General features: G+C 37.4%; 3 protein-coding genes and 1 long non-coding RNA gene across 10 annotated transcripts; 1 reads left to right on the forward strand and 3 right to left on the reverse strand.

Moving 5' to 3' along the window:
* Positions 1 to 51,670: 51,670 nt before the first annotated feature.
* Positions 51,671 to 55,863, reverse strand: LOC142549915 (proline-rich receptor-like protein kinase PERK1). Its single transcript, XM_075659149.1, has 8 exons — positions 55,287 to 55,863; positions 54,534 to 54,746; positions 54,238 to 54,446; positions 53,552 to 53,678; positions 52,785 to 52,856; positions 52,402 to 52,588; positions 52,200 to 52,323; positions 51,671 to 52,125 (listed from the first exon to the last, which is right to left on the reverse strand). Exons 2-8 carry the CDS (start codon positions 54,682 to 54,684, stop codon positions 51,862 to 51,864), a joined length of 1,134 nt encoding a protein of 377 aa, XP_075515264.1. The 5' UTR covers positions 54,685 to 54,746; positions 55,287 to 55,863; the 3' UTR covers positions 51,671 to 51,861.
* A 911-nt stretch (positions 55,864 to 56,774) lies between these two features.
* LOC142549917 (transportin MOS14) lies at positions 56,775 to 108,957 on the reverse strand. Of its 7 annotated transcripts, none has more exons than XM_075659151.1 (24): positions 108,593 to 108,957; positions 108,095 to 108,193; positions 107,783 to 108,004; positions 107,562 to 107,681; positions 107,079 to 107,162; positions 106,945 to 107,004; positions 85,504 to 85,632; positions 85,294 to 85,355; positions 85,096 to 85,152; positions 84,852 to 84,975; positions 83,824 to 83,958; positions 74,695 to 74,775; positions 74,411 to 74,524; positions 74,184 to 74,263; positions 73,849 to 73,984; positions 73,681 to 73,725; positions 67,218 to 67,303; positions 66,654 to 66,841; positions 66,144 to 66,236; positions 63,061 to 63,248; positions 62,771 to 62,882; positions 58,645 to 58,802; positions 58,159 to 58,275; positions 56,775 to 57,207 (listed from the first exon to the last, which is right to left on the reverse strand). In XM_075659151.1, the coding sequence occupies exons 1-24, from the start codon at positions 108,809 to 108,811 to the stop codon at positions 56,989 to 56,991; spliced, it is 2,928 nt and encodes a 975-aa protein (XP_075515266.1). In that variant the 5' UTR covers positions 108,812 to 108,957; the 3' UTR covers positions 56,775 to 56,988. The 7 variants fall into 7 exon arrangements, 4 of the variants coding, with proteins under 4 accessions (XP_075515266.1, XP_075515265.1, XP_075515267.1 ...); XM_075659150.1 differs by having other exon boundaries at positions 73,576 to 73,725; positions 108,593 to 108,955; XM_075659152.1 differs by having other exon boundaries at positions 73,576 to 73,725; positions 107,783 to 107,955; positions 108,593 to 108,640.
* Positions 71,008 to 72,209, reverse strand: LOC142549919 (uncharacterized). Its single transcript, XR_012821282.1, has 2 exons — positions 72,083 to 72,209; positions 71,008 to 71,966 (listed from the first exon to the last, which is right to left on the reverse strand). It is a non-coding gene; the product is annotated as an uncharacterized LOC142549919 (long non-coding RNA).
* LOC142549918 (uncharacterized) lies at positions 100,468 to 103,806 on the forward strand. The gene is made up of 2 exons (XM_075659155.1): positions 100,468 to 102,840; positions 102,930 to 103,806. Exons 1-2 carry the CDS (start codon positions 101,288 to 101,290, stop codon positions 103,528 to 103,530), a joined length of 2,154 nt encoding a protein of 717 aa, XP_075515270.1. The 5' UTR covers positions 100,468 to 101,287; the 3' UTR covers positions 103,531 to 103,806.
* Positions 108,958 to 119,930: the final 10,973 nt, after the last annotated feature.

Genomic DNA, 119,930 nt, shown 5'->3' on the forward strand with positions numbered 1-119,930 from the left:
AGCAGCGCCTTTGAGAACCAGAAGACAGATGATTAATGAATATATGCATGCTGCTTTTATTTCTCAGGATGAACCAAAGAAAATTGAAGAAGCTCTTCTAGATCCAAGTTGGATCGAAGCTATGCAAGAAGAACTGAATCAATTCAAAAGAACGAAGTTTGGTTTCTAGTACCTAGACCATCTCACCAAGCGGTTATTGGAACACGGTGGGTATTTAGAAACAAAATAAATGAAGAAGGCACTGTGATTAGAAATAAAGCAAGACCGGTAGCTCAAGGTTTTAGACAAGAAGAAGGAATAGATTATGATGAAACCTATGCACCAGTAGCAAGGCTCGAAGCTATCAGAATATTCTTGGCCTTTGCTGCTTTTAAAAATTTCAAAGTTTATCAGATGGATGTGAAGAGTGCCTTTCTAAATTGTCTACTACAAGAAGAGGTCTACGTCGAACAACCTCCAGGTTTTATTGATCATTTCTTACCACATCATGTATTCAAATTACACAAAGCCCTGTATGGTTTAAAACAGGCACCGAGAGCGTGGTATGGCAATTTTTCACAATTTCTTGTCAATCATGATTTTACAATTGGCACAGTAGACAAGACTTTGTTCACGTTAGTCAAAATAAACATATTCTATTGGTACAAATTTATGTTGATGACATTATTTTTGGGTCAACTAACCCCAAACTGTGTGCAAAGTTTGCTAAATTAATGCAGGATCAATTCGAAATGAGCATGATGGGAGAATTAACAATCTTCCTAGGATTACAGATGAAACAACTTGATACTGGAATTTTCATAAATCAAGCCAAGTATACTAAGGAGCTTCTGAAAAAGTTTGGTATGGAAGCATGCTCTGTTGCTTCTACTCCAATGAGCTCATCTACCAAGCTTGATAAAGATGAAAGTGGAATTCCAGTAGAGGTAACTCAGCATCGTGGTCTTATTGGCTCACTGTTATATCTTACTGCCAGTAGGCCTGATATTTTATTTGTTGCTTGCATTTGTGCAAGATTTCAATCTAACCCCAAGTAATCTCATTATATTGCTGCTAAACGTATTCTGAAGTACTTAAAAGGAACACGAAATGTCGGCTTATGGTATCCCAATGATTCATTTTTCAATCTTATTGGATATTCAGATGCTGATTATGCAGGTTACAAACTAGACAGGAAAAGCACAAGTGGTTTTTGTCAATTCCTTGGTGATAGGCTGATTTCCTGGTTTAGTAGAAAGCAGACTTTCATAGCTACATCCACTGCAGAAGCAGAATACCTTGCTACTGGAAGCTGCTGCTCTCAAATATTATGGATGCAACAACAACTCAAAGACTATGGAATTCAGGCCTCTGAATCACCTATCTTCTGTGACAATACCAGTGCCATTGCAATCACGCAAAATCCAGTACTTCATTCCAGAACGAAGCACATAGACATCAGACATCATTTTATAAGGGATCATGTGTAGAAGAAGGACATTCGTCTGGAATACGTCTCTACTGATTTACAGGCAGCAGACATCTTTTGTAAGGCCCAAGATTTTTATCCTGTTAATCTGAAATGATTTGGTGATAATTAATGTGATTATAGACGGAAAGGATTATACCGGAAAAGACGGAAGAAAACACGAAATATGTGTGAGGACAGAACACCTCGCGCATATGCGCGACAAAGAGCCGCGCATATGCTCGACAGTGGCAGAAGACCTCGCGCATATGCGCGAGCTGTACAGAAGCTAATGTGATATCCAGAGAACCTCGCGCATATGCGCGGCGATGGTGCGCGCATATGCGCGAGCTGCCGAGACTACACGCGCCGAGACATAAGGTTTCGCGCATATGCACCGATTAGTGTCGCGCATATGCGCGAGACGTGCAGGGCAAAGAACAAGCCACGTTGGGTTAAGACATGCATGATATATGTATATATATATATATATGTTAATCCTTCAGATTGTATGAGTCGTGTTATTATATCAGTGATGTTGAGATTGACGGGGTTATTGAGATTGTATTGTATGCCGTCGAAACATAAGTAGATTGATATTAATCAGATTCGCTATTTATTGAGTTGTATATTGACACAGTATATTCAATATTTTCATTACCAGATTGAATATGGACAGAGTGGAATTCGAGACTTCGACTTCGTCAGATCGAGAAGAGAAAGGTATAAATCAATGTTGAACCGGGAGATACGACTCGAGTCAGATTGGACTGGAGTTTCCCTAAACCACATACTAGAATGTTTATGCTTTGAGATGTTTATATTTTGTCTATTGAATTATAGAAATGCACTTAAGATAGATGAGTCCTTGGTAGAGCAGCCAAGTTACTAGATGTTCGGTGGTATCGAATTTCTTAGGAGAAGATCGATTCCTATTGTAGATGTTCGATACAGAAAGGACCAAACTCTAGGAATAAGACGTACCGCCACCCCGATTGGGAGCATAGGTGGGAGATTTGTTACGTCTTATTCACACCGAGATCCCTAGACTTAGATTTGAGTCGAGTCAAGAGTTTTATCTGTTTTCACTAATGTGTCATAAAATCATGATTTATGTTCTTGATACATGGTTTATGTTGTGTATATGATCTTATGCATTGCATGTATACATGTTTTATACTGGGATTTATTCTCACCGGAGCTTCCGGCTGTTGTCGTGTTTGTATGTGTGCATGGCAACAGGTGAGACATGATCAGTACCGAGAAGAGCTTGAACGAGTGATGATTAGCGTGGTGATCCGGGATTAGATATGAAACTGGTGGTTTAATTCTAGATGTGTAATGATGGGAAACAAACACTAGTTAGATGGTTTGTAAATGGAATAAATTTGCAAGTGGATCATGTGTTGTAGATTTTACATTTGATCTTGTATAATAAAGAAACTTAACTTGTTGTATGCTTGTATATATTTAGGCTAGTAATGCTATGATGTATATATATATAAGAATTTTTTTTAAGCATACACAATTGATCCAATTAGTCCCAAATGAGTAAAGAAGATGAGATAGCACCCGGGTCCCCACATCTTTACAAAACCTCTGCCTGAGAATAAGTTTTCTTACTTTCGAAATATATTGGGTTTAATTGATTTAACTTGATTTTACTGATATTATCATCTAGTTGAATATTATCAATTTTGTGATTTTACACTAACATTGTTCTATTTGCAGAAGAATATAGTAATAATTTGTGTTAACTACTGGTATTTCATTAAGAGTTAAGGCGAAACCAGGTTACACGGGCCGTTTCAGTCACTACAGAATCTTGCCACTCCGAAATCCAGTTGTTCAACTCATGACTCCTAATCCTCTTAAAGGATTCTGTACTGGAAATCTTTTCTAGCTGATGCCATTCCTTCCAGAGCATTACATGGAGCAGAACTCTATCAGAAGCAAGCTCAGAGATATGATCAACTTCAAACTGCCGTTTTTACTTCCTTACTGCTGCTCTCTGTGCAGCAGTAGGAGTCAAACCATCACGTTGCATCTTCTGAAGATCTTGCACCTTGAACCATGAAGACATGACTTTTAACCAGACATATTCCTCAATGTTTTTCTTCAAAGCTTCCAGATGAAGAAGTGTTTCTGGTGTTACCAAGACATGAGTACTGCTGCAAGCGTCTGAATTACTTGAATCAGACATATTGAACTGATGATTATTTTATCGTCTATTGTTATCTTATTTATAGACATGTGTCATTTAATGCGAAGAAGTTGAAAAGTTTCAAGCCAACCGAAGTGTCTTCTGGTTAGCCCATACTGAGTTTTTCTTACTCAAACTATTTTATCATTCAATGAAAGCAGTAGATAAACAAAACATGTCAAAACGAGATTTTTTTTTCATTCATAAAACTAGAAGTATTACATTGAGTTTATCTACTACATTTGTTGATATCCGCAGCTTGAAGTACTTTTTTGTTGCAAAGTACTTCAGCAGGAACCTATCTAAGGGCTGCTGGGATCCCCTCTCTTCGTTTGGTCGTGGTTCGTGAAAGGGATGATCCCACAGCTTAGCCCTAATAAAAACGAACAATCTAATTGATTGTTCATATTATAAACCAAGAAATTTCTTCCAAGTCTTCATATCTTGAAAAAGGATGTCTTCAAACATCTTCTTACGAGAGGCTAGAAGTTGTTCTTGGAATTCATCTGCTGATTCTGACTCTGGAGGAGACTCCGAGAGATAGCTTGAATTGCTCATTTGCTTTGATTTGATGAAATGTTCTAATGACTTAGTTTGTGGACTTGCAGGCATTTATATACGGTCTCTGAAAGCTGAAGAGACGGCTATCTGATTACACGGATACCGAGGATCATCTTTCTTTCTATCAGATATCGTATCTTTGCATTTATTAGTTGCATTGATTAAGGGGGAACAGTATCTTAGTCAGACTAAGATTTTTGCGCCTTTTCAGTAAACAGATAGAATGTTTGTCTTTTCGATAAAACAACTTGTCTACTGGTTTTATCAAAATTACTGAAAATTCTTCAGTACCTTATAACTTCCAGAAGACGTTATCATAAAACGACAAATCTTCTTCTGGTTCTCCTTTAGTAACCGTCTTGGACAGCCCTACTATTTTCTCTAAAATTCAAAATTCTTTTACTATCATTGGTTCCTCTGACATGCTCTGCATAACTTTTCAAATACTTAACCGCAAACATACTGACACGTGTCCTTATGTTACACTGATGGCTGTACATTTTTGAATTTTAACCGCCTCTCTCATTTCTTTTCACTTTTACGTTTTCAGTATTCTGATTATCGACTACTGCTTTCTCTAGCACTCATCTTCTCTTTTTACAGAAATGGCCGAAGCTTACACCTTGAATGCTTACCAAGTTAACTTTGCATCCGTCCTCACTATCAAGGATGAGAATCTTATCAAGATGTTCCAAGCTATTGAGAAATCAAGACTCAGAAAATTCTTGGAAGCACCTGCTGTGATATGCAAAACTGCCCTTCTAGAGTTTTATGCTAAGGCGACTGTGGAAGAAGGGAAAATCATGTATTCCCAGGGTGATGCATCTATTTCTATCGATGCTACTTTGCTTGGATTGACTTACTTTCTCCCTTTTTCAGGGATCAATGAACTTTCTGAAATTTCCAAGGAGGAAATGTCTACTGCTCTACTGAACTTCTCAGCTTCTGGAGAAGAACTGTCTCCATCCTGTTTCAAAAAGCTGTTGAAGATGCAATATCAAGTACTCGCGGATATTGTCGCCAAAGCGCTGTTAGTCAAAGCTGGAACGTTCGATCGGCTAACAAAAGAAAAGGTTCAAGTGATGGTTGCCATCACTTCTGGATATAAGGTGAACTGGAGTCGTTTTCTGTTCAAAATAATGAAGGAAATGGTGGTTAGGAGGAGTTCTGGTTTCGCTATGCAGATCAGCCAAATGCTTAAGGATGCTGGTTTTGCTCTTACTTCTGATTTGGACGCCTCGAACGTCACAATGACAGATGCTGATAATGTGCTTGCGTTGGGACCAAAGCCAACCGTGGCTGAGTTTATTGCTTTGAAAAAGGAAGTGGGAGATGCTCAAGCTGAGGCTCTAGCACCTCAGAAGAAAATTAAAAAAAAAGAGAGTTGTTATCTCCACTGATTCTGATAAGACAGTTTCCGAGGAGTCTGCTGCTCCTATTCAACCATCTCTGCCACTCACTCCCAGCAAGAAGAAAGCTCGCACTGTTCTTCGAATCAAGAAGACAGCAGCCCTCTCTGAGTTGGAAACTGTTCCATTGAGATAAGTGTTTCCAGAAGCTGTTTCTTCTGCACCACCAACCACCTCTGTTTCAAAACCAACTACTGTTTCTGTTCCGACAACATCTACTGCTTCAACCTTCAGACCCGTGTCTGGAGTTGTTATTTGTGAATCAACTGCCGGGTCTTCTGCTTTTCGACCCGTAATGACTGCCTCATCGATAGGAAAAGGCAAGGGGAAACTTATTGAAGAGCCCAAATTTCAAGCTGCCAAATCATCCATCTCTACTGGTATTGATCTTCATCTGGAAGAAATTAAGAATTCTGTCAATGTAGAAATGACCTTCTTTGATGAATGGCACAAAGTTCGGGAACACCATCCCCTCACGTTTCTCAGAACACAAGGTGTTTTTGGACGAATGGTCAAGTATGAGAGGAAGGTCTTTGAATTTGCAAAGACTGAAAATGTGATTGAAGCGATGAGACGCCGCAACTTCGTTTTTGAACAGCTTAAACGAAATAAGCTGGAATCAGTATTGAAGACTCTTCAATCCAATTTTGATGCTTTGAATCCCACTGCTGCTCAAGATCAGCATGTGATCTTTATACTGACTGATCGCTTGATGATGATGAATGAGCAACTTCTTGCTCAGGAACAGACTTTTGGAGATTCTGAACCATATTCAGTAGGCCTTATTCCAAATATTGATCAGATTAAGCCAGTTGAGGAACGAAATATAGCTCATACAAAAGCTAAGGTTTCCAGTACTCCTGCATCTCCCAAATTGCCTACACAGTCTTCGTCTCTAATCTCTGTTCGTGACCTGGCTTCAGTAGATGAAGTCATTCAATCTATTACTCAAAATGTCTCTGCTGCACAGGATGCAAATCAAGCTGATGACATGGTTCCACTGGGAACCTCTCCAGCAGCCCAACCATTAGCAGAATCAGATGCTGCCCAATCTCCCTCACTGCCAAATTTGGAGATCTTCTCCACTGAACATCAAGAAAAGATGGTTGCTATCTTGAATGATCCGATTCCACCCGCTGAACAATTGGAAGCCATAGAAGTAGTGCAACCAAAAGAAAGCACACTTCCTGAACCTTCTGCTGATACTGAACAAGTTGCTGTTGAACCATTTGCTGATGAGCATTCTGGTGTTGTTGAAGGATTTTCTGCTCAACCATCTACTGCTATCGTTACTGCCTCTACTGCTTCTGTTTTTTCTACTGCATTAGTTGTCATTCCTGCTGACTCACCATCTCAAATTACTCGCATTGCGCATATTGCTGACATCCGAGAACGATTGCATGACAGAAGCCAATCACCAGAGGGAGATCAATTCAATCTTGAATCTTAGATTGATAATCTTAAAAGGACTGTTGACAGCCTCTCACAGACTGTCAAGAATTTATCTCATGATCATGCTGGTGAGGTCTACGCTACCACCAATTTCAGAAAACAGGTCATGAAGTTTGTCAGCGACACCACATAATCTTTGACAAAAATTGGTGTTGGAACTGAACACTTCAGGCAAAACGTACTTAAAAGCCATGCTGACCTTGTACTCGGACAATTTGATGCTCACCGTACCATTTCTACTCATGATGCTGCTCTTCATTCTGTTTCTACCAAAGTTGACACTATGGACTCCAGACTCGAAACTATCAACGCTCAGATTGTATCTCAATCTCAATCTATTCAGGCACTGAATGACCAAGTTTCGAGTCACACACCAACTCTGGAGATTCTGCATAACAGCATTGTTACACTTACTGGACGTGTGGATCTCTTACTTGCTCGAATTCACGCCGTTGATGCCAAATAAGGGGAAACAGAAGGCATGATGGAAGCACAAGGAAGAAGACCAGAAGAAGGACAAAGCAGAACCATCCAACAGAAATCAAGATCTTCAGGATGAGGAAACTCTGTTCCGAGATATTGGAACAGATGACTAGAATTTCTTGCTCTTTTACACTATTTATTTCCTTATTAATCATCTGGTTTTAGGTGCTATCTGCTTTATTATTCATTGTTACTAACTTCCAGGTTTTGGCATCACCGCAAAGGGGGAAATTGTTAAACTTAATTTTATTGTGGTGATGAGTATCAAAACCAGTAGGAATAACACCAACCAGAAGATTATGCAAAGCAGTACTTTTGACTCGCCTTACCAGAAGCAGTACTCTAGTTAGTACTCACAGCTTAGTACAACAGAAGCAGAACTTAACCCTATTGGTTCACTACTTAACGGCATTCTACTCGATCATCTCTATCTTAAATATTACCGTTACTTTGTCTAGTACTAAGCATTAATTGCACCATTAATTGCTGTACGAAGTCATTTAATTCGTTTTACCATTTTTGGTATAAAACAAGAATGACTATGTTGAAAGCTCTTTCCAGGATCCTCTTTAGGAAATAAAGTTGTTTCTATCAGAAGTCAAAAGAGCCGTTTTTGATTATAGACGTTGGATTCAAGTTATCTATATATATGGATCAAAACCATTTAGAGAATGACGCTGATCATTTTTATCTATCCAACACTTCATTTAGCAACCGAAATTCAATCATCATCTTCTAAAGCTCAAACTTGCAGAAAAGCAGTACACGCTCATATTTTACATCTGATATTTGAAGATCATTTTGTACTGTTATCTGCTCATCTCTTCAAGAAAAACACTTTACTACATTTCGAAAGAAGAGTTTGTAAAACTAGAAAAGAATCTTTTCCAGAACTTTGTTGTATTGAACTATTGTGTTGAGTTACTAAGAGTTTCAGTAGGCAAAAGATAAGCCCTGCTGAAGTTGGTGTGTACAAGGGTGTACTGTAAAATCCGAAGTTTTTTAGTGATACTTTCTGAAAACAGAAGAAGAGGAGACGTAGAAGATTTTATTTTCGAACTTCCAGAAACAACTACTATTTTATTGCCTACTGTTTTACTATTTTCACTTTACTCCATCGGATCGTTTCCGCACTTTTTACTGTGATCTGCTGGACTTACACTCGAACAAGATCAGCTACAATCTCTAACAGGATTCTAGCACCCTTTGCAAAATCTATCAGTAAAGAAGAAGAGTTTATTCACCCCCCCTCTAAACTCGATATCGATCCCCAACAAATTAACTAAACTTCAAAAAAAAAAAAAACAACAACCATATTTGTGTTTGCAAAGTGCAAATGACACTAGTATAAATAATATATTTGGACAGTCATAATAGTGTTCAATATTCTGACCGGACCTGTGAGGCCCGGGGCCGAAGAGGGCGGGGGGGTGATCGTCGGTGCCATGAGGTTGCACGGACAATAAGCGGCTCCTGGCAGGCTTCTAGGTGGAGGGAACATGAATGAACCGATCTCGCACTGGAATGAGAGGGATTTCGAGACTGTTCAATATAATAGACTGTACAGTTGAAGAGGGAATAAAAGATTTGATTGGTACTACTCATATCACGACGGTGCATCTTTTTTTCGGTAGCTCATCACATAAGAATTCCAAAGTTAAGCGTGCTTGACTTAGGGCAATTTTGGGATGGGTGACCTCCTAGAAAGTTTCCCAGGGTGCGTGTGAATGAGGACATAAGCACGCTGGAAAGACCCGTCTTGATACACTGAGGACAGTCGTCGAATATGGGGCGTTATAGTTGGTTTCAGAGCCGACCTCTCCGAGTACGGTGTGGTTCGGGGCCGAACCAAGTGGAAGCTGGTGGGCATGTGAGGCCCGGGGCCGAAGAGGGCGGGGGGTGATCGCCGGTGCCATGAGGTGGCACGGATAGTGAGCGGCTCTTGGTAGGCTTCTAGGTGGAGGGAACATGGATGAACCGTTCTTACACCGGAAGGAGAGGGATTCAGAGACTGTTCAATGTAATGGACTGTACAGTTGAAGAGGGCTTAAAAGATTTGATATGTACTACTCATATCACGAATGTGGGTCTTCTTTTCGGTAGCTCATCACATAAGAACTCCAAAATTAAGCGTGCTTGACTTGGGGCAATTTTGGAATGGGTGACCTCCTGGGAAGTTTCCCAAGATGCGTGTGAGTGAGGACATAAGCACGCTGGAAAGACTCGTCTTGATGCAGTGAGGACAGTCGTCGAATCTGGGGCGTTACAATTGGTATCAGAGCCGACCTCTCTTAGTACGGTGTGGTTCGGCGACGAACCAAGCGGAAGCTGGTGGGCATGTGAGGCCCGGGGCCGAAGAGGGCGGGGGATGATCGCCGGTGCCATGAGGTTGAACGGACAATGAGCGGCTCCTGGCAGGCTTCTAGGTGGAGGGAACATGAATGAACCGATCCCGCACCGAAATGAGAGGGATTCCGAGACTGTTCAATGTAATGGACTGTACAGTTGAAGAGGGCATAAAAGATTTGATTGGTACTACTCTTATCACGAAGGTGTTTCTTCTTTTCGTTTGCTCATCACATAAGAACTTCAAAGTTAAGCGTGCTTTACTTGGGGCAATTTTGGGATGGGTGACCTCCTGGGAAGTTTCCAGGGTGCGTGTAAGTGAGGACATAAGCACGCTGGAAAGACCCGTCTTGATACAGTGAGGACAGTCGTCGAATCTGGGCGTTACAGGACCTGGGTCAGGCCCACGCGTCAAACGGGAACCAAAAAATAATATATTATATTTAATTTTTTATTTTTTAATTCTAGCTAAATCTAAGAAAGATAAACAAAATAAATAAATAAAAATTGGGTCCCTTCAAATCATAAACTATGTAAAAAGTAAAAATATATTGAAAAAGATGATCCATTGTAGTAGTGCTACGATGACAATGTGATGTAGCTGAGAGCCAATGAATGTTCAAATTTTTTATCTTGATTTTCATTCATAATATTTTGAATTTCATTTTTATTGATGAATCTTGATCTCAAATATTCGAAGAATTCGTTAAAAATGTGTAAAAATATTTATAGAAAGTTATTTCAAAATTATAAGCAAATTTCATCTCTTACCATGACATTAAAAACTCAATCTATTATTTATCTGAGAAATTGAAAAATTGTTAATGAAATTGTCAATCCAAATATTAAAAAATGGAGTATTATTCTTTTTTTTTATGCTCAACTCAAATAAAAAATTTTGTAAAAAAAAATAGATGTTATTTGTTTGCTGTCAATGACCCAATTTTAATATTTAATTATTTATTATTTTATTTATTTTAAATTTTTTGTTTTTTAAAAAAACTTTAAAAATAAATATCGTACTTTATCTGATAGACTTAATTTAATTGTGGTGATGAGAGTCAAAACCAGTAAGTCGCGTTAGTAAAACCAGAAGACAACATAATAAGCAGAAGCTCTCGTTTCGCTTAAACAGAAGCAGAACATATCTTTAATAAGCAGAACTTGGCTTTTACAATATCAGAACTTAACGTATTTTGTTTGATATTTACAGTTTTAAATGTTATCGTTACTTTACCTAGTACTAGTATTAATTGCACCATTAATGCTATACGAAGTCATTTAATATGTTTTACCAATTTTGGTATGAAACAAGACTGATTGTGTTGAAGCTTTCTGCAGGATCTCTTTTCGGAAATAAAGCTGATTCTTTTCAGAACTCACAAAAGCCGTTTTTGATTATGGACGTTGGATTCAAAAGTCTCTATATATAAGGGTCAATCCTATATAGAAAACAATGTTACTTTGATTATCAACGAAACGAGTATTCCAACGTTAGAGCTATCAACCACCACTACTTATATTCAAGATCAACTTACAGAAAAGCAGTACACGCTTCATAGTAGATATCTGATCTTCTGAGATCATTTTGTACTGCTGTTTCTACACCTCTTCACAAGCTAAACACTTTACTATATCTTTGAGAAAAGTTTGTAATCTGAGAAAGAGTCTTTTCCAGAACTTTGTTGTATTGATTTACATTGTGTTGTGAAACTAAGAGTTTCAGTAGGCAAATGATAAGTCCTGCTGAAGTGGGTGTGTACAAGAGTTGTACTGTAAAATCCAAAGTCTTTTAGTGATACCTTCTGGAAACAGAAGAAGGGGAGACATAGAAGATTTTATCTTCGAACTTCCATAAACAACTGTTGTCTACTGCCTACTATTTTATTGTTTTCACCCTTAAACCATCAGATCGTTTCCGTACAAATTATTGTGATTTGCTGGTTATATAGTCGAACAAGATCAGCTATAATCTATCACAGGATTCTATCACCCTTTGCAAAAACGCCCAACAAAGGAAAGAGTTTATTCACCCCCCTCTAAACTCTATATCGATCCGCAACAAGTGGTATCAGAACAGATTTTTTCTTGTTCTGAAAATTTACAACAGATATGGCACACTTCAGCAAAGCACACATGTTCTCAAAAGAAGACTTCAATGATTGGAAGATCAGGATGCAATATCATCTTGCAGCTCAAGATGATGACATGTGGTATGTCATCACAGATGGTTTCCTGAAAATCTTAAAGCCCAATACAGCTGTTGCTGTTACTGATGGTGAGCCGCAAATGGTTGAAAAACCAAGAAGTGAATGGACTCGCAAGGATAAAAAGAAAGCTAATCTTGACAATGTTGCGAAGGACATTCTCTACAAAACTCTCGACAAAAATAACTTCAGCAAGATCAAGATGTGTTGCGAAGGACATTCTGTAGCAATGCAGAAATTTGAAAATCTGAAAATGAAAGCTGGAGAAACTCTGAGAGTTTGATGAACGTTTCAGCAGCTTGGTCAATGAGCTAGTAGCTCTGGGTAAAGAGGATAGCAACAGAGAAATAGCACTCAAAGTAATGAGAGCTCTACCTAGAGAATGAGACGTAAAAACTATGGCTATAATAGTATCCAAAGATCTGAACAAGTTAGAACTACATGACTTGTTTGCAGACTTAAAAGCCTATGAGTTTGAACTGGAAGTGAGAAGCGGAGAAGAACCCTCATCAAATCTACCTACCAAAGCTCTTACTGCTACTACTACTACTGCTGCTGCTGCTACTTCTACTGCTACTGCTGCAGTTGTTCCAAGTGCATCACCTGCTAATTCCATTGAGAGCCCTTATGAAAAGACTGCTAAACAGATCAGCAGTGATGCGATGTTGTTATTTGTGAAGAAATTCTCCAGATTCATGAAGAAGAATCATCGAGCTTACCAGGGTCCTAACCGGAACTTTAAGAAGGATTCACCATCTGGTGAAATGGCGTGTTTTAACTGTGGAAAATTCGGACATTTTATTGCTGATTGTCTGAAGCCAAAGAAAGATGATCAGAAGAAAAATGAATACAAGAGAAATGACAAGAAATCCAGAAGAGACCGCAAAGCGATGATTGCTGAAGAAAGCAAATCAAAATGGACGGATTCTAGTTTTGAATCTTCTGACTCAGAAAGTCATTCCAGTGACAGCGATTCAGAAGAGATCAAATGTCTCAGGAGATACACTGAATCAACCTCGACATCTGGAGAGGTATTTGACTTTGACTCTAATGAATTTACACAAATTGATTTGGTTAATGCACTGCATGACATGGTGAAGGAGTACTCAAGACTTTCTCAGTCATTTGAGAAAGTTAAAACTGAAAATCAAAACCTAAAAGATCAAATCAGTAAGTTTAATTTCTTGCAATAAAGCAGCTGTAATGACCTAAAGGTTGAGATCAGTAGGTTGAGAACTAAGAATGATAGAGTGAATACAGATTACCAGACAATGAGATTGGAAAACCAGAAGCTATATGTTCTGGTAAATGTTTGGAATAAGTCCTCTCTTTCTTTGGAGATGATGTAAGAATTGCAGAAGCAATCTGGAGACAGGAGTGGTCTTGGATTCAGCCATGATGAAAGCACTTTAGAAACGAGTACTAAGCCACTACTAGATATGAACAAAGGGAAATACATTCATTTCGTTAAATCCAGTGTGGTATATGAACCAGAAGTACCAACTGTTCAAGCTGAAAGGTTTGTAAATCAGACAAACAAGAGAAAACATTATGGTCTTGGGTATGTGGAACCTAAGAGTAGAGTTCACTAGAGTGCTGGATCCAGTAGAGGATTCAACTCAGGAGAACAACCCTCTATGAATGTTAGAAACTACCAATACCATAACTGTAGACCAGTTCAAAAGAGGTACAGACCTGACAACAAAAACAGAAGGGAAGAACAACATACTAGAATGCATTCTGTTAGAAATAACAGACATTCTGTTGCACACACTTCTGTGGATACCCGAAGTACAAAATCACCAAAAATTGTACAAATGTGGGTTCCTAAGGGACTTTTAAGGCTTAGAACCAAATAGATTGGGTACCAGATACTAAACCTTGTGTTTGTAGGAACAGAAAAAGAAAACCAAGTTAAGCAAGCAACTCCACATGGTATCTGAACAGTGGATGTTCCAGACATATGACTGGAATAAAGAATCTACTTTCAGAAATAATGAGTTGTATTGGACCAAAGCTAATTTTTGGGGACAACTCAAAAGGTAAAACCGTGGGTAATGGTAAGATTATCCATGGTAACATCATTATAAATGATGTGCTCTTGGTTGAAAATCTCTGTTATAATTTAATCAGCATTAGTCAACTGTGTGATAATGGTTATTCAGTAGCCTTCAGAAACACACATGTACAGTTAAAGATGCCAATGAGTCTATAGTCTTAACTGGAAAAAGAGAATGCAACACCTACAAAGTTTCATGGAACATGGATCATGTTAATGTTCCTACATGTTTAGTTGCCTCTCTTAGTGATAAACATTGGATGTGGCACAAGAGATTGAATCATCTGAATTTCAAGTCAATCACTAATCTCAAAAAGCAGAACATAGTTGATGGTTTGTCTGATATTAATTTAATTAAGAATCATGTATGTTCTGCATGTCAACTTGGCAAACAAGTGAGATCTAGCTTCAAGAATAAATGTAGTAAATCAACTTCAAAGTGTTTGGAATTATCGCATATGGACTTGTTTGGTCCAATCCCTATCATGAGCTTAGGGGGAATGAAATACACTCTTGTTGTTGTTGATGACTTTTCTAGATTTACTTGGGTAATATTTCTTGCTGGAAAATATCAAACCAGTTGCCTCCTGATCAAGTTTCTGAAAAAGATTCAAAATGAAAAATCAGTTTCTATCATCAAAATCAGAAGTGATCGGGGCACTAAATTTACTAACAAAATTCTTGAGTTATATTTGGATGAACAGGCATTCATCATGAATATTCAGCTTCCAGAACGCCTCAACAAAATGGAGTGGCTGAGAGGAGAAACATAACTCTTAAAGAAGCTGCTAGAACAATGCTAGCAGATGCAGATATCTCTCAGCGATTCTGGGCAGAAGCAATCAACACAGCATGCTATACGCAAAACAGAACCATGATCAACAAAAGGCATAATCAGACTCCATATGAGATATGGAAATGGAGTAAGCCTAATGTATCTTATTTTCATGTGTTTGGCTGCAGATGCTTTGTGCACAATAATGGTAATATTATTTGTCTGCATTTAATTCAAAATCAGATGTTGGACTTTTTCTTGGATATTCAGCAGTAAGAAAATCAATCAGAATTTTCAATAATAGAACTCTCAATGTTGAAGAATCTATTCATGTTGTTTTTTATGAAGATAGCAGTGCTCCTGGAATTTCTAACGTGTCAAATCTAAGTAACAGGTTAGACATTATTTATCTGGAACTGGATAGTGAAGATGATGCATAACCTTGTGTCAAAGATCCTCAAAATCAAGAACCAGACATTCCCATAGTGGAACCAGCTGCACAGACATCGGATATACCAGAACCAGCAGCTGACATTCCAGATGCTGCCACTACTTTAGCTGAGCATGATCCAAATCCATCAAACCAGGAAGAAATCCCTCTAAACCCTTTTATAATCACATCCTCCATCTTTGGTTATTGGAAATCCAGCAGCTCCATTAAGAACCAGAAGACAAATGATTAATGAATATATACATGCTGCTTTTATCTCTCAGGATGAACCAAAGAAAATTGAAGAAGCTCTTCTGGATCCAAGTTGGATTGAAGCTATGCAAGAAGAGCTGAATCAATTCAAAAGAAATGAAGTTTGGTTTCTTGTACCTAGACCATCTCATCAAGCTGTTATTGGAACCCGGTGGGTATTTAGAAACAAGCTAAATGAAGAAGGTACTGTGGTTAGAAATAAAGCAAGACTGGTGGCTCAATGTTTCAGACAAGAAGAAGGAATAGACTATGATGAAACCTATGAACCAGTAGCAAGGCTTGAAGCTATCAGAATATTTTTAGCCTTTGCTACTTTCAAGAACCTCAAAGTTTATCAGATTGATGTAAAAAGTGCCTTCCTAAATGGTCTACTGCAAAAAGAGGTCTACATTGAAAAACCTCCAGGTTTTATTGATAATTTCTTACCGTATCATGTATTTAAATTACAAAAAGCCCTGTATGGTTTGAAACAGGCACCTAGAGCGTGGTATGATACTATCTCACAATTTCTTGTCAATCATGATTTTACAATCGGCACAGTAGACAAGACTTTATTCACTTTAGTTAAGAATAAGCACATTCTGTTAGTACATATTTATGTTGATGACATTATCTTTGGGTCAACTAACCCCAAACTGTGTGCAAAGTTTGCTAAGTTAATGCAGAAACAGTTCGAAATGAGCATGATAGGAGAATTAACATTCTTCCTAGGACTGCAGATCAAGAAACTTGACACTGGAATCTTCATAAATTAGGCTAAGTATACTAATGAACTTCTGAAAAAGTTTGGCTTGGAAACATGCTCTGCTGCTTCCACTCCAATGAGATTATCTACTAAACTTTATAAGGATGAAAATGGAATTTCAGTAGAGGTAACTCATTATCGTGGTCTTATTGGTTCATTATTATATCTTACTACTAGTAGACCTGATATTATGTTTGATGTTTGCTTCTGTGCGAGATTTCAATCTAACCCTAAGTAGTCACATTACATTGCTGCTAAACGAATTCTGAAATACCTGAAGAGAACTCAAAATGTCAGCCTATGATATCCCAATGATTCATCTTTCAATCTTATTGGATATTCAGATGCTGATTATGCATGCTTCAAACTGGATAGAAAGAGCACAAGTGGTTTTTGTCAACTTCTTGGTGATAGGTTGATCTCCTGGTTCAGTAAAAAGCAGACTTCCATAGCCATATCTACTGTAGAAACAGAATACCTTGCTGCTGGAAGCTGCTGTTCTCAAATATTGTGGATGCAACAACAACTTAAAGAAGCCTCTGAATCACCTATTTTCTGTGACAATATCAGTGCCATAGCAATCACTCAAAATCAAGTACTTCATTCCGGAACGAAGCACATTGATATCAGACATCATTTTATTAGAGATCATGTGCAGAAGAAGGACATTCGTCTGGAATACGTTCCTACTGATCAACAAGCAGCAGACATCTTTACAAAACGTCTGACTGAGAATGAGTTCTTTTATTTTCGTAATGTTCTTGGTTTAATTGATTTAACTTGAGTATATCATTGCTATCACTTTGTTAATTATTATCAGTTATATGTTATTCAACTAACATTAGTTTGTTTGAAAAGAAAAGAGACAAAATATTGCAACTACTGATATTTCATTGTGAATAAAATCGAAACCATGTTACACGAGACAATTCAGTTCCTACAGAATTTTTCCACTCGGAAATCCAATTATTCAATTCAGGGATTCGAATCCTTGTGAAGGATTCTGCACTAAAGATCTTCTCCAGTTGATGTCATTCCTTCCACAGCATCACATGTAGTAGAACTTGATCAGTGGCAAGCTTTGTAATATGATCGACGTCAAACTGTTGTTTGTACTTTCTTGCTGTTACTTTTTGTGCGACAGTAAAAGTCAAACCATTTCAATGCATGTTATGGAGATCTTGCACCTTAAACCATGAAGACATGGCCTTCATCCAGACGTATTCTTCAATGGTTTTCATCAGAGTTTCCAGATGAGAAAGTGTCTCTTGTGTAACTAATTCATGAGTAATGCTGCAGGCATCTAAATTGCTTGAACTAGACATATTGAATTGTTGTTATCTGACATTTTCTTTCTTACTTATAGAAATGCTACATTTAACGATAAAGAAGATGAAGAGACTTAAGTCAACTGAAACGTCTTTCGACTTTCTCAGACTGAGTTTTTTTTACCATTTCTTTTTATTTATTTGCATTAAGTAAAAACAGTAGATAAACAAGAGATATGACAAAATGGAATATTTCATTCATAAAACCAGATGTATTACACTATCTAAGCTATTACAATTTTTGATTTCAGCAACTCTGAGAACTTCAGTAGGAACCTAACTAAGATCTGCTGGAATCATCCCCTCTCTTTGCATGATTGTGGTTTGTGAAAGGGATGATTCCGCAGCTTAGTCCTTCTAATAATATATAATAAAGAACAATCTAACTCATTGTTCAGATTACAGGTCAAGGAATTTCTTCCAAGTATTCATTTCTTGAAAAAGGATGTCTTCAGATATTATTGTACGAGACGCTGGAAGTTGCCTTTGAAGCTCATCTGCTGAATCAGACTCTGGAGAAGACTCCGAGAGAATGCTTGCACTATCCATTTGATTTGTTTTGATTTGATAAATGTGTAAATGACTTAGTTTGTGAGTTTGCAGGTATTTATAGAGAGCCTCGGGGAAGCTGAAGAGACGTCCAAATGTTCACCTCCTGCACGGATACCAAGAGTCATATGTCAATCCCTCAGATATCGAATCTTCGTATTTATTAGTTGCATTAATTGAGGGGAACATTATTTTATTCTAATTGATATTTCTGTGTTTTGTCAGATGCAGAAGGAGCTTTGTCTTTTCGATAAAACAATGTGTCTACTGGTTTTTATCAAGGTGCTGGATATATTTCAGTACTTCATGATTTCCAGTAGATATTATCATGAAACGACAAATCCTCTTCTGGTTTTTAGTAACCGCCTGGACATCCCGATCTTTTCATTGACTTTTAAAATCATTAGCCTATCTGACATTCTCTGTTTAACTTTTCAGAAACTCAACCGTAAACATATTAACACGTGTCCTTATGTTTCACTGACGACTGTACATTTTTTAATATTAACCGCGTCTTCCATCTCTTTTCATTTTTACGATTTCAGACTTTTTCTTACTAGCTACTGCTTTCTCTCGCATTCTTTTCTACTTCAGAATCTACTTCGAACTCATTTTGATTGCAAAAATGTCTGGAGCTTACACACTAAATGATTATCAAGTTAACTTTGCATCGGTTCTGACCATCAAAGACGAGAATCTTGTTAAGATGTTCAAAGCAATTGAAAATTCTGGTCTCCGTAGATTCTTGGAATCACCCGCCATCATCTACAAGACTGCTCTCTTAGATTTCTATGCCAAAGAAACCGTAGAGGATGAGAAAATCATTTAATCCCAAGGAGGTGCATCCATCTCCGTCGATGCTGCACTATTGGGATCGACTTTTTTTCTCCCATTCTCAAGTACCTCTGACTTTTCTAGTATTTCTAAGGAGGAGATGTCTACTGCCCTCAGCATTTTCTCAGCTTCTGGAGAGGAACTCTCTCCCTCTTGCTTCAAGAAGTTTTTAAAGATGGAATATCAAGTGCTTGCTGACATTGTGGCTAAGGCACTCTTGGTCAAAGCTGGTACGTTTGATAAGCTGACCAAAGAGAAGGTTCAAGTGATGGTAGCCATCACTTCTGGAACAAAAGTGGACTGGAGTCACTTTTTGTTCAGAATCATGAAGGATATGGTTGTGAGGAAGGGTACTGGTTTCGCTGTTCAGATCAACACAATGTTAAAGGATGTTGATTTTTCTTTCACTTCTAAATAGGATGCATCTTATGTAACAATGGCTGATGCTGACAATGTACTTGGTCTGGGGCCAAATCCAACTGTGGCTGAATTTGTTGCTCTGAAGAAGGAGATTGGCGATACTCAGACTGAGGCTCAAGGACCTCAAAAGAAAATTAAGAGGAAAAGAATGGTTGTCTCTACTGATTCAGATAAAACAATATCTGAGGAGTCTGTTGCTCCAATCAAAGCCTCACTGCCAGCCACCCCAAGAAAAAAGAAGGCTCGTACAGTTATCCGCATCAAGAAAACAGCAGTCGTTGCTAATTTAGACACTGTCCCTTTGAGACAAGTGTTTCCAGAAGCCACTTCATCAAAACCAGAATCTGTCCCTGTCCCAAAACTAGCAGCCACCACTACTGCAACCACCTCAACTTCTGCTCCGACTTTCAGACCCCTGTCTGGAGTTGTTATTCGGGAATCTAGTTCAGGGTCTTCTGCCTTTAGACCTGTGCTGCCTGTATCATCTTCAGATAAAGGCAAAGGAAAACTTGTTGAAGAACCGAAAGTTCATAGTGACAAGTCATCTGTTAACACTTCTATTAATCTTCATATAGAAGAGATTGAAAAATTTGCTAGTGAAGACATGACTTTCTTTGATGATTGGCTGAAGGTTCGAATTTTCCACCCAATCACTCATTTGAAAACACCTGATGTTTATGCTAAAATGGCGAAAAATGAAAAGAAGATCTTTGATTCTGCTAAGACTGTTAATGTGATTGCGGCAATGAACAGAAGGAGCTACATCCTTGAGCAGCTTAAGTGTCAGAAGCTGGATTCTGTTATGAAAACTTTAAAGTCAAATTTTGATGTTATGAATCCTACTGCCCCTCTAGACCATGATGCAATTCAAATTCTGACTGATCGACTGACATTGATGAATGAACAACTTCTTGCTCAAGAACAGGCTTTTGAAAAGACTTTGCAAAATCAAGTAGGTTTCATTCCAGACTTTCTTCAGAATAAGCCAGTTGAGGAAAGGACCACAGCTCCCTCAGAAGCTAAGGTCTCCACTACTCCTGCATCTCTGAAGCTACCTACTCAATCATCTTCTCTTATCTTTGTTCGTGAATTGGCTTCAGTTGATGAATTAATTCAATCTATTGTTCTTACTGCCTCTAGTGCATCCGAAACAGCTCAGGTTGATGATGTGGTCTTACAGAAGCTCAACCAAAAAATCAACCAACGGAAGAATCAGATGTTGCTCCATCACTGCCAAACTTGGAGATATTTTCTGCTGAACATCAATCAGAAATGGAAGCTCTTTTGAATATTTCATCTGAAAACATTCCAACTGTTGAGCAAGTGGAAACCACTGAAGCTGCCCAACCAAAAGAGAGTGCAGTTCCTGAACCAACTACCGCTGTTGGAGAAACTTCCGTAGAACAGCCTCCTGATCAGTCTGCTGCTGAACAGTCAACTGCTCTTACTACTGCTCCGCCAGAAATTGTCTCCTCTACTGCTTTGATTATTCCTCTACTGATTCATCGACTCACATAGCTCATATTGATCATCTTGCCGAAATCTCATAGCATCAACTCGCAAGAAGTCCATCCCCAGAGGAAGATCCGTTCAATCTTGAATTTGAGATTGATACACTGAGACGAACATTTGAAAGATTTTCAGAGATAGTAAAACTGTTATCCTATGAACATGCTGGTGAAGTCATGCCACCAACTTCTTACGTGAACGCATATCGAAACAAGTCATTAACATGGCAGAATCGTTGGCTAAGCTTGAAGTTGAAACCAGCCTTTTTAGGAAAAAATGTTTTATCAAGTCACAACAACATCATGCTCAGTCAAACTGATGTTATTCGAACTGTCTCTGATCATGACTCATCTCTTCGCTCAATTACCACCAAAGTTGAAACCATGTATTCGAAACTTGAATCTATAGATGCCAAGATTGAGTCACAATCTCAATCTCTTCATGATCTTAATGAAAGAGTTTCGACTAGGGGTGGGCGCGGGTCAGGTTTTCGGGTTCGGGTATCCGAAATTTCGGGTACCCGACACCAACCCGATAATTTCAGGTACCCGATTATCGGGTACCCGAAATGATCGGGTATTTTCGGGTACCCGACAGTCGGGTACCCGAAAAAAAAAAGTTAATTTTTTTAAAAAAAAATTTTGGAAAAAATATATATATTTTTTGAATATTTCACAAAAAATCACGTCATTCTATCGAGTTATGGTTAGTAAATTAAAAAAAACATGTAATTTTCACATTTCACAAAATATCATGTCATTATATCATTTTATGATTAATCATTTGTCATTATATACTAGCCACAAAAAATACATGTATTTTTTAAATGAATAAACATATAGGCCCAATATTTTTTTTTTAAATTTTCGGGTACCCGATACCCGATCGGGTATCGGTGAAATACCCGAATCCGAACCCGAAAATTATTTCCGGGTATCGGGTACCCGACGAACCCGATTTTTTTAAAAAATACCCGACCCGATACCCGAAACTAAACGCCCACCCCTAGTTTCGACTCAAACACCATTTTTGGAGATACTGCATAATGGCATTATTACTCTTACTGGGCGAGTGGATTTCTTACTCACTCGAGTTCAGGCTACTGATGCCAAAAAGGGGGAAGCAGAAGGCAGGACGGAAGCAAAAGGCAGGACAACAGAAGAAGGCAGAACTGGAGGACATCATGCAGAATCTTCCTTCAGAAACCAAGATCCTCAAGATGAGGAAACAATATTCAGAGATATCGGAACTGATGATTAAACTCTTTTGAACTCTGTTTTTACTGCTTATGTATTTATCGATTTTTTTGCTATAACTGCTATCTGCTTTCATATTCATCGTTACTAACTTCTAGGTTTTGGCATCACCGCAAAGGAGAAAATTGATAGACTTAATTTAATTGTGGTGATGAGAGTCAAAACCAGTAAGTCGCGTTAGTAAAACCAGAAGACAACATAATAAGCAGAGGCTCTCGTTTCGCTTAAACATAGGCATAACATATCTTTAATAAGTAGAACTTGGCTTTTACAAGATCAGAACTGTAACGACCCATTACAGGCCCAGTGGATCGCCCATACGGCCCACTGCCCCGATCGACCCAAGGCTATCTCGATCTTGGGCTCTGCTCTATGGGCCTTGGCCCATCTATGGAACTCTTCCCTCACGGGCTTTCCATAGGCATCGTACGGGTTACTCATAGAACTCTTCAGCCCATGCACTGAAGCTAGTGCCTTCCCAGGATCGAACCTAAGACCACATGGATATATAGGTACTTAGCACAATCCTGGTACCAATTGAGTATCCATGTGGTCTTAGGTTTGATCCTGGGGAGGTACAAACTCCAGTGCATGGGCTGGAGTAGCTTATGAGTAACGATGCCTATGGAAAGCCCGTGAGGGAAGAGTCTAGAGTTCCAGAGAGAGCCCATAGTCAGAGCCCAAGATCGGGATAGCCTTGGGTCGTTACAAGAACTTAACGTCTTTTGTTTGATATTTACAGTCTTAAATGTTACCGTTACTTTACTTAGTACTAGTATTAATTGCACCATTAATGCTGTACGAAATCATTTAATACGTTTTACCAGTTTTGGTATGAAACAAGACTGATTGTGTTGAAGCTTTCTGTATGATCTCATTTCGTAAATAAAGTTGATTCTATTCAGAAGTCACATAAGCCGTTTTTTATTATGGATATTGGATTCAAAAGTCTCTATATATAAGGGTCAATCCTATATAGAAAACAACGTTACTTTGATTATCAACGAAACGAGTATTCCAACGTTAGAGCTATCAACCACTACTACTTATCTTCAAGTTCAAATTACAGAAAAGCAGTACACGCTTCATAGTAGATATCTGATCTTCTGAGATCATTTTGTACTGCTGGTTTTTCACCTCTTCACAAGCTAAACACTTTACTATATCTTTGAGAAGAGTTTGTAATCTGGGAAAGAGTCTTTTCCAGAACTTTATTGTATTGATTTACATTGTGTTGTGAAACTAAGAGTTTCAGTAGGCAAAGGATAAGTCCTGCTGAAATGGGTGTGTACAAGAGTTGTACTGTAAAATCCAAAGTCTTTTAGTGATACCTTCTAGAAACAGAAGAAGGGAAGACGTAGAAGATTTCATCTTCGAACTTCCATAAACAACTGTTGTCTACTGCTTACTATTTTATTGTTTTCACCCTTAAACCATCAGATTGTTTCTGCACAAATTATTGTGATTTGATGGTTATATAGTTGGACAAGATTAGCTATAATCTCTCACAAGATTCTAGCACCCTTTGCAAAAACGCCCAACTAACGAAAGAGTTTATTCACCCCCTCTAAATTCTATATCGATCCCCAACATTATTGTTTAAAAAAAAGCATTTTTTCAAAGTCTTTTCAAACAGAAGAAAAGTCTGGTGCGGCTCATTCAATGTCTACACAAAAGACAATAACAACTATGATCGAGCATTATATCAAGTTAACCCAATGAACCAAATTAATTTTGAAATTCGGTTTGATTAATTCGAAAAATCGATTTTAATTTTAGAAATGTCATTTAAATTGATCATATAGATTTGGTTTTCGTAAAAAAAAAATGGATAATTCAAATTATTAAATAAGTTTGAAATTTTTTATTAGGCTCTACATATAATTTATAATATTTGTTTAATGTTATTATATTGTTATACGTATTTTTTGTTTTTGTTTTTTTAGGCATAATGTGTTTTATTATGATAAAAATCTCAAATCAATTATTAATTTTGTATATAATTTATTATTTATTATTTTCTTGAAAAAATCAATTATTTCAGTTACCGATCGAAATAATTGATTTTAATTTGATTCGTTTAATTCGATTGTAGCCAGAAATTGGATAGTCGCAAAAAAATTGGTAAAATTGGTCTTGTTTACTTCGATTCGATCGCTAGTCGAATTAAGCTAATTCTAACTCATAATCACAACTGTTTTTAAGGTGAACAAAGATTCATATGGAACAAGTATTAAAAATGACATGAATGTAAAAAGTAATGTAAGCGACACAATGCATGTATGTCGTTTCGGTATTAAGTTCGTCACATATTGTGGGGACCCGGACGCTAATCCTTCTTCTTAATCATTCTTGGGATAATTGGATCAATTAATAATAATGGGTCTAATTTTTTTTTAAAAGACATAAATGCGGAACATATGATAATCAATCTTATATAAACATCAGGAGTAAAGTACAAGTTTGGCACGAAATACATTCATAACAAACTAAGGTTCAACAACTATACATCAAATGCTGAAACCAAATCTAAATCAAGTCTGTAGTCTCCACTCTAATCACGATCTCTCATCCTCTTCTCGACCCTGATCCTGTCCCACCTGTTGTCATGCACACATACAAACACAACAACAGCCGGATAACTCCGGTGAGAAATATATCACAGTATAAACAATGTATACATGCAACGTATAAAATCATATACAAAAGCATAAATAATGTTTAAATAACATGAATCATATTCTATGAAACATAAGGAATACAAATCTGTAAATCAAACTATGACTCTTATTCTCTGACTCGACTCAATCTGGCCTAGTCTAGGGATGTAATATCCAAGCTTGGTGAACGGTACGGTTTAAGATTTCTTATGTTTATGGACTATTTGGTTAAGTTTGAGTATAGTTTAGATGTTAAGAATTTTGATTTATGATTCATAGTATTGTCGGTTTAGATGATGTGTAGTTGTTTTGTAGCGTCGTTGCGGTTTAATTCATGGTAATTCGTATGTTGAGCCAATTGGTATGAGGCCAGTTGGAGTGGTTAGATAAGACATAGAGGTGCAACTTTCATGTTGAGAGTGTTGCCGAATTATGAGGAGAAGCGACGTTGCAATTCGATTTTTTTTGCATAGAGTTTATTGTTGGCTACAGAGGAGAGTGCACCCGTACCGGAAAAGGCAACGCACCCGCGGTGATTGGACAGAGACGACACCGCACCCGTGGTCCAAGAGGCAGCGCACCCGCGGTCGTTCCTTACGGATTTTTGTATGTTGTCCAGTATACTCAGCGCACCCGCGGTGAAGAAGCTAGCGCACCCGAAGTGCATGTACAGTAAAAGCGTGTTTTCGGTTTTAAGTGATTAAATACATGAGTTGGTTCACTTTTCCCTCATTTCTCTCCACTCTTCTCGAAAATTCAGCTCAAGGGAGAGCTAGGGTTCTTATTCCCTTCTTTGATTTCTTTCATTCTAGCTTCTTGTTGGATTATTGAAGTGAGAACAAGATTTTTTTGGGTTCAAAGAGCTAAGGTAAGCTTATGGTTTAGTTATTCTTTGGAGTTTGGTGTTGGGGAGAAATCATGGGTTTGTTGATTGTGTTGGTTTTATGGGTTCTATGGTATGGGTTTGTGATTATTAAGTTGTTGATGGTTCAATACATGGTTTATTGTTGTAGGAATTCAACCAAGAGTTTAGAATCAAAGTTTCCATTGGTTGTAAGTGGAATTCATTTCTTGTGCTCACATGAATTATATGTATTGTATTTCAATGGTTTTAATATGTTATTCCCTTCCATTTGATTCATGTTATGTATAGAATATACTTTTTGTATATGAGAGGCATTTTTATGTCTCAATTATGTAAAAGGGAATGCAAGAGAAAAGAGTATTCAAAGTGTTTGATTTAATGCCAAAGAGAGAGTTCAAATTGATTTATTGGATTGATAAAGAGATAGTCACAGATTGCATGCAATTAGTTGATCAACGACCATAGGCTTATATCCCAACAGAGTATCGATTTATATCGATGGGATATAGGTACAGAGACAGAGATACTATTGAAATATCAATCCATCAGAGAAAAGAGAAATACCATCGTTATTGCTATGTTCTACTATATTATTCATGTTTCAAGAGTTAGATGGTATTTAATGATTTCAAAGCCATGTTTTACAGAGTATGATATGTACAGATTGTTATATAAGAGTTCCACTTGCTGAGTTTTACACTCATTTCAGTTATTTCATGTGATGCAGATAAAAGTGACGAGCCAGGACGTTGATTGGAGCCGAGGTCATATGCATAGAAGATGGAAGGAGGAAGGCTATTTTGTTAGCATTGTTGGACATGATCAAAATGATATTTTGGTATTTTGATGCAACACTTATTTGATCATGTATATACTTTTGATTGTAAATATTTTATGTCAAGAAAATTTTAAATCCTTCCTCCCTTCAAATAAATTTTAGAAAAAAAAATTCCGCTGTTATTTTATGAAATCGGTCAGAGGTGTTACATTTAATGGTATCAGAGCAACGTTCTTCGGACCAATGCATATGACTTCATCTACTTTCAACTGTCCGGGTATGTCTTCTTCTACATCTATTTATTGTTATTGGTTGATATGTATTATGTGAGCACATTGTAGGAGTTAATGCCTCCTAAGAGAAAGGCTTCAGAGGGTGAGGATAGCTCCTCATCGAGAGTTGTCGACGAGTTCGGAAAATTATTGAAAGAGCAAGCCAAGGTTCACAGTGAACAGATTCAACAGTTGCTCCGTTTGCAAGGTCCAGGTCAAGGTAGAGGCCAAGGGAAAGGCCAAGTGGTTCAAGCGGTTGGGACTGATGGGACCTTTACTGCTTTCAAGAGAATGGATCCGCCTGAGTTTGCAGGAAACACTGATCCATTGGTGGCCGTAGAGTGGATCAAATCATTTGAGGCGATATTTGATCATCTCAATTATGAAGACAAAGACAGAGTTGGTTGTGCAGTATTCATGTTAGTCAAAGCTGCACGTATTTGGTGGAATGCTACCAAGGTGGGTGTTGATGTTCCGGCATTGAAGTGGAAAGATTTCACTGATCATTTCTATGACAAGTACTTCCCAGATGCACTTCGAGCTCGGAAGGTGACTGAGTTTTTAGAGCTTCGTCAAGGAAGTATGAATGTTGACGAGTACATTTTGAAGTTTGAGGAGGGATGTTTGTTTGCCCCATATATTGCCTCCAATGACAAAGACAAGGGTGCTCATTTCATTAGAGGACTTCGAGCAGAGATCAGAAAGGACATCAATATGTCTAAGGCGGTGACATTTAAAGAGATTGTGGCTAAGGCTTTACTAGCCGAGCAAGATGAGAAAGATATCGCTAGAGAGAGACAGGCGAGGCAACAGGCTATTGCTCAAAGAGGTCAAGGTTCGAGCCAAATAGGGAAAGACAATTTCAAGGGGAAAGGCAAGCTAGAGCCGTGTTCTAAAGCACCGACAGTTCCATTTGATCCTGAGAAGCCGTTGTGTCCCAAGTGCAGTAGGCATCATATGGGTGAGTGCAGATTTGGTACTCACACTTGCTACCGATGTGGCACTGCAGGCCATATTGCCAAGGACTGTCCGAGAGGATCGAGTAAAGAGAAGGTGCAGGGTCGCATCTTCACCATGACGAAGGAAGGTATAAACCATGATTCTTCCGTTATCTCTAGCACTATTTTAATTTCAGGCAGAGTAGTTATGACATTGATTGATACAGGTGCTACTCATTCTTTTATGTCTGAACTATTTTTGAGTTCTTTGGGTTTAGTTCCTTCTGTTCTTCCCCTCCAGTTTAATGTTGTATTGCCTTCTGGAGATGTGTTATGCCCGATGTCTATTGTGTATGCGTGTTCTGTTCAAATTGATGAACGAGTGATTTATGCCGATCTGATTGTTATTCCGATGGTTGCGTTTGATATTATACTTGGCATGGATTGGCTATCGACTTACCGTGCAGTGATTGATTGCGTTGTCAAGACGGTGAAATTTGCAGATGATGTTAATAAGGAATGTATGATCGCCAGTGCAGGAACTTCGCTGGTCCTTCCTTTTATTTCATGTCTTGAGGCTAAGAAGTTGTTGTGTAGAGGTTGTGATGGGTTTTTGGCTTCAATTGTGGATATGGATAGAATTGTGAAATTGAATATTGATGATATGGATGTTGTGAGAGAGTTCCCTGATGTATTTGAAGATGATGTGCCGGGTTTACCGCCGGACAGAGATGTAGAGTTTGTGATTGATTTAGTCCCCGGGACGGTTCCTATTTCCAAGGCTCCGTACAGAATGGCCCCTACGGAGATGAAAGAGTTGAAGACGCAGTTGCAGGATCTTTTGGATAAAGGTTTTATTCGGCCGAGTTCTTCGCCTTGGGGAGCTCCGGTTCTCTTTGTCAAGAAGAAAGATGGGTCTTTGCGGCTTTGCATTGATTATAGAGAAATCAACAAAGTGACTATCAAGAATAAATATCCGTTGCCACGGATAGATGACCTTTTTGATCAACTGCAGGGGGCTACAGTGTTTTCAAAGATTGATTTGCGATCCGGCTATTATCAGTTGAAAGTTAGGGAGTCTGATATCCCTAAGACGGCGTTCCGGACCACGTATGGTCATTATGAATTTCTTGTTATTTCATTTGGTCTGACCAATGCTCCTTCAGTCTTCATGGACCTTATGAACCGGGTGTTCAAGCCGTATTTGGATAGCTTTGTCATTGTTTTCATTGATGATATATTGATTTATTCCAAGACCAGAGAGCTTCACACAGAGCACCTCAGAGTTGTTCTTCAGTTGTTGAGAGAGAAGAGGTTGTATGCTAAGTTGAAGAAATGTGAGTTCTGGTTGGAACAGATTTCTTTCTTAGGCCATGTTGTCTCAAAGGATGGTATAGTTGTTGATCCAGTGAAAGTAGAGGCGATTCAGAAGTGGCCTATCCCTACCACGGTATCAGAGGTACGCAGTTTTCTTGGTTTGGCGGGTTATTATCGTCGTTTTATTTCAGATTTTTTCAAGATTGCCCTGCCATTAACCAATCTGACAAGGAAGACTGTGAAGTTTGAGTGGTCCAATGAATGCCAAAGTGGATTCCAAGAGTTGAAAGATAAGTTGACGACAGCTCCGATACTTGCATTGCCCAGTGGTTCAGAGGACTTTGTTGTTTATACCGATGCGTCGAAGAAGGGCCTCGGTGTAGTGCTGATGCAACGTGGAAAGGTTATAGCCTATGCTTCTCGTCAGTTGAAGGACTACGAGAAAAATTATCCTACGCATGATCTGGAGCTGGCAGCTGTGGTATTTGCCCTGAAAATCTGGAGACACTATTTATATGGCGAAAAATGTGAAATTTTCACGGACCACAAGAGTTTAAGGTACTTGTTTTCTCAGAAAGAACTCAATATACGTCAGAGACGGTGGTTAGAGCTTGTCAAAGATTATGATGTGACGATTAGTTACCACCCTGGGAAAGCGAATGTTGTAGCGGATGCATTGAGCCGTAAGTCAAGTTCTTCTTTGAGTTCTATGATCCAGAAACCGTTGTTGTTAGACTTGCAACGAGATGAGGTAGCTTTGGTAGTACCAGGAACCATTGCTCACTTTTCAGCGTTGATCATTCGGGCTACACTGACGGATAGAATCCGTAGAGAGCAGGACAATGATGTACAGTTGATAGAGATGAGAGCCAGAGCAGAAAAGAGAGGTAATTCAGAGTTTGGGATGAATAGAGATGGTTTAATGACATTCAGAGGCCGTATATGTATTCCTACTAGTGGTGATATTCGGCGAGTCGTCTTGACAGAGGCACATACCGCGTCATACTCGATACATCCAGGTGGTACCAAGATGTATCAGGATCTTCGTACGCTCTATTGGTGGCCATGTATGAAGAAGGATATTGCCATGTTTATTTCTCAGTGCCTAACTTGTCAGCAGGTGAAAATCGAACACCAGAGACCTGCTGGGACATTGCAGTCATTGCCGATTCCTCAATGGAAATGAGAGCACATTACGATGGACTTTGTGATTGGTCTTCCTAGAACGCAGAAAGGTTATGACTCTATTTGGGTTATTGCTGATCGATTGATCAAGTCAGCGCATTTTCTCCCAGTCAAGACAACGCATTCCATGAACCAGTATGCCGAAGAGTACATAGCAGAGATTGTTAGACTTCATTGTGTTCCTGTGTCGATCGTGTCTGATCGTGACCCTAGATTTACTTCAGAGTTTTGGAAGATTTTGCATAAAGCCTTGGGTACACGGTTAGCCTTCAGTACAGCATATCATCCACAGAGTGACGGTCAATCAGAGAGAGTTATTCAGATTTTAGAGGATATGCTCAGAGCTTGTACTATCGACTATCCTGGTAGTTGGGATTCCAAATTGCCTCTTGTTGAATTCACGTACAATAATAGCTACCAAGCGACGATTGGCATGGCACCGTATGAAACACTGTATGGCAGAAAGTGTAGATCTCCCTTATATTGGGATGAGATTGGTGAGAGAAAGATGTTGGGTCCAGAGTTGGTCCAACAGACAGCTGATGTTGTTGCTGTTATTCAACAGAGGATGAAGACATCACAGTAGAGACAGAAGAGTTATACTGATGTGAGACGAAGGCCGTTGCAGTTTGAGGTTGGTGATCATGTGTTCTTGAAGATTGCACCTCTTAAGGGTGTGATGCGGTTTGGTAAAAAGGGAAAGTTGAGTCCAAGGTTTATAGGCCCATTTGAGATTTTGGATAGAGTTGGTGATCGAGCTTACAGGTTAGCCCTACCGCCAGATCTTGACAGAGCTCATAATGTTTTTCAAGTCTCCATGCTCAGGAAGTATATTGCGAATCCTTCCCATGTTCTTCGTCATGAGCCATTGGATTTGACACCGAATTTGACGTACCAAGAGATTCCAGTCCAGATTCTGGATCGCAAAGTTAAATTATTGAGAAACAAAGAGATCGGCATTGTTAAAGTCCTTTTGAGAAGTCAATTGATTGAAGAAGCCACGTGGGAACCAGAGGATGAGATGAAAGGAAAGTATCCTGAGTTGTTTGCGCAGTGACATTAACTTCGGGGACGAAATTCCTCTAAGAAGGGGAGATTGTAATATCCAAGCTTGGTGAACGATACGGTTTAAGATTTCTTATATTTATGGACTATTTGGTTAAGTTTGAGTATAGTTTAGATGTTAAGAATTTCGATTTATGATTCATAGTATTGTCGATTTAGATGATGTGTAGTTGTTTTGTAGCGTCGTTGTGGTTTAATTCATGGTAATTCGTATGTTGAGCCAATTAGTATGAGGCCAGTTGGAGTGGTTAGATAAGACATAGAGGTGCAACTTTCATGTTGAGAGTGTTGCCAAATTATGAGGAGAAGCGACATTGCGATTCAATTTTTGTTGCATAGAGTTTATTGTTGGCTACAGAGGAGAGTGCACCTGTACTGGAAAAGGCACCGCACCCGCGGTGATTGGGCAGAGACGACACCGCACCCACGGTCCAAGAGGCAGCGCACCCGCGATCGTTCCTTACGGATTTTTGTATGTTGTCCAGTACACTCAGCGCACCCGCGGTGAAGAAGCTAGCGCACCCGCAGTGCATGTACAGTAAAAGCGTTTTTTCGGTTTTAAGTGATTAAATACATGAGTTGGTTCACTTTTCCCTCATTTCTCTCCACTCTTCTCGAAAATTCAGCTCAAGGGAGAGCTAGGGTTCTTATTTTGTTCTTTGATTTCGTTCATTCTAGCTTCTTGTTGGATTATTGAAGTGAGAACAAGGTTCTTTTGGGTTCAAGGAGCTAAGGTAAGCTTATGGTTTAGTTATTCTTTGGATTTTGGTGTTGGGGAGAAATCATGGGTTTGTTGATTGTGTTGGTTTTATGGGTTCTATGGTATGAGTTTGTGATTATTAAGTTGTTGATGGTTCAATACATGGTTTATTGTTGTAGGAATTCAACCAAGAGTTTAGAATCAAAGTTTCCATTGGTTGTAAGTGGAATTCATTTCTTGTGCTCACATGAATTATATGTATTGTATTTCAATGGTTTTAATATGTTATTCCCTTCCATTTGATTCATGTTATGTATAGAATATACTTTGTTGTATATGAGAGGCATTTTTATGTCTCAATTATGTAAAAGGAAATGCAAGAGAAAAGAGTATTCAAAGTGTTTGATTTAATGCCAAAGAGAGAATTCAAATTGATTTATTGGATTGATAAAGAGATAGTCAGAGATTGTATGCAATTAGTTGATCAACGACCATAGGTTTATATCCCAACAGAGTATCGATTTATATCGATGGGATATAGGTACAGAGACAGAGATACTATTGAAATAGCAATCCATCAGAGAAAAGAGAAATACCATCGTTATTGCTATGTTCTACTATATTATTCATGTTTCAAGAGTTAGATGGTATTTAATGATTTCAAGGCCATGTTTTACAGAGTATGATATGTACAGATTGTAATGTAAGAGTTCCACTTGCTGAGTTTTATACTCATTTCAGTTATTTCATGTGATGCAGATAAGAGTGACGGGCCAGGACGTTGATTGGAGCCGAGGTCATATGCATAGAAGATGGAAGGAAGAAGGCTATTTTGTTAGCATTGTTGGACATGATCAAAATGATATTTTGGTATTTTGATGCAACACTTATTTGATCATGTATATACTTTTGATTGTAAATATTTTATGTCAAGAAAATTTTAAATCCTTCCTCCCTTCAAATAAATTTTAGAAAAAAAAATTCCGCTGTTATTTTATGAAATCGATCAGAGGTGTTACAAGGGATCCCGGTTGAATAAGAACGCAACAACTCATCTACTCTCCTCAGTTAGATAATGGTACGTTCTTATTCCCAGACTTTGGTACACTATATCGAATATCTGCAATAGAAGCCGATCTGCATTCTAAGCAACATCGATATAAACCAAACGTCCAGTGACCTAGCATCTCTGCCAATACTCTGTCACGACCTGGCACCTCTGCCAAAGATTCTTTGTCTCAAAACCAATCATCTAATACATGCTTTCTATAAATCAATAGAACAAGCATATAAATGCAATGAATTCAATATCGGAAAACAATAGCAAATAAGTATGTGGTTTAGGGAAACTCAGGTCATGTTTGACTCGAGTCATTCTTCCTGGATTAACATTGATTTATACCTTTCTTTTCGTAGTCTCGGTCTGAAGAAGTGGAAGTTCTGAATTCAAAGTTGTCAATACAAACTGGAATGACATGTCGAGAAGAACAATATCAACATTCCACTTAATTCAATACTCAGTATGATCAATATCAATCTACTGATGTTTCGACGGCATAACAGCACAATATCGATATCCCCGTCAACTCAGATAGCAATATATATCAATTACAAATCATAACCAATACAATCCATAATCTCAGAAATCTGAACAATCTGAATTCAATATCTGAAAAATCGTAACAATTCCATATGGTATCTATTCTTCGATCTGTTTTCGATTATACAATGTCTAATATCTCAAGAACACCATATATCAATCATATCTGATTCCTTCAATATCATATTTTCAAATCGTAACAAAACATAATAAAACTTACGTCCTTTTGTAGCTGTTGACGAGGGGAGCACAAAACTGTGTTCGGATTCAAATTCTGATAGACGGATCTTGCGTAAATCAAATTCTAAAATCAAGAACTTGAGAATTTCTCCAAGGAGCTTCGGTCTTCTTCTTTTGCTGAATTCTCAAGAAATAAGAAATGTTTACTATATATATACATCGAGCATGCCAAGACCAAGTGGCTCATTTTCATTCTGCATGTCGCGTGCATATGCGCGGGCCTTGCCTGACTTTCTGTCCGGCATTTCTGAATTCAGCAACTCGAGCATATGCGCGCCCATTCTCGGCGCTCTGGAATCCACATTTGGCTACTGACCATCCTCGCGCATGTGCGCGTGAAGTCTCGCGCATATGCGCGAGACCTACTGTCTCGGCACTCTTCTTCTCGCACAGCTCGCGCATATGAGCGCACGGTCTCCACGCACATGCGCGCAAAGTTCTGTCCGCACATTCATCTTTTCTAACAGCCCGCGCATATGCGCCCCTATCCTTGGCGCATATGCGCCCAAAGTTCTGGCCTCGTACCATAAAATACTCATGCCATGTCAATTCGTGTCTCGAGGTGGTCCGTCTATAATCACATCAATTTATCGATAATTAATCTCATATTACTGTACTAAAATTTCAGGCATTACAATTCTCCCACTCTAAAATATGATTTCATCCTCGAAATCTCAGGCAATCATATCATATAAATGAGCAGAAATAACAGAAGCTAAATAAAAGACTCACATCAGTGAAATAACTCTGGGAACTTCTGTCTCATGTCTGATTTAGTCTCCCAGGTAGCTTCTTCAGTGCCATGACGACTCCACTGAACCTTCACAAGTGGAATAGTCTTCGTTCTGAGCTGCTTTTCTTTACGATCAAGAATCTGAATCGGTTTCTCAACATAGCTGAGAGTATCATCAAGTTCAGCTTCATTTGGTAGAAGAATTTGAGAATCATCAGGGAGATATTTCCGCAGCATAGATACATGAAAAACATCATGTATTCCAGATAATGACTGAGGTAATGCGAGTCGATAATTACGATCTCCTATCTTCTCCAGAATCTCATAAGGACCAATATATCGTGGAGACAGCTTCCCTCGTTTGCCAAATCTGACAATGCCTCTGAAAGGAGAAATCTTCAAAAATACTCTGTCTCCTTGCTCAAATTCTAGAGGTCGGCGTCGAATATTCGCATATTTGGCATGTCTGTCCTGAGCTGTCTTCATTCTCTTCTGAATCATCTTCACTTTCTCAGTCATATCTCTAATCATATCAGATCCAAACTCAGGTACCTCAGAGATATCATTCCAATAAAGAGGGGATCTGCACTTCTTGCCATACAACGCTTCAAACGGAGCCATCTCTATACTCGTCTGATAGCTGTTGTTGTACGAGAATTCACATAAAGGCAAAGATTCTTGCCAATTAGTGCCAAAATCTAGCACTACAGCTCTTAGCATATCCTCCATTGTTTGGATAGTCCGCTCTGACTGTCCGTCTGTCTGTGGATGATAGGCGGTACTAAAATGTAACTTCGTACCTAGAGCTTGCTGCAAACTGTGCCAAAAGTGCGAAGTAAACCGAGGATCATGGTCTGATACAATCGACTTCGCCACTCCGTGCAATCTAACCACTTCTCTGACATAGATCTCTGTCATCTGGTCATGTCTGTACGTCATCTGGTACGGAATGAAACATGCTGATTTGGTCAATCTGTCAATCACAACCCAAATCGCATCACAACCTCTGGAGGAATGTTGTAGCTGTGTCACAAAATTCATGGAAATATGATCCCATTTTCATTCAGGAATGAACAAACTCTGTAACAATCCTCCTGGTTTCTTTCTTTCTGCCTTCACCTGCTGGAAATTCAGACACTTGGATACAAATTCGGCAATATCAGCTTTCATCTGTTTCCACCAAAACTGTCTTTTCAAATCATTATACATCTTTCTGCCACCAGGATGAATGCTAAATCGACTGTTATGCGCTTCTGCCGTCTCAAATCTGAAACATCTGGCACAACAATACGATTATTCACATACAAAACATCATCACGAACCTGATATTCTGATTAAATGTCCGGCATTGACCATCAATATCGAATTCTGCACATTCTGATCAACTTTCTGTGCTTCTTTGATTCTCACAATCAGTTCTGGTTCAGCTTGAATAGCATATAATCTCAAAGATTGACAATCTGTCTCAAATATTAATCCAGACAAACAACAATCTTCAATCAAATTTGAAACACCTATCATCGATAAGGATAAAGAACATACCTTTCGACTTAGTGCATCAGCTGCTGCATTGGATTTTTCCTGATAATATTTGATTTCACAATCGAAATCTTTTAGTAAATCAAGCCATCTTCGCTGCCTCATATTCAATTCTGACTGAGAAAACAAATATTTCAAACTCTTGTGATCAGAATAAATTTCAAACGTCTCACCGTATAGGTAATGTCGCCACATCTTCAGTGCAAACACTATAGCAGCCAATTCAAGATCATGAATCGGATAACGAGACTCATGTGGCTTCAACTGTCTCGAGGCATAAGCAATGACATGGCCTCGCTGCATCAAAACACAACTCAATCCTCTGTGAGAAGCGTCACAATAAACAACAAATCCACCAGTATCTGATGGAATAGTCAACACAGGAGCACTGGTCAATCTCTTCTTCAGTTCCAAGAAACTGGATTCACATGCCTCTGACCAAATAAACGGTGCATTCTTCTGGGTTAGTAAATCGTCGATAATATCCTGCTAAACCCATAAAACTACGTATCTCGGGCACAGATATCGGTCTCGGCCAACTGATCACGGCCTCGATTTTACTGTGATCAACAGAAATACCATCTCCAGATATAATGTGTCCCAAAAATATCACATGTCTCAACCAAAATTCACATTTCGACAGCTTTGCATACAATTTCTCGGTTCTCAAAATTCTCAAAACAGTTCTCAAATGCTCAGCATGATCAATCATATTCTTTGAATAAATCAAAATATCATCAATAAATATAATCACAAAATCATTGAGATATGTCTGAAATATGCGGTTTATCAAACCCATATATACTGCAGGAGAATTTGTTAAACCGAATGGCATGACAATAAACTCATAATGTCCATACCTGGTTCTAAAAGCTGTCTTAGAGATATCAGAATCTCTGACTCTCAGCTGATGATATCCAGATCTCAGGTCGATCTTGGAATAAACAGAAGAACCCTGCAACTGATCAAATAAATCATCTATACGAGGCAAGGGATATTTGTTCTTTACCGTTGCTTTGTTCAGTTGCCGGTAGTCAATGCAAAGTCTCATTGAACCGTCCTTCTTTCTCACAAATAATACTGGAGCACCCCAAGGAGAAACACTAGGTCTGATGTAACCCTTGGCCAGTAAATCCTCTAACTGATCTTTCAACTCTTTCAATTCTATCGGTGTCATTCTGTATGGGGCTCTAGAAATTGGAACCGTACCTGGTACCAATTCAATGATGAAGTCTATCTCTCTGACTGGAGGCAACCCTGAAATCTCATCTGGGAATACGTCAGCAAATTCACATATCACTGGAAGATCTGCCAATGAAGGGCTCGATTTCAGTACGTCTACTGAATTCACAAGGAATCCATCTGCTCCTTTCTGTAACAATCAAGTCATAGATAATGCAGATATCAAAGGAATTCTAGTTCTAGAACCCTTACCGTAGAATTTCCATTCCTCAGCCATCTCAGGTCTGAATCTAACAATCTTATGGAAACAATCAACGGTAGCTCTGTACTTGGTCAGCATATCAATACCGACAATACAATCAAAATCAGACAACCCAAGTACAATACAATCTAACTCGATCTCATGCCCATCATATCGTAGTATACAAGATCTAACAGAAGTCACTGAAATAAGACATCTCCCCAAAGGTGAAGAGACAAATATTACAGTAGATAATGACTCAACAGGCAAAGAATGCATCAATGCAAATCTCTTAGATATGAATGTATGAGATGCACCAGTATCTATCAATACATAAGCAGGATAACCAGAAATAGAACAGTTACCTGCAACAACATCATCAGGTGCGTCCTGGGCCTGTTCCTCAGTCAAAGCAAAAACTCTGGCCTGCTCTCTAGGAGGCTGGCTAACAGTCTGGCTTCCCCCTGGCCTTGGCTGTGACTGGGTAGGTGCTGGCTGGAAGGAGTGAATAGCAGATGATCGTCTATCAGCCTGAGCTACTGATCCAGATGATTCTGCATCCTGGGATCTCTGAGAATCTCGCTGTTGACAAACTCTAGTAAAATGTCCCTACTGTCTACAGATGTTGCAAGTACCAAATACTCCTCGGCACTGCTCTGTGGAATGTCTCCCTCCGCAAGTTCTGCAATAAGCCCCTGTATAACTCTGGCTCTGGGCAGTCTGTCGTGAGCCATAGAACTGGATGAACAGCTTCCAGATCTCTTAAACTGTTTCTCTATAGCTTTCAGATTATCTTTCTTTCCACTGCTACTACTGCCACTCTCAAATCTGGGAGGTGGTTGGGGAAACTGGGCTGTGGATTGTTGCCTCGGTGCTGGAGCAACATACGAAGCTCCTTTCTGTCTAATCAGACCTGATTCAGCTCCTTTAGCTCTGTTCAGGGCATCAGCAAAGTTATTTGGTCGCCCCGTATTCACCAATGTGAAAATATCAGGATTCAGCCCATTGATAAACTGATTAGCCACTGCTTCGTCATTCGCAGCAACATGGGGAGCAAACCGTAGTAAGGTAGAGAACTTGGCCACATATTCCTCAATGTTCAACTGACCCTGTCTCAAATTCGCAAACTCTGCACCTTTGTTTTTTCCGTACGACACTGGGAAAAATCTTTGATAAAACTCATCTTTAAAGATCTTCCAAGTAATAATCGTACCTCTATGTGGGGACCCGGACGCTAATCATCTTCTTAATCATCTTTGGGATTTAATTATCAATTAAGATAAACAGGGTCTAAAAATTTTTCTTTAAAATGCGGAAGGTAATAGAATCAATCTATTATACATCTCAGTATAAAAGTACAATAATGTACAACAATTATTCAAACTAGTCTAAGGTTCAACTACTAAATTTCAAGTATTAAACCAAGTCGACAATAAGTCCGGAATCACCACTCTAACTCATCTTCTCTCATCATCTTCTTGACCCCGATCCTGTCCCACATGTTGTCATGCACACATACAAATCAAGACAACAGCCGGGTACTCCGGTGAGAATAAATCCCAGTATAAAACATGTATACATGCATATACACAATATAAATCATAAAGCATATTATCATGCATAAAATTCATAACAATAGGTTTCATAGTCTAGGAAACCCAATCAAAATAAGCATGCAGTAACAATGGATTCCATAATCTCTGGAATCAAAATAAAATAAGCATGCAACTCAATTCAATTCATATCTTGACTCGACTCGACTCTAACTCTAGGGATCCCGATGTGAATAAGACGTCACTGTCTGTCACCTACCCTCCCAATCGAGGTAACTGTACGTCTTATTCCTAGACTTCGGTCCTGTCTGTATCGAATGTCTACAATCGGATTGAATCTGATCCGAAGCGTCGATACCACCGAACATCTAGTTTGGCAAGTCTGCCAATGACTCTCCTATATCAAATTTTTGAATATAAATCTATAAACAAAGCATCGTCATATCAAGAGATTTGAATATAATTATATAAACAAATCAATTATATCAAAAGGTAACAACAACCCTAGTATGTGATTTTGTTGGGCAACTCAAATTGAATCTCATTTGAGTTGTGTCTTCCCCAAAACAAAACATGAATTATACCTTTGTCTTCCAGGTCTGACGAAGACGAAGTCTTGTATTCCAACCTGTCCATAACCAGTCTGGCAATGACAATCGTATAAATACAATATCAGTATATAATTCAATTCAAGACCTGTTCTGATCAATACTCAAATCGGTATATAATCTGATCCATATCTGAACAAGGTACAATCTAATTCACATAAATGATATCATGATACAATCGAAATCATTACTGAATCTGATCAATATCAATCTTCTGATGTTTCGACGGCATAACAATACAGTCACGATAACCCCGTCTATCTCAACATCACAGATATAATACCAGAATTCATAACTAGTATCAGTACAACTCATAATCTGAATAATAACACAACTCTGATATAAAATCTCAACTAAATCAACTCTGAAATTCATAACAATTCCATAAACAGTCTATTCTTTAATCTGACTTCAGTTATACCATGTCTACTGTAGCAGAAACATCATATCTGATTCATATTCAATTCTGATAATATCATAAATTCAAATCATGTCTAAACGTAACGAAACTTACGTCCAGTTGTAGCCTGCGTCGATAGGAACACAGTACTGAAGTCGAATTCAAAAACAGACGGACGGATTTCTCACAAAAGGCGTAAGAATATTTCAATTCTTTTTTTGCACTTCCCTCGGCTCTTTCCTCCCTTCCTTCTCATGAATTTGCATGCGGGTATATATATATATATATATATAGATCACATTGCATGTAAGGCACATGGCTAAATGTGCTTACTGCACGTTTCACCGCGGGTGCGCTAGGCATATTGATCATCATCCAAAATTTCAGAAACAGCGACCGCGGGTGCGCTGACCTCACTGTAGCAGAAGCGCGGGTGCGGTCTGTCTAGCACCGCGGGTGCGGTGTCACTTCCGTAATTAATCTCCAACTCTCTGTCCATCAACCGCGGGTGCGGTCTTGTTCGTAGCACGGGTGCGGTCTAGACTTTATGCAACACTTCATAATCTCATTTAGTGCTTCTCATTACATGTCATGCATACTCATATCTTCCGAATATCACATCAATGAAGACTAATAAATCTCGAGCCTTACATCTATGCACCAAAGCTCTCTTGGTCGTAATCCACCAACTCTTTGCAATGTCATGCAACTGGTGCCCAATCAGTTTAACTCGACGCTCATCGGTATAATCCAATGAATCAAACAGCATTTCAATGTCATCTAACCAACTCCCACAATCAACTGAAGTCTCAGTACCCTTTAGAGTCGGCGGTTTAAACGACTGAAACCTCTTCAGCAGTGTTTCCATCGGTGTTGCTGTCACATCCATCGGATTAGCAGAGGTACTACCCTATTTTGGGATTCTTCGAGGAGGCATATCTGATTATCAAAAGGGTTAGTAATCAAATCTGACAAGTCTTTCTCAGTCCTCCTCTGATCATTATACCTCTGATCAAGAATCGGTTCTGATTCATTCTCAATAATATAGGTTACCATATCAACTCAGATAATCAGGTAAACATGTAATATAGAGCAATAAACATGCTAGAAATTCAGAAGAAGAAAAGAAAACTCAATCTACCCCGCTCACTCTATTCTATCTCAATCTAAAGGATCTATCGCTCTGATACCAACTGTTGTGGGGACCCGGACGCTAATCCTTCTTCTTAATCATTCTTGGGATAATTGGATCAATTAATAATAATGGGTCTAATTTTTTTTAAAAAAAGACATAAATGCGGAACATATGATAATCAATCTTATATAAACATCAAGAGTAAAGTACAAGTCTGGTACGAAATACATTCATAACAAACTAAGGTTCAACAACTATACATCAAGTGCTGAAACCAAATCTAAATCAAGTACGTAGTCTCCACTCTAATCATGATCCCTCATCCTCTTCTCGACCCTGATCCTGTCCCACCTGTGGTCATGCACACATATAAACACAACAACAGCCGGATAATTCCGGTAAGAAATACATCCCAGTATAAACAATGTATACATGCAACGTATAAAATCATATACAAAAGCATAAACAATGTTTAAATAACATGAATCATATTCTATGAAACATAAGAAATACAAATCTGTAAATCAAACTCTGACTCTTATTCTCTGACTCGACTCAATCTGGCCTAGCCTAGGGATCCCGGTTGAATAAGAACGCAACAACTCATCTACTCTCCTCAACTAGATAATGGTACGTTCTTATTCTCAGACTTTGGTACACTATATCGAATATCTGCAATAGAAGTCGATCTGCATTCTAAGCAACATCGATATAAACCAAACGTCCAGTGACCTGGCACCTCTGCCAATACTCTGTCACGACCTGGCACCTCTGCCAAAGACTCTCTGTCTCAAAATCAATCATCTAATACATGCTTTCTATAAATCAATATAACAAGCATATAAATGCAATGAATTCAATATGTGAAAACAATAGCAAATAAGTATGTGGTTTAGGAAAACTCAGGTCATGTCTGACTCGAGTCATTCTTCTCGGTTTAACATTGATTTATACCTTTTTTCGTAGTCTCGGTCTGAAGAAGTGGAAGTTTTGAATTCAAAGTTGTCAATACAATCTGGAATGACATGTCGAGAAGAACAATATCAGCATTCCACTTAATTCAATACTCAGTATGATCAATATCAATCTACTGATGTTTCGACGGCATAACAGCACAATATCGATATCCCCGTCAACTCAGACATCAATATATATCAATTACAAATCATAACCAATACAATCCATAATCTCAGAAATCTGAATAATCTCAATTCAATATCTGAAAAATCGTAACAATTCCATACGGTATCTATTCTTCGATCTGGTTTCGATTATACAATGCCTAATATCTCAAGAACACCATATATCAATCATATCTGATTCCTTCAATATCATATTTTCAGATCGTAACAAACATAATAAAACTTACGTCCTTTTGTATTTGTTGACGAGGGGAGCACAAAACTGTGTTCGGATTCAAATTCTGATAGACGGATCTTGCGTAAATCAAATTCTAAAATCAAGAAGTTGAGAATTTTTCCAGGGAGCTTCGGTCTTTTTCTTTTGCTGAATTCTAAAGAAATGAGAAATGTTTAATATATATATACATCGAGCATCCCAAGGCCCGCGCATATGCGCCTGACTTTCTGTCCGGCATTTCTGAATTCAGCAACTCGCGCATATGCGCGCTCACTCTCGGCGCACATGCGCCAACTTCTCTGGAATCCACATTTGGCTACTGGCCATCCTCGCACATATGCGCGCCAAGTCTCGCGCATATGCGCGCACGGTCTCCGCACACATGCGCGCAAAGTTCTGTCCGCACATTCATCTTTTCTAACAGCCCGCGCATAGGCGCGCATATGTATATTAAAGTCCTTAATAATATATATATTTCTCCATTTTTCCCATTTCTTTGTGTTTATCTTAATTGTGTTTTTACCTAGGAGCCTTAATAATGCATGGTTCCCTATTTTTTCTATTTCTTTGTTACGTTTTCTGATTTTGTGGTATTTCGTTCCTTGTTTGGTCTTGCGCATTAAAGACGCCATAGTATTCCATGTGTTGTTTCATCTTCCATATTAAAAATATAATTTTATATTCCGCATATATTTAATAGTTATTTTATATGTCTCGTGAAATGATTGATATCATACATTATTCAATTCAAAAAAATATCTCTTTATAAAAATGCAAATCAGAAAATTTATTTCTCTATACTAACTAAAACGGTAATTAATAAGCATTACAAACGAATAATTTTATAAATATCAACAAAAGCAAATATAAAATAATAAATATTTTCGAAAGAAACAAAAAATAAAAGAATAAACGTGTAATTTGTCCAACACCAAATAAATTCAATTAAGACATTGAATTAGTCATTCGTATGAACACAATTATTATAGAACTAATTTCAGATACCACAAATTTTATATGCAAAATTAACTTCAAATCATTTGCAGAAGTGGGTGATGAAATAAATAAAATTAAATATATTATTAAGATTTGTTAAGTATTTTCTAAATGTTTTTTTAACTAATATCAAAATTTACATAAACAAATATCATTGGAATTATGAAGAATGTAATCCACGTAAGTTGTTTTCGAGGGAAGAAAAAAGATAATGTTTTAGAAGAGAAATAGTTATCATCAATACACCGTAAGTTTCAAAAAAAAATTTAAAATTATTCAAAACTGATATTTAATCTAAGATAAAATATATGGTGCAGATTAGAGACAATGCGATTAAGTTTATGACATATATCGCACAAAACGAAGGAAGTTTATTGGAAACGGAAGAAAACAATAATGAAATTGTAGCATTTTGCAACATAAGATCAACATTTTATATAAGTAATAATTAAAACTATGAAATATTTTACGTGCTTCATATTTACAAAAAAATATAAATACTCTAATGAAATAAAATATTATATATGTCAAACAACTATGATCATCAACAACAACAGAAATGCTATCAAACTCTTATTGTAATGAAGTAATAGAGATGAAAGCATGATAAACAATTTAATATTTTTTATCTACTAGATGACACCAACATTTATTGAAGTTGTTATTATATACAAATACATAAAAAAATTTACATGCTTAAAAATTAAGTGAAAAAATCCAATTAAAATTTTCAATATCGAAATTGAAAATGAGTTAAGTTATTAAAAATTGATTGCAACTACTTAAATATATTCTTTAATCTTTATATACATTTTTGAAATTTTAAATTATCATATCATTCCTATTAAAACAATATTAGTTTTAAAATAACAAAAAAACTATCACATATATACACACAAAATATGCAAAATGTCACTAGTATTAAATAAAAAATTCAAATTACATGTTAGTAATATTTAGGAGCTAAGAGTCATGAAAAGAATATTTTATTCCTTATTTATTTTTTCTAAATTGATATTATCAATTTAAGATTTTGCCTTTCTAGACTATAAGATATTCCTTGATTTATTTCTAGATTATAAAATTTGTTTGATTTTTTTCTAGGTGATAAGATCGTGGTTGATTTATCTCTAGATATTATAAGATTTATTTTTAATATTACTTTTATATCTAAGATATTTTATCTTTGTTTAAAAGAGTTTAATATCTAATCAAATCTTGTTTCCATATTTTCTAGGACTCTTTTTCTAGGTCAAGCAGAGGTTATATATAACTTCAACTTCACGGCCGCATGAAGAGTGGAGAGGAGAGAGTTAGAGAAGAGAGTCTTTTTCGTTTGAAGCTTTTCGTGTGAGTCTTTTGGTGTGACTCTTTCGTGAGGTCGGCAGATGAGCGCATACATAGAAGAAAAATACAAAAGCCGAGCCTATTTTGATGAGACGTTTTTTTGTGATCGGTTGATCACTTTACAGCGTATGAGAGCTGCTGGATTTTTCGGAACACACAGAGAGTTCAGATATTGAAGATTTTCTTATTGAAGATTTTGTGTGATTGATTCACATATACCGTGTTGCTGATTGGTGTTGCCAACACTCAAGAACAACACTGACGCAGAGTGTTGATCGAAGAGTGTATTCGTTTGGTTTTAAGCAACACGCCTTTTTATTTTATGCATCTAGTTTTTATGTGATTTATTTTGATGCATTTTAATTCCTTGGAGTATCAAGGAATTTGGTTTTGTTTTCTCACTAGTATTGTTTTGGTGTAAACGATTTACATAATTTTTCTAGTGAATTTTTTGCCATGAGGCATCGCACAAGTATTCGTACTTGTGCATAATTTAAAACTGGTGTTTATTTATTAAAGTTATATTTGTGTGTTAATACTTAATTTCCGCTGCATGTTGTGTGCTCGTGTTAACAACACCCGAGCACAACACTAACTTCTGATACACACATTATAATATTTTAATTTCTTGTACGTTTATGAACAACAATTCCTTTCAAGTGGTATCAGAGCCAACGCTTGATACACTAAGTGATTGATTCTGGTTTATTGTTGCTTTTTTTACAGGAAATTTAACAGAATCCCAATGGACGTACTATCCACGAACACTGCTGTTTTGAAGGAAAAGTGCTGGCTACAAGTCAATCTGCATGGTGTTGCCTCTGGTGTTGCAACATCGGGCCGCAACACCACTTCAAAATCCTTGTGTCTTAATGCTAAATCTCACAATGACTCAGGTAATCATGAAATCCAGGATACTGATTCTGATGAACTCACATTTGAATGTGTGCAGGCTATGTATGAAGAGCTATATGAAGATTGGATCAAAATAAATGAAACAAATTCTATGCTCTCAAAGGAAAATACTGAGTTAAAGAGTAGCATGTCTCGACCGGAAGTCTTGTTGAGTAAGAAGGACCTCGAACTGTGCAAAGTCAAGGATGATCTTGAGAAGGCCTCAAAGACTATTGCTAAATTTAGCTCAAGTTCATCAAAACTTGACTCAATGCTAACTATGGAAAATGACAACAAAACTGGTCTTGGATATGTTGAAAGCATGGTGTTGCCTCTGGTGTTGCAACATCGGGCCGCAACACCACTTCAAAATCCTTGTGTCTTAATGCTAAATCTCACAATGACTCAGGTAATCATGAAATCCAGGATACTGATTCTGATGAACTCACATTTGAATGTGTGCAGGCTATGTATGAAGAGCTATATGAAGATTGGATCAAAATAAATGAAACAAATTCTATGCTCTCAAAGGAAAATACTGAGTTAAAGAGTAGCATGTCTCGACCGGAAGTCTTGTTGAGTAAGAAGGACCTCGAACTGTGCAAAGTCAAGGATGATCTTGAGAAGGCCTCAAAGACTATTGCTAAATTTAGCTCAAGTTCATCAAAACTTGACTCAATGCTAACTATGGAAAATGACAACAAAACTGGTCTTGGATATGTTGAAAGCACATATGAACATGGTGAAACTTCCAACTCTAAATCAAAATCAACCGTGTTTGTAAAGGGAAGTAAAGACAAATCTATGAACCATCTTAACGAGAATGTTCCAATCTCAAAGCTGGCCTCGGAACAAAGGCCGAGACAAAACAAAGCTTCTCCCTCTCCTTTGAAAGTTGATCCACCAGTGAAGATGTCACAAACCAAGAAATCATGGTCAACTTCTGAACCAAAGCAAAGAAAGGGCCACTTTATTTGCCACTACTGTCATAAGCCAGGTCACATCAAACCTTTATGTTTTAAACTGAGAAATGACTATATGAACTGGCATGCAAATCTGGTGTTGCCCAACACCAGGCGCAACACAACAGTCAAGAAACCTCCTCTGAAGAAAGTTTGGGTACCAAAATCTGTTATTCATTGCAATGTCATTTATACTTCTTTAAAAACTAACATTGCAGGTGCATGGTACTTTGACAGTGGGTGCTCACACCACATGACCGGATCTAAAGAACACCTCATGGATTATGTTGAAGTAAAAAATGGGTGTGTAACCTCTGGTGGTGGTGCCAAAGGAAGAATTTTAGGCAAAGGAACCCTGAATGTTGACGGACTTCCTGAACTTCATAATGTTCTACACGTTGAAGGACTTAACTCAAACTTAATAAGCATAAGTCAACTTTGTGACAATGATTTACATGTTAAGTTCAATAAAAATAATTGTGAAGTTTTTAATGATGTAAATGTTTGTGTAATGTCAGGTACTCGTTCAGCTGACAATCGCTATCAATTGGGAGAAGGTGATGGTTGCCTAAGTGCCAAGGTGAGTGATTTAGACCTATGGCATCAACAACTGTGATACGTGAGTATCAATACCTTGAAGAATCTGCGTAAGTTTGATGCTGTGAGAGGTATGCCCAATTTAAATTTAGGTGCCGTGTATGCTTGTGGTTCATGTCAGAAAAGTAAACAAACCCGTGTTGCGCACCCGGTGTTGCAACACTTTGGGACAACACGGTGCCTTGAACTCTTGCATTTGGATCTAATGGGTCCGGTGGAAGTTGAAAGCTTGAGTGGTAAGAAATATTCGTTTGTTTGTGTTGATGATTTTTCACATTTTACTTGGGTAAGTTTTCTTAGAGAAAAATCTGATACATTTGATGCTTTTAAGAAGTTGCATGCTAGGATAACAAGTCTGTATGATATGAGGGTGGTTAAAATAAGAACTGATCATGGTGAGGAGTTCGAAAATTCTCATTTTATTTCTTTGTGCCATAAGAAAGGTATCACTCATGAATATTCATCTCCGAAGACCCCTCAAAAGTGATAAATGTCTTTTTCTTGGATATTCTACTAATGGTCGTGCTTATCGTATATTTAATCTGAGAACTAGGACTACAATGGAATCAATTAACGTTGTGTTTGATGATCTTGCAGATCTGACAGTTAAAACACCGGAGGATGATGTAGAAGAATTGCTGGATATAAGTGAGGCACTGACCAGAAACAGTGTTGAGTCTGGTGTTGAGACCAGTGAAGCAACACCAAGCACAACACCGCCTCTGAACCGAACAGAAACTGTGGATAATGATAACAATGATGATGATGATGATGTGGTAATCAATGGTGGAAAAGAAATTCCCAGCAAAATTCAGAAGAATCATCCATCATCACAAATCATTGGTGAATTACATGATGGTGTGCAAACAAGAAACAAAGAAAAGGTGGACTACCGCAAAATGATTGGTTTAATCTGCATGAGCTCCACGTTTTCCCAGATAAGTCACTTGTGTTTTGAGTCTCAAATTGAACCCAAGAATAATAATAATGGCATTTTGAATGAGGAAGCCTATGTCAGTCAACCTAAGGGATTTGAACTTCCTCACCACGTGGACCATGTCTACAAATTGAAGAAGACCCTGTATGGACTGAAACAGGCTCCACGGACATGGTACGGTAGGTTAGCTGACAATCTGATAAACCTGGGCTTCAAACGAGGTGAGGTTGACAAAACTCCTTTCATTCAAAAACTGAAATATGATATTTTGATCAGTCAAGTGTATGTAGATGATAGTATTTTCAGTGCTTCATCTCAAATGCTTGTGAATAACTCTGTGGATTGCATGTCATCACAATTCGAAATGAGCATGGTAGGAGAACTAACTTTCTTTCTTGGATTGCAAGTTAAGCAATTACATGATGGTATATTGTGATAACTCAAGTGTTATAGACATTTCTAAGAATCCTATTCAACACTCTCGAACAAAACACATAGACATAAGACGTCACTTTATTCGAGATTTGGTTGAAAAAGGCATAATTCGACTGGAATTTGTTAGGACTGAGAATCAACTGGCTGATATATTCACGAAACCTTTGGAATTTGAGAGATTTTCCAATCTTCGGAAGTCTCTCAGCATGTGCGTACAATAATCACACACACATGTTGTCATTGGTGTTGCCAACACCGGTGACAACACCATTTTTGCATGTCTATTTTTAGGATGTTAGGCATACTGCATAATCATAACCATCTTATTTATTTGTGTAATGTCTGAACAGTGAAGGCAATTTCTGAAAGATACTCTCTGAGTGTTCATACTTCCAATCAAATGTTGAGGAATAAATTATGCTCAATCCAAGGCATCAAATAGTTGATGATATTCATGGAAATCGTGATCTTGTCTAATGTGAAAAAGTGACTTGAAAAATGTGAGCATAAAGAGAAAAACAGAAAAGAGGTAAATGAAAAAAATTGTTTAGAAGAAAATGGAAAAAGCTACCTAGAGGAGTCCATTGAAGACCGTTCTTCTAGTGTGGGAGCTACCACTTCTAAGTAAAAATAGTAATAGAAAAAGCTACCTAGGGGAGTCCATTGAAGACCGTTCTTCTAGTGTGGGAGCTACCATTTCTGAATCAAAATAAAATTTTATGGAAGTTTGAATAAAACTCAGTGGTGTTGTCAGGAGGTGTTGCCAACACCAAGTTCTGACACAACACAGTTTATATACTACCTGACATTTTGATAATTCATCATATTGGAGGCATATTTAGGACATGCATATTGATTTTTGTTTCGTGAATTCATCATGTGCAGTGGCATATCAGTGTTGACCTATGACATTTGATAAAAACCTTGATTACTTAGATTTTGAATTTATGTGTATACTTGTGTCAGTGAGTTATAATCGACATGGGTTTTACTGGATATTCTTTTGAAATCGTCGTAACACGAGTTTGAATCAATTTTACTGTTTGATTTTGGTAATTACTTTTGCTTGTTCTCATTTACCCTTGAAATTTTTTTTACTCTCGTGATTTCTTTGTGCGTTTTTGTACATAACTCCTGATATAGCTCTATAATTTTCTCTCATATTCTACAAGTGGCTGAGTAGATGGTGCTTTTGGAAGTTGGCTTACATTCTGGCCAAAAAAGGGGAGTAGGAGAACCAAAAATGATACATAAGAAGATAAAGGATGAATACTTATGTTCTGTCTGTAATGTTGTTTTTGGGTCTCTCTTATATCTGTTTGCGTGATTATTGAATTTTTCTTTCGTATGTCTCCTTATGTTTTCAGGTGTTCTAATGATGGTGTTGACAACACTGTCAACAACACCAGTGCTCTAACATGTTTAATTCAGGGGGAGATGAACTTTGACTCAGGGGGAGACACACTCTAATGCAGGGGGAGCTTAACTGATTGCGATGCTTACCAAGATTATCATTTTTGGATGTTTTGTCCAGAAAGGCAAAAAAGGAGAGATTGAAAGGAATATTTTATTCCTTATTTATTTTTTCTAAATTGATATTATCAATTTAAGATTTTGCCTTTCTAAACTATAAGATATTCCTTGATTTATTTCTAAATTATAAAATTTGTTTGATTTTTTTCTAGGTGATAAGATCGTGGTTGATTTATCTCTAGATATTATAAGATTTGTTTTTAATATTACTTTTATATCTAATATATTTTATCTTTGTTTAAAAGAGTTTAATATCTAATCAAATCTTATTTCCATATTTTCTAGGACTCTTTTTCTAGGTCAAGCAAATGTTATATATAACTTCAACTTCACGGCCGCATGAAGAGTGGAGAGGAGAGAGTTAGAGAAGAGAGTCTTTTTCGTTTGAAGCTTTTCGTGTGAGTCTTTTGGTGTGACTCTTTCGTGAGGTCGGCAGATGAGCGCATACATAGAAGAAAAATACAAAAGCCGAGCCTATTTTGATGAGACGTTTTTTTGTGATCGGTTGATCACTTTACAGCGTATGAGAGCTGCTGGATTTTTCGGAACACACAGAGAGTTCAGATATTGAAGATTTTCTTATTGAAGATTTTGTGTGATTGATTCACATATACCGTGTTGCTGATTGGTGTTGCCAACACTCAAGAACAACACTGACGCAGAGTGTTGATCGAAGAGTGTATTCGTTTGGTTTTAAGCAACACGCCTTTTTATTTTATGCATCTAGTTTTTATGTGATTTATTTTGATGCATTTTTAATTCCTTGGAGTATCAAAGAATTTGGTTTTGTTTTCTCACTAGTATTGTTTTGATGTAAACGATTTACATAATTTTTCTAGTGAATTTTTTGCCATGAGGCTCGCACAAGTATTCGTACTTGTGCATAATTTAAAACTGGTGTTTATTTATTAAAGTTATATTTGTGTGTTAATACTTAATTTCCGCTGCATGTTGTGTACTCGTGTTAACAACACCAGAGCACAACACTAACTTCTGATACACACATTATAATATTTTAATTTCCTGTACGTTTATGAACAACAATTCCTTTCAAGTCCGACACATGATATTATTGGAAAGAAAATATCATAATTCACGAGTACCAAATTATCTAACATTAAATAAAAATTAATCCAATTTCACAAAGAACAAAACCATCAAGACTTTATGCATATAACAAATACGCACTTCCATTGCAATTATATATTTTGCATAGATGTGTGGTGTGAAAACAATGAATCCAACCATGTGATCCACTCTCACTATAAAACTATCAAAGACAAATCTCTGTGCAAAAAGATTCTTAAACACGGTTACGGGTAAAAAATTTAAATTTAAAAAAAATTACACTTTGTTTTTATACAATTATCAAAAACCTGGATCAGCTCTTGCTCTTGATGTTACACACACACACACACACACACGAATACACACAAATAAATAATATGGTAATACCACAAAGCAGGACAAAAAAACAAGCATAAATTTTGTTTATATAAATTTATTATTTGGAAGCCCTAAAAAGCTGGCTCCCGAGGGTGACAACTGGAGTTCCTTCCCCCATGATTGTTGTCAAGCTCATTTCTTTCTCAAGAATTCGATCAAGTTCTGCGACCACATTGCTCATCGCAGGACGCCTCTCGCTTGAAGGGTTCACACAGTTTACTATCAAATTTATGAACTCTTCCACTCCTTCCTTCGTAAAGCTATTACCCAATCGATGATCAATCATAGTAGATGTGGTGCCACAATCCTGATGATTTTGCACCTGACAAATAAATAATATATCCTTCCTTACATAACTATTATACCATTTTTAAAGAAAATCCAAAAGAAACACACCCATTCAACCATGACATCTGAAGTTAGCAAGTCCTTGGCCACCTGCCCGCTCAATAACTCCAAAAGAAAAACCCCGAAACTGTAAACATCACTTTTCTCAGAAAATCGACCGAACTCCTTAACCCTGTACAAATAAATGAAATTATGGCTAATGACTTTCCGAGGAGTTATACAAATAAATCACTAAATGCATGTGCATTACTCAGGAGCAAGGAAAATCTCATCAGCTGCAACTTCAGATGATGGGCCCGCACTATCAAATCGTCCAAGAAAATTGAGTAACCCCGCATCTGCTACTTTAGCAATGAAATTCTCATCCACAAGTACATTAAGTGTTTTGAAATCCTTGTGTATTAATCTAGGACTGAGAGAGTGGAGATGAGCTAAACCTGCATACGGTTTTAAAGGATGTGTGAGCTGCACGTTCTAAAGCATTAATGTTCAATGCTACAGAGACCAACTACAGTTTTTTGGAACCTCAATATTTGTCGTTTCTCATCATTGATATTGCTACATTTCTATGGTGAAACAAAATATACGCTACAAGGAAAGCCAAAAATGCTCACTGATTTTGCAGAGGATCACCTTTAGCTGCCCCCAGAGCTATCGATAGCCTGTGCTTGAACTCAAGCTTCTCCTGTGAAACCTGGCCAGCACCTGTCAAAGAAGAGTTGGGGAATCCAAGATACAAAAAAAAAACTCTTTGTTAAAGAAGTAAAAGTAATCAAATAAGGGAAACGAAAGAGCAGAGCTGGAGAAAGAAAAGCAAGAGGATACAAGTTTTGGAAATTATCGAGGGAATAAAATAGTTGAAAGGAATGCAGAAGAAGATAATGAAAAAATGGTGGGAATTGAAATAAAACAGCAAGCAAAGCAGCAGCACAATCAGGGTTCAATCAAGGAAATAAGCTAATACGAAGGAGAAACGATGACGAAGTATGAAAAAGTAAAAAAAAAAAAAGAAGACCAGAGGATGTAGGGAACCCAGACCTGGTTTTGCAGAGGAAAGATACCTTAGAACCAAGTTCAGTTGTAAGTGTTCAGCGAAAGAAAATAGTTTTCAGATCTGGGGAAATCTGACACAATACAATTCACATTGTATTTTCCAGTCCAAGAAAAGATTAGACCTATTTGAAAAATATATATTTTTTAATAACAAACAGATGGATGGATCAAATGACTGGCAAATAAATCACCAAACGACTGGTGAATAATTTTATGGTTATCCAGCAGAGACATGATTTCTGTAGAAAAAGTAGCTGGATTTTTAAAGTTAAATTTACTTGCACGTGTATATGTGCACAGATACCCCAATATTGAGAGATAAGGGTAGGGAGGATGAGGTCAATTACCGTACAGGTGAATAGATACACTTCCGTTGGGTATGTACTCGTAGATAAGAATCTGCAGATCACTTTCCTGGCAATAGCCTAATAAAGTGACCAGATTTCGATGTTGAATAGATGCTATATATCGGACCTGACGAGAAAATGTATCCCATAATCATCTAAGGATGGAACTCAGAAAAATGTCTTAAAAATTAATAGGCATTACGTCTACGTATGACACGAGAAATCCAGCTTTACAACATGCACGTGTCAGGAATAGAGTTCTGATATGTTCAACAAGTTACGAACAATGTGTGTGTGCACATTATTTTCAAGAAGGGAAAATCCTAAAAGTGCGACAAAAGGACATATAAAAAATAATTTTGAAAGAGAAATCACAAAAATCTTGATGAAGAATCAAGGTGAGAAAAAGAATAAAACTCTAAGATAAAGATACTTATCAATGTTCAAAAAATGCATCAGATTATTTAGAATCTTAAATTTTATGTACAGCATTGTCGCCAATACGGGGTGGGAAGAAAGTTACTGTATCCCTCATCTCAACTACCCTTGCAATCCAAAAGCCAAAAGAAGTGAAAAAGGTTGATAATTTCGAAAATAAGATTCCACTTCCAGGTTGTATATTAAACATGTCTATTAAATGATATAGCACTGAATTAATTCACATTATTTTGAAAATAAAAAGATACCTCATCAATGAACTCCTGAGTAGGGCGTCCAGGTCGTCTTTTTATTGCTACAAGCATCCCATCATGGAGCAAGCCTTTATAAACCTCCCCAAACTTTCCTTGTCCTATCAAACTTTTATCACTGAAGTTTCTTGTTGCCAATAACAATTCCTCAATCTCGAAGCGTCTAGCATCTCGCAAAGTAAACTCAATTCCAGTAGCTCTTCCAACTGCATAGCACTTAGGATTTTATTGTCTGACCGTTTACAATGAATCCTAAGTTGCTGTGAACAGATGGATCAGAATGCAAAAGTTACCTTGAACAGATGGATCAGAAGAGCCTGTCTCAGATGTTCTTGAAACGCCACTACCATGTAACAAGCAGTACCACAAAATTATTAGCAGTATTCCCACCAATGCCACGGCTCCTGCAGCGCCTCCTAAAATTGCTGCAAGAGTCCTTGACATTTAAACTGGGATCCAGCTCAGTGTTAGGCGGTTTTATTGAGATTATAATTTGGACATGGAACCTGAAATTAAGAGTATACATAAAAAAAAGATCTAAGATAAAGGATTCTAATCTGGAGATAATGTGAATCAGGTTGCACTGAGGCAATCACAAGGATTTCTTTGCTTCTGGTCGGGGTTTTACCTAGATACAATTGCAAGAATATAAACAATCGAGGAATGCATGCACTAGAATAAGAATGAAGATGATATTATACCTTAATAACATCAGGCAGAGATGGTAGGACATCGTTATCATGTTTCTCTTTTTTAAAGAAGATTGTTTTAAAGAAAAGACAAGACTGTAAAAATTAATTCTAAGGAAACAATCCAGAGGCACATAGTACTTCCAACATTATTTATGCAAATCAAGTCAAGATTGTTGACTAACGATCATGGTGATGGGAATTGAAACAAGATTGGTCATTGAGAAATGAAATGGCAAGCAAAGCAACAGCAGAATCAGCGTTCAACCAAGCAAGAAAGCAAAATTGAGGAGAAACAACCACCAAGTAAGAAAAAGGTCAAAAAAAAAAAAGACCAGAGGATGCGGGAACCTGTACCTGGTTTTGCAGAGGAAAGATCCCTTGGAAAGTTCAGTTGTAAGTGAACGGTGAAAGAAAAACAGTTTTCAGATCAGGAGAAATCATAAACATTCCCATCCACATTGTATTTTCCGGTCCAAGAAAAAATTAGACCAGCATGAAAATTTGATAGTAAACTCATGGATGGTGATTAAATCATGAATCTTGAAACGCAATATGGTTGGACCATTGAAGCATGGTTTCATTTGTGAATTACAACTTTAAGACACGGTCATGGCATAATTAGGATTAAGAAAGAGACAGCGGGCGGACACGGAAAGCGACCTGCCGCCGACAAGGCAGCAAACTCCACCAAACCAGACAATTATACACAAATGAAATTGAGGTAGAAGAAGGTTATTATAAGCTGTGCTTCGCTGTGTCTCATTTTTATTATTGGGTTGTAAATTAGTATTAGCCCAGTTGGGAAGTAGAAGAAGAAGAAGAAGAATTGTCTCTTACTGCCAACTTGCCTCAATGATTCCTTTGCCTTTCGCACTCGGTTTTCTTGTTCGAACAAAGAAATATAAGTTAAATCTCACTCAGATTCTAATCTTGCCAATCCGTTGACACTACACATAGATGTTCCGGATTTTATGCTATTAAAGAAACAACTACTTTGTAATTGATTTTTTTTCTTTTTTTACATATTTTCATATAAATGTTGATTGTTATCTAACAAAGCGTGTTAGAAGTTCAAAATAAAACCATAAAGAAATGGTATTCAGAGTAAAAGAGTCAAAAGAAAGACAAAACTTTCCGTGTCAATTTTGATTTAATCCGGAATCATACAATTCCAAAATTACCAGTTGCAATGCTAAAAAATGAATATACAGTAAAATTGCTCATACTAATTCATCATTCTTACCAAATGAGCGAGCAGTTAATAGTTTGGAATGGGTTCTGTGGTTACCATAAGCTTATCGTGGCAGAGCGAAGGCTGCATTAGAATCTAACAGCATTTTAGCTTAGATTAATTTCGCATCCAAGTCACTGGATCCTCGTTTGTACCTTCATTTACCACTTACCACATAGATAACTCGCTCTATCAATAATGTTCCCAGTTGTGAAGAGATTATTCGTTATCATATTCTCATAAATTATTATTAATAATAGTAGCACGAAGTATAATTATTTCATAAGTTGGCCGGTCCGAGCGCACACCGTTTTCAATAATACACCACGAATAGAATGGGGACAGCCTATATATATATATATATATTTATTTATTTATTTATTTATTTGGTTTAATTAACCAGAGTCTATTCCTGAATCTCTTCCAACTTCTTTGTTTATTAACTCTACTTCCCCCTCTCTATATTAAAACGTGTCTTGCATATCTTTCTCCATTTACCAACAAAAATAAATCCATGTTCCAACACGTCATCCATGCTTTCCACGTAAAAGATCCTAGGTATTCTACTTCATTTCTTTTAATGTACCTTGTTTAGTGTACACACTAACCATATAATACAAAATTGATTAACTTAAGCTACAACCGTGATTATGTACAAAGCTGCGCCAGCTTTTAGCCAGTTTGCGGTGAGGATCAACCTCAATAATTTGACCCACGATGAGAGATTGCAGTATCCACCAGACCTGGTATAAATCAAACTTGATCGCAGAATCCTGTTCAGGCTGCTGGTTAAATGCAGTGGTTGACGTCAAATAACTAAAAATATCAAGTCAAATTTGGAATATAACGATGATTATCAGCGAATTCTCTTATTAGTCGCTTTAAAAGTCTGCACCCTTTCCCTTGCATGTGCCCATGGCTAATTTCTCCACTTCGCCTGCTCACAAGATAATCTGATGCTGCAGCCTGGAAGGCCTTCATCCAAATTGGAATTAAAGATTCAAGTTCACCTTGTTTCAGGTACTCAGCCGGCACCGTCTGCAACTAAAATGTCAAAACAGATCAAAACTAGCAACCAAAAAGTGCAAACTGATTCTAAACTACTCACATCTTAAAATGGTTTGTAACTAGCAAACAAAGTCATTTATGAAAGAACATGAAGATAACCCCCATGATGAAAACCAAATTCATAAAATCAGAATCAAGCAATATCCTGTTTAGTAACATGTAATCTTAACGATGAGAAAGTATTGTGCCTTTCTACCAGTCAAAAGGTCGTCCCCCAAAAGAAAAATTCTACATACCATGTTGTTTTATTCGATGGTTTAATGTTTCATCTAGGTCTTTGACTATGACTAAAAACATTTGAGTTAAATCAATTGATTCTTCATGCCCAGTCACAACTTCTATTTGAATTTCTAGACATTCCGGGTGTTTCCTTAGGGTCTGTATTATGGGAGAATAATTACAATATGAGCACATCAGCATATGGCCCTTGAAGAGCTCAAGTTAGAAATGTAAATACCAAAACTATTTTGTGATGTGCTTTGTACCCTAGAATGTTATTCAAGAAATATTCCCAGACAATAGAAAGGTGCAACTGTCCTCGTATTTTTCTATAGATCAGCTTACAAACTCATTATGATGGCAAGTTACGACCATTTTGCTATATCCAACTTCAGTTGTTTATGGTTTATATTTCCTTTTTTGTTTGATTTTCCACCAGTTCTCGTTCACAATATTTTACGGTTAAAGAACAGAGGCTTCTTGGGCCCTCCAACGTAATGGAGAAAGTCACATTAACTAAAACACCTTGACTGAGCTAAGATCTGGGCTAGTAACTTGAATGAGCACACTGCAACTAAGAAGGAACTAATTCAATGAGGAAAGTATTAAAGTTGATTGATAAACATACTACATTCTCAAAGCAGTTTCAAAACTTTAACCAGCAGATCAAAAATAAGCAACACAATGTTAGAGAGAGAGAATACTAACAGCAGAGTGTAGCCATCCCTGGAAATATTTCCAGTGAAGAATAGAATTCCACTTTGTTCTTTCACTTAAACTGCACATTGCAGCGAATTGCTGAAAGATTGTTGTGGATTTATGAACCTGCAACAAGTTGCACATACAAAATCGACCCAACACATTATATAGTTTCTCAGTTCAGCTTCATCTTTTCAGAGAAGTTGTGGGCATCCTAAACATCCTTTGGTGACAACAGTGGTGCCTCAAAACATAAAGGCATTGGAACGAAAGCTACAGTTTCTATGACGCGTGCAAGATAGCTTACTTGTTAACCTAGCAAAGTTGCTAATAAGGTCAATGGTTTTCTGTAGATGTTCAAGTGACACGTGAAAATCAATTTGAATATAGCATCATCTACATGAACAAGAGATAGGGGAGTTTAGGTGGGTAACTCTAAACAACGAACCCTGAACCGCATGTATCAACATCAAGAATTTAGGATGCCGTGTTTACCCTTGACATTGCAGAAACACCAAGTAGAGCATACACCAGATTTGAGACAAGACCCTCTCCATTGATTGATATGACCCTTACCACCATATCTTGCACAGATCTTTCTGGCGTCAGAGCCATAGGTTCCAGCAAAAACATAAGTCCAACCTCCAAGAAGCCTGAAATGCTCACAAATAAGTTAGTGATTGAGTTATACAGTAGCATCATTTAAGTCAATTTTATATGAAGCCAAAGAACAAAAGTAGGATAAAATTCAATAAAATGAATGTCGGGGCCCAGGGCCCTTCACTTTGGCACAGTATGAGAATGGACTTACTTCTGTCTCAGAAGCATATATTTGAAGGATTGAACTGCTAAAAATGATCCACTAGGAATCTACTAAAACTGAAGCGTATGACCCAATGAAGACAGAGTGATAAAAATTTAGAGTAAACGGGTTTTTACATAGAAGACTGTGATGGTTGCAGATTCTGATCTATCTTGACTGAGGGCGCAGGTACTTTTATCGGCCTTCTTCAGCCGAGGTACCGCGAAGAAACTCAAGAAACATAATTAGTAAAAGCACTAGAACATGAGATGATAATTTTTGATTAATTCATAAAAAAAAATTAAGATACAGACTTATCTATTTATATTGTAGGTTACAAGAGATAAAAAAGGAAAGAATAAAACTAATTAATCACATCCTAAAATATTGCAATCACTCTAACAATTAGCCTAAGATTTCTCTAGACCTAAACTATTGCAATTATTCTAGCCTAAGATTTCTCTAGACCTAAACTATTGCAATTATTCTAACAATTAGCCTAAGATTTCTCTAGACTGCGTCAACACTCCCCCTCAAGCTGGATGGTAAATGTTGTACATCCCAAGCTTGTCAATCAGTCTTTCGAACATAGGCTTGAACAAAGCCTTTGTTAAGATATCAGCAGTTTGTTGCGACGTAGGAATATAGGACACTTCAAGTATCCCCTTATCAATCTTCTCCTTTATGAAATGCCGATCAATTTCAACGTGTTTGGTACGATCATGGTGAACCGGGTTGTGAGTAATAGCTATGGCAGCTTTGTTGTCGCATAGGATAAGCATAGGGCTCTTTTTCTCTATTTTCAGTTCTTCCAATAACAGTTTGATCCAAAGAGCTTCACAAATTCCAAGAGCCGCTGATCGAAGTTCTGCCTCCGCGCTACTTCGTGCAACAACTGATTGCTTCTTGCTGCGCCAAGTAACCAGATTTCCAAAGACAAAGGAGCAATAACCAGACGTGGAGCGTCGATCATTTGGGCATCCAGCCCAATCGGCATCAACAAAGACTTCAACACACCTCTTTTCTTGCTTTCTGAACATGAGACCACGGCCCGGAGTGCCCTTTAAGTACCGTAATATCCTGATTGCAGCATCAAGATGACATTGGTATGGTGAGTGCATAAATTGACTAATGCAACTCACGGGGAAGGAAATATCCGGCCGGGTGTGCGAGAGGTATATCAATCTGCCGACTAACCGTTGAAATCTCCCCCTGTCGACAGGTGTATCATCTGGTTTGGCCTCGAGTTTGATGTTAGGATCCATGGGGGTATCGGCCGGTCTACAACCCATCAATCCGGTATCATTGAGTAAGTTAATGACGTACTGTCGCTGTGAAACACAGATTCCAGCCTTGCTTCTAGCTACCTCCATTCCGAGAAAGTATCTCAAGTGACCGAGGTCTTTCATTTCAAAAGAAGTGGCCAATTTCTTCTTAATTCGCTCTATTTCAGCCACGTCATTCCCGGTGATTATAATATCATCAACATATACAATAAGAATAGCAATCTTATCCTTGACCCGATGATAGAACAATGTATGATCACAATGAGCCTGTTTGTACCCGAGAAGATGAACAGTGGTGGAAAATCTGTCGAACCAAGCTTTCGGAGACTGTTTCAAACCGTAGAGAGCTTTCTTTAGCCGGCAAACCTTGTCGTTACTTCCCTGATTGTGAAAACCGGGTGGTAGATCCATGTACACCTCCTCAACGAGATCGCCGTTGAGAAACGCGTTCTTGACATCGAGTTGGTGAAGTGGCCAATCCAAGTTTGCTGCGAGAGAAAGCAACACTCGGATAGTGTTGATTTTGGCTACTGGTGCAAATGTCTCTAGGTAGTCGATACCATAGGTCTACGTGTATCCCGTAGCCACAAATGTATGTTTGTTGGTTATTCTTCTACACAAAAGGGTTATCGATGTTATTCTCCATCCAAAAGAAAATATTTTATTTCACGGGATGTCACATTTCTTGAATCGCAATCGTTCTATCCCCCTACTCCGAATCCAATTCTCATCTCCCCTCATAATTATGCTCCCGATCCTACTTCCTCGCCTAGAACCAAAATTTTTTTGTAGAATCATGGACCACTTGGCAGCACCGAACAGTAGAATCAGCTCGTAGAAAGTGATATAAACCCGACACCTCAGCAGCACGCCCAATCGTCTTCCCCGAGGCCCGATCCTGAAAAATACACAACTTAGGTGAAAAATTGGCAATACAATCGGAGTCAAGGGTGAGTTTGCTGATCGACAGCAAGTTGTAAGTCAATTGAGGGACAAACAAGACATTCTGTAATATCATACGGGGACTCAACGAAACAGTGCCAATACCAAGAACATGAGAAATTGAACCATCTGCCAAAGTTACTGATCTAGATCTTTGGCATGGTTGATATGATGAGAAAAGGGTGCGAACTCCGGACATGTGTTCGGATGCACCTGAATCAATAATCCAACACTCACCAGAGTTACCAGGGTCGGTAACAGAGGAAGAAGTACCGTGCGCCATCAGTGAAGTCGAGGTGGAAAGGAACTGGCCAAGTTGATTGAGTTGTGCTTGAGAGAATGTTGCAGCGGATGATGGTGTGTTGTTGTCGACTTTCACCGGTACGGCTGGCTTGGTGGACTCGGCGTTACGCTGGCTGCGTGGCACCCAGTCAGCTGGCTTGCCGTGGAGCTTCCAACATGTGGCTTTAGTATGATGAGGTCGGTTGCAATGTTCACACCACAGCTGCGGTTTGCGGGATCCTCGAGCGGCCATGGCAGAGGCATCATGATTGGTGGCAACGGGTATGGTAGCTTCACCGAGCATAATTCCTTTCCTCTGTTCTTCTCGACGGACTTCGGAGAAAATGGTATCAAGGCTCGGTAATGGCTTGATACTCAGAATCCGTCCACGAGCATCATCCAGGGATGGATGTAGGCCGGTGAGGAAGTCATAGGTTCTTTCTTTGGCGAGCAATTTTTGGTAGATCTCACGGTTGGCAGCATCGGTCCACTCAGGTTGAGTGAAGAGATCGAGTTCTTGCCACAGTTTTGTTAGCGAAACGAAGTACTGAGTTACAGTACCATCGTCTTGTCGCAGATTACGAGAGCGAGTCCGGAGGTCGAACATCTGATTCGAGTCTTCAAGATCTGAGTAGGCTAAGGCAACAGCGTCCCAAATAGCCTTTGCTGTTGGGTAATGGAGGTAGATCTCTGCAATGGAGTCGTCCATAGAGTGAAGAAGCCAGGCCATAACCATGGAATTCTGAATATCCCACGCTGCAAACGAAGGATCAGATTGGTTTGGTGTCGAAATGGAACCATCAAGGTATCCAAATCGTCCTTTCCCGCGGATAATGAGTTGGACGGAACGAGACCACTGTAAGTAGTTCCGGCCACTGAGTTTAAAGCTGGTAATTTGGAATGGAAGGGAGTTATCAGAGGCACTGAGAACAGGTTGCATCTCTGATTTTTCCATAGATGAAAAAATATTCAAAAAAGGCTTTTATTGCTCTGATACCATAAAAGCACTAGAACAGGAGATGATAATTTTTGATTCATTCATAAAAAAAAAATTAAGATACAGACTTATCTATTTATATTGTAGGTTACAAGAGATAAAAAAGGAAAGAATAAAACTAATTAATCACATCCTAAAATATTGCAATCACTCTAACAATTAGCCTAAGATTTCTCTAGACCTAAACTATTGCAATTATTCTAGCCTAAGATTTCTCTAGACCTAAACTATTGCAATTATTCTAACAATTAGCCTAAGATTTCTCTAGACTGCGTCAACAATTAGAAATACGGGAAAAAATTTAGGCCTTACAGGATATGTATGACATTGCTGATAGTGCTGCACCACGATGCACAGCTGTACAACATATACCCGCCTTCTGCAAGGACACCTCAAAAAGAGAACCAGAGGCAGCTAATACTTCCTGAAATGTACATTAAAGTTCGCATTAGTTGTTCACATACAAATTAAATAGGAAAAGTGGCAAGTAGGAAAAAGAAACAAAATCTACATATGACTAGTGCAGCAGGACAATGATAACAGTTGTTTACGTGGCAGTGATAGATGATAGAAAACATCTCGAAAACAGGATGAAATGCCACCTTTGGACAGCAACGCAGAAATGAAGATGCAAAACTTGCGTAAGCTTCAACAAGATCAGGCTCTTGATCACATATATATGAAGAAGTAAATGCCATTATTGACGTTGAACCCGTAAATCTTTCAAAAGTACGAACGAACAAGGGTCCATATTCCTCCTTACTGCCAAATTCCTCAACAACAACAGAAGCTGAAAAAAATAATGACGTCGAAAGAAAGAGAGAATGAGTAACAGATGACTAAGAAAGACGAATGAGACAATCGCAGTGCAATATCCAACAAGACCATGTACGGGATAGGAAATAAATACTACAACAGCTAAAACAATGAAGAAATATTGATTAAATAATGAGAAGCCTGTAATACTTCTAGGGCAGATTAAGAACAATCTCTATTTTATTATACACAGGAAGAGACAAAAAAATGGTACTTAATTTTAAAAGGGCTCCACACGCAGACTCGAGGAAGCATATGACATAGAGACCAGGAAAAACTCCACTTTTTTTATTTCATTACTTTCTTGAATGAATAATTGAGATACAAAAACACACTAGGAGTCCTTCAATGATAATTATTTATCCCAGATCAATCCCTAATTTTAGGAAACAGATAGTAGAAAATAATAGAAGATATACAATATCCTTATTTTCTGAATATTTACATATTCCTATATATTATACTCTTCTTCAATGGTCGCGATCCACTCAATAGATAATTCATGCTACGGGAAAGATGGGATATCTTGATTGTTCCATCACCTAGACAAAAATTGATAATCCCTTGTACTCAGATTGGGATGCTCAGAACTTGACGGTGATGGCTAGGCTAATACACACTCCATGGAAGACAAGATTTGAGAAATGTATCTGTTCTCCACAACCGCCAAAGGAATCTGGAATGCTGTGAATCTAGCATATTCAGATCTGGACAATTGATCTCAAATGTTAGAGCTACGAAATAGAGCGCGCAATCTCTGACAAGGTGATCTCGACATGACTCGATATTTTAATTCCTTGACTAAGCTATGGCAGGAATTATATTTTTTCAGCACCTGCATGCTGTGTTGATTCATGGTGACATTTGGGGTCCCTCACGTGTTCAATCTCTCACCAACAAACGGCTGTTTATTACTTTTATTGATGACCTGCCGGAAAGTGTTGGGTCTATCTTTTGCAAAATAAATTTGATACAGAAAATACGAGCTGCTAGCTAGGGATTTGTACAGAATTCATCTCTGGGAGTGATTTGTTCTTCTCTTTTGCAATTTAAATTCAGTTAGTAAATTGTGGTCGTAACAGTGGTCCGACCTGCCGGATTTCTTAGGGGGGAAGAAGATGGCGACCACAGATTTTGATGTGAGGGTTGACTGATTGGAGAAAAAGTGCTGAAATTAGAAGAGGATATGAATTCGATAGAGCTGACCATACAAAATCATGCGATCAATCAGCCAGTCAGTGAAATCGATCAGCAATTCAGTGAAGGAATGGGTAGACTTCAAGAGGTGGCTAGAGTGGCAACTTTGGCGGGAAAAGGGGTAGAAGTTGGAGAGAAGCTCGATATCCAGATGCTTGACAATGTGGAAGAGAAAACAAAAAAACAAGTTGTCGAGAAGAGCAGTTCGCTTATCAAAGAGCAGTTGCAAGGTTATGAGGGATCAGAGAAGGGGTTAGGAGAAGTCGAATGCACTGACCTCGAACAGGTTGCAGGAGGAAAAAAAAACCGAGGATCTTAGACGTGGATTGGATGAGAAGAAACAGATTCTAAGGACAGTGAATTTACCTAGATCTGTTGTGTTAGATCCGATCGAATGTAAGTGCTCCACCGAACACTTTATTGAGCAAAATCCAAGGGTTACAGTTAGATGCAGACGGAAGACATTCATCGGTGAGAAGGAACCCACTATCAATGGGTTCCGATAGGTTATAAAGGAAGCTCCGGACAAGGCGATAAGTTCAAGGTTCTGGCGGGTTAAAAAGAAAGCCCCATATAAAGTGATGCATCCTGCGCTATTGCACATGATGGATTGAGAGATATGGGTCTCACTGAGTGGGTCAGTGGGCTGTGGAGGGAGAAAACTACACGGGCTATGATTTTCTACAGCCCATAGTTGACAATTCTGACGGTGGATCCCTCCTCTAAACATGGCCCTCTCCGATACTGGAGGTGACCATTCGGTTACCTGCCAAACCGAATTGTCAAAAACCGAATAAACCAATTTTTTTTAACAAACCAAATCGATCGAATTTTTCCTTAAACCGAACAAACCAAACCAACCGACCGAAATTTTCCTTAATACAAAACAATCAAAATAAAAATCGGTTATTTCGATCGGTAACCAAATTAACCGATGTTTCAAAAGAAACTGAAAAAAAAATGGCAGACAAACTTTGGTGATTTCTTGAGTATATCAAGAAAAGCCAAAGAACAACTTTTTCAGTAATTGATTAAATAAACAAACTTGGCTTCACTCACATTCACAACCCATCAGCAGCGAAAATAATTTCAGGAACAAAATTTGAGTTGAAAGAGCTAGGATGAACTTTGCGAAAGTTGTGTACATAATAGACAAATGAATCTAAAGGACACCATCTTTTATTTTCCAAATTGTCCTTACACCATTTTTTTCCCTCAAAACTGCCATTGTAACTTACTTCAATGTTACCCTTATTAAATTGCGGTATGACCCCTCACTCATTTCTATCAATTATTATTAAATTAAACATAAAATTAATAATTTAATAAAATTTAAAACATCTATAATTTTACACACACGTATGCATAATTTACTAGCACTTATAAAAAATGAGCGCACCCTAAAATTGTTAGCAACTTGCAGCTGAAAGCAGGTTTAAAACATCTTAACAAATAAGGTTGGGTATATCTTTTCTTCCTAGGTGATACTTGCGCCAAAGTTGGACATGGAAATTTGATCCAAGAAACTATATCAGCACCAAATGAATTTTCAAAAAAATAACTTAATCTATGCAGAATTCAGTCATCTGAACATGTTTCAAACAAGAAAAAATGTGCATCTTCAATATGATTTTGAATTGAAAACACCAAGACAATTATCGTAAAGTTGCACCTGTTCTCAAGTAGCATTCATGACTTTGGAATGACATGAAATTCGTTGACAGACAATCGAGGACCCTTGGCAAGAGTGTCACGAAGTGCTGACCTGCGAAGAACCAACTCTTGGGTGATCAAGCAAGCAATAATACTGTCAGTTGGCAGAGAAACCTAAGTTTCAAAACACCAAGAAGTGAGTAAAAGCACAATACAAGCAAGGAAAACGAAGGACCGCCTGGTATAAAATGGTTTTCTGAGGAAAAACAGAGCCATTAACTACTAAAGGCAACAAAAGGTAAGGATTTTTTAGGAATCAAAGACTCAATCTTTCGCTCCAATATTTTGTTTTCAATGTTCTTAAAGAAGCTATCTTTTCATCTTCTATACATCAGCACATATTAATGCATGGAGAGAAATAGGCAATCAATTGTGGACTAGGGTTTCCTGAGCAATGACCATCATGAGGTTGAGATTCACAAAAGGTTTTTAGTTTGACACCTGGTTCTACCAGGATAAATCATGGAACCTGATGCCTGAATTGCATGTGCAAGGGCCCTGCAGGCAGCTGCAGACAAACTCGCGTTCTCAACATGTTCTGACATAAAGATCTTCTCGAGCATCGGCCAGAACACCTCAAGCAAAGCAACGAGAGACCCATCTGGACCAAGATCAGTAGATAACCTTGTTCCAAAATGTTTAAATACAGTTCCAATCCTGTAATAAATCAGTCAGTGATTAAGGTAAGAGGAGCATAATATATTCTGAAATCTCTACAAGGGCACAACATAACTCTAGGCAACAAAACTATGTTGTGAAACCCCAAAACAGAAGCACATCAAACAACTAAAAGGAACCGGTGGTCGGCACTGAGGTAGGAATTGTGCACATAAGAATTGAACTACGTTGAACGACTCCACAGAAGCACTAAAAGCACACACAGTCAATCCAGATCTTTCACTCACAAAATAGTCCCCAACAGAGAATTCACAATTCCAAATATTTAAGTCGCCACCTCACAATAACTCATAGGGTAAGCAAAAAGCAACAAAATGCAAACCCAAGAACAAATATAAACAAAGAGAGATCAAACCTATATAGCCCTCTTCTGGCAGAGCTGATTAATTCAGTATAAGTAGATGGATTTTTCCTCGAAAACAGTCCATGGCCTTCATCAATCTGAATCAAATTTTAAATTGTTCAGTAAGTTTACATTTACGAGCATTGGAAAACGAAAATGACATCTAATAATGATAGTTCTAATACTGATTGGGTAGTTTCTTCATAGAGGGAAAATAGCATAAATTGCTATATAAACTACAAAAGAATGATCTTATTGGGGAAAGGAAGGGATGATTAGTAAACATCCACACAGCAGAGTATACAACCATAATTCACTTTCTGTGCAAAGATGAAATCCTACTGATTCTGCCTCACAAAAATCATCCATAATTCAGTCGTTTAACTTAAGTGAGTTTAGAGATAAGCTGTCACAAAAATCACTAAGCGAGACCAGTGTCCATAATTCAGTCGTTTAACTTAAGTGAGTTTAGAGAGAAGCTGTCGATGTGGTGAAGGGTTACGAGGTTATAGGATTTGCACAGAAGTACTGTACTACAGCAGCAAGAATTCACACAGAAATAAAAACAAAAAATAGAGAATCAATCAACTCAGCACTCTTGTGTCTAATAAATGAACGATTCACTATATTAAATTTTTTAAGAGTTTTGGGATTACGGTACAGTGCGAGCACTCAAATGACAATAAGAAAACGAGTCTCCTCAATGCCCCTATCTAAGTTAGCTCTCAAAGCAACAAAATTTCTTATAATCTCTATCATCCCTCACTCCCCCCTTTTATTCCTTCCTGCTCCCCGTGTAACCAAACATTGCCCTTAATTTTCCATGTGAACTCAGGGACTTCTCTATTAAAATTTGTAGATTGGGCCTTTCTCTTGGGCTGGTGAGGTCATTCCAACTGTTCATGGACCTGGACTGGATCCTTCCCCCTCAACTTAAACCTTGTCCCGATGGCTAAATTCTGGAATTGCATGACAATTTCACTCTCATCTTACCAGGCAGCTTCTTCTTTTGGTCTACCTTCCGACCAAATCATAACTTGGTTGATTCCGTCCTCACCTTTTTGCACCATCCATGGGGCCAAGACTTGTTTTGGCACATGTGAAGCATCCGATTATGCTTCAACATCATTGGGCAATTGTGGTTCAGCTTCAAACCCTTTGCTGTTTTCAGTCGAGAGGCGTGGAAAACAGGGTGACTTCGAGGTTTTCAGTTGAAAGGCGTGAAAAACAGGGTAATTTCGAGAGTCCGCAGGTAATTTTAGCTTGGAAGCCATTGAGCCAACTTGTTGCAACACTTAAAATGAACCAAGCCACTCTCTGTCACTGCTGAGGATGCAACTTAACAAGCATATGTCCCCACACTCTGAATGATATGAGTAGATTGAAATCTCACGCATTCAGAGTAGATTGAAATCTCACTTATCGTGTCAACTCATCAATACAACAAATCCCAATCAAATCAATATGAAAAGAATAATAATCACAGCTAGAATTTCCATGGAGAACAAAAGCTGAATAAAGGATACAGAGAAATTTACATTATAGAATAATATGGCAGACATTTGAGGAGAAATAAATTCTCTTATTTTTCATACCTTAAGTCATGAATTAGTACACTTTATATAGATCAAAGGAATAAAATCAAATCCCAATAAATCTGGGAAATATCCTATCATACCAATAATATAGGATCCTAGTTTAAATTAAGCCAATCAAATCTTATCTAATCGACACTCCTCCTCAAGTTGGTGATAAAAATCCATCATATCCAACTTGCTCACTTGTTCTTCAAAGGTTTGTTTCAATAAGCCCTTAGTTAGGATATCTGCAACTTGTAATAGGCTTGGAACAAATGGAATACAGATAACTTGTCTTCAAGTTTCTTTTTTATGAAATGCTTGTCAATTTCGATATGCTTATTTCTCTCATGAAGAACTGGATTGTTAACAATGATAATGGCTGCTTTGTTGTCACAAGAATCATTTCTAGATCCTTCATGACTCGTTTAAGCCACAATACTTCACATACTCCTTGTGATAGATCTGAATTTTGCCTCTGCGTTGCTTCTTGAAACTATTCCTTGTTTTTTGCTTCTCCATGTTACCAAGTTGCCCACACAAATGTGCAATAATCAGATGTTGATCTTAATCAGTGACTGATCCTGCACAATCAGCATCTGTATATACTTCATTCAACTTCTCGTTTCTCAGTTTTTTCAAAGAGCAATTCCTTCCCCGGAGTTCCCTTTATATATCTAAGAATTCGATATACAACTTCAAGGTGTTCTACACACGACGAGTGCATAAATTGGCTCACCATACTTTTTGTGAAGGCAATGTTCAAGTGTGTGTGAGACATATAAATCACCAATCTTTGATATCTTCCTGTATCCATTGGAGCACCATTGTTGATATCTCATAGCTTCTTATTGGATTCTATAGGAGAATCTGATAGTTTGCATTCAGTCATCTATGTGTCCTTCAGGAGATCAAAAATATATTTTCTTTGGGACACTGTGATTCCCCTTTTTGACCTTGCTACCTCCATTCCAAAGAAATACTTCAATTGCCCTAGGTCCTTCATTTCAAGCTCTCTTGCCAAGCTCTTCTTTAACTTGTTTGTCTCTTCTATATCATCACAAGTCAATATTATATCATCAGCATAGACAATTAGCATTGAAATCTTTCAATTATTGGACTTTTTGTAAATAGAGTAAGATCAGAATGTCCTTGACAGTAGCTTTGGCTTCTCGCAACTTTGCGAACCTTTCAAACCATGCTCTGGGAGACTGTTTCAGTCCATAAGGTGATTTCTTTAGCCTGCACATCTTTGGTTTAAACTGATCGGTAAATCCAGGTGTTGGTTCCATGTACACTTCTTCTTCTAGTTCACCATTTAAAAAGGCGTTCTTCACATCTAGTTGATTTAGTGGTCATTCAAGGTTAGCAGCAACAAAGAGAATAACTCGAACTGTATTGAGTTTGGCCGCTGGAGAAAAAGTTTTAATGTGGTCAACTCCATGTGTTTGGGTGAAGCTTTTGGCAACCAACTGTGCTTTATACCGTTCCAGAGATCCATCAGAATTGTATTTTGGGGAAAATACCCACTTACACCCTATAACAGATTTCCCAATTGGTAGATCAGCCTTCTCCGAGATATAGTTTTTTTTCCAGAGCTCTCATCTCCTTATAAATTGCCTCTCTCCATTCAGGGATCTCTAGAGCCTCTTCTACACTATTAGGAATACTAATGGCATCTAACTAAGAGACAAACGAACAATAGGAGGATGACAATTTTTTAAAAGAGACAAAGTTGGGATTGGGTGTTTTGTGCATGATCGAGTACCTTTTTCTCAGGGCAATGGGAAGATCAATGTTGTTTTCAAGAGTGGTCGAGGCATCATTCTAAGTTTCAAGATCAAGCCCACGAGTTGAATCATGGCATTGTTGAATGACAAGGTCTCCCCCCTTTCTTTGCTCACATGTCTCCACTGTAATGTCGGATTGATTAAAATTTGAAATTTGATAGTTTCCCAGTTCTATATTAAAATCAGATTCGGTTAAGTGGTCATATTCACTATCTCTGAACTCCCCCAGAAGATGTGGAGCGTAGAAGGACTTGCCTTCAACAAATATTACATCCATGGAAATAAAAAAAATGGTAGCAGGGTCAAAACACTTGTACCCCCGTTGGTTTGCATGATAACCAACAAATATACACTTCCGTGTCTTTGGGTCTAGTTTCGAAATACCAGGATCAAAGTTATGAACAAATACTAGATTAACAAATATTTTCAGAGGGATTTTAGTAAAATTATTCATGGGGTATTGGAAATTCAAGATCCTGGATGTTAGTCTATTAATCAAATACGTGGCTGTTAAAACTGTTTCTCCCCAAAGATACTTGGGCACTTTCGTTTAAAAAATAATTGCTCGAGCAACTTCAAGGAGATGTATGTTTTTCCGTTCAACCACACCATTTTGTTGAGGTATATGGTAACAAGAGCTTTGTTGAATGATTTCTTGCTCTTGAAAAAACTTTCCAAGTATATTGTTTGCCTATTATCACCCCGAAAATTTTTGATCCTAGTGTGAAATTGAGTCTGAATCGTTTGGAATTTTTTTTAAATGAGACTTTTGCATCATACTTATCTTTTAAAAGGAAAACCCAAGTCAGACGTGAATTATCATCAATGAAAGACACAAACCACCGTTTATCAGTAATTGTTTTTACTTTGCATGGGCCCCAAATGTCACTATGAATCATTGTAAATGGTGTGGATCTTCTATAAGGTTGAGAGAAAAAATTAGACAGATGATATTTGGCTAACTCACAATATTTACAATGCAAAGTTGAAATATTTATTGATAAACAACTTGGGAAACAATCTATTCAAATAAATAAAGTTCGAATGACCTAACCAACTATGCCTTAATAAAATATCATCGACACTCAAGTAAGAAATAGAGTTGACGCTTGTCTGGATCACGTCTGCCAAGGAAGGATTCGGCAGTAAGAGAGTAAAGGCCACCATCTTGTCTAGAATTGCCAATCATCGTCCCCGAGGCCAAATCTCGAAATTCACAATGAGAAGACAAAAATATGACTCGACACTTAAGATCAACAATGAGTTTGTTGATTGACAAAAGATATACGATAGAGGGGGAACGTGTAACACATTTGTAAGAGTCAAAGAAGGGGAAATAACAACAGTTCCTTTCCCTGCAACAGAGCCATCAACAATTTTAACTTTTTGGTTTCCTGTACACGGGATATACGAGGAGAAAAATTGTGATGATCCGGTCATATGATTTGTTGCTCCTGAATCCAGACACTGTTAGCGATAAAATGTGCAATATTTGCACAAGGAAAAATACCTTTTTGGGCCAAGGAACACGAGGGCTTGGATTTATCACGTCAAGAATTAAACAATTGGAATAGTTGCTCAAATCGATCCTTTGTGAAGGGGAGGGAATCCGAGGAGGATGAGGGCATTCCAGAATCTTCACCACCAACTTGAAGAGCTCGACCACCAGTATTCGATATGTTGTTGCCAAAAATTTTCTCAAGATCAGCTGGTTTCCTATGTATTCTCCAGCATGTTTCTATAGTGTGCCATGGCTTTTTGTACTTCTAAAAATGGTCTACCTTCAGAACCGTCTCTCGACTCACAAGGGCCGAACCTTTAGACTCCATGGTGGGTTCAGAATGTTTCAGCATCACTTGTCGTCGAGTTTCTTCATGCCGGACCTCAGAAAACACCTCCCGAAGGCTAGGCAGAGATTTTCACCCAAGTACAAGGCCTCAAACCTCATCTAGATCCTTATTTAATCCCGCAAGAAAGACAAACATCCTGTGTCAATCCAGGTTCGCCTTGTATCATGTATAGTCCTTGCTATTCTCCAACTCATCTACATCGAGGAGGTCCAATTCCTGCCATAGAACTATCAACTTGTTATAATAAGTTGTGACATCTTTGTTGCCTTGTTGCATCTGCCATACACGAGTATTTAGCTCGTACAATTGAGAGCAATTTTTAGAATCGGAGTAAGTTTCTCATACTGTCTCCCAAACCTCCTGAGCTGTGGGTAAGAACATGAATGGTTTAATGTTTGCTGGCTCCATAGAGTTGATCAACCATGGCCTGACCAATGAATTCTCGGAACGCTACTGCTTGTATCTCGGGTCAGTCGAACCCACTTTCACTTCGCCGTTCATGAACCCCAATTTGCCTTTTCCATCAATAACAAGCCGGACTTAATTCTTCCCATTCAATTTGAGAATCGTTGTTTGAAAGGAAGAATCTGGGGGAGTGACATGCGATTGGGTTCCACCACTGTCACTGCTTGAACCGGCGCCTTCACTACTGGAACAAGTAGATCCCAACCTAGTGCTTAGATACCATATAGAATGATATGGAAGACAACATGCATACATTTTAGGAGAAACAAATTCTCTTATTTTTCGTACCTTAAAGTCATGAATTAGTACACTTTATATAGATCAAAGAAATAAAATCAAATCCTATTAAATCTAGGAAATATCCTATCATACCAATAATATAGGATCTTAGTTTAAAATTAAGCCTATCAAATCCTAACTACTCGACATACATCTATGATGAATAGTTGTAATCTCCAACAGTATATGATGAGTTAGCTAAATCACAAGTAAACATGGAAGACAACTAATAAAATCGAAAGACAACTAAGATGTCTGGGTTATAATCCTATCAATGCTCAACTGTTAAGAAAATAGCAAGTAAAAGTCATAAAACTAAATGCATATGAACTTCGAGGAGTTTCTGATATATGGAAAGAAAATTACATGATCTCAATTATATTAAAAAAAATTCAAAAAACAGGCTTACAAGTTTTCCAACAGCTAAATGAAAAGGAGAAACAAGTTCAGCCAACAAATTATTCATCAGCTTCTTGTCAGGGACAGAGCAAAATATCAGAGCAATGGCACTCACTACTTCATCCTCATCGTCCAAAGGCAACTGCTTCTCTTCCAATCCCTATAGCCCATATTCTGTGAACAGTTAGGACAAAAGACGTATACACACATATGGGGCGGCTCACATGAGAGGTAGTTCCATAGGGTGCCTGCATGCATTAGCTTATGTTTTAAGTAAACCAACCTCTACTATCCAAATTAAGAGATCCAAATTGGAAGGTTCGCACATCATGAAAGCCGCTTCTTCACAGAGTTTGCGCAAAGCATAAACACAAGCACTTGAACAAAATGATTGAAGAATCCCAGTAGCAAGAAACAATCTGAAAATAGCAGGTCAACCAGAGATATTTCGTGAGAGCAATGCCAAATGAATAGTAGCAAATCAAAGCCAATTGTGGGATAATACATAATTGAAACCTAAAATTCTCTGTTGTATAAGCATACTATACTTCTCAAAAAACAGGATCACTTCTAAAATTCTATGTTTCTGAGGAATAGAGCAGGAAAGGAATAACTTACAACAATAATCTGCTGTTTGTTTGAGATGCCGTCAACCACTTGGCATAGGAACCAATAACATCTGCAAGTGATTTGTATATCTACAAAAGAAAGCATTCAAAGGACACAGTAGTTAAACAATAAATTTATGCCATTAACGTTTCCTAAAACCTTGCCTCATATTTCATTCTTTTCAGTCACTTGGCTAACATTTATAAACAATATCAAAACAAGAATAGAAAGCATACAAGGCACATAAATCCCTTGAGGTCAGAAGATGTCTTGTCAGACAAAATTGTCACTAGTTGCATGATAATGGACGTATCAAAATGCTGTCCCTCATTAAGAACAACCTCGGAAACCTAAAAGGAAAAAGGGGAAAAAAGGAGCTCAAATTAAAAAATCTGAACAGGAAAATATCAGAGCAGAAGAACTTATAAAGAAACAGAAACATCTGGTCATGCAAAGCCGTGTAGGAGGTGCTTAGATAACTATAAATAATGAAATCTGAAAGACCAATTAAAGCACTCACCACATTGAGGATGAATAACTTGGTTTCTACCTCTTTCCAAGAAATATACAAGCTCGGAGATCTCAAACTTCCAGAGAAGATCTATATATCATGTTTTAAGAAAGGCATGAGACATAAACAGGAGTAGCAGCTAACTGTAAAGTGAATCAGATACCATCAGATGGCTTCATACTTACAAGAAAGAATAAATGCATATGTTTTCAGATATGATTTGATCTCTGGCATAGCATCTTAAAAAGTAAGCATCACACTCACATGTTTTCAAATAATTTAACAAACTACAAACAAGATAAAATAGCTGACAAAGAAAAATAAATAGAAATGTCACTTAACAAGGACATAAAAGTGTACTAATTTTACATATGCTTCATTTATAAAGAAACGGCCTGAAGTATTATTTTTCTTTATTAACTTTATAAACATCAAATTTAATAAATCATGATAATTTTGGGTTTGAGATTATTTTAAATTTGGAAAAGGTTCAGATATTCGTCCAGACGGGTATCTCAGAAAAAGGCCTAATCTTGTTTAATACTCGTTATTTTTTATAGAGTATAGGGTTAAGAAGAGAGAAGACGCCACCACATCTTCATTTTTAATCATCTCTCATGCCAGACTAAACAAGATCAGGAAGATCCTTGATCTCGTTCAAATTATATAATCCAAAGACTATATTCTTCAAAAATAAAATTGATAGGAAACAATATTATATTAATAAAAGATTTAAGTTACGAAAGCAGACCAGAGGTCCATGATTATATTCTTCAATTTCGCCCATGCCCATGCGTGGTTTCCCATATTTGATTAGTTATAGCTGTTACATGGATTCCTTAAACATAATCCTATTTTCGTTGTGTCCATTGATTCTAAATAACGTGTATCACAACTCCATTTATTTGAATTGAAAAAATATATATCCGAAAGAAATTACTTCAGACTTTCATAATTGTTGATAAATTACACATGTTCGATTGTGAGTTTGGGATGTGAAACCCATGCTCAGATAGCAATCAGAAATTGAAGTTTGTACTAACGAACAAGCACCTTATTCTATGTCATATCTTTTTTTTATTTAAAACTAAACTTTATTAGAATAATAGAAGGGGTTACAAGAGAAACGGATGAGTAATCAGCAAAACACCTCACAAAGGAAGGAGAAAAGCGACTATTACACTAGTGTCAGGAACATATAAATTTTCAATCCCTAACTAGATCTGAAATAAACAGGTGATTAAACTCTGGCAACTTTGTCGTCCGACTCGCAACTCTGAATTTGATTTTCTTCCAAACCTCGTCTGTAGACTCCGACGAGTCTGTGAAAATTCTTTTGTTCCTCTTCAACCAAATCAACCAAAAAATGAAATGAATTACCAAGTACCAAAAGCTCCTAGATCTTCTCCCGGTGGGGAAGCCTGGCTCCATAAGAAACAAGTCCCGTGTTTTTCTTGGAAAAGTCCATTCGAAACCCAACTCTTGCAATACTTTTATCCATATACCACTCGAGAAAGAACAATGCAACAGTAGATGATCCCGATTCTCCTCTTGCTTCCAGCATAAACTACACCATTGCGGGCATAAGGCACAGACAGGCCAACGTTTTTGCAACGAATCACAAGACGACAGTTCCTCAAAGTCACAATCCACGAGAAAACTTGAACCTTATGCGGGATATGTAGTTTCCAGATATTAGAGTAATACGAGAATAAATGAAAGTTGGAAATAGGGAAGAAAGAGTCATAGAAAGAACGAGCAAAAAAAACCCGGAAAAATCCCCCAACCAAACTCGAAAATCCTTCATGCCCAACTCCAACTTGATTGTATCTAAGACCCTAAAAGAGTGCTGAACTCACCTAATCCAACCTCATTTAAAGCTCTTCCGAAACGCACATATCAGTCAAAGTTAGAATTGACTTGGAGATCGACGACATCAATAAGTTACAGATTGGTTTGTTGATTGAGGTGGAAATCTTAAACACGGATGGAAAGCGCTCTTTGAACGACGATCACTATATTAAAAAGGATAGGGGATAATGGTCCCCTTCTCTAAGGCCTTTTTCCCCTTTAAATTTCCCCTGTGGCCGTCCATTGATAAAAATCGAAAAGGAAACATTGGAAACGCACCCCTTAATCCACTTTCTCCATCTAGCCCCAAACCTTTTCTTTTGTAACACAAAATCTAGAAATCTCCAATCGACGTTGTCGTTCGTCTTTTCCAAATCAACTTTAAGCACCCATACTTTTTTCTTTTTCCATCTATATTCATCTACTATTTCATTCGCGATAAATCAACAATCCAGAATCTGTCTCCTTTTAATAAATGCACACTGGTTCTCTGCTATTGTATTGCTCAAGACTTTCTTCAGCATGTTTGTCGAGACTTTGGCCAAAATCTTATACATGCTCGTTGTCAGACTAGTTGATCTAAAGTCTTTAACCTTAATCGCTTCTTGCTTCTTTGGGATTAGGCAAATGTAAGTTTCGTTTGTGTTTCCGTTCACAATTCCTTCATCAAAAAATTCAACAAACACCTTCATTAAATCTGCTTTGACCGTATCCCAACAATTTTGATAGAAAGCCAATGAAAACCCATCCGGCCCTAGAGCTTTGGATCCATTGCTGTCGAACACCGCCTTTTTAACCATCTGATTTTCTATAAAGATTCCTATAGAAGCTTATAATAATCTCTTCAATATGTCTCTCCTCCGTAACCACAAACCCATTCTCCAATTCCAGTTTATCTATCATTGATATGTTCTTTCGATTATTCACTAGCGCATGGAAAAATATGGAGTTCTGATCCACTTCCCTCAGACATTTCACTTTTGCTTTTTGACTTTCCATCTGAAATCTTCTAAACGACAAAACTTCCAGTTCACACCTCGCCGCCCTTCTTTCCTCATGAAGAAGATTAGACCAAAGTCCCCCCCAGCCTCTAACTCGTCCAATTGTTTGATTCTGATTACCAACACCGTGTATTGAACACCCACATCTCCGAAAACCTCTTTGTTCCATTTGGATACCTCAACTTTAATTCCTTAGAGTTTCTTCATAAACTCATACCCTTCCCACCCCAGAGTAACCCCATTGTTCCACCATGACAGAACTAAGTCTTTAAACTTGTGCTGAGACAGCCAAGCATTCTCAAATATGAATGGAGCAGGACCCCAACTCAACTTAGCGGTATCAAGCATCACTAGACAGTGGTACGATGTAATTCTAGATAGCACCATTTGTCTGAAAGTGGGGAAGATGTCCATCCAACCCCCGGAAATAAAATATCGGTCTAAGCTGCAACAAATCGGATTGGCCATAAAGTTTGACCACGTGTACTTTGCGTTCAATAATGGTGGGTCATGTAGTCCCAATTCCCCTATCAAATTGTCAAAACATGACATGCTCGTAGTATTTGAAAGCTACTCATCTTTTCTACCGTGTTTCCGACCACACCACCACCGCTCTAGGATTCCACATCACTAGAATACTCCCAGATTTCCTTAATGACGGTAGACTGACCCAATCAACAAATCTGGACTTCCACAAGCTTGCAACGAAACGTTTGTCCACCAATTGTTTCTTAGTTTCTAGAAGCACCACGATATCCGGTTTGTCCTTGTGTATGACAATACGAACCAGTTCCCGCCTTTCTTGCTGCCTTTCCACCCCTAAACCCCTTATTCTATGTCATATCAATCCAAACACTTAACCAAATCATTCAGAATATTATATTTTCATTTCTAAAACCTAATTTACACCCCCCAAAATAAAATCAATAACTATCACCTCAATTTTAATATTTTTCCCAAAAATCTATTTTAATCAATTTCCCAAAACATCATTACATTTAATTCAACTTTTCATCAGTTTCAAAAAATTTATTTTATCATATAATACTTTAATCAAATTAACAAAATTCAAAACCTACGATATCTCACTCTGAATCATCATTCACACAAATGTCAACCCAAAACATTAAAAATAATTTTTTTAAAAAATTATAACAAACACACTTTTCTACCTCCATTTCTCAATTATTTCAACCCCAAACTTCCCCAAAACATATAAATAAAACCAAACTTCACCATTATCTCTCTTTTGTTATCAACACTTTAGTTTTTTTTTCCAAGTTTCTTTGTCATTTACTCTTGAAACTGAAAAAAATAATCCGAAGCTATTTTTTCAAAGTTGATTCCTAGTGGATTCAACATCCTAAGTCGCATAGCGACCAATTAGCAAGCAGTTATTAATTTACAGATAGTCTTGAGTCTCCGGCGTCTTTGCAAGCTTCTTTTCCCATATTTCCAGAGTATGTGGCTCACACATACTTTCAAAGTTCTTTCAGACAAAATAGTGGCACCTCAAAATTAAGATTCTCATAAAAATATTCAGTGTGGCGTTATACTTCCAAATGCAAGACAAACACCACTTAAATGATATTCATTCGCCAATTGTCCAAAGAATATTTAACGAGGTGATCACAGTTTATCCTGCAGAAATAAGTATGTGTTTTGTAATAGATACATAATCAAGGTTTATAATTTAGGTAAATGCACGGTCTCTTATTAGATCTCAATAATTGTGGAGTTTAAATCGTTCTTCGTTTCAGATTTGTATAAGCATTGGAGTCTGATATTGTAATAAGTTGACTCCGGGTTACTTCAATAGACGTGGACCCCAGGTCTGCTTTTTGTAACTAAATTTTATTGATAAAATATTGTTTCAATAAAAAAAAGTAGTTAATTAAATTTTCTAACTATGCTTCTTTTATCACCAAATTCCTTAACCATACCGTAGAAAAATAGGAAAAAATTTGTAGATAATAAGATGATTTGATTCCATGTTTTGTTTATGTCAAGACTTTGGTGTTTCAATTAGTAGATTATGTATAGTCCCAGAAGTCGTAGGCCCCTTAGCCTATATAGCAGCAGACCTTCTGTGTTTTTTCGACTGTTGTGTATTAAGAAATAATAATAAATTCCTTTTGAGTTTTCTCCTAATATAAATGGCCACTGCACATTTTCTTTCACCTACACGGCTCAATTTGTTCAAATGCCGAGCATTTTCAGGACGTTGCTTCCCAGATATTGATATAATAGAAATATTCAATTTTACTATAGACATTTTTTAAAATGCTCTCTCCATTCATTCTTGATTTGAGGCGGCAGCTTACCCCATAACCCACCATCACCGATCATCTCCTAACCTTTCCGTCCAACGTCGACCACATCGGCTTTTAATCGCTTCGGGGGCATTAATGTGGTGTTCTCCATTCAAAGAATTACTAACAAGCGAGGCAGTTTTCTGGAGGTGACTAAACTCTTTCAACAAGGCAATAAACAACATATTCTTTTGCCAAGTGATCACAATTTGTGGACAGGAGAAGGCTTATGATAATGTGGACAGGAGATTTTTGGAATTTGTTTTACAATATAAAGGTTTTGGAGAGAGATGGAGAGTAGATTAAGGGTTGCATATCATTTGTTTCTCTCCCGGTTCTTATAAATGGTAGACCGAGGGGCAAATTCAAGAGGGAGAGAGGTCTAAAGCATGGGGATCCACTAACCCCTTTCTGTTCAATCTCATTATAGATGTGTTGGGTAGATTGGTGGATAAGGCTAAGGCAAGGAACGAGGTCCGCGGATTGGAAGTTGGTAGAGAGAAAGTAGAGGTATCACATATTTAATTTGCGGATGATACTTTGCTTCGTTGAGATTGTGAGTCATTTGCATTATTTGTTGCAGATTTTGAACTCATTATGTCAAATGTCGGTATTGAAGGTCAACTTGGAAAAGAGTGCATTGTTGGGAATTAACTGTACAGAAATCGATTTGGAAGGGTAGGCTGCAGAGATTGGGTGTAGGAGGGAGAAGTGACCTATTGAATATTTAGGGGTTCCATTAGGGGGAAATTCTAGGGAAACGAAATTTTGGGAAGATGTCGTGTCTAAGTTGTCAAAGAAGTTAAATAGCTAGAAGAAAGCATTTTTATCAAGGGGTGGCCGATTAACATTGCCATTTGGTCACGTGGGAACACGTCTACATACAGAAAGATAGAAGGGGCTTGGGATTGAGAATATTTGTTTGAAGAATAAGACAATGTGGAGAAAGAGCCGTTGTGGAAAAAAGTTATTAAAAGCAAATATGGGATGCAAGATAATGGATGAGATGTAGGCTTAGCAAGGAATGTTACCTTTAGAAGCTCCTAAAAATTTATTTCTCGAACTTAATCAGCTTTTCATCTTTTAGTGAGGACGGTGGCTAAAGGGAGGAATATCATTAGATTTTGGGAAGACGTCTCTGTTAAATCTTTCAATGTCTTTTTTCCCAATCGATAATTTTCCTATTTTCCTTTGCTTTCAATTTATTTGGAAAGTACCGATCCCACATAAGGTTCAAGTATTCTCGTGGACTGTTGCCGACTTGTGATCTGTTGCAAAAAAGATGTCCTCGGTGTGCACTCTGACCGAATTGGTGCGTTCATGCAGGGATGAGGAGGAGACTCGAGATCATGTGGTTTTGCACTATTCCTACACGACTTGCATCTGGTCTAAAGCACTGAATGAATTGGGTTTCGTGTAGGTTGCTCCAAGATCAAAACATGATATGTTTGTTTTGATAACTTATTGTCATCTTGGTAAGAGAGGTAGTACTTTTTGGAGCGTGGCAATCCTTGTATTTTTTGGTCAATCTGGTTGGAGCGAAAAAGAAGAACCTTCGACTATTTAACGGAGTCGACTCATGAGTGTTGAGATAATATCAGATTTAGGGCTGCAGTTTGGACTAGGAAAATTTCATATTTTAAGCATTTATCGATATCAGATTTTGTTAGGGATTGGAGCTTCATTTGATGTGTAGTGAGCAGAACGTTTTGCAGATATCTTGTTTGCTTTTTGTAAATGTTATCTTATTTATCACATAAATACCTTTTTTATTAAAAAAATAATTAATAAATAAAATTAAACTTGTTGAAGGTCAAAATGAGACAGAGATAAGTTTTGTTTTTATTTAGATGATTAAAAGATTGTATATTGGAAAATTTGTCCTGGCTTAGGTTGGCAGGTTTAAACTAGAAAAAGCGCACACACACACACGTTAAGTCTTGCAACTTTATTTTTTGTTCCGTCCGAGAGGCATATACTGGCTCCAGTGGAAATACTCAACTCTTTTAGTCTTAAATCGGGCTTGAAAATCAATTTGGAAAAAAGCGTTGAGTTGGGACTAAATTTCTCGGCAGAGGAGGTCGATGGTATGGCATTACCAATTGGGTGCAAAAAAGAGAATTGGCTGATTAAGTATCTCGGGGCTCCTTTGGGACGCAACCCTACGACTTTTGACTTTTGGGAACCCGTGGTATCCAAAATGTCCAAGAAACTATCAAGTTGAAAAAAGTCGTTTCTCTCAAGGGAGGGTCGACTTACTTTGATTAAGTCGGTGTTAGTGCGATGCCAACTTATTTCATTTCTCTTTAAAGTGCCAATTCGGGGGGAGAAAAGGATGGAAAAATTGATGAGGAATTTTTTTTGGATGAAGCCGACGGAGAGACGCATTGCCATGTCGTTGGGTGGGATCAAGGTTGTAAACAGAAGGACATGGGTGGTCTGGGATTGGGGAATATCTGCTTGAGGAACAAGGCACTTCTTGGTATATGGTTGTGGAGATGTTCAGTGGAAAGAGAGTCCTTGTGGAAAAAGGTCACCAAGAGCATTTATGGTTTACAAGATAACGGGTGGGACGTGGGGTTGGCTACGAACTCGACATTTAAAAGCCCTTGGAAATTTATCTCTCATTCTTACCCGGTTTTTCATCATTTGATTAAGGCAGTGCTTGAAAAGGGGAATATCATTCGTTTTTGGGAGGATATGAGGGGTTTTGTCGAGCGCTTTCCTTCTCTATTTCAGATTTCCACCTCAATTAACAAACCGATCCGTTATTTTATAGATGTCACCGATCTCCGAGTCAATTCTAACTTTCACTGGGATGTGCGCTACAGAAGAGCTTTAAATGAGGTCGAACTAGGTGAGTTAAGAACTCTTTTAGGGGTCTTAGATAAAGTTAGGTCAATCATTATCAAAAAAACTCCTATCCCTAGTATTCTTTTATCCCTAATATTCTTTAATATGAATGACGAATCAAAAAATTCGATACAATTATCTGAAAAACGCAAAGATTCCTCAGATCTAATCATAACATTCCATTGGACTGGGGCACAGAGGATTTTTGAGTTTGGTTGGGGGACTCTTCCGGGTTTTTTTATGATCGCTCTTTCTACGATTCTTTCTTCTCGATTTCCAACTTTCTTTTATTCTCATATTACTCTAATATCTAGAAGATACATGTCCTGCACAAGGTACAAGTTTTCTCGTGCATTGTGGCTTTTAGGGAACCGCCGACTTGTGATTCATTGCAAAAACGGTGGACTGTCTGTGCCTTTTGCCCGCAATGGTGTAGTTTATGCCAAAAGCAAGAGGAGAATCAGGACCATCTTTTGTTGCATTGTTCTTTCTCGAGTGGTATATGGATAAAAGTACTGCAAGAGTTGGGTTTCGAATGGACTTTTCTAAGAAAAGCACGGGACTTATTTCTTATTGAGCCAGGCTTCCCCACTGGGAAAAAAAATAGGAGCTTTCGATATTTGGTAATTCATTGCATTTTTTGGTTGATCTGGTTGGAGAGAAACAATAGAATTTTCACAGATTTGTCGGAGTCTATGGACGAGGTCAGGGAGAAGATCAAATTCAAAGTTGCGACTTGGACGACAAAGTTTCCAGAGTTTAATCACTTGTCTATTTCAGATTTAGTTAGAGATTGGAAATTTTTATGTTCCTGACACTAGTGTTGTAGTGGTTTTGCTATTTACTTTGTTAGGTGTTTTGCGGATTACTCATTCGCTTCTTTGTAATCCCTTCTATTATTATAATAAAGTATAGTTTCAAATCTAAAAAAAAAAGAGCTACACAGCCATATTCTCTATGCTGTCAAGCCATGTGCATGCAAGATCACATTGTCTTTCTTTAGTAAAGAAGTTCACATGCATATTTTCATTAAACATGTTGACAGGATCAAACTTTCAAAATCGGCATAATAAATAGTGTTATTGGATACAAATATTGCAGAATGAATCATCCAACATCACCTTATCAATAAATGAAGCAGATCCCAAAAGCTGAAAAATTTCTGCCAAAAGTTCCACTAGGTTCATCCTCAATTGCTCAAGGCCATTTGGCAGTATAAGGTTACTTCCATGGTCATTGTATGTGTAATCATCAACCTAAATGAAACATGAATCAATTTTCTGACAAACGAAGGAAAGATCTAAATCAAAATACATGCATGGTATTTTTGGTATGACTGCCCATAACATTTTTCTGACTTTGGTTTCAATAGGTTTGGACCAGTGATGATCATTTTCAGCATTTCACTCATATTCCATGATTTTTGTTTTTCTCAATGCATGGCTTGGTGATTTTTCCCTACCAGTTTCAATTTTCGGGACTAAATGCACGGTAAAGGAATTTGTAACCAGAGAAGTAGCCATTAAGATAGTATATCTCAATAATATTCAGAACCATGCATTCCACAAAAAGACACCAAATAATAGATTTAAAAGTTCAACATTTTTTCAGGACAGCATGTAGCGCACAGCAAATGCCGATAAAAGCTTGGTTGAACACATTTGAGCAAACTTCCAGAAAACAAACAAGGAACCAATAATGCAGTGGAAGCTGATTTCCCAGATCCAACATTGAGCAGTTCTCTCTAACATCAGCAAAGAACTACTGATGAATTATTTTTGACTGTGGGTCCACAATGAATTTGTAAATCTCTTTGGTATTTAATTTTACACAAAATATAATCTTTGACCACAGGACAACGATTGAACGAATAACAAAAAAATGAATACTAATTGGCAAAAATTATTGACTCGCCGTATTAGTCTACTAGAATATCAATTTCTTGAGTGTTCCCATAAGGAGCCTTTTGAGATCGTCATTAATAAGATTTGAGTTGGATTACAGGACAAAAACTCAGAATCAGCTTGCACATAAAAGGTAAAGTAAAATGGCTAATAAATGATATTACCAAAACAAACCATGAAAATAAATTACTGTGGCAATAAATATAGAAATTGATCAAATGAGAGCTATGACAGCGAAAACAGACCTGAGCACGCAACAACAGAGCATCGAATAATGCTGAGAAAATAGGAACAAAACATTTCTCTAAATTATGCTTATTTTCAGCACTATCCACCATGAGCCCAATAATGTAGCTGGCAAGGCTACTCCTGGTACATAAATCATACCAAGTCCGAGTCATAAACTTTTAAGGCATCAAATCATCAAACAAAAACTTAAGTTCCAATTTATCTTGTGTAAATGAGAGCACACAGAATTAAAGAAGGTACCAAAACTGCAAAGTTGAGTCCGCGATCTCCCAGTCTTCACTTGGAAATGTCACACAACTATCAGCAAATAAAAAATGCTCAATAAATTTGAAAATAAAATCCAATTAGGACTTCAGATATTTATCCTGTCTAAATATGCATTCATGTAATGAAACATTCTGGACTTCAATTAAAAACACCAAAGACTTGAAATCTGACCTTAAGAGAGCATCTGCCATAACAAGTGCTTCGGTAGTTGCTCTCACAATTAAAAGAGGTGCCTAGCAAGCAATTGAGAGGTTATCAGGATAACAACTATGTAAAAGGGACTGTGATTTTCTTGGTTTTAAAAAGGGAAAAGGTGTTAAACTATAGGAAAATAACTGAAAGTACATGTAATAAATTCTCATTATAAATTTAGACTCTTACAGCTTGACCTATTTCTGACAACAAGCACGCAAGTCCTCCTATCACTTTCTCATCTCCACTTTTAAGAGCAGGAAGTAGAAGTGCTTCTTTAAAAAATCCAATTCTATGCAGTAAAAACTCCGGAATCCCCTACAAAAGTAAAAATAATTGAACTTAGTTATGCACAAAATATGTTGAGTTGGGAACATAAAGTAAATAAAACGTGTTTGAGCAAAAGGCAGTTTTAAGTTAGAGGCAATTAAGTCTTACATTAATGTGGGTGATAGGATTCCACTTTTCAGTTTCGATACAGTGTTTATCAACCTCAATATGCATTGTGCAATCATATCAAATTGGTTTATATGGTAGATTAGTTATCACATAATAGTCTCATTGACATTTCAAACTCTAACTTCAACTCTTCAAAAACCCAAATTCAACCACAAACATTTCACACTCCATTCACCGTGGCCCTTAATTGAAGTTCAACAATACTACAAGCCATAACATTTTGTCTTTTACTCCTCTAGGTTACAAGGATAAATGTCTTTTACTCCTCTAGGTTACAAGGATACGGGTTACCCCATGGAAAAGTGAAGAAACCCAAATTGAATCTTCTATCAGACATTGAACGCGCTCAATGTGCTTAAGTAAAGGCTTCGATGCTTCTTTTGTTTTTAAAAAAAAAAAATAGCAAGGCCTTCTCCAAGAAAAATCTTTAGATATCTTAAAATCTTACAGATTGGTAAAGTGAGTGCATGAATTCACCCACTACACTAATAGTAAAGGCGATATCATGTTTTGCATGAGAAAGATAAATAAGCTTACCTACAAGGCGCTTTCTTTAGACACCCAATGGGTCCATAGGAGAATCACTTGGTCTACATTATCCAAAGCGTATTTCATTTGTGATACATATATTCCCTTCCTTGATCTAACAACTTCCATTCCCAAGAAAAACATAAAGATCTCAAATCTTCAATCACAAATTCTAATGTGAGACTTTTTCCAGCTATGTTAATTTCCACATTGTGAAGAAATAGACGGAAATATTGTTTTATGTATAGATATTCTATGAATATTTGCTTCTCAAGTACACAAGCTAATTAAGGATAATTATTGTCTAGCACTTAAACTAAAGGGATTGTACCTAGAATTGAGTCTGATTATTCTGTATAAATTAGTAGACCTAGCGCTATGTAAAACAAGAAAAAAACTCAGTATAATTTCAGAAATATACTTCTCATTTCTATGTGATGGATTTGATTATTTATTCTTTGTCTTCATCTGCGCTAAGCCTGGGCTTTGATTATCAAGGAATGAACAATCCTTAGAGCTCTGAAAATAACAGCTCTAAAGTGGAGCAAATTCAGCGATCAGTCCTTAGGGTTATGAAAGTAGCTGCCCTAACAGATTAAAATTGACCGCTATGCTCTCTCTTTGGGCTCTTTTATACTTTCACTCACGCTTTGAGCATTGGAATTAGAAGCCCAAACAGAAATCTGAAAAAAATTTCTCCCATCAGAGAGTCATGAATTCAGATACAAGTGTGACTTCCTCCACAGCAAAACAGGTGAGAATAAATCTCACCCATCTGCAGCCCATCCGCATGCGGTGGCAAACTACTCAACTCATTTAACCATTCACAGATCGAATGGTAAAATAAATTTGGAGTGGGCCCAGTCGATAAAACTAACAACGAATGGCAGAGGAAGTTTGGGTTATTTGACAGGAGAAACTCTGAAATCAAAGAATTTTAAACAGGAGCCATGTGGTGGTTCACAAGTTTATCAATCTGGACAAGAAGAACAGAACAACACAGAAGTTTCCTTAGGGGTACCAACTTTCAGCAAGGAGCAATTAGATCTGCTGCATAAATGATTCCAATCCACACAAAGAAATTATTTACAGCCTATTGTCCTTAATGTCTCTACTTTATTCTTGTACCCTTGGATTATTGATCAGGTGCTACCGACCATATGATCAGATCCTCCAAATTGTTCTGTTCTTATTTACCTTGTGCAGGAGATCAAAAAATCAAAATAACTAATGGTTCTTTATCAGCCATTGTTGGAAAAGGGTCCGTTGCTATTTCTAGAACTGACACTGCATATGTCCTACACGTCCCCAATCTTTCATGTAACCTTTTGCCCATTAGCAGACTAACCCGTGATTTGAGTGGTTGTGCAAAATTTTCTGCAAATTCTTGTGAATTTCAAGGTCTGGCCTCGGGGAAATCAATCGGCAGTGCTAGAGAAAATGGAGGTCTCAACTACTTCGAGAAAGAAAATAACTTGGGAAGACAAACTCAACATTCCGGCATGATATCAAACTTCAGTTCTAGTATCGGTGATACTATGATGTGGCAGCATAGATTACTGACATCCTAATTTCAATACTTGCACTTGTATCCAGCATTGTTTAAATTAAACAATCATTCTGATTTTCAATGCAATATTTGTAAATTTGCAAAATTACGTACAATACGAATATTGTTGTCCTTAGTCGTGAATCTAGATTGGTATTTACATTAGTTGGATGTGAAAAATGTGTTTCTCAATGGTGAGTTAGTAGAAGAGGGTTGGTTCATGGATACCCCACCAAGATTTGAGATACAATTTGAAGGTAAAGTGTGTAAACTGAAGAATTCTCTATATGGATTGAAGAGGTCACCACAAACCCGGTTCGAAAGATTGTCCACATCGGTGAAGAAACAAGGTTACACTTAGAGACAATCCGATCATAAAATGTTTTTAAGGCATACAAGCGAAGATAAAATGACTATCTTAATTGCTTATGTGGGTGGTATAATTCTTACAGCCTTGCATCAGAATTTGAGATTAAAGACTTGGGTCTTCTACATTATTTCCCGAGCATGGAAGTTGCTAGATCAAGAAAGGGCATATATGCAACCAGAGGAAATGGGTGAGCCCTAGAGAGAGAATTGTTTGAAAAATGCTCTCTCCTTTGTTTGCCTACCGTTTGTTCGTTCCCACCCAATCTCTTTTTTTAAACCATCGTTCTTCCTTCTTCGTCGACCGCCGCCGGCAATCCTTTAATTCCGTCTTTTAATCTCGCTCAGTCTATATTACTTTTACTCCTCTTTCCTCGTCGATAGGCACCGCATTGTTTTCAGGTGTCTTTTATTAATAGATTCGGTACTGAGATGAATTCAAGCTTCAATAGGAACCGGAGGTATGAAATACCTGGTCCAAAGATACGTATCTGGGAAGAAACGGTTAAGATTGAGTATAAAATTCTCTCTTTGAGGTTGGGGACTGTGGGTCGGTCGATTTGGTGATCGGAAAGAACCAGGAAAACAAGCTACATGCTGGACTTCGATTGTGAGGATGCGCGATGGATTAGCCAAAGGTTTAAATACTATATCGATTCGAAACATTCAGGCCCGGATTTCCATCGTTTTAGAGGAAGGAATGCAGTATTCACAACACAGGTTTTCGAAAACAAACATGGAAGATTCTTAGAGCTGTCCAAATATAATATGCAGGGAAGAAGACAATCTGCAATCGTACCTAGTGGTTTCAATTCAGAGGGGTGGATAAAAATTTTAAATGCAATGGACAAGCGGATGTCAGGGAACTATCAGAAGGGGAATACATTGACTAATCGTGCACAAGGAATAGCCCAGGTGAAGCCTAAGATAAATCAGCAGGATGAGAGTGTCTTGGGGAAGAATTTCAACAGGGGAATGATAAGAGTTTCGGAAGAATGTGATAAGGTGAGAATGAAGAAGAACTGGAATGAATCAATCATTGTTACCAGAGGAAGAATTAAATATTCTTGGGAGCTAATCGAAAGAGTGCTTGGGAAAGAAACGAACAGGAAAATTGAATTATTTCAATTCCAAGCTAATAAAGCCTTATGGTGGCCTTCCAATGCGACTGAGTTTTCCTTATTCGTTAATTTGAAAAGAGGATTTTTTTATTTCGGTGTGACTCTGGACTTTGAAGGGTGGTCACAAGAAATCAATACAAAGGAGTCGGTTGAAAACTGTTGTAATAGTTGGATATGGATTAGTGGACTACCTTGGGAATTATGGTCTCCGGCTACTTTTAAAGTAATTGGCGAGCAATGCGGGGGATTGTTGGCCATTAGCGCTGACACATTGCACTTCCGTGAACTCGGGGCAGCGAAGATAAAGGTCAAGGGAATTGAAGGAGGCTTTATTCAAACAAAGATGGATATCCCACTGGCAGGGAGGAATAGAGAGATCAGAATTAGGGTGGAATCCTTTGATACTAATGGGTATGAGCAGTACGAAAGGCAGACCTACGCTCAAGTTGTCGTGAATGGGAAGAAAATCTTGGCGGGTTGGGGTAATAACAATATTTATAAGACACTATCGGCGAAGGATGAATCCATTAACAATCAGGTTAAAGGAAAATCAATACTGGAGGTTCAACAAGGACAAGATACAGAAGCAAGAGGACAAGGTAAATCAGAAGCTTCAGGGGAGAAGTTGGGAGAGAAAAGCGCGTCCGACAAATCAAATGAACAACCGAAAAATATTGGCAAAAACACAAAGTCCATGAATCATTCATATGGGGGGAAAGTGATCAAGATTTTGAGTAACATCGATCCAAAAGATGTAACAGAATTCAAAAGATCTTCTATTGATTCCATGAATAACAAGCAGAAGGATGACCACGGTACCACGGTAGAGATCGAGAGGTGCGGCACAGAAGTGAATAGATTTTGGAAAACTTATTGCAGAAGAAGTAAGATGGATGGTGAGAAGGGACAGGAATCAGAAGATTTACGGGGGAAGTCAATAACAGACATCAATATCAGGGGCTTATACATGAATAGTACTGCTGATCATTTAGAAGAATTAGAGGAGCTAGAGATTGAAGATTCACAAGATGAAATGCAGGATGCGGAAATTTATTACTCAGAATCCGAAAGTAACGGTTCAATCTGCTATGAAGATTCTGATACGGCTGAAAATGAACCAGTAGCTTTGGATGGGCTTTTCACATCTGCCGACGGTAACAACTCAAGTTCTATTCTACCAGTAAAATCGAACCTATCGTGGGACAGGTACTTAATGGTATTCAAAATTCTATTCTTTCTCATTCTTTTTCATTAAACTGCTTTCTTCCATCATCCTTCTCAGCTTTGGGTCTTTCTAGTAGTTTATTAGGAGGGGGGTTAGGTTGGGTTGATGGAAAGCCAGGTTACGAGAGAGATGTCTTCTCAGGAGTTGTGGCGGGGGAAAAATTTTGTGATGTTACGTTTAAGGTTGGAAATGAAACAGATGAAAAACGTCCAAAAAAAGATAATATGTCCAGTGTTCTTTTGGAGAAGGAAGTAAACAGAATTCAGAGTGGCTTAAATTATGAGAGAGGAACCAGTTCCAAGGGATCCAGTGTGTTTTTATGAAGTTTTTCTCCTGGAATATAAGAGATGGGGGGGCAGTGAGTAGGAGACAACTGGTTAAGACAGTTATTCGTCATGAGAATCCGGACATAGTGGTTCTTTTGGAAACAAAACGAGAAATTGTGGAAAAAAAATTCGTTGCTAGCGTATGGAAGTCAAGATTTGTTGATTGGGTGTGTCTGCCATTGGTCGGAAGTTCAGGTGGAATTCTTGTCATGTGGGATCCTCGTGCGGTTATCGTCAGAAATAATTTGATTGGGGAATTTTCGGTTTCAATAGAAATTAAACAGAATGATGGGATTATGTGGTGGTTCACAGCCATTTACGGTCCGGTGAGACCAAGGATGAGAGAATTGTTTTGGGACGAATTAGCGGGATTGAAATCGATTTGTGGGAATAATTGGCGTCTAGGAGGTGATTTTAATGTAGTAAGAAATTTGGGGGAAAAAATGAATAGCCAATCATTAAGTACAAGCATGTTCTGTTTCGATGGTTTGATTGAAGAGTTGGAGCTCCATGATCCACCACTTCTGAATGGCAAATACACGTGGTCAAATTTCAGAGCGGTGCCAATTTGTTGTCGTCTGGATAGATTCTTTTTCTCGGGGGGTTGGAGTGATATATTTCCAACAGTTAGACAGACGGTGTTACCGAGAATTACATCGGATCACTGCCCTGTCTTGCTCGATACAACCAAGTTGAAATGGGGCCCTACTCCTTTTAGATTTGAAAATGCTTGGTTGTCAAATCGCAATTTCAAAGAGCAAGTGAGGTCATGGTGGGCGGATGGGGATTGTCAGGAGTGGGAAGGGTACAAATTCATGCATAAATTGAAATTTATTAAGAAAAAAGTTTCCATTTGGAACAAGGAAGTGTTTGGAGATGTGGGTGTCAGATTCAAAGAGTTGAGCCATAAGATAAAGCGGTTGGATGGGATTGAGGCAAGCGGTAGTTGGTCGGAAGCGCTAAATCAAGAAAGAAGGGATTTGAGGTGTGAGATGGAAACCTTAACTTTCAGACAATTCCAGATACAGAGTCAAAAAGCCAAAGTCAAGTGGCTCAAAGAAGGGGACCAAAACTCAAAATTCTTTCATTCATTGCTAAGCCACAGAAGGAATAAATCATTGATAGACAAAGTGGAATTAGAGGATGGAAGGGTGGTCATTGATGAAAAACAAATCGAACAGGAAATTTTGAAGTTCTATGGGCACTTGTTTAGGAAATCAGAAAGTGATGGAGGAAATTTTGATGATGTAGGAAGGGGTCTTAATGGTTTGGATTGGTGTCCTATACAGAATGTTGATGCAGAGGATTTGGAAAAACCATTCGACGAAGAAGAGATTAAACGAGCGGTTTTTGACAGTGATGGTTCAAAAGCTCCAGGGCCGGATGGATTCACAATGGCTTTCTATCAAAGTAATAGGGAAACGGTGAAAGTGGATTTGTTGAAAGTATTTGCTGAATTTTACGAAGATGGGGTTGTTAATGGGATCACAAATGAGACTTACATATGTCTTATACCAAAGAAAATCGATGCGAGAAAGATCAGTGACTTTAGACCAATCAGTTTGATTACGAGTTTGTATAAGATATTGGCTAAGGTGATGACAAATAGGCTGAAAAAAGTCTTGTGCAATACCATCGCGGAAAATCAATACGCATTTATTAAAGGTAGACAGATTTGGGACTGTTGCCTCATAGCGAATGAGATTGTGGAAGAACATCGTCGCAAGAAGAAGAAAGGTTTAGTGCTCAAAATCAATTTGGAAAAGGCTTATGACAACGTAGATTGGCGATTTCTTGAGTTCGTGCTTTGTAGGAAAGGATTTGGGGAGAGATGGAGAAGGTGGATAAGGGGATGTGTTTCTAATGTATTTTTCTCGATATATATCAATGGAAAACCATGTGGGAAAATTAAAGGGGAGAGAGGTCTTAGACAAGGGGATCCTTTATCACCGTTTCTATTTAATCTTGTGGTCGATGGGTTCGGGAGGATGGTTGATAAGGCAAGGGCTGAAAATGAAGTACAGGGTCTTCAAGTAGGGAAAGATAAAATCGAAATCTCACATTTACAATTCGCGGATGATACTCTGTTCTTCGTTAAATCAAAAAAGGATTTGTTGGCTTTATTGGACATAATCAAACGGTTTGGCACGAATTCAGGGTTGAAAATTAATTTGGGAAAAAGTGTGGTGTTGGGATTGAATTGCTCGGATGAGGATGCAGACGACATGGCGATGTCGTTTGGATGCAAAAAAGAGAGTTGGCCTATTAAGTACCTCGGAGTACCATTGGGTGGTAATCCCACAAAATTGGAATTCTGGGAACCTGTTCTCTAAAAAATGTCCAAGAAACTGGCTAGTTGGAAAAAATCGTTCATATCAAGAGGTGGGCGACTAATTTTGATTAAAGCTGTGCTTGGATCAATGCCTTCTTATTTCTTGTCACTGTTCAAAGTTCCAAGAAAGGTGGCTTCAATGATGGAAAAAATGATGAGGGACTTTTTGTGGGATGGTGGTGACGGGGAACATCACTATCACGTGGTCGGATGGAAGCAAGTGTGTAAACCTAAGGATAAAGGCGGTATAGGTGTGGGGGATATATGTCTCAGAAATAAGGCTCTTCTTGGGAAATGGTGGTGGAGAGGGTCGGTGGACAGGGGGTCAATGTGGATGAGAATTATCAAGAGCATCTACGGGATTCAGGAAAACGGGTGGGATTTGGGGTTGGCGGTGAAAGTTACATACAGAAGTCCCTGGAAGTTCATCTCTCGGGCTTACCAACCTTTCCATCAACTTATTAGGGTAGTGCCTAGGCAGGGTAATCTCATTCGTTTTTGGGAAGATATTTGGGAGGGATGGGTACCGTTCAAATTTAGATTTCCTTCACTGTTTCGTATTCCGGTTTCTCATAATAAACCAATCAATCATTTCATAGATGTTGTTAATAGTTGGGGGGGGGGGGGTGTTCGTCGATTATTTGGGATGTGAGATTTAGACGAGATCTTAACGAGGGTGAGTTCGGGAAGTTCTCTATTTTGTTGGGTGTCTTACAGAGTGTTAGATTGCAGATGGGTATTGAGGATTATAGAGTTTGGTTGGGAGATCCATCGGGGTTGTTTTCTGTCAGTTCTTTCTATAACTCATTCTTCCCTATTTCAAATTTCTATTCTACTGACTTTTCTATTAATATCTGGCAAGTACAAGTCCCACAAAAGGTTAAGATTTTCTCGTGGATCGTGGCCTTGGGGAAGCTTCCTACGTGCGATGCAGTGCAAAGAAGGTGGAAGAATTGTGTTTTGAGGCCGCAATGGTGTTACTTATGCCGAAATAATGAAGAGGATCAGGACCATTTACTTTTGCATTGCCCATTCTCAACAGGAATTTGGTCGAGGGTTCTTCAAGAGCTGGGCTACCAATGGGCAGCTCCTAGGCAAGCAAAAGACTGTTCTACTCGGGCTCCATGTGTCATAAAGAGAGAAAACTCCGCAAATTCTGGCATCTGATAATTCATTTTGTAATTTGGTCATTGTGGTTGGAATGGAACAAAAGAATATTCGAAGATGTTGTGGACTCCGTCGATCAAGTTTGGGAGAAAATAAAATTCCGGATTGCATCTTGGACGACGAATTTGAAAGAATATAGTCATTTAGGGATCACTGATTTAGTAAGAGACTGAAAATTGATTTGCGTGTGATAACTAAGCTACGTTGTAATAGGGTTGTGTTTTCTGCGTTTAATTGACTATGTCATAGAGTGTTAGGTTTAGTTACACTCGTTGTAAATGTTGTGGCAGATTACTTATCCGCGCAAGTGTTGTAAAACCATATTATAATAATATTTAGTTTTCTATCCAAAAAAAAAAAGGAAGGGCATATATGCATCACAACAAATCAGAAGTTGGGTGCAGATTCAAAAGGAACTCCTGTTGCAAAAAATGAGAATGTTGGGTCTCGTGGGAAAACTCATTTATCTTTCGCATACACAACCTGACATTACCCTTGTTGCCAACGTGGTTAGTCAATTCATGAATTCACCATACGAAGAACATTTGGAGGCAGTATACAATATTATGAGATAACTGAAAAATTCATCGAAAACGGTTTATTGTTTCGAAAAACCAATCAGAGGAGCATAGAAGCCTTTATTGACGTATATTGGGCAGGATCAATATCTGATAGAAGATCCACTTCAGGATATTATGCCTTCTTAGTCGGAAATCTTGTCACTTGGAGAAGCAATAAGCAAAATGTCATGGCTCGGAGTAGTGCTGAAGTAGAACTAAGAGTTATGGCAAATGGAGTATGTGACTTACAATGACCGAAGTTGGTTCTAAAAGAACTCATGCAAAGGTTCCAATAAGACTGTTTTGTGACAACAAATCTGCAATTAGTATTATAAACAATCCAGTTCAAGACGATCCCGCCAAGCATATCGAAGTTGACAGACGTTTTATCAAAGAAAAACTGCATAATGGAATCATTTGTATGCCGTTCATCACACCTGAATGGCAAGTTGCCGATGCGTTGACAAAAGGACATTTCAGACCAAAATTTGAGGACTTCACTAGCAAGTTGAGCATGAGTGATTGCTCCAACTTGAGGAGTGTGGAGAAAATAGAAGGAAATATTGTGTTTGTGTAGAGATATTTTGTAATATTGATTTTTAAGTACATAGGCTAATTAAGGATAATTATTGTCTAGTAACTAAACTTAAAGGATTGTGCCTAGAATTAAGTTTGATTATTCTGTATAAATTATTAGACCTAGAGCTATGTAAAATAAGAAAAAAAACTTATCAAAATTTCGGAAATATACTTCTAGTTTCTATGTGAAGGATTTGGTTCTTGATTCTTTGTCTCCTTCTATGCCTTTCACACACATGATCGCTTCTCCTGAATTATATCATCTACATAAATGATTAGGATAATCATCTAGCCTTCACTGGCGACGGTATTTGTAAAATTGTCGCAAATAGCGACGGAGTTTCAAAAACGTCGCTAATTTCAGATATCCAGAACATTCCGCGCTCGAGCGGTGAAAAAATACCGCTCGGGCGCGGTTACAATGGGAGAAATTGTCCAAAATTAATAATGAGTGCCACAAACCAATTAAATCTTATGAACAATTGAACAAAATTAATATAAAAAAAAGGACAAAAAGACATTAGTAGTCATTAAACATATCAAACTTCAGTACAAATTAACAAAATACTTCATCGATGTTGTCTATGTCTAGAAACGGCTGTGTCCATCTCATTCCTCAATTGCGTTGTTCTGTCTCTACCAACTCTTCTTCTCTCACGTCTAACAGGGTTGTGGTGCAGCTCAAAGGTTGGAGGATCCCAGTATCGCTCATCTGCAAGTGGTTGAAATCGTCCTTCGTACGTTGCCAAATACTCTGATATGTTATACCAGGGTTGTACAAGTGTCGTGGGATCCAATGAGTGCCACTTAGATGTGCAAATAGCATGGGAACATGGGATGCCAAAAATCGTCCATTTTCCACATGAACAATCACTGGTTGATAACTTGACGACCTGCATATGTTGGCCACGACTTGGTCTTCCTACAGTTGCGACCGAAGCAGTTTGCTCACGTACATCGTATTTGGCAACACGATGTTCACTAGATTTTCTCGACCATTTCTCAAACTTCCGACATGCATAATCTGACCACAGCTGATTTTCCTGAACCATACGACCACTTCTTGTCACACGCTCAATAAAATATTGTACGCACCTCAGAAGTATCAGGTGTACTATGGCAGATATTGGAAGTCTACGAGCACCCTTCAACACACTGTTTAAACACTCCGACATATTGGTTGTCATCACCCCACGACGCCAACCACCGTCATGAGCCAAGCTCCATTTCTCTTTTGCAATTCAATCCAAATATCGGTGAGCCAAAATGTTTTTTTGTTTGATCGCCTCCATTATTGATTCAAACTTACAAATTTGATTTTGTGTGTCTGTCGCCCAGCATAAATCTTTCAAATGCACGTCTTTGAATTTAGCGTTGAAGTTTGAACAAACATGTCTCAAACAAAAACGATGCACACCGTAAGGAGATTGAAAATATGGTAGATCTACAGTTGCTCGAACGATTCCCTTATGCCGGTCAGAAATAAGACACACACCATTTTCACCACGAACATGTTTTCCTAGGTTTTCCAAGAATCATTTCCAAGAATCAATTGTCTCTTCATCAACAATAGCAAATGCTAGCGATAGAACCTGATTGTTCGCATCCAGAGTAACAGCGATCAACATTTTGTGATTGTATTTGGTATACAAGTGTGTACCATCGACCCTAATTATTTTCCTACAATGCCGAAAACCATCAACACATTGCCTGAATGCCCAAAAAACATAGTTCAGTGTCTTACTCATTTCATTGTTGGCTCTGAGATGCTTCCACTCCACAGCTGTTCCCGGATTATATTTGCACAAAGCACACATATATTTGGGAAATAATTGAACGGAGCTCTCCCACGTACCATAAGCAATTTCCATAGCACGTTTCAAACTGCGCCATGCCTTTGTGTACGAGATTTAATATCCATATTTATCTTTCACATTTTCGATGATATACTTAATCTCGTAAGCAAGATCACAACGAACAACTCCCAATAGCGAATGTGCCACCATATCCCTGTTCAAATTCTTATGGTCTACACCAACAGAAGTAGATATACATGTGTGAGGCCCGCCATATTTTGTTATTTTCCAATAACCAGTCTTGGCCCTCAAAGAAGCGCGAAGTCCCCATCGACAAATGACCGTAGAAGAATTGTTTTTACAACGTAACTTCCACAAACTGCACGTGCTTTCCACAACACGGTACTCACGCCTGACAACTCTGACTAACAGATGCAATAAGATCATTCTTATCTTTAAATAACATATTAATGCATAATTCACCGCTATCCGGGTTGTAATAGCTTGATTGCACTCCAGAAGGTACATCGACAGAATCAGGACGCTCTTACCCAAAAAATTTATTGAAAAATGATGGCATTTCAGAAGTGTTTGAAAGAAATGGTACGGTCTGCCTCTGTAATGTGTCACAAGGGGGTTGTCGAGATGATGTCCCCTCATCTGGATTTGTAAAAGTATTCACTTCATTATCAACATTCAATTCTTCTTCTTCAGACTCGCTGTATGATATATCAGGTTCAGAATCAGTCCTCCAAATATCATCATTATTGGCCTGATCCGGACAACGAGTACTGGTATCTAATGTTGGATTCGGCCAATATGGAGCATTATTTTGTTCCGACGAGACATTGATATATTGATCCCAAGACCCACTTACATCATCGAAACTCATATTACCGAGTCCTTCAGTAACCTGTGGAACATAAGATTCTACATCCTGGAAACATCCATATGTAGACGTACCGGGTTGATTATTGAAACCTGAATCGGATGCATGTGGAACGTAGGATTCAGGATCATCAAATCCAGCATCAAGCTCAATTGAATTTGCTTCCACGTATAAATGCAACATACGCATATTGTCACATTGCATTATAAACTGTAGAGCATCATCATCAACGAGATTGACTTGAATTTCATGCCAGGATGATCTTTCCATGAATGAATATTTTGTTGACAACTTCAAAGAAAAATTTGCTAGATCGATTCCTAACATTTTATGCACAACATTAATCAACTCCAACAAATTAATAGACCGTAGTACTCGTATCGGTCTAACAAATGGAATGCTATATTCAACAGATCCATTATCGATAACCACATGACCACCAAAATATATGAGTACATCGATGTTAGACATTTTGCTAATGAAAATCTGAGAGGAAAATGAAGAGGAAATTGATCAATCATCCGTCGAATATATGATCTATATATTGAAACCGATTTTCATTGTAATAATTGAACCACGTGAACTTCTGAAAAGATTGTACAAAACAAAGAAAATGAATGGAAAAAAACAAAAGTCACGGTCAAAAGATATTACGGAACGAAGAAAAGGAGTGGACCAAAAAAACGAAAAAAAAAAAAAGAAGACCGTGCTTTGTAAGCACGGACGTTGCACGCGTGGAGCAGCGTCCGCGCTTACGAAGCGCGGACGGCTCCACGTGTGCAGCGTCCGTGCTTACAAAGCACGGTTTGCCGTAAATTTGAAACTCCTTTTTTTTTTACATTATTTTTGAAAAAAAAATTAAAATTTAAATTAGTTTTAAAAAAACCCGAGAATCAATGAATGTGATAAACCAAAGTTTGCTACTGTTTTAATTTTGCATGGGCCCCAAACATCACTATGAATCATGGCAAAGGTGCTGATTTTTTGTATGATTGAGGTGGAAATATAGCACGATGATGCTTTGCTAGTTGACACACTTCACAATGCAAAGGAGATAGAGTTTTATTCATAAACTACTTTTGCAAATACGTAAAATCAGGATGGCTTAACCAACTATGACATAACATGATCTCATTGACACTAGCGTAGAAATAGAATTGAAACAAGCCCTTTGATAAAATTGTCCAAGGAAAGATTGAGCATTGAAAAGATAAGAGTCCACCATCCTGCCTAGCATTGCCAATCATCTTCCCTGAAGCTAAATCCCGAAATTCACAGTGAGAGGACAAGAAAATGACACGACAATTAAGATTAGTAGTTAATTTACTTACAGACAATAAATTGTACAATAGAAAAGTAACATGCAACACATTTTTAAGTGCCAAAGAAGAAGAGACGGCAATGGTTCTTTTCTCGGCAACAGGAGAAAAAGAACGATCAGAAATTTTAACCTTTTGATTCTCCGCGCAAGGAATATTGGAGGAAAAAATTGTGACGAACCCGTCATATGAACCGTAGCACCTGAATCCAGAATTCACGAGCTATTACGAATCAAAGTTACAATGTTTGCCACAGAAGAGATACATGTTTGGGCTAGTGAACATGAAAGATTGGACGGATAAGAGATTCAAGCGAGTTTGAAACAATTGGTACAGGTGGTCCAGTTGATCCTTTGTGAAAGTAAGACGTTATGAGGAAGATGGTTGATGTCCAGTGTCGATATTGCTTGTTTGAAAGGCGCGACTATTGTTACCATCCCTATTGTGTTGTTGCCCGACTTCTTTTTTAAATGGGTTGGTTTTCCGTGTATTTGCTAACAAGTATCGATGGTATGCCATGGTTTATTGCACTTCTCGCGAAAGGGTTTTGATTTCCCACCCTTTCGGTCCTCATAGAGGTGGTTGTTCTTGCTAACCATGGCAGAGCTTTCTGTAACTATCAATAAATCAATGGACTTCGGTGGTAGCATCACATGGCGTCAAGCCTCTTGACTTCGCGAATGCTCGGAAGATGGTTGCGGCCAAGTATGTGGCAGCGAACCTCTTCCAGTTCTTCATCCAGACCAGCAAGAAACACGAACACACGGCTCATTTCCTTCTTTTTTCCATATTGAGTGTCGTACTGTCGTCCTTGCTACTTTCCCATTTCTCCACTTCAAAGGGATCCAACTTATGCCTCAGAATCATCAACTCGTTGTAATATGTTGTAACATCACTAGATCCTTGTTCTATCCTCCACATACGAGAATTAAGCTCGTATAGTTGAGAGCTATGTAGCACGGATACCTTGAAAATTTTTTTTTTTGAAGTATCGGATACGGATACGACACGGATACGGATACGATACGCAGATACGCGTGTCGGATACCCAAAAATCCGTGTCGTTGACTTTTTTTAGGGTTGACCAGTCGGATACGTTTTGGACACGGCGAGGACACGCCATGGATACGGCGTGGATACGTTTTTCGGATACGTTTGGGCAAAATTGTAAATTTTTAAAAGTTTTAGGGGTTAATTAAAAAAATTAAAATTGCTAAGGACTAAAAGGAAAATACTTTAACATATATTGGGCTGGGCTTTTAAATTCCAATATACATTTGTCATCTCTTTCTTTCTCTTTCTGCTGAAGCCACTCAACGTGATATCGCGTCGCCCTTCTTCTCTATTTCTGCCACTGCTACTGCTGCCGCCACCGCCGCCGCTGCCGCCGCTTCCGTCGCCGCCGCCGCTTCCGTCGCCGCCGCCGCCTGCAACCAAGAGGGTAGTAATCTTTTCTGCATCTCTCTTATCATAAATAAATTAACTTTATTTTTTTTTTTTGAAAATCTCTTAGTTATACAGTGAGTTTTCTATCTCTTGTTTTACTATAGGACAATAATTTTCAAGCATCACAAAAGAGTTTAATGTTATAACATTATTTGGAAGAAAGAGGCTTACAGTGAACTATTGGCTATACAATATACAGTGAACTATTTCTTGTAAATTAGAATTTGGTCAATTTGGATGACAGTGTATTCTATGTGCCATGGCTGACTTTATGTTTCTTGCTTTGCATAACTTCTAACAGCCTATTTGCAATGGAAATTTTTCAAAAGGAGAGTATACAAGAGGATGTAGATGATTTTTCTCCATTGTGGAAATTTGTAACGAAGATTGAAAAGGGAGCTGGTGGAGGAAATGTTACTTGGTCGTGTAACATATGTACTAAAGTGTGCAAGGGATCGTACTCGAGGGTGAAAGCACACCTATTAAAACTCAAAGGACTTGGAATTGCTGGTTGTGTGGCTGTTTCAATAGATCAAATAAAACATATGCAACAACTTCTGGATGACGCAGAATCGAGAAGGAAAAATGCTAAACCGAAAGAAGTACAATTGCCTTCATCATCTGCATCAAACATGGCTTCAAAATCCTCATGCAGTAGTCCTTTCTCTTTGCAAAGTGATGATCCAACAAAGAATAGGAAAGGAACACTTGGCCCTCTTGAAAAAGCTTTTAATTTGAATGCAAGAGATGAGATGCATTCTGAAATTGCGAGGTTGTTTTACACAGGGGGATTATCTTTCAATATTGCTAGAAATCCTCATTATATTCGTGCTTTCAGTATGGCTACTCAACGAACGATTCCAGGTTATCTTCCACCCGGATACAATTTATTGAGAACTACACTTCTTCAAAGAGAAAAAGCTCATATTGAAAAGTTGTTGGAGCCAACAAAAGCTGCTTGGAAACAAAAAGGTGTTAGTATTTGTAGTGATGGGTGGTCAGATGTACAAAGAAGACCACTTATTAATATCATGGCAGTGTGTGAAAGTGGCCCTATGTTTCTAAAACCAATAAATTGTGAAGGTGAGTACAAGGATAAAAGTTTCATCTCGAAGTTGCTCATCGATGCCATAAACGAAGTGGGACATCAGAATGTTGTCCAAGTGGTCACAGATAATGCTCCCGTATGCAAGGCCGCTGGGTTACTTGTTGAGGCAAAGTATCCACATATATTTTGGACACCTTGTGTTGTGCACACTTTGAATCTTGCTTTGAAGAATATTTGTGCACCGATTGACTCCGTACAAAACAAAGAAGTCTTTGAAGAGTGCAAGTGGATAGCAGAAGTATCAGATAATGCTTTGATGATCAAGAATTTTATAATGAATCACAATATGAGATTATCGATGTTCAACGATAACTCGAACTTGAAGATGCTCTCACTTGCAGAGACTCGATTTGCTTCCACAATCATTATGCTTAAAAGGTTTAGGCAAATCAAGAAATGTCTTGAAAGCATGGTGATTAGTGAAAGATGGGATCTGTACAAGGAGGATGACGTACTGAAGGCTAGAGCAGTGAAGTACAAGATATTAGATGATCAATTCTGGGAAAACATTGATTATATACTTTCTTTCACAAGTCCGATTTATGAGATGCTAAGGAAAGCAGACACTGATCATCCTTGTCTTCATTTAGTATATGAGTGGTGGGATGAAATGATAGAGAAGATTAGGGTTGCTATCTCGAAAGGGCCTCACAGTGGAGATTCAAAGTTTTATGAGATTGTTCATGATATTCTGGTGCAGCGATGGAATAAAAGCAATACATCTTTACATTGTTTGGCGCATTCTTTGAATCCGAGGTAAAACTCTAAAAAATTTAACTAAGTTTTAGCAAATTATACATATCAGTTCATATCTAATTATCAATCTTTTTATATAGATATTACAGCGATGAGTGGCTCCAAGAATCTCCCAATCGTCTTCCTCCTCATAGGGATATCGAAGTTTCAAGGGAAAGAAAAAAGTGCATTGAAAGATATTATTCTTGTTCATCAGAACGAAGAAGTGTCAACGAGGAATTTGCCTCTTTTTCAGCCGCCATTGACGACTTTTCTGATAATGATGCAATGCGTGATCGAGGTTTGATGTCTCCAACTAAGTGGTGGGTTATACATGGTGCTTCCACACCAACTCTTCAAAGTTTAGCTTTAAAGCTACTTGGGCAGCCTTCTTCTTCTTCTTGTTGTGAGAGAAATTGGACCACCTACAATTTCATACACTCATTGAAGAGAAACAAAATAACACCACAAAGAGCAGAAGATTTGGTGTATGTTCACTACAATCTTCGTCTTTTATCAAGGTGGAGTCCACATTATAATGAAGGAGAAAGTAAGATGTGGGATGTTGGAGCAGATGCATTCGATTCCATGGACATGGAGGGTGCTGCTATCCTTGAAATTGCCAATTTGTCTCTTGACGAACCTGAATTGGAGTCAGTCTTATTTACTGATGAAGGCAGTGTTGGTGATGAAACCGATATGGATGTTTGATTTTTTTTTACTTGTTTAAGATGGATTTTGCGTTTAATATTTTGTAGTTTGTACCTAAGATATCATGATTAATGAATATTACATCTATCTCTATGATTTTTTCTTTTCAATACTAAATTTATATAAAATATAAATATATATAACATTTATATATATTTTAATGATTGTCGTATCCTAGCCGTATCGTGTCTTATATTTTCAAAAATTGACGTATCGCCGTATCCGTATCGTATTCGATACGATACTCGTACCCGTATCCATGCAACATAGGTTGAGAGTAATTTTCCAGATCATAATACGTCTCAAATAGCCTCCCACAGTCCCCAGGTTGTCGGAAGAAACATAAACAGTTTTCCGATGGTGGGTTCCATTTAGTTGATGAACAACGTTGTGACCAAGGAATTTTGAGATCGCCATTGTTTATATTTTGCATCAGTCGAGAGTGGAAGCTTCACCACTCCGTTCAAGTAACCCTGTTACAAGACGGAAATATTGTGCTCATTCAAGATAATTCTTCCCATTCAATATGTAAATCGTTATTTGAAAGGAGGTAGTATCGGAGAGGGCAATGTTTGAAGGAGGTTGAGATCCACCCTCCAATGTGTTACCACAGCTGCCTGTGGCAAAAGAAGCAGATCCGGCGCCAACCATGGCTGCTTTGAAGTTCATGACGGATCCTCGGCATCTGATACCATGTAGAAATAAATGCATGACAAGAGGAATAAGAGAAAACTTTATTCATTTTATTTGTGCATATACAAGGCTAGTGTAGAATACACTTAAATGGAAAACACCACAAAATCATATCAAAATAAAATCCCAATAAATATGGGAAAATATCTTGTCTTACTAAGCTTAATCAAATCAAATATTATCTTAATTGATTATATCAAATCAACCAACATTATCCTAATTGATTCTATCAAATCAACAAAAAAATTACATCACTAGTCAATTAGCTAATGGAAAGTAAACTTCCCAAATTAGGAACATAAAGAACATTGTAGAGCATGAAGGTTTTAGAAACACCAATAGATCCTTTATTCAGCAATAGTTGATAGAAAACCATCAGCTATTCTATATTTTTGGTCTCCTGCACACAACTCATAAGAACAAAAAAACCAGGAAGTTCATGTCACACGATCAGTTGCACTAAAATCATTATCTATGGATACAAGGATAAGGTGGACACACTAAGAACTATCATTCTTGGCCAAGGAACAAGATGCTAGAACAAAAGTAGATTATGAAAATTATGTGGATTGGAACAAGTTATACAACTGATTTAATTGTTCCTTAGAGGCTGACCTAGAGATACTTCCTAGTTGCCAAGTTCTTAAGTCCGGATTGATAATCCTTTGCACCACCATGGACTTTTTGTTTGAAGGATCTCAGTCCTATGCTCCTATTAGCTAGCTTTCCATGCAAGTCCCAACATGTTTCTTTAGTATGCATGGACTTATCACAGTGATCGCACCAAACTTCTCCCTCGCCAATCAGCCGAGTCCATGCAGCAATAGATATATTTTTAATGAACAGGTCAACCCCAAAATTTCAGGATGATGTCTTCTCATTCAACATAATTTTCCTTCGACCCTCTTCTCTCTTAACCTCAGCAGACACTGGCTCAATGATGGCAAAGGTTTTATGCCCAAAATCCTTCCCAAACTACATCCAAGTCTTTGTTAAGTCCAGCCACGAATACATATACCATGTCACTTTCCATACAATTATGATACTTTAAGTTGTCATTCTCACACTTCCGCATATCATCATAGCTCTTGACTGCCACATATTAGTCTTCAATTCGAAGATTTGGGATGAGATTACATATTCGAATGAGTTTCACTGCTTACGCCGTTTCCAGTGGATAAGAATAAATATGTCTTTCTATTTGATAGATCCATAGAGTTGATAAATCATACAATTACAACAGAATTTTTGGATTTCCAACTTGAGCACTTCAGATCATCCTTTGCAAGCTCTGGCTTCTCTCTCATCAAGTAACACAAACATCCTTTGTCATTAATAACTAGTTTAATCGACTGAGCCCACTCCAAATAGTTTTTACAGTGGATGGAGGAGCTCTCAAACCTAGTAAGGCTCATAGGACACATGTTTGATGCTTTCGAACCTAAACTTTCTTTAAAACAAATCATGATTTTGTCTTCGTACAATCGGGACATTATGCTAGACCTCAATACTATTAACTGGTTATCAAGCCTATCGCTCTTATACCACGAAGACAAAAAAACGCAAAATAAAAAAAGATTTAACATGTAAAATTACACAATTAGGACATAATTATATTTTGAATAAGTCTCACCAAATTAATTGAAATTTAGTTACTAAAGGTGTCTCTACTTTAATAATAATAACAAATAAATACTTTAGTAATTTAAAATACTAACTACCAACGCATAAGCGTTGCATGAGAATAATTTTTATATTATAATTTTTAATTATATAGAATTAACTTAGTTTCCATCAAAGGAATATAACATAAATATTGAAATATCTATGGTCATGATAAGTAATAAATAGTTCGTATTGTTCGGTTACTTGTTGTAAAATCAGAAAGGAAAAAAAGGGTTGACGAGAGAAAATCAGTGAAAGTGGATGATATAAGTTATAAGGGTATTAATGGAATTCTGAAAAAAGCTTCACCATCCACACCAAATATTTTCTCTAAGGCCCTTTCACTTAATAGATAGTGATAGATGTAGTGTAGATTCATGCATTAGCAATATATTTTTAATTACTATTTCTCTAAACAAATTTAAAATTAAATATAGATGATATCTCTTAAATCCCTCTAGCTGCAGCATCACTAGATCAACCCAGAAAGTGGATGATAGAAGTTATAAGGATATTAATGGAATTCTGAAAAAAGCTTCACCATCCACACCAAATATTTTCTCCAAGGCCCTTTCACTTAATAGATGGTATAGATGTAGTGTAGATTCATGCATTAGCAATATATTTTTAATTACTATTTCTCTAAACAAATTTAAAATTAAATATAGTTGATATCTCTTAAATCCCTCTAGCTGCAGCATCACTAGATAAACACAGAAAGTGAGGTACTTTCAACCTTGGTTTCATATAAATTGGCGGGAAAATTTACACATCTGAATCAACTTTAGATCCAGTCTTTATCTTTAATTTGCAGCCTTGATTAGGTTACATGTAGCATTGCAGCTTTTCACCCAATTATGTTCATTAAAACTCTGAAATAACCTCCCTTTAGAGGAGTACCAAGAATAAGAATTGGCTCTTGTGGTTTTTAAACGAGTAGTTTAGTTCTTTACAAGAATTATATACGTAAATAAGATGGACCGTACTTGGACTAAGAAATTTAACAAGTCAAAGGAATGGTTTGAAAAGGAATTTAAATTTATCCCATGATTGTACCTCATGTCGACTCACAAGCTCAACAAGAACCTCAATAGCCAGATCAAATGAAGATGCAACCTATAAAATCAGAAAATTGAAGTCACGGAACACTTTAGAAACCATAACATCCTATTTGAAGTAGAAGACATTACCTGCAAGGAACTAAAGACAAAGTTAAAAAGAGGGTGAGCACGCAATGAGCTTGGAAGAATCTCTAGAAAGCACCCAACTCGTACCTAAGCACATGGCAGCGGAGTTGAAAAGGATAATAAAAATATCTCAGCAAGACAATATGCAATAAACAGACCACAAAACATAGCATGCTTTATGATACTTGCATATCGAAGAACCAAGCACTAAGATCGATAATTGATCATCAATACATTTTTAAAGTTCAGCAGATAAATTATAATTTATACATATAAAATTTCTTAGAACCTACATCACTTCACAGCTGTGATCTTGGATAGACTGCAGAGGAAAATTAGCTTTGGTGAACCAATATATACTTCACAATCAATCATTCCTTCCTCTTATAGATAAAGTCTAGAAACTGGATGTTGCCAAATGCTACACGATTACCTACGTTAACAAAAATGCCTTCAAAATTTTTAACCATCCTCTTACAGTCTTACCCAACTTAACAAGCAGCGCAATATCTTCCTGTTACTATCACCATTTTGAACATGGCTACCAAAGCCCTCCTCAGATTGCTGTATTAAAAACTCCAGTACCAAAGGAGTATGTGCAAGAAGCTGCACCAGCAGTAGCAAACCATATGTGAGAAGAGAACCCAACAATGAGCATAAACCAAAATTAGTAAATATTAGAAGTTGCATTGATCAGAATGGAAAACCTCTTGCCCATACTCATATCGCTGAGCTGAAGTCATACTGCTATCACTATTTTGATCCTCGATAATTTCTGGCAAGACTGTCAGAACTTCTAGAGCAGCAGGACTTCCATTATGTTGGCTCTGTAGATTCTGCAGACAGTACCAAAGATTCCCAATCGGTTTTCCATGCTCTGCTGCATGAAGCACAAGCGTAGAGAGGGCAAGACAAATTTGTGTTAAGAGCTGCTTAAAAAAAATCAGAATTTCAGCGAATACTGTTAGTGCACACCAAGATTGATTGAACCATTCAATGATGCAAATCAAAAATGACACCTGAGGAGGGCCTGAACTAAATCTTTTAGCAGCTAAGAGGAGAGCATTCAGCAGAGCATTCTTTGCTCCTGACTGGAGGCTGTACCCTTCATTACGAATCTGCAAATATATTTAAAAAAGGTTAGATAATAGCCCCTCGCCCCAAAACATAGCCAGAACACAGAAAGACATGACATAACGTAAAGTAGGTGGACTGATAATTCATGATTATGATAGCATCGATCGCCTGTATGCAAGGAGACGACCTATGGCTTGAGAAGCACGATAAGTGAAGAAAGCTAATATGTCGTATTATGTGACGCTAGCCAAAAATGGCGGGTTGCTTAAATTTTATGAGCTCCTTTACTTGCTGCTAGTTTCCTATGGATAAATTACCGTTGGCAAAATGAAAACTCGTGACGAATAAAACATCGAACATTAACGTAAATTTTAGACGGTAATACAATACAACTAGGGTTTTAAGTTCAACCACTGCAACAGTAGTAAAGGTGGTAAAACCTTTCGCTTCAGAATCTGAGCGGCAAAAAACTGGACTTCGTAGTCGGAAATGAATGGATGATGAAGATCTGAGGTGAGGAAGGAGGCGGCGATCTGCCAAGCAGCTTCAGTCTGCTGAAATTGAAGGAGCCATTGATTTGCAGCAAAGCGGTTACTCGATTGGTTGTCGTGATTGAGGACGTGGATGGCCTGGGCTACCTTAACATGGAGTTGTTCCATACAACCAACAAGACTACTTCAAATGAAAAATCGACCCTCTTTGTTTCTGCTTTGGAGGAGCACCACCAATCTCCGTTGATAATTGTATCTGATGGCTATCACACTCCCAGGTGTTGACATCCTATCCTGCTGCGGAAAATTCAAAGGGATCCCTCGCTTTTTAACGTGACTTCAGTTTCATCCCTAAATTGTCAGATTGCCCATATAAAAAGCATTTCTCAATGTTATATTTGGCAGACTGAAAATTTATTGACAAAAATTCTAAAAAATTAAAATAGCAACAAATAGAGCAATAATTGAATGATGATGTGATTTAACAACTTTAAAATTCAAACTTCAATATCGATGGACTTCTGTTGGTGGATGAGTGAGCAACTATCATGGGGTGAGTTCGAAAAATTTGCAATACAAGCTTGGGCCGTTTGGAAAGAAAAGCTAGCTATCTTGTATGGTAATGATAGGCTATTGCACGAAGTGAACATTATTTGGAGTCGAGCCTTTCTTTCAGAATTTCAAGATGCTAGACTTGCTGATAAAACGACTCCTAAAAGGCAACCTTCGGCCAAGACGTGGAAGAAACCAGGAAATAATTCTCTAAAGCTGAATGTTGATGCATGTGTCAATGAGAACCTGAATCAATACAGTGTGGGTGGAATACTCCGAGACAATCAAGGCCGACTACTTCTGGCCTTTGGTAAACAAATACAAAAACCTGTTTCAGTACTTATGGGAGAACTAGATGCCATCAAGGAAGGTATCAAGATACTATATGACAAATAGTTCTATGATTTTCAAGTAACAACAGATTCCTTATTGGCAGTGCAAGCAGTCACGAACTTTAAGAAAGACATTGGTTTTCAGGGTCTTCGTATTTCAGAAGTCATAGACCTTATAAAAAAAACCCGTAGTTGCGGATTTTATTCATGAGAATAGATTGGCTAATAATGTAGCTCATAACATTGCTCATTTTTTTTCTTACTACCATTCCTCTTTTGTGTGGATAAATGGTGAGTTTCCCTCGTGGTTAGTAAATCTTGTAGCAATTGATCTATCAAGATAAAATTACAAGTTTTGTTGTCAAAAAAATTTTCAAACTTCAATATGAACAAATACTCTAAAAAAATTGTTTGACATGTTAAAGATTTGCATGAACACGATAAGAAAGATAAATAATATATGGAATCTATATAACATTTATTCTTGAGTTATGAGTTAAATCTAAACTCCCAACTAATGACTCAAATATAAGGGATGATTCGTATAATAGCGTCGGCAAAGTGTCATCAAATCTCAAATCTCAACCAATCAATCAGAGGGGCCACGAATGACTATGTTTTATGGGCCACATAATACCAAACATAGTATAGTGCTCAAAACCCCAGAATCAAAATCCAATGATATCAAGGTATCCAAATATCATAGCTCAACGTGCATGTCATGTATCGATGTATGTATAAAATGATGTGTGTTAGCAAAATATTTATTTTATACATCGATCTATCAATCATGAATGTCGTGTATGCCACATCAACTCAACAAATAAGACATATAGACACATATTTTTAGCCAAATCAATTAAGCATATATCATATGACACAGATACATGTCGTATGTTACTCGATTAAGACATACCTCAATTCTTCGTTTCCAGTTCAACGTAGCTTTAGGATTTCAGTACAGAAAATCTATCTACATAATCAAAATATTTATTTCAATCAATAAATTCTTTCAAATGTGACACTAATAGCGTATTTGAATGTATCAATTCGTTATACGCTATTTAGTTTAACATCTACATTATTAGGATAATTATATCGCATTATAAATCCTAATAACTTATTATTATACAATCATTTACAATCAAAATTTCAAGTTTCAAAATTATTTTGAAACTTTGAAAAATCATATAAAATTGAAATCATAACATAATTCAATTTCAACTTTGAAAGTTAGTTTCTTGTCGGTTATTCTATCACAAATATTGATATTGAATTTAAATACATGTTATTCCAGCAATTCAATAAATAAAGGTGCTGAAACTACAAGAACTTTACCTCAAAAGAACGATCTCAACACAATGTCTGCGAATATATAATTTGTTTCGAGTTTCGACAACGTTTCTATATAGATTCGGACGATAGAAATGGATTCTTACGTTTCTTCGAAGAAGAAGAAAGAGAAATTAAGATTTCTATCAAAAAAATCATCATTATCATTGTTAAATCCTGTGCAGTTGAGGTGGTGCGCGCAGGGGCGCAGAACTGACGCAGCCGCGCGCCCAGTTTTGTCCAAAATTTGTTTTACCAAGCTGCGCTTGTCCCTATTTTCAAATAGATTTGGACAAAACTCAAAACATGAAAGTTTTAGTTATATGTATTAGCTTTCTAATGAAATTGGTTTCATTTCATTTGAACTAATACTCATATAATTATGCTGAAAACCGTAATATGTATCACTTCTCTATTGCGGTTTAGCACACCATTCAAATACAAATCAATTACTACTACAATCTTTCATTATCACAACATATTTTCTCACTTTCATTGTCAATTATATACTTCGTACACTTAATAACATGACAATTTCATAAATTATCGAGAATCAAATATGATTCACGATAATACAATGCGAGGTTCTTACAGTTCAGGACTCACTGGGGTAGTTTAGGAATGAAAAGTTTATGCTTAAAATTTGGATTAAAATATTAAGTTTTGAATTAATTCGGGTTTAAAACGCTTCACGATTTAGCTAATAAGTCATTAAATCGAAAGGCTCGGGTTTACGTCTAAGAAAAATATTAGAAGTCAAGTTCAAGCTTATATGATGGTTCGGGATATGTTCGAGTCAAGAAAAGTAAGAAAAAGTCAAAATGGGAAGTTCGAGGTCCAGGGATAAAATGGTCATTTTACGTCCCTAGTAGTTCGAAAGGTCCGATAGTGTCTCGAGGAATAATACATGCTAAATGATATTTTTAAATGTTTATGATGAAAATATGATATTTTATTAAATATGTAAAGGCTGTACAATTTTCCCGAAATACTATTTTTATGATTTTTGGAAGGATGCGATATTTTATAATAAAAGGAAAAGAAAAAAATTTTGAAAGATGTGAATTGACTATGACATGGAGGATATGTGGGGAATCCGTTTTAAGAAGGAATAGTAAACTTACAAATTGAATGAGAATATCGTGAGGGAAAGTCCCTAAAGGAAGCCCGTTTAAGGGAGAAAGCCTCAGAGGGAACCCAACGATCGTATTTTCATATTTGACCACAGCTCAGTGACGAGAGTTGCTGACGTCCCGCCCCTAATTACTTGGTGTATATAGACTGATCAGTCAACCACATGATTATATGATAAAGGATAGTCACTTCCAAGGATCGAATTCACCCAAAATGATACACGATGATGAAAGGCTTTATGATTTAATGATTTATGATTTATTTACGCTTACAAATTTTATGCCAGCTTATTTTAAATAGAAATATGATTTTTACATGCATGTGCATGTATATGTATTACTTGTTATTTACGGTTAGAACATGTTGTGTCATTAGACTCACTAGGTTTGAATGATTGCATGTGAGGATGATATTGAGAGAGACGCTGACGCTTGAGTGATCGTGTCCGACAGTACACTCCCGAAGGACAATTACTTTCCGCGCTGCTAGATTTAAGTTTAAATTTTTTAAATAAAGTTTGAGGATTTATGTTATAAATATTTTATGCTTTGATTTGAATTCTGACGTTGAGCTTTCTTTTAAGTCGACTTACGTTTTAGGATTAACGATTTATAGATTTTATGCATTTAAGATTTTAAATACTAGTTTTCATGCTGGATAATTTTGAAGTTAGAGGAAAATGTTTATTAAAAAATTTCTATTAATTATTTAACTTTTAAAGTTAAAATTAAGGGACGTTTCAGGTTTACACTGTACTACGAGTTTTGTTGTTTCAATTGTGTGGTAGAAAAAAACATCGATATCGACTAACTCTGGTCTCGGGGAGTGACATATTTTAAATCTCATATCGATATTTTCAGAAAATATCGATGAATATTTTATCTTATATCTAGTATTTATATCAACATTATTAATGAATATAATAAAATTTAGATATTTGATCTATATTCGTAGGAAATATTTAAAATTTTTAGATATTGATCTACATTCTTCAGAAATATTGACAAATCTTGGATCTCAGTTCTTAAATAATAGATCTGACTAGATTACCAATATAAAATTTTGTTTTGCTACAAGTATCAACATAAAACAAAAATTTATGCTAATTCAAGAACATCAACATAAAACAAAAAGTTGTGCTGCTTCAATAGCATCCACGTAAAACTATAAATTTTACCACTTCTGTAGTATTTATTGCTATATATGCTCTTAAGAAGAACAACTTAAAATATAAGTATTTATGCTGATAACGTATTATAAATTTAATTAAAAAAATATGATGGAGAAGAGTGAGTTTAGATAAAGACTGCAAAAGTATTTTTATCTTAACAATATCATTGTATTTACAAATTATTCATAACATGTCCGCTCATCTTTCCCAATTTTGGTTCTAATATCCCCACGGCAAGCCTCCATTTTTCACTTTTTTTTATTATTTACCCTTCTTATTTCAATACTTAAAATCCATTATTTATGAATCAATTGATAGCTTTATGCTTCACGTGTTGGTATAATTTGTATTTTGCTGCAACCAATGCCATCAACGACAAATGGTTTGTTTGTACTGTATGAGTAAGAGAGTAATAAACAAATTTTATTTTTACTATTGAATCAAGGAATTTTTCAAATAACTCCTCGAGCCCTAGTTTCATTTAGTCATTACTCATTTGTCCATCAAAAGTTAGTTTAAGCTCTCTAACTTATCTAAAAAATGTTGAAGATAATCCTTGAGCTCTTTTTTAGATACGTGGCATTGTTATAGCTATCGCGTCTGCCCAAAGGCATAGGGCTCGCAAGGATTTCAGTCTATATACCATAAATAGAAGGGTTATATATATTTATGTAGCTAATCATGCTTCCGTAGAATAAATCAAACATTTTACCTCTTCGATCGGAGTGCCTTCGGGTCGTATCCATCGGATTTTACAAATTGCTCCTCACAACCTAACCACGCACTCGCAACATATGGTTCTTGAAGTAGATCCCTTCAATAGAACTTAGCACAACCATATATCGTTTTCTATCTCAGGATGTATAGTAAATACATTTAATTTTGAAAATAATACATGAGAGTACCAAAAAGCCTTAGTTCTTTTTTCGAACGTATAGAATATTATCACATAATAACCTGATATAGAGGATGAGGAACTTGTTTAGCTACCAATCGTAGCTGGAAATACAACACACACAAACTATTAAAGAAAATATTAACATTTTATTTGAAATAAAATGAAGAGGTTGAATGACGCATTAAACTTCCTTCTCTATTGATATATATAGAAGCCTTGGTAAATTTGAAATCCGGATTTCAGACTTGTGAATTATTCTGCTTGACATTTGTGGCAGATAACAACTTGTGACAGGTGATCCTGTCAACCATTATTTCGTGGTTCGCACTTTTGTTGCGGTTGAGTGGTCCATCCATCCATTATTTCGTGATTCGTCTTTTTGTGGTGGTTGAGTGGTTCCATCCATCTTTAGTGGATTAGTTAGATTCCATGTTTTCTTTAACTTTGTCGGTGAATCTTTTGCTTTTGTATGGTCCCCATGAAAAACGTGACTTGTGTGGTTTTCACCACTTGGGCTTTTTTCTGCAGTGTGTTCCCCGTTAGATCTTGGCCGAAAACCTTTCCCAAACTCTGGTTCTTTCTGGTTCGGCATTCTGGGCAGATGTCTTTTGACCATCTTCCAATATGATCCATGTTGAATAATTTTCTAACGAGTTTCTTTACTCTCGCCAGTTTGTTGTTCCACAAAAGATTTTTTTCTTCTCAAATATTTTTTGCAAAACTTGTAATTTTTTTTGTCATGGTATTAACAGAAAAGATACATTTACAAAATTTTGATAAAACTTTAATGAAAACTTGACTTTGTCCATCTTTGTAAGACAAACCCATAATCCACATGCTCGTCTAGTGGTGATGTCATCTTCAGTGAGTCATGGAACAAACGGTGTTTAACTCTCTGGATAATCCTTGATGAACTTCTGAATATTCATGTTTGGTTTTCTTAACTCGGTGAAATGAAAGGCTTCGTGCAAGCCTTTACCGTCTAGTTCTGCTACTGCACAGAAAAAATAAAGCTTTAGAATATCTCTCCTTGACAAATAATCACTTTTTGCCAATGTTTCATGAACAACTTCTTGAAATCCACTTGGTTAATGTTATAATTTCTGAGAAGTTGGGTGATATAGTATAAAACAAGGCAAGAGCTCCAAATTCATTTCTGCCTTGAACTCCTTAGGATAGGAATTTGGTTTCATCCATATCCTATGATACTTTACTGGTATATGACTTGAAGGCTCGAGATAAGGATTTAGAGTTTCAATTTTTTCTTGGGACGACTCATCTAAAGATGATTTTGACTTAGAACTTATGCTATGGGTACTTGAATCCCTTGCTTCAGATGTAAAGCATGTACTCGAAAACTCTCATTTTGGGAAGCTAATGATTTCTCAACATCCTGGAGGATCTGATTTTTCAATACAAACTACGGCTGAATATAAGCATGTAAACAACTTGTTATTCGATCAGAGGCAATGCTCTTATCAACTTCTTATAGCCTATCCACAACTTCTGAATTTAAGGCAAGCTAAAGTATTCTCTCTAATGCCTCTGCAATTTTATGATGACATCGAAATTAGCACTGTCAATCTCTTGTTAAGAAATTTACAAGAATATTTTTCATGAGATTTAATAATAACAATATCAAGATATAATTTTGGCATAAAGATTGTCATCTTAATAATCTTGTCTTCTCGAGTTTAGATTCAATTTTATTTTTCAAGAAAGCTTTCACATGTGTATTATCAACATTTAAGGTAAATTTATTTGCGAGTAAAAATAATAGCCATTTTTCAAAATTCTTTTTTATCGTATAAAATTCCTTTTTGTTGATATGTCATTGTATGACTTCTGCATTTGAGAATATTCCACTTCAATACATGCATGATTTTTCTCCATCTGGTGTGAGTTTTGTAAGAATCAGTGCCCACCAATGATCAATGTATCTGTATATAATAACATATCATCTCGAGGAATAATCATTTTTGGAAGATTTTTGCATATTATTTTCAGTTGGCTAAGTCCATTTGTTTTTATTTTGTTCATATTAATCTTGCATCATTTTTAGTAATGGACTGAATATTTTTCTATGTTCTGCTAGGTTCTCAATTACATTCGAACAAAGTTAACAACTCTTAAGAAACTTTGAAGTTGTTTCTTTTCTTTTAGTTCATATGAAAAATTCTGCTCTTTTTCCACTGTGTATACTTGCAGAATTATTTCTCACTCATCTATTTCTACTCTAATGAATTCAATCTTTTTTGTAATAATTACTGCTTTCTTTTCAGATAGGACTGGTGCTTTCTTTTTACAAACATGAGAGAACATCTTTAAATGTTTAATATGTTCATCTATATTTTTTATGATATTAAAATATCATCAATATAGACAAGCATAAATTTAAAATAATATTTGAATATATTATACAGCTTTCTTTAAAATATCTGGGTTGCTCTAGTCAGTCTCATCGGTAATACTTCCCAAATATAAAGACCTTGTTGTGTGGAAAAAGTTGTTAATTTCTTGCTTTATTCTTTCATCCGAATGTGATAAAATCCATACTTATAATCAAATTTAGAGAATATTTTTGCATATATAACTAGTTAAATGATCTCTACTAGATATGAAATACTAATTAAACTCCATATTAGTATTAATTTCTTAGTTGCATATATAACTAGTTAAACGATCTCTACTAGATATGAAATACCCATTAAACTCCATGTTATTATTAATTTCTTAGTAATTAATAACTAATATGGGTTTATTTCTTCTTCTTTTTTCACCATAGTTTCTCAATAAAAAACCTGGACTGATGTATGGTAATATTCATGTTTTGATTGAACCAAGATCCACAATGTTTCTTGATAATAATCTGCATATCATTTTGATCAACTATGTTCATTGGGATATGCTTACATCTTACTTCTTTCATCAATATTTTTTCTTTGAAATTTTTATGTAACGTCGATTCTCAGCTGAAATATCGATCTAGCAGGTTGTAGGCAATTCTTGGATAAATTACACCTACAATTTTGCCTACACAGAGATTTCCTGATATGGTTCCTAGTATCGAGTTTTTAAGATTAATCATTCGTTTATCGTAGATAGCAATATCAATGAGTGAACATATCCCTTCTTTAAAAGTAACTTATATCATTATCCGAACTGTTCCAATATGAATCCAAGACATGGTTCATGCTAATTCGTGCTTGAGTTCTTGAAATTCCTCATTTATTTCTTCAAAAAGAATTAATTGCATCTCCATCTGATTTTTGGTAAGTTCTATAAGGGTCGTCATTTCTCTTCTGGAAACCTTATAGATTAGATGATACTTTCAGTTTCTTAGGCCAAGATTTCTGTGGGGCCCTTAGCTCCTAATCGTTATTACAATGTACTTTGATTAGGGTTAACTAATTACAGCGGAAAACGAGTTTAAAATTTCTTTACCATGAGCCCAAAATATTTCTTCTATAATTTAAATACTAAAAATAGTATTTAATCTCACATCATAAACATGTCCACACGTAATCAAAACCAATCATATACAAACAACTCATATCCACGGGACATGCCCCGGTATATAAATACATAAACATATATACTGGGAACAAAATATAAACCTCAACTCAAACTGTGACTCCCTCCAGAAGTACCCTCTCCGGTCTCATGATATCCTGGAGTACCTGCCATTGTCCACACACAAAGACAACAACAGCCCCCCTTGGGGGTGAGCAAAGCTCCGTATGGAACAACCATCATATATACCACAGATATCTAAACATTGATATATGGTATACAATGCATGTATGTCGTGGAGGTATCAGGTCAAATGCCCATCCACTGAGCACATGTCAGAATCAAACGAATCGCTATCAGATCAATGCTCGAGCTGGCACACCGGCCTCAATAAGGGATACTCGTATGATAGCGTCGACGAAGCGCCATCAAATCCCAAATCTCATATCAATCGTCGGGGCCACAAATGTCTATGCGTTAAGGGTCATGTAATACCAAACATAGCATTGTGTTCACAAACCCCAGAATCCAATCAAATCATATCAGGGTATCCAAGGATCATAGCTCAACGTGCATGTCATGTATCGATGTATGCATCAAACGATGTGTGTTAACAAAACATTTATTTTATACATCGATATTCAAATCACAATGTCATGTATGCCACATAAACTCAACAAATAAGGCATATAGATATGTATTCTCATTCCAATCAATCAAATCAATCCAAAATATATCATATAATACAGATACCTGTCGTATGTTACCCCGTCGCAACATACCACAATTCTTCGTTTCCAGTTGATGTAGCCTGAAGATATCGGTATAATACTTTATCTACATCAATAACATACTCATTCCAATCAATAACATTATCCAAAATCATTATATGAGTTTCAAATATCATTTGAAACTTCAAAAATTCATATCAAATCCAAATCATCTTAAATTCACAAACTTATTTTACCAAAACTATTTTTAATTGTTTTAATTAAATCCTAATTAAGACTAATGAGCCTAATTTGTTGGCTTGATAGGCCTAAGCCTTGTTAGTAATTTAATTAGTATTTAATTTATGTAAATCACCCAAAACCTTTCCCCACACCCTCAATGTTCACGCCACTCTCCCCCATCGTTTTCAAACTCTCCCCATCAGCAAATTTATACACGACACATACTCAATAATTTAAGCAAGGAAAATTCGAAAGTTTGCAAGGAAATTCAAGTCATCGTCTTTGTGCCGTCACTCTTCATCGTCAACGTTTATTCGTACGTTTAAAACGCAAAGGCACGCCTATTCTTTCCTTCAAAACATCATCACACCATATTATTTTTTTATGCATGAAAACATGGAAAAACAAGTGCCACCTAATGGTATTTTCGTTTGTGTTTATATCATGAAGTTTCAAGCAAAGTTTTGATTCCCAAATTCATGTTTTTGTATGGTTTAAGGGCTGCCATGATATAGGTATTGATCAAGCATTTTTATACATGAATTTAGACTCCTAAAACACCAACTAAACACCACACACGAAGCTGAACACAAACTGTTAACAACTTGCTGTCAAGGGAAACAAGGGGGTTCGGTTATGGGTTCTTATGGCTCGGCTTGGTCATGGATTCTGTCCAGGGCTAGCCCAGGGTCACGAGGGAGTCAAGGGAAGAGTCCTAGCCATGCTAGGACTCGAGCTAAGTCGGCTGGGAGGAGTCTTTGTTGACAAGGACTCCTACCCGAGAATTTCTTGTGAGGCTGCGCAGGTTTCAGGAGCTTGTGCAGGAAGGAGGGGCTCGGCCAAGGGGCTGGGCTGGGTTAAACTAGGTCCTTTAGGGTCTAGAGAAGGTGGTCTAAGGTTGGGGCAGGGGCTGGTATGGGTTGGTTCCGGCAGGGCACGAGCAAAACCAGAAACGTGAGAGATGCATGAAGCGCGCATGTTGGTGCTTCTGGTTCAGGAGCTTTGTTGCTTGGTTCTAGAGAGTGGGCTGGTCTTGGTATGGTCTGGGCGTGGTCCAAGGAAGGTTAGGGTCGTGAGGGGTCAAGTGGTTGAGGGCTAGGAGAAGTCCTAGACTAGTTAGGAGTCATATGGGTCATGGGAGTCTCACGCATAAATCATGCAGAAATTTGGTGAGTTTCCATTAAGGTTTGGTCGGTCCAAGGCTTGTTTTTCGAGCTCGGCTTGAACAGTAGGGTCCCTAGATGGGTTCGCTAGGTTTTGGCTCAAGGTGGCTTGGACGTGGCTCGAGTAAATTGTGAGATGGCTCGGTGTGTTCGTCGTTGGGACATGTTAGAGTCACATTTAAAGATTAATTTAAAAGTCCTCGATTTAAGCTAAATAAAAATATAAGAAAATTCACGTA

The sequence above is a fragment of the Primulina tabacum genome, chromosome 6 (genome assembly GCF_025594145.1).
Source record: "Primulina tabacum isolate GXHZ01 chromosome 6, ASM2559414v2, whole genome shotgun sequence".
In the NCBI taxonomy this organism is placed as follows: Eukaryota; Viridiplantae; Streptophyta; class Magnoliopsida; order Lamiales; family Gesneriaceae; genus Primulina; species Primulina tabacum.

Coding starts and splice junctions, on each gene's coding strand:
- LOC142549915 (XM_075659149.1), bottom strand. CDS start 54,684: ATGTCAAGGACTCTTGCAGCAATTTTAGGAGGCGCTGCAGGAGCCGTG. Junction 53,679..54,237: donor CTCAGGAGTTCATTGATGAG/GTATCTTTTTAT, acceptor TTTTCTCGTCAG/GTCCGATATATAGCATCTAT. Junction 52,126..52,199: donor CAGATGTCATGGTTGAATGG/GTGTGTTTCTTT, acceptor TTTATTTGTCAG/GTGCAAAATCATCAGGATTG.
- LOC142549918 (XM_075659155.1), top strand. CDS start 101,288: ATGGAAATTTTTCAAAAGGAGAGTATACAAGAGGATGTAGATGATTTT. Junction 102,841..102,929: donor GCGCATTCTTTGAATCCGAG/GTAAAACTCTAA, acceptor TAGATATTACAG/CGATGAGTGGCTCCAAGAAT.
- LOC142549917 (XM_075659150.1), bottom strand. CDS start 108,811: ATGGAACAACTCCATGTTAAGGTAGCCCAGGCCATCCACGTCCTCAAT. Junction 108,194..108,592: donor CTCAGATTCTGAAGCGAAAG/GTTTTACCACCT, acceptor ATATATTTGCAG/ATTCGTAATGAAGGGTACAG. Junction 107,682..107,782: donor GATATGAGTATGGGCAAGAG/GTTTTCCATTCT, acceptor CTGCTGGTGCAG/CTTCTTGCACATACTCCTTT.